General features: G+C 37.3%; 1 long non-coding RNA gene across 1 annotated transcript; it reads right to left on the bottom strand.

Moving 5' to 3' along the window:
• Nucleotides 1-104,539: 104,539 nt before the first annotated feature.
• Nucleotides 104,540-106,165, bottom strand: LOC116598134. The gene is made up of 3 exons (XR_004288966.1): nucleotides 106,104-106,165; nucleotides 105,908-106,015; nucleotides 104,540-104,663 (listed from the first exon to the last, which is right to left on the bottom strand). It is a non-coding gene; the product is annotated as an uncharacterized LOC116598134 (long non-coding RNA).
• Between the last annotated feature and the right edge of the window lie 38,014 nt (nucleotides 106,166-144,179).

The following is a 144,179-nucleotide window of genomic DNA, read 5'->3' as shown; positions in this document are numbered from 1 at the left end:
GAATATTCAAAACCTGTGGGACAACTTCAAATGGTTTAACTTACTCATAACTAGAATACCAGAATGGCAAGATAGAGATAGAGAATAAAAAATACTTGTAAAAGTCACTGAGAATTTTTAATGACAAACATTGAAACATTCAGTGACAAATCAGGGAAGTTTAGTAAACATGTAAAATACCAACAAAAGTAACATCTGTGTATATCATAATCAAACTGAAGAAAACCAAAGACAAAGAGAAAACACTGAAAGAAACCAGAGGAAGAAAAAAAAAGAAAAAAACATTTACCACCTATAGAGGAAAAAGGGTCAGAATTACAGCAAACATTTCCTCAGGAACCATGGAATCAAGAAGACAGGAGCAAAACAATTAAAGTGTCAGAAAAAGTAAATCAACCTCAAGTCCAATAACTAACAAAACTGATCTTCAAAAGTGAAGGAAAACTAACAGCTTTCTCAGACAAAGAAAAATGTGAAATTTGTCACCAGCTGCCTGTCCTGCAAAAAGGAGTACTTTAGAGAAAAAGGAAAATACTATAGACCACAATTTCAGATCTACATAAAGAAAAGAAGAGAATGAGAGAACAAGTAAATGAAAGTAAAATAAAATCTATACAGAGAAAGAAAGGGAAAGGGAGAGGACATAAATCATCAATATCAGAAATAAAAGGGGGGCATCACTACTCATTCTATGGACATTAAAGGGATTATAAAGGAATACACATAAAAGGATTATAAAGGACCATGGATTTGATAACTGGTATGAAATGGACAAATTCTTCAAAAGACACAAACTACTGAAAATCATACATGGTAGAATAAATAATCTGAATAAAGTATAGTGATTAAATAAGTTGAACCAAGTATTAATAATTTCCCCCCAAAAAGTCCCAATGCCCCTAGATGGGTTCATTGGTGAATTCTGCCAAACATTTAAGAGAAAGATAACATCAACTCTCTACAAAATCCTCCATAAAATAGAAGCAGAAAGAATATTTTCTAATTCATTCTATGATGTCAACATTACCTGATGCCAAAGTCAAATAAAAACATTGAAAAAAGGAAAACTGTGATGCCTGGGTGGCTCAGTTCTTAAAGCATCTGCCTTCAGCTTGGTTCATGATCCCAGGGTCCTGGAATCAAGCCCCTCATCGGGCTCCCTGCTTGGTGGGGAGCCTGTTTCTCTCTCTCCACTCCCCCTGCTTGTGTTCACTCTCTCACTGTGTCTCTCTCCATCAGAAGAATAGATAAAATCTTAAAAAAAAAAAAAAAAGAAAGAAAGAAAGAAAAGAAAACTACAAACTGCTATCTCTTATGAACAAAGATGTGAAAATCCTCAGCAAAATATTAGCAAATCAATTACAACAGTGTAAAAAAGGACTTATACATTGTGAACAAGTAGGATTTACTCCAGGAGGCAAAGCTGATTCCAAATTCAAAAACTTGTCAGTTAAAACCACTCCCTCAACAAGCTAAAAACAAACACACACACACACAAAATAAAAATTTTTTAAACCCAAACAATTATATCAATTAATGCAGAAAACCCATTTGGCAAAAATCTAATACCCATTATTGATAAAATCTCTTAATGCAGGAATAGAAGGGGATTTCTTCACTTGTTATGGAACAGGAACAAAAACCCTACAGCCTGCATTTTATTTAATGGTGAGAAAATGGACCTTTCCCCCCTTAAGAACAGGAAGAAGAAAAGATTCTATCTTCTCATCATTTCTCTTCAACACTGTCCTAGAAGACCAAACTAGTGAAGTAAGACAAGAAGACAAAAAGGAAATTAAATATATACAAAATTGGGAAGGAAAAACAAAATTGTCCTTTTTCAGAGATGACATGATTGCCTCTGTAGAAAATGTCAATTACCAAAAAAAATTACTAGAACTAACAGCAAGTTTGCAGGAGACATGTTAATACACATAAGTCTCAAATGCCCTTCTATATATCAGTTATGAACAAGTGGAATTTGAAATTTATTTCTGTGCCAGTACCATACTGTCTTGATTGCTACAGCTTTGTAATATAATTTGAAATCTGAACTTGTGATGCCTCCAGCTTTGCTTTTCTTTTTCAAGATTGCTTTGGCTATCTGTGGTCCTCTGTGGTTCCATACAAATTTTAAGAATATTTGTTCTAACTCTTTGAAAAATGCTACTGGTATACTGATAGGATATACTGTAGACTGCTTTGAGTAATACAGACACTTTAACAATATTTGTTCCAGCCCAGAGCATGTAATGCCTTTCCATTTCTTTGTGTCATCTTCAAGTTCTTTTATCAGTGTTTTATAGTTTGCAGAGTACAGATCTCTTTTCTCTTTGATTAGGTTTATCCCTAGGTATTTTAAGTTTTTCAGTGGGGTAAGAGGGATTCATTCCTTAATTTAAAAAAAAAAAGGAATAAAGAATAAAACATGAAGTACCTGGATTTAAATCTAATAAAGTATGTACATAACTATACGTGGAAAACTACAAAACTATGAAAAAATTTTAAAAACCTACATAAATGGAGACACATCCCATGCTTATAAATTGGAGCTCTATCTTATTGAATGTCATTTTTTTCCCAAAATGATCTATAGAGGCAATATAATCTCAGTAAAAATCTCAGAAGACTATTCTATAGATACATACAAACTATTCTAAAGTTTATATGTAAAAGCAAGAGACCTAGAATAATCAACACATGTTAAAGAACAACAAATTTGAAGGACTCACACTCTCAGTTTCAAGACTTACTATGAAACTACAGTAATCTGAACAGCATGATATTGATGAAAAAAATAGATATATAGATCAATGGAACAGAATAGAGAGACCAGAAATAGACCCAAACATATAAAAATGAACTGGTCTTTGACAAGAAGCAAAGGTAAATCAATAAAGATAGTCTTTTCAAAAAATTGTCCTAGAACCAACAATAAAATCACACACACCTAGACAAAAATTTTATACCTTTCACAAAAATTAACTCAAAATGGATCTTAGGCCTATATGTAAAACTTAAAACTACAAAATGTATAGGGGAAAAAATGGGAGAAAATCTAGACAATCTTGAGTTTGAAAATGAGTCTTTTATAAAATTTTTGTTGAAATTCAATTTAATGTATATATCTTATCGCATAGACCCCTTATTATATATGGCATCTTTCTTCATCTCTTATAATAACCTTTGGTTGAAAATTTAGCTTATCTGGGGTGCCCAGATGGCTCAGTTCCTTAAGTGTCCAACTCCTTATTTCAGCTCAGGTTGTGATCTCAGGGTCCTGGGATTAAGCCCCATATCAGGCTCCATTCTCAGCAAGGAGTCTGCTTGAGATTCTCTCTCTCCCCTTTTCCCTCTCCCTCTGCCCCTCCCACCACTCACACCACTCATAATATAAAATAAATATAAAAATCTTCAAAAAAAAATAAATAAAATAAAATCTAGTTTGTCTGATATAAGGATGGCTACTCTTTTGATGTCCATTAACATGATAAATCATTCTCTACCCCCTCACTTTCAATTTGGAGGTTACCTTGGTTCCAGAATGGATCTCTTGTAAGCAACATATTGCTGGATCTCGTTTGTTTTTTAATCCATTCTGATAACCTACATCTTTTGATTTGAGCTTTTAGTCCATTTACATTCAGAGTAATTATTGAAAGATATGAATTAGTGCCATTATATTACCTACAAAGATGCTGCTCCTATAGACTGTATCTGTTCCTTTCTGGTCTTTGTTACTTTTGGGTACTCTTTCTACTCAATGGTTCCCTTTAATATTTCTTGCTGGGATGGTTTAGTGTTCACAAATTCCTTTTAGCTTTTGTTTGTCTTGAAAACTCTTTATTTCTCCTTCTATGCTGAATGTCAGCCTTGCTGGATAAAGTATCCTTGGTTGTTTACTTTTCCCATTTAGCATGTTGAATATACCATGTCAGTCCTTTCTGGCCTGCCAGGTCTCTGTGAACAGGTCTGCTGCCAGCCTTGTGTGTTTAGTCTGGTATGTTAAGACCCTCATGTATGGAGCTGCTTTCAAGATTTTCTCATCTTTGCAGTTTGTAAGTTTCACTATACCTGTTGTGCACTTAACCTGTTTCTGTTGATTTTGAGTGGATTTCTCTGAGCCTCTTGAACTTGAATGCCTGTTCCCTTCCATAGATTAGGGAAGTTCTCAGTTGTAATTTATTCAAATAAATCTTCCATCCTTTTTTCCCCCACTTTCTTCTTCTGGGACTCCTATAAAATGGATATTATTTCACTTTATGGGATCACTGAATTCCTTAAGTCAACCTTCATGATCTAACAGTTTTCTTTCCATCTTCTTCTCAACTTCATTATTTTTTCCATAATTTATCTTCTACATCACTGATTTGTTCATCGTGGGACTAAATCTCAGTAAAAGCATTTTTAACTTTAACCTGACTAGATTTTAGTTCTTTTAGCTCTACAGTAAGGGATTCTCTAGTGTCCTCATTGCTTTTTTCAAACCCAGCCAACACCTTTATAATTGTTTTAAATTCTACTTCAGACATCTAACTTATATCCGTACTGATTAAATCCCTGGCTGTGAGTACTACCTCCTGTTTCTTTGGGGTTTAATTTCTCATCATTTTGTCCAGAAAAGAAAAGAAGAAAGAAAAAGGAAAAAACAACAACAAAAAAACAAAAACTAGATCCTGGGTAGGTTTTGGTTTGCCTGTTAAAATAAACTAGATCTGAAGAGAAAAAAAGAAAGAAAGAAGAAATATATATATAATATAATGAAACAAAAAATAAAAATATGTAAAGTATACATGAAAGTAAAATTTTAAAAGAATTGATAAAAGAATTGAAACTGAAAAAATATAAGACTAAAAAATAAAAATACAAAGAATGCTATATACTGTTTTCCCCTAGAGCTGAAGCTTTGCAGCCCTCTACAGTCAGTAAACTTGGTGTTACCAAGTTGTTTTTACTTGTCTTCTGTGGGAGGGGCCTATTGTGTTCATTCCCAGGAGGGATTGCCCTGGTGGAAATGGGCCTCCAGTGCAAGGGGTAGGCAGCTCTGGACTCCACTAGGTGGTGCTGTTTTGCTCCCTGCTGATGCCTGGAGTGAATATGGCAGTGCCCCACTCTCTAGCTCTGGATCTGGAAATTGTGCCCTCCCCGACACTTCAGTGGGCCACCACAGAAGTACAATCAGTTATCTCCCTGGTTTCCCTCAGGACTCTGTTCACTGTGCCTGTATCCAAGTGTTTTTATATCAGGCACACAACTGAGTTTCAAAATTCCAAAATTTAGGGACTCCCACAGCAGGGACCAGCACTATTCCTCTGGGAGAGGGTCTTGCCACACTTCTGCCTTTTGCTGGACCCATCCCAGGAAAGCAATCACACAACTGCACAGCAGTTCACAATTTATGGCAACACAGAGCAGAAAGCTGGCCCCTCAACTCACTCTTCTCAAGAGCTTCCCCATGCCTATGCCTGGGAACCTTGTCACATTTGTGCACACCTGTTCTTCAAACACCCTGGGGATCCTCAGACCATGCTATTACATCACCCCACTTTGCCACTTAACCACCTTTAAGCCAGGCATGTCCTCACTGTACCAGAATTCCAAAAGTTGCAATTTTGCACTCCACTGCTTAAAATACTTCCTGTTAGCCTCCTTACGCAGGCTCCCTCCCCACCACTGTATCCTCAGCTGTATCACTCCAGATTCAAGTCTCTGCACCTTCTATCTTCCAAGTGGTGGTTGTTTTCCTACTTGTAAACTTGCCGCATTTGATTTCTCAGAACTCTGATAGACTTCTCGGATGTTTAGAATGATTTGGTAATTAGTTGTGTATGAGGGAAGAGACAAACTTAGGGTCCCCCTACTCCTCTACTATCTTAACTCCTCCTTGGCAATTAGTCTATAGATATAACACTAACTGTATAATCCATGAAAAAAATTACAAAATTGCAATTTTATAAAATTTTTAAATTCTTTGTAAAATACAGTGTTAAAATCAAAAGACAAGCCAAAAATAAGAGGAAACGTTTTCAAAAATGCAAAGCTGATATTAAAAAAAAAAAAACTGGTGTACAAACTACACAAGGAACCTCTAAAACCCAGTAGTAAGTAAGCAAACAACCCATTTTAAATTGGACAAATGACCTAAACAGATATCTCAGTAAAGAAGATATACTTGTAGAAAATAAGCAAGTGAAAGATATTACACATCAGCTGTCTTTAGGAAATTGCAAATTAAGCCAACAATTAGATACCACTCTGCACCTATTAGCATGGCTAATTTTTTTCTAAAAAACTGACAATACCAATTCCAGGTGAGTCTGCAGAGCAGTCATATCTCTTGTGCATTATTGGTGGGAATTTGAAATGGTTCAGCCACTTTGGAAGACATTTTCCTAATTTTTTTACAAAGCTAAACATAGTTTTACCTTATGATGCAGCCATTGTGTTCCTAGGTATTTAACCAACTTATTTGAAAACTATGCACACACAAAAGTCAACATGCAATCTTTATAACTTTTATCTGTGATAGCCCAAAATTGGAAACAATCAAGATGTCCTCTGACAGGTAAATGAATAAGCAAATGATGGTATAGATACATAATTGAATTTTATTCAGAAAAGAAGAAGAAAGGAGGGGGGAGGGAGGGGGAGGAGGAGGACGAGAAGAAGTAGTAGTAGTGAACTACTAAGACACAAAAGACATGGAGGAAACTTAAGTACACATTACTAAGTAATGGAAGCCAGTATGAAAAAGCTACATACTGGACTACTCATTTATAAGGCATTCCATAAAAGACAAAACTCTGAAGAGGCTAAAAAGATAACTGGTTGCCAGGAATTCTGAAAGAGGGAAGGGGAAGCTGAATATGAGCAGCACCATGGGGTTTCTATGGTAGTTAACATACTCTGACACTGTATTATAGGATGTATGAGACTCCATTATTTGTGCATTTATGTTTATTGAACACTGCAACACAAAAACTGAACCTTAATGAATGAAATTTTTTTAAAAAATCTTTTAGATCAAAGGATCCCAGAATTGAAAGCAAAGTGTTATAAAACAGCTTCATTATACATACAAAATATATGAACTAACATCACTAAAGGAATTGTGGGGGTACAGTGGGGTAGGTGCTGACCTAAGTAACTTCAGAAATGTGTGGACTCTCTAAGACTAAGGTAAAAGAGACTATACTCTCACTGATGCTACAGAAATGGATCAACAATTCTAACAGCATTACACGTGAATACTGAATTAAACAGGTAAGTAAATAGATGCTGAATGGTGATAGCCAGGTCCTTACTGTAGGAGTGGGAATTTATGGATAAGCAAAAGAAGAGACTAGAATGATCCATGTAGTAATTGATTAGAATTGGAGACAAGAGTAGGAATTCATGCTTGGGTTCACATAGATATACATGATTCTATGAATATCTATAGATATATACATAAATTATTATATACATACATATATGTAAAAGACACACACTTATTTCCTTGCTGTGTCAGTTAAGAGGGCTAAAAGCAATGATATCCTGATAGCAGAGGTACACTTAATACCCAGATCTTGTTTTGTAATACCATTTCACAATAAAGGAAACCAGGGGCCCTTGGAGAAATTGTTGATTTTAGAACTGAGGCAGGAAATATACAAGGTGAACCTGGAACATCTTGTAATACCAGAAGTTAGTAAGTACTCAAAACAAAAACAAAAAGCCAACTACTTGAGTATACGCATAAGTCAAAGGAATACAGGAATCCACTGAAAAGGTTGTCCAATCTAATCATGAAAAAAAAAAGACAAATTTCAATTGATGGATATGCTAGAAAATGCAAATAAGCCTCAAAACCATCAGTGTCACCAAAAACAAAGGAAAGCCTAAGAAACTGTCCCAGTTGAAAGAAGCCTAGAGAGACATGATGAGAAAATATAATGTGGTATCATGAATGGGATCCATGATCACAAAAAGAAAATTAAATAAAAACTAGAGAAATCTAAATAAAGTATGGATGTTTTAATTAATAATAATTTATCAATATTCATTCATTAAATGTAACAAATGTGCCATTTCAATGTGAGGTGCTAATAATTGGAAAAATAGGCTAAGGAATATTATGGGAACTTTTTGTACTACATTCATAATCTTTTTTTATAAATCTCAAATTGTTATAAAATTAGAAGTATATTAAAAGGTAAATAAATAAACCATTAACACCATGTAATTTCCTAAATTTTTATTTATCTTTTCCTGACCTGTGATTAACCATTCCTGCAAACTCCTATTTTAGACCTTTTGAAAACCTCTTATAAGCCTTACCAATTTGATACCATTATCATTCCCTGGTATACCTAAAATAGCTATTATTGTGATTCTCATTTTATAGAGTAGGAGATGAAGAGATATTAAGTGCTTTTCTCAGGGAATTTCAACAAATAAGTCATAAAGATAGAGAGTAGACTCTATCCATTCTTCCTTTAACCACACCACTCTGTTACACACTTAGCTTCCCACCAAATCATTGACGCAGTCATATATGCATCACCAGTATCTTATAAAGGGTTTTATTAATAATAGACTTAACAAAGTATGTGTACAATAATCAATGCTTCAGGTTTAGGTTTAAAGAAATTTATAACTGAAAGAAGATTCAAGAATAATCTTTCCAGCTACATTTCACTTTGAGAGGAGGAAAATGAAACTCAAAGGTAAACTAATTTGTAACTTTGTTGCACAACTAGCTAGTATCTGCACCAGAGCTGAAATCCCATTCTGATTCAAATCTTTGGTTCTTCCTCCGGCAGTCTTCGAGTTTACAAAATGTAATCCTGGAAGAATTTATTTATTTATGGTGAAAGACTTGTGAAGCTAACTGCTGTAAGAAGTGTAAGATTCTTAATAGTTAAAGGAAACCCCTAAGCAGATGTTGCCTAAAGAGCACGAAAATAAAAATTAACATAAACCAAGAAAGAACAGCTGTAGCTAACCACTCCAGGGCATTAGGTTGAGCCATATGAAATTGCTGGTTTTAAACTTTTTATCTGCAAAGTGGCCAGTTTCATGTGGGTTAGCTATAGTTCCTGGCAAATGGATTAGCATAGGATAATGTAGGAAAACCCAAGGGTAAACCTGCCTCTCCCATTGTCTGCATATTAAAATAACACCAACTGTATGAACCTTTATATATGTATTAAAAATGGCATTTATATATTCATTTATATAGTAAGTATTTATTGAGCATTTTCTATGCAAGACATTGGGAAACTGCTGGTCAATATCTACTCAATCTGAGCATATGCATAGTCTAGTTTCAGAAATCCCATGGTATATTTTTCATGATCAATTTTACCAGTTTTGTCTATTTTTTTTTTAAGATTTTATTTATTTGAGAGACAGAGAAAGCCAGAGGGAACACAAGCATTGCAGGGTGGGAGAGGGAGAAGCAGACTTTCTGCTGAGCAGAGATCCTGATGTGGGGCTTGATCCCAGTCCTGACCTGAGCTGAAGGCAGACACTTAACTGAGCCACCCAGGTGCCTCTAGGTTTGTCTATTTTTAAAAAAATGTTTTCAGAGAACCAATTCTTTTTTTGTTTTGGTTTGGTTTCATTTTTTGTTTTGTTTTGTTTTTTGTTGTTTTGTTGTTTTTTTTTTTTAATAGAGAGATCGCAAGTAAGCAGAGCTGCAGGCAGAGAGAGAGGGGAAAGCAGGCTCCCTGCTGAGCAGAGAGCCTGATGAGATTGATGCAGGGCTCCATCCTTCCGGGCTCAATCCCTCGGGTCTCTATCCCAGGACCCCGAGATCATGACCTGAGCCGAAGGCAGAGGCTTAACCCACTGAGCCACCCAGGCACCCCAGAAAGAACAAAATCTTGACTTTGCTTTTCCTCTTTAGTTTATATTTGTTTTTTCACCATACTTTTATTTATATTACTTTTCTTTATGTTTAAGTTGAACACTTGCTTGAAGTTTTCAGTTTCTCTTCCTAGCCAATATAAGCATTTGTAGCTAAAATTTTTCCTCAAAGTATTATTCTGATTGTATCCACAAGTTCTGATATATACTATTTTTGCTAGTATTCAGTTGTGAACATTTTTTAATTTATTTAGAAATAATTCCTTGGACTTCAGATTCATGTAGAAATGTGGTTTTAAATTTCCAACTGTTCAGGGAAGTATTTTCCTTTAAGTTGTTGTTGATTTTTTATTTAATTTCATCATCGCTTCTTGGCCTTTTGGCTAAGATCAAGTGTATTTAATTTCATCATGATCAAAGAATACAGCCTAAATCGAAAAGTCTGATACATCAGCAGTACAAAAACTCTCATCAGTGATCACCTTTGGCTGACTGGTTATCAGGAAGAAAGAATAGCCACCTATGGAAACTAAAAAGGAGGTATTAAACTAGGCAAAAAGCTCAGAAGTTGTTTGCTAGATTATCCAATTTCTGAATCAGAAGTCGTGACTCTGGAAAACAATCTGAGGGGTTTGAAGTGGCGGGGGGGTGGGAGGTTGGGGTACCAAGTGGTGGGGATTGTGGAGGGCACGGATTGCATGGAGCACTGAGTCATTATGGAAAACAGTAGGCAGATTCCTCAAAAAATTAAAAATAAAACTACCATAAAATCCAGCAATCCCACTTCTAGATATATATTCAAATGACAGGAACTTGGGATCTAAAAGAGATAGCTGACCCCCTATGTTCACTGCAGCACTATTCACAATAGCCAAAATATGGAACAACTTAAGTATCCATTGATAGATGAATGGATAATGGAAATGTGAGTTACATATATAAATAAAATGGAATATTAATCACTCTTTTAAAAGAAGGCAGTCTTATCATTTGTGAGAACATGGATAAAACTGGAAGACATTACTACACAAGGTGAAATAAGCCAGATACAGAAAGATAAATATTCTATGATCTCAGTTATGTGTAGAATCTTAAAAAATCAAAATCAGAACCAGAGTAGAATGGCAGTTGTCAAAGGTTGGGGGAAGGGTGATGGGGAAATGCAGAAATGTTGGTCAAAGGGTATAAATGTTAAGTTATAAAACAAATAAGTTCTGGAAATCTAACAAAGACATTGGTGACTATTGTTAATACTGTACTGTATACTCAAAACTTGCTAAGAGAGCAGATCTTAAGTGTTCTCATCACACACAAAAAAGTGTTAACTATGTGAGGTGATGGATGTGTTGATTAAGTTGATTATGGTGACTGTCTTATAACATATGCATGTATTAAAACATCATATTATAGACCTTTAATAATTACATTGTACAACCTAAATCTGTACTATTTTTGTCAATAATACTTTAATAAAGCTGGGAAAAAAAATAAATACATAGAAGCAAACAAATAAGAACCCTTCCTTGGAAAACTGTTTCAGAATTGTCCACCCTGGTAAACGAATGGGAAAGTATTCATCTCTCATTTATGCTCAGCTTGGTCAAGGGTAGCCTCACACTTCCAGTGGACACATAGATGCAGAAGAGATCCTACGGCATTAGAAAGGAAGTGAAGAACAGAAAGTATATGCCTGAGCCAAGGCACTGTCCCATTGCACCTGCCAAAGTCTTTCAAAAACCTCAAAATACCAGCTCCAAAGCATTCCCAGGGTAAGAGGTGTGGCTGAGAGGATACTAAAGTGCCACAAAAGAGATGCCTAATATGCTCTTAAGGGTAACTAAATTTCACTTTGCTTTCCTTTGTCTGTTTTGGGATTATGATTTCTATGGCTCTTCCTATCTCTCTGTGCTTTAGCCACAGTTGTCTCTCTCAAAAGCCATGCTACTTTCTCCTGAGGCCATTCATTCATTCGTGCTATTTTTTCTGCCCCTTCTCCTATTTAATTTTCTTTTCAAATCTTATCTCACATGTCTAAAAATTACCTCCAAGAATAATGAATTCTTGGAGGTAATTCAATTCTGTTTACAAAGATTCTTTTAGGACCTCCTGTTGTTACATGCCCTCATGATATTTAACACCATTTGAAACTATGTTTATTTTCATGTTTATATGACCCATGCTGATCTCACCCATTAAACTAGAAATATCAAGGGAATGAGTGGGTATGTAAATCATCATAATCTACCTGATGCCTAAACTTAGTTACGTGCACCTCCAAGGAACAGAAATGTTCATAGACTCAAAGTTTACTTAGAAAATAATCTGTGTCCTTCCCATCCTTACTGAGTATAATCTCAAATTCTTAGGCCCTTATCATTCAGTAATCCTTCCTAGAAAAATTGATATGTTCAGAATGCTTTTATTTTTGTTCCCTGGAACAAATTTTGTTGATTAGTTCCTACCTTGAAACCTTTCTCACTCTGTTTCCTCCATAGTTGGAATGTCCCTCTATTTTCTAGCCATGAAAGTTCTTCCACATTTTGAAGACCAGCTCATGTTGCTCCTCTCAGACTCAGTAATTAATCTTCCTACAGAACTCCCGAATCCAATTTTATCTCTTCTGTGGCTTTGTTGTTGTTGTTTAGACTTGTGTGTGTGTGTGTGTGTGTGTGTGTGTGTGTGTGTTTTGTGTGCATACCTCCAGCACTCTCATGGATAATGGGCACATTTATTTTAGGACTTCGACCAGAGGTCTTCAGTCACCAGTATGCAACTGAAGTCCAAATGTGTATTGTCTTGACTCTAACACAACCACTCTTTAATAAATGCCAATAAGAGTTAAGAATAGCAGAAACACCTGATACAGAAAAGTGGAGGTAAGTCAAATATGATTTACTTATCTGAATTATATAAAATAAAGTCATTATAATCAAGGTACCCAGTAGAAAAAATTTTAGAGTCTCCAACATGTATAGATTTCCAAAGTCTCACAGTTGCAGGTTGACACCATCTGTATAAGCAAGAATCGAATGAGCACTCTTGGAATCATAGCAGTCAGCTTTCACCTAATCACTCACTGTATGTGTCAAGGACCACTCATCTTGGCCTGGAGCACCCATCAATCTCAAAATTCTGCTATTTACAACATAAACATGGACTGTACAACATATAGCCAAGCTCCCAAACCCCATGCTCACATTTTCCAGGTTCAGTCAGGATTGGTCTGATAACACCCCAGAACCCAGTGCTACAGAATAGAAAAGATAGACTGCCAGACATCTCTGGGAAATATAATGGGCTCTACTCATTCTATAAGTCCATATATTGTTTTGTTGCTATTATTAATCATCTTTTTAGTTTTCAATATCTAAAAATAAGAACACAAAGACCCAGATTTTCTGTTTCTTTAAAAAATTCAGAAGGCAACAGTGGAGAAAGCCCCCTGGTGGATACAAAGTGGAAACTTTACTCTTGAAAAGAAAAAAAAGAAAAGAAAAGAAAATTTATCCTATTTCCCACCAATTATTACATTTCCATGGACAGCTACATTCATTTCCATTACCTAGCAGGATGTTTTAAGCCTGTTTTGAATCATGACCTAAATTATAAGCTCTTTGTGGGCAGGGGCCTTGCCTCACTTAGTTCAGCTTTTCCCACATTACCAAACACATGGTATTACTTATAAGCACTGGAAAGAGTAGACTGGTTTTAAGAACAGTAGACATGTAGCCCAAATCCCAGTTCTTCCTATTTGTAGTTTTATGAACAGGGAAGGAGTTCATTTGTCAAGTAAAAACAAATGTAATATCCATTTGGTAAGGTTATTGTGAATTAGATAACTTTGAATTAGATATTTGCAAAATATCAGAAATATAGTAGCACTCAGTAAATGTTCATTTATCATTTTTATTTTTACTTGATTGATTGTGGAATACATGCAAAGAAAAATGAAGGCTAGGTCATCAGGCCAGAAAGAGACACATTAAACAGATGGCAAGACAAAAAGATGAGGCATGAGAGAACAATCTGAAGAAGTCAGGAATGGTGAAGTTTAAACAGTATAGAAATCTGAGCTTGAAAGGGCCTGGATAATGTTGAATACATTTTCTTCTCCAATAAGGAGGACACAAGCCATCCCTGCAGGCTGTACAGATTTCCTGGTTTATTACACCAGGACAGTGCTTGCACTGTGCTAGCCCATAATTTACATGGCCAATGAAAGTAAGATCTAAGACAGGAACACAGAGCCTACTAAGGCTGGTACTCTTACAGGTCAGGTAGGCCAACCATCTGCAACATAGAGTAATAGACTCACATCCTTCATATCGGCTCCCTATGAGGACAGCAACTGCAAACACATAATAATAATTATTTATTGTTAACACTTTTATAATATATGTTGCTTATACTGTTATATTGATCTCTCACTATGAGTTAGACCCTATATTAAATGTTTTACATATTTTGCCATGACTAATTCTAAAGACTATAGAGTAAGTTTGAATGTGTACTATTACTAGCCACCTTTTATAAATATGGAATCCAAGACTCATAGGAATTAAATATCTTGTTATTTCTCACATGGGTACTACGTTTGAAGCCACAGTTTGAATCAACAGCTGTCTAATTTCAGAACCCTTGTGTTTAACTAAAAAAAAAAAAAAAAAAAAGGAGAAGAATGGAGAAGTGGGGAGGGGAGGAAGAGGAAAAGAAAAGAAAAATTTTGTTTTGCATGGGAAAAATACCCAGGGTACCCAAAGGTTAATTCTGGCTATCGTGAGTCATGTAAATTTTAATTAACATTTTCTAATTTTCAAGAATATACATTGAATATTCATAATTTTTAAGAACCAGTAAAAATATATATTTTTTAAAACCTTGTTGTGCGGTGCCTTGGGTGGCCCAGTGAGTTAAGCCTCTGCCTTTGGCTCAGGTCATGACCTCAGGGTCCTAGGATCGAGTCCCACATCGGTCTCTCTGCTCAGCAGGGAGCCTGCTTCCCCCTTTCTCTCTGCCTGCCTCTCTGCCTACTTGTGATCTCTCTCTCTCTCTCTGTCAAATACATAAATAAAATCTTTAAAAAATTAAAATAATAAAATAAAAATTAAAAATAAATTTAAAAAAAACCTTGTTGTCATTGAGCCACCAACATTGGTCATAACCATCATTATTGCTCAATTAATCACCATCCTTGGTTGGTTTGTGATCTACTAAAGGAGGAAAAACCATGGATATAAATAAATGGCTATATGACTATCTCATCTTCCATTGCTATTAGTAGGTATAGTGCTTTTGGTATCTGTTCTGTTGCCCCGCCCCTATAAAGGCTGATGAAAAGATCAGTTACCCTAAAGCCATTTAAAATTGAAATCCAGTGCTTTTTCCCCTTTCTGCAATACTCCCACCAGTGCTCTTCCAACTATAACATGAATACTGCCAGAGAATATACCACCTGCTAATGCAGGCTAGCTATCCTGGAAAGTTCTGACTTCTAGAAAGCATTTTTTAAATTTGGAACAGAGCTTTTTCCCCGTATCTCCATACACTGATCCCTGCTCTGTTTTCTAGGGAAAACAGAGATTAAATCCCCCTATACTAAAATGGAAAGAAGAGAAAATAAATAAGCTTAAAAACAAAAGGGAAGGGAAAAAAACACATATGTAGAGAAACTAGAGTGATCTATATAAAACTTACTATTTTTTGCAAGTCAACCAAGAGTACTACTGCATTACTAGTGGCCCTCCATAGATATTTGTTGGAGCAAGCAAACTGTTATTTACATACACTTGGAATCTTTCAATTTGTTACACCTATCAAAACTGAGTCTGCAATTCCATGGTTCTGGCAGTTCTTCACAAAGGCAAGCCCTGATGTCCTTAACATGCAACTATGCTCCCTTCCTGAGCCAATCTTATAGTGAGCACATCAGTGGGTATTAATTCAGTGATCAGTAAATATTTACTGAGCACTGTGCCACATACCATGATATGTTCTGGCATGAAGCAGTTAAAAAACAAAATTCCAGGTAATGATGGAGTTTACATTTGAGAGCGATAGATTATAAGGAATACATATTGAATTTGATAAGTGTTATGAAAGAAAATAAAGCATGCAAGGGGATTAAGAGTGACGAGGATAGAAATGCCATTTTACATAGTATAATCAAGAACTTCCCTTTGATGACTCCACATTCAAGCAAAGACTTGAAAGAAATAAGAGGGAAAAAGCTCCATGTACCTCCAGCTAGAGGGAATAGTAATACACAGTTCCTGAGATAAAAGTGAGCTTAGAGTAGTCAAAAAACAAGAAGGAGGAGGAAGCCAAGGGGAGAGTAGTGAAAGATATTAAGAGAAAGGAACAAGGAAGTATCAGGAAGATGGTGGGAAGGAGTGGGAAAAAATCGTGTAAGGTTTTATCATCCAGAGTACAATTTTTTTTAATTTTAAACTGAGACATTACAGGAAGGTTCTGAGCCTGGGTGAACTGCTATGGTAACTTGATAGAAATAACTAAAAAGAGAAGAACAAAAGTAGGGATTTCAGTTAAGAAGATATTAGAGGAACCAAATAAAAGTTGTGGTAACTTGAACCATGAGAGGAATATGGGAGGTGATGGCAAATGATCAAATTTGAGATATATGTTTTAAAACAGGAACAAGAGCAGTGACTGAAAAGTTAGAGATTGTATTACTCTGTTAGGGCCGCCTTTTAAAAAAAACACCACAGAATGGTGGTTAAATAACCAAAATCCATTGTCGCACAGATCTAGAAGCTAGAAATGCAAGATCAAGGTGTTGGCAGGACTGGTTTCCTCTCTGATGCTTCTCTCCTTAGCTTGCAAGTAGCCATCTTCTTTTCCCTGTACCTTCACATAATCCTTCTGCTGTGTGTTATCTGTGTCCTAATCTCCTCTTCTTATAAGGACAACAGTCATATTGAATTAGGATCCACACCCATGACCTCATTTTACCTCAATTACCTCTTTAAATAAGGCCCTATCTCCAAATGCCATCATATTCTGAGATATTGTGGGTTAGGGCTTCAACATATGAATTTCTCAGGGCCAAAATTCAGTCCATAACAGATGTAGAATGTCAGAGGAAGAGAAGTCTCCAGAATGACCTTACATCCTGAACACTAAAATTCTAGTTACCACTTATTGAAAAAGGGAAACCAGGGGAATAGGAGGTATGAAGGTAAAAATCATCCAGGTGGCACACCTAGTAAACTGTTGAATGGGACACTGGAATTCAGGAAAAGTCAAAGATACTGAGACGTTTGTCAACAAATACATGGCTTTAAAACATGGGATGGTTGAAATCTCTTTCAGAGTGTTCCAGGTTTAAATTCAGAGAGAATTTCAAAATTCTCTTTCAGAATAAGAATGTAGATGGAGACCTCTGCCATTCCAGTATACAAAATTCTAGTATAAGCCATTCCAATATAGTAAAAGGAGTCACCATTGAGATAGGAGGGCCCAGAAAGACGCACCTGTGAAGGATAGTGAATAAAATTTTCAAGAAGGAGCAAAGTATCAAATGTGTCAAAGTGTGAAAATAAGACTAGTAACAAGACCACTGGATTTTTCCACCTGAAGGTTATTAGTGACTTTGACTAAAGCAATACTGGTAATACGGTAGAGATAAAATCTTAACTCCCTACATATAACAGGTGGTTTCTGCATTACTTCTGCTACTTTACTCCCAGCAACTAGAGTGCGTAGAGTGGACAGCAATTACCTGGATGTCAACCTGGATCCAGTTATCTTCTAACTCTATGATCAAGAACTCCAGTTCTTCCATTTGATTAAGAACCTGATAGCTCACCTACCTCTTGCCACTTTATTCTTTCCATGAGATGAAGCCAACTTCAATTGAAGTTCTTCTCCATATCAAATCAATCACCCCAAAACATAAATCTTCTACCCATTCAGAACAAGAATTCCAGTTGCCTACCTAGAAATACGTGCTGTCATTTTAAACACTCTCTCTCAGCCTATATGTATTATTATCTGAGCTGATACTTCTGGAGAGTTACCTAAAAGGCTTGCCACCAGAAAATTAGATAGAGCAGATGATTATGTATCTAGGAGGCTATACACCAGAATAATTCAAGCTGCAAATTCTTCTAACAGAGATCCTATTTTTGCAATCATCCATTTTATAAATTAAAGCATTCTTTCCACACTATGGTATGTGAAAAGATTGTATCCACCAGGCATGATGATGGCACAATGGTTATCTATTACATGGATATGGTGGTGTGTTCCATAATAGATGGCAGCAATGATTTCACATCGATACACACTAGTTTTGGATACTCTTAGCCATTTTGTTCAGTTAAATTTATTTTTGAAATTAAATTGCAGTCATGCAAGCATAGACAAACTGTAGGAATTTTGAGCAAGCCAAGTTTATGCAATACAATCTGGGAGAAAAAAAAAGGGTTATCCTTTTCTTCTCTACTGCCTAGTCAGACATTCTCTGTAGGCCTATCTCAGAACTGCTCCCCAGATGCTGTTTGTAAATCACAAAGCAGTCATCACTTAGTTAGCCATATGTCCAGTCAGGTGTAGGAAAAAATAAATAATATCTAGACTTAAGAGTTGAAATTCCTTCCCTTTCCCAGCTTAGAATTAAAGGTGTGTGTTTGATTTGATTTTCCACTTCTTCTGTGCTTTTACTCTTCTTTCCTTACTCACCACGTTGCTTCAGTATCTCTAGGGTTGAACAGAGGGAAGATAGAAAAGTTTTAAAGGCAGAAAAGTCTTAGCTTACTGGCCTACCATATGCTTATGTCTCTACTCTCTGGACTTGAGATAATCAAGAGGACTCATTCTCTCATAGAATGTTTCCATGGATTCTTTAGAAAGGTCCCTTGAATCAAATGCTGAAGTCTTTTTCTAAAATTCCCTAACATGGACAATACAACCCCTTTCAACCTCTGGGTATATATGGAAATTTCCACAAATAATCTCTTTTATTTTTTTGTTGGTATTCCATCATCCTTCCAAAGTACTCATTGGAGTACTTAAATATCCCTTTAACATGACTTCAGCTTCCATATCTCCCCCCTCACACACACACACACATACACACACACACACACACACCCCTTTCTCACACACACCCCTTTGCTCCTCACAAAACACACCTTGACTCATTGTGGGTAGGAGCACAGCACAGGTACTTCTACAATGCATCTACCTACCTTACTTCAAACATGCAGCTCCAGCCACACCCTTTCACTTTGAGACCTCTCAAGCAGGGTCCAGAACCAGACTATGCATCTTGATAGACTCTAGGGTCACAGGATCAAGTGCTCCAAGTGACCTCCTTGAAGCCTATTTCATCTGAAAAAAGGAAGAGCCACTGACAGCATTGCTCATGAGTCTAGAGGACTCACAACACACTGACAATAAGCCAGAACATTTAGCTCAAATTCCCAGCCACTTTTGGTCTCTCCAATTTCTTAAATAACTGAGGAGGGAAGTAAACTAAATGCTAAGAAAACAGTTCTTGATTGCTTGCTTTCTAAATTCCATTCAGGTAGATTTGCACATCACTTTGGAAGGTATCTGCCATCTATTTTCTTGAGATTTTCACTAATAATGACAGAAAAAAAATGTATTTTTATCTCACTACATTTGCATTTAAATATATTACATAATAAAAACATTTTCTTTTGGCAATTAATATATTTAAACTCTAGAAAAACTGTTCAGTCTAGATGGTCAAATCAAAGATATTTTAGGTAAAGAAACTTCTATTTGGCTTTAAAATGTGGCCTAGTTATACGATGGAATACTGGTCAATAAAGCTGAATGAAGTAGATACACATTCAATAATAAAGATGAATCCCAAGAGTACTATGCTGAGAAAGAAAGCTAGACATGAAAGAGTACATATTTATGATTCCATTTAGATGAAACTCTAGCAAAGACAAACCTAAATTTTTAGTAAAGAAAGCTTATCAGTGGTGCCTTAGAAAATGGGGCGGGGGGCTCACTAGAGTGGGACACAGGAATTTCAAAGGTGACAAAAATGTTTGTGGTGAGTATATGGATATGTGGGTATATCAATTTGTCAAAGCTCATCAAAATGTACACTTTAAATGGCTCTTTTAAAACTTTATATAAATACATATAAAAATTGGATGTGAAAACTACACACCTGGACTGTTCCATATTTTCCCTTATGGAACTGATTTCATTGAATTGTTCTTTATTTTTATGTTGCATCATAAAGCCCCCAAAAGATATAATAATAAGTAGCCTTACCAACAAAAGCTGTATTTTCTGAAGAGATGCTTTTGTGTGAGTTGTTCATCATTCCTTCTATGACAATAAACAGCAACAAAAAATATTCATTAATATGTGAGTTACTTGCAAACAATGTGCTTATTTTTATCCTATGGACACTACATCACATAACAGATCATTTTTTTCCTCTCTCAGGTTACTTCCACCAAACTCAAAACTTTGAAACCTCTGGGTCTCATGGCATGCTTTCTGTATATTAACACAGCCCTGTAGTTCTCTTATTTTTCCTCATTAAGATTAAAGTATCCTGTATTGGCATTGACTTATTATTGCCAAAAGGAATGAAGAAAGTAAAGTATAAAACAGATTCATGAAAAACATCTGTCAACTAAAGAGAAAAGACTATAAAACAACCATACCAATAATTAAACTCCAAATGCTAAAGACTTGCCCAATCCCTTTAGAAACACACAAGACATAAAAATTCATTATAGAATTCAGGCATACAAAAAACAGATTCTGTTTTATGCCAAGACTATTGCTGAGAAATCTGAGCTGTGGGGTCAAGGGGAGATAATTCAAGGAAATCATCCTACTAGGAAGACTCTGAATCTTGTCTTGCAAAGGAAAGAATTATGAAAGAGTAACATCAATTTTATTAGCTGGAGAAAGGACTAAAATGCTCATTTCACCGTGTTTTTTGAAGTATTAATTAAAATATTATATGTGTGAGAGAGCCTGCTAGTGTTGGTGTTGAAAATAAAAAAGTTAATGAAAACTAAATTATATAAACAGTAGCTAAGAATACAAAGGTTGGAGGTTTATTACCGAGGAAAGAGTAATCCAAGAAGAGTGTGCATACCACATACAGCTGCTTATCAGACAATAAGGACCTAAGATGAAAAAACAGCCTATAACTATTTCAGTATTTTCTCCTTCTGGCAATTTCTGATTGTTATTGTGCTCGTTCCTTCCACAGCTGTTCTCAAGTTCACTAGCCATCTTGTTGTGTTTTATCCTGTCAACATGTTTCTCACATCCTCTTCCATCTCCCCTTCTCAAGCATTCCCAGTAGAATCCCATATAACAAGCAACATTTTCTTCACATTTTCCTTTTATTTCTAGTTTGCTCCCAGCATGTCTTCACAGGGAGGGGGACAACATTGCCAAGACTTTCTTCAGCTTTAGTAGGGGAAACTGCTAAGCATGCTCCAATTTTTCTCTCTAGGTCCACAGGTGGTAAAGCCTTTATGTTCATCTACTGGTTCATTTGACAAGGAATAATTGAACATCTTCTATGTGCTAACTGCTGTGTAACCAATGATTGCAAAGTGAGTTCACAAACAATACCTCAACAGTCCTCGGCATCATCTTGAAGTGGCCTTATCTATGTCCTTATTTCACACAGGGAAAAACAACTGAGACTAAATAAGGCACAGTGACATTTCTAGCCTAAAGATTAGACTCTGATCTCTCACCTTCTGCAGTATCACAGTTTAGAAGAACCCTCCTGTAACAACATAACTAATTCCTGGGTGTGTTAAAATAGACTTCATAATAAATTACAAACATATCATGAAGTGGGGGAGGAAAGAAGGAAAGAAATAGAGCAGAACAAAGAGCTAAAACAAGATTTGAGAATAGTGGGTTGTAGGAGAATATGGAAGCCAGGTACCTTAGGAGAAGTGCCCACATTAGTGCTATGCTATCTTGAAGCCCACAGGAAGATGTACAGGATGAAGCTGGAACTGCTCCACTTTAAGCCTGGACCCTCAGCAAGGACAAGTGCAGGACTAAAAGAGCAATACCCACCAGTTTCCAGTAGAAACAAACGCCATCCTCTGAAGGAAAAAGTCATGAGTTTAACACCCTTGGGTGCACTCAAAGTAAACTGAACCACGAAAATATTAACAAACACAAAAGGAAACAAACCACTATATGATTTGGGAGAAACAACAAATAATAAATATTTTTAGATGATCAAAGACTTCAACCATGATAACAGTGCATTCAAAGTTTAAAGAAAAAGTTAAGATAGAATTAAGAACCTAGAATGTAAAACTAAGCCACTCAAAAAAAAGAGAGAAAAAAAAAAAAGGAGGAGAAGAAAAAGCTACAGCAGCAGCAGCAGAGCTAGTAACTGTAGTACAGAAAGGTCAAAAAGGGGATAAGGGAAGACATACCCACAGAGACAACGGGATGCCCATGACTGAGGCAGCAGAGTAGGTGGCAGAGAAGTAGCAAGGAAGGAGGATTACCACAAAAGCAGCAGCAAGCCCAGTAGCCTATAGAATGTATTATAGCGCAGATATCCCATTGACAAATTATTCCAACTTCTTTATATTTGAAAATGTCTATTTCATTTTTCCAAAAAAATTTCCTTGAATATAAAATTTTAATAATTTTTTCCGGCCTTGCAATGATGTCATCTCATTGTCCTCTGTCCTTTAATTTTTCTTTTAAGAAACAAGATGTCATTCAGATTGTTGTTCCCTTATGTGTAAAGTTTCATTTTTGTCTGGCAGTTTTCAAGCTTTGTTCTTTACCTTTGATTTTAAACTGTTTGATTACTATAAGTTTTTACTTGCATGTACCCTGGTTATTTTTCACTAAATTTCCTGGAGCTCTGCTTATGTTAGTTTTTTAAATCAAATTTGTCAAATGTTCAGTGAATAAGTTTTCAAATAAGTTGCCCTAGCAATTCTACTCTTAGGTAATAACCCAAGGGAAATGGCAACACAGCTCCACAAAAAAAACACTACATGAGAAGCATTATACTAGCAAAGATCTGGAAATAACCCAGATGTCCATTACCAGCTAAATGGAAGAACACACTATTAAATATTCAAACAACTGAATGCACTCAAAACAAAAAGGAATGAAGTACTAATAAATACAGTAATATGCATTAATTTGAAAATTATGATATTCAATTTAAGTAGCCAGATATAAAATAATGTACTTGGTATGATACTATTTATATAAAATTTTAGAGCAGAACAGATAAAACTAAGCTTTGGCTGTAGATACTAAAACAATATGGTCTGATAAGGGAAATACGGACTGGGAGGAGGTACAACAGAATTTAAAATTTACTGGGGTATGGAAACATTTTAGATTTAGATTTAGATTTAGGTTATTACACAATAGTACCCCACCCACCCCCCCAAAAATCAAAGAGAAGGCTGAAAAATTAATTAAACATATCCAAAGAGAGAAGTTGAAAAATGGAAACTAAATCAGAAGAAATTATCCAAAGTAAAGCACAGAAAGAACAAGAAAAAGTAAATTATAATAGAGACAGGAAAGACATTTTCTCTTTCCATTAATTTCACAGGCGAGGGGTTTGTATCAACATTTTGCAAACAATTAATCAAAAATTCAAGTTAAAACATTTTAAATATCTTCCTAAAATAATACAGAGCTGAAGGCAGGAATCCAATGAGATGAGTTGAGAACTGAAACCACCTTAGTTGTGAGGATTTTTCCCAAACTTGTAAAACCCTTAGATTGTGAGAGTCTCCTAGGACTTAGGGCACCATAATAAAGGCTCAGGAGCAATAATATCTGTGCCTGAAGAGGCAGTTCACTTAGGTAAGAATGACCTAAATAAACCTATCCAACCCAGTCCCAATCCCAGGCAACTGCAAGGAAACATGCTTTGCTTCTGAGGTTGAGGAAGGGAGATGCTGTGTGGAAATAATGCCACAGGAGCTTTAAGGCTATATGTAAATCTCAAGCCTATTTATGGCTAAAATTTTTACCATCTTTGTAGTTCTGAAAACTTCAAGTAGAAGCAAGATAAAAGTGGTTCTTGATAAGAAAGGCTCCTTGGTGACTGGGAATAGCCAACTCACAGACACTGGAGATAAAAGCAGCTCAGAGAAAACCCACAAATAATTTTCTATGGACATTAAACATTTCACAGTCAAATATGAGCCCAGAAGAAAACAAGGCATTCACAAAATGAATTAAAAATAAACCAGCAGAAACAAACTCATATGAACTTTAGAAAAATTTGCTAATTTTCCAATTATCAACTCTTATTTACTTCAAATACATTTGATAGCAAGGATATACAGAAATTAAATCTCTTGTAAATAGTGAAGCCATTGTAGAAAATGTCTGGCAACTCCTCAGTAAATTAAACAGAGAACCAACAAATTATCTAATCTGCTTGACCAACTTCTTTCTTCAAATCCCACTCCAACCTACTAACCTATTGTATAGAGTGGGCATCTTTATCCTCCGTAGTTCAGTGCTTGATGTGTGGCCATTCAAATGACCAGACTTTTAGTTCAGGAAGATGTGGGATTCAATCCTAGATCTGCTACTTTTTAGATTTGTGATACTGACCCAATCAATTAATTTCTCTTAGGTTCAGTTTTTCAATCTGTTAACCAGTTATAACATCAACCATGTAGGAACTAGTGATAATTAGGGCTTATTTTTGTGCCAGACATCTCCTAAAGTTCTAAGGGCCATGAGTGCAATAACATAGGCATTTAATAAACTAAAACATCAAAAATATTTTACTTCCCTCCATGTCTATTTCCTTTAAGATCTCATAGATTGTCTCTACAATTCTATGTCCAGTTTCTAGTACAGCATCTGGAATATATCAGGTTTAACTGCATGTCTCTAACTATCAATAGGGATCTTTGTAGTATAACTAAAATTCTGACTCATGAGACTACTACAGGCTATATTTTGTCATCAGTAAGACACCAGATGGAAAACACCACTCATCAGCAGGACAACATCAAGCATTCCTCTTAAACAGGATTCCCTGTAATGGTCTAGCACAGCAGTGTACACAGCTCTCAGGGAGGTATCTATTTCTCAGGTGACTGCTCAGATGCAAGAAGATGAAATTCACATTAGACAGGTTTATCACTTCTCCATTCATACTTAACAATTGTCTCTAAAATTTGCTGACTTAAAACAACAAACCTCTCCCATTCTTTCATTGCACGTTTTCTGTTGCTTAGGAATCTGGGTGCAATTTAGTTGGGTCTTCTAGCTCAGGATTTTTCCCAAGGCTGTAATCAAAGAAGCAATGCAGTCATCTCATGACTTAACCTGGGGAGTATTCACTTATAAGGTCATTGGTTTGTTTGTTGGCAGAGTTCAGATTCCCACAGGTTTTTTGGACTGAGGGCATCAATTCTTTTCTGGGTACTGGCCTGATGTTTCCCTCAACTCCTGGCTATGGGATCCTCTTTATACAACAGCTTATAACACAGCATCCACACTTCTACCAAAGCACAAAAGTAAGAGGTTGAACAAAAACAAAACCAGGGTCTTTTTGTAACTAGTCTTGGAATCAACATTCCATTAATTTTGCTCTATTCTATTTGTTAGAAGACTTAGAGTCACTAAGTCCAGCCAAAATTCAAGTGGAAGAAATCACACAGGGCATAAATACCAAAAGTAAAACATGACTGGGATCCAATTTGGAAGTTATCTACTACAGGCATGGTGGAACACTAAGTAGCTTAGATGCCTCATTTCCAACAAGAGTCAATAGATCTTGTTTCCCTCAGGGATAAGACAGTTACAAATTATTGTACTCTGGAAGTCTAAGTTATGGCATTTGCACGAGACATTTATAATTCTCACATAGTTTCTAACATCTTTTTTAAAAAAGTTTTTCTGAGATATGACTGCCATATAAAAAGTTATAAACATTTAACATGTAAAATTTGAAAGGCATAGGTATAAGTATATAACCACAAAGCCATTATCACAATCAACATCATAAAATTATATTACCTCTCAAACTTCCCCCTGCCCCTTTGTTTTATTTTCCTTTATGGGAAGAACATGCAAATAAGATCTACCCTCTTAATGAATTTTTAAATATACAATATAGTACTCAATAATAGTCCCTATTTGACAAATTTCCAGATATTTTACATAACTGAAACTTTGGACCGTGACCAGTACTACCCTACTACTCCCTCTCCTCAGCTGCGGGCAATCTCCACTCTAATCCCCATTGCTATGTGTCTCTTTTGGATGCAATCCCTATCAAAATTCCACATTCCCTGATTTCAAAACATATTACAAAGTTACAGTAAGCAAAGAGTATACTAGTATACTAGTGGCATATATGAACAGACATATAAACAAATAGAATAGAGAGTCCAGAAATAAACCCACACATGTACAGTCAACTGATCTTTGACAGGACACCAAGAATACACTAAGGGGAAAAGACCGTCTCTTTAAGAAACAGCATAATTTCCACATACACAAGAATGAATGGACTGTTGCACCATACACGAAAGTGAACTCAAAGTAGATTAAAGACTTAAATGTAAAACCTGAATAATAAGACTTTGAAGAAACAGGGCGAGAACACTTCTAAAGATTAGACTGGACAATGATTTGGGGGTATAACACCAAAAGCAAAAGCACAAAAGCATAAATAGACAAGTGAGACTACATCAAACTAAAAGTCTTCTTTCTACACAGCAAAGGAGGCAATTAACAAGATGAAAACATAACCTACAGAATAGAAGGTATCTGTAGACCATATATCTAATAAGGGCTTAATACCCAAAATACATAAGGAACTCCTACAACTCTGTAACAACCACCAAAAAAAAAAAAAAAACCTGATTTTTAAAGTAAGCAAAAGACCCAAATAGACATTTCTCCAAAGAAGATCAACATCCAATATACGGAAAAGTATTCATTTAGTTTTATTCAACTAATTGAATGCAACTACTGAATTGTTGAACACTGCATCAAAAACCAATAATGTACTATATGTTGGCTAACTAGACATAATAAAATAAATAAAATAAATAAAAAATAAAAAGAAAAGTTGTTCGATATCACTAATCATTAAGAAAATGCAAATTGAAATGAAAGGTGATATCACTTCATGCCTATTAGGATGGCTATTGAAAAAAATGTCGCCAAAGAAGTGAAGAAAAGGGAACTCTTTTACATGGCTGGTGGGAATGTAAATGGATGCAACCACTATAGAAGTCAATATGGAAGTTCCTCAGAAAAAAATTAAAAGTTAAAAACTGGGCGCCTGGGTGGCTCAGTGGGTTAAGCCGCTGCCTTCAGCTCAGGTCATGATCTCAGGGTCCTGGGATCGAGTCCCGCATCAGGCTCTCTGCTCAGCAGGGAGCCTGCTTCCTCCTCTCTCTCTCTCTCTGCCTGCCTTTCTGCCTACTTGTGATCTCTCTCTGTCAAATAAATAAATAAAAAATCTTTAAAAAAAAAAAAAGTTAAAAACTAAATTACTATTTGATCCAGCAATCCCACTTCTGAGTATGTATCCAAAACAACTAAAATCTAGATCTCAAAGAAACATCTGTACGCCCACGTTCATTAAAGTATTATCCACAATGACCAAGTTATAGAAATGACCTAAATGTTTATCAAGGGCCATATGGACAAAGAAAATGTGATATATACATACAGTGGAATATAATTCATCCTTTAAAAAGAAGGAAATTCTTCCATTTGCACAATACAGTGTGGATACACCTGGAGGGGAATCTGCTCAATAAATAAGACAGACAAATCTTGAATGATCTCACTTATATGTGGAATCTAAAATACTTCCTTCAACTTTAATTGCAACATTCAAATATTCTTAAGACAGCAATGTAGTTTAGCAATATCACTGACATTCTACCCTTACCAGATTGTCAGAACAGAAATAAGTTTAAGAAAGGTTAAATTCTCTTTACCACAATATGAAGTTACTATTTTTTTTTTAAATCAAGAATGGTGAAATACTAGAAAATACATATGGCTTTACCTAATATTATCCGTTTAATAAATACATGGATATCAAATTTAATTGAACTGAATTGAAGTCACAAACACAAGGTTGGGATTGTTAGATATCAAACAATTGTATCTCGAAAACAGAACAGAGGAGGGGGCAAAGAAGATCCAGCCTAAGAATGCTACCTCAGCTGGGACTGTGAACTTAATGGTACACTGAAGATGACTGGAGGAATTCTGCTACAATAGAGGACAGGTATCACATCCAGAAACTGTAATTATTAAACAACTGTTTATTACTGTGCCAGGTCCCATTTCAGTTCAGGCCACTTAAAATTATCTGAACACTGACAAGATACTATGAAGTGTGGTAAGAGCTAGAAATAGACATATATGAGCCTGGTCCCTGATCCTAATAAACCCATGTACTCGCATTTACTGAGTGTCTACAATATGCAGACATCATCCTTGTAACTAAGGAGAAAAAGATGAATGAGATACCATCTCTGTATTCAAGGCAATTGTGAACAAATGGAAATAGACATAAAAGTTATCAGTTAATATACAAGGCAGAGAGCAGAAGAGAGGAAGCTGAAGAGGCAAGAAGAGACCAAATAATAGAGACTTTGTAAATCATTTTAGGAAGAGGATCAAAAGTCCTGGAAGGTTTTCATCAGGGCAGGGTTGTGTTCAGAAATACAATCCTTGCAGCTGTGTGCAAGATGGCATAAGATAAGTGGGAGTGGAGACAGAAAGAAAAGTCTTTGCAGAAAGGAAGAGGATCTGAATTAAGGCAATGGCAAAAGGATACTTTCTTTACTTCAGCTTCTGCTCACACGGACACCCAAATCAATCCATGCCACCCCCACCCCCATTTATTTGATAGAAACAAAGGTCACTACCGTAGCTCTCTCCAGGCTGCCCTCCTCACTACTTCTCCACTCGTGGCAAGGTCGCATCATAAGATTCATTTAGAAAGACATTTTTCCCAGTGCCTGGTAAACAGTAGATACCCAAGACATTTGTTTTTGCTTGACCACATGAATCAGGGAAGCTGCTACAGAGTGGACACATGCCTTGCCTCCTGTTTTATTGGCTTCCTCCTTACTTGGCAAAAGTCCGTGGCCTTGAAAAGAAGGGACTTGGGCTAAAAAACACTGAGGAGCATCTGTGCTCTGTGTCCATAGCACTGTTTTGAAATCTCCTGTCCCTGCTTCAAAGAGCTTGACAGCAGCCAGAACCAACTGTTTGGATAATGAAATCACAAAGGCTAAAAAATACAATAATAACCTATAACTTCCTTTCCAAATATTCACAATGTTCATAACTTAGAACTCGGTTTTATGGCTTAGAAGTCCTTTCATTATATAGTTATTCAAGTATCTACTAGGTACTAGGGCAAGAAGATACATCAAATATAGGTCCTACCTTATGTGGGTTCCCTTTAATAAGAAAAGAGATGAAAAGTCAATGACAGATAGATGATAGATAACAGACAAATAACTTGTCAAGATAGTGGGTTCTAAGACAAAAGAATAAAAAGGGTTTTTTCAGAGAAGAGAAAAATGCTGTATCATCAAACTCTACCTGGGACAGGGGGGTTGCCTCACAGGTGAGGGTCTGTCAGAGCTGGGTATTTAAAGACAAAGAATAGAACAGGAGAGAATGGGAGGAGATTCCCAATTTGTTGAATAAGAGGCAACAGTATTTAAGTATACAAGAACACACAATTAAAATGAAGTAGACTGCAGGCCAGACTGTAGGCAATGATAAATTGGTCAAGGTAATGCCCTCCCTTCTTAAATTCCAGAGGCTTTCCCATGTGCTTATTATGAGAAAGAGATATTTTGGATATGTACTTTCCATTTAAGTCAGCCTACATCTACTTGTACACTGCGTCAGCTGTTTCTGTAGTTTCATCCTATTTCTAGCTCTTCATACTATTTATTAGCTCCTCAGAGTTCCCAAGAAAAAAGAATGTAAAAAATTTTACCCTCTCTATCAAATAGTGACTGAGAAATACCACATATTTTTCAGAGATAATAAAGTCTGTTGCTCTAGGTAAACAGCACATTAAATGGGAAAGTAATACAAGAAATTTCATCATACACTCAATATCTTTGATTTTTACTGCACGCAATGACCAACATTTCTTCATCGTTGGTATAGAAAGTGTAATAAAATCTATGGCACAAATTTGGCCAACACTGCAAGGCCCCTACTGTGTGGGCGGGACGAGATCTGCAACATAAGCCTCCAAATAGGTCTTTGAGTCAAGCTACAGATGGCATGATAGTTCCAGCGCCATCAACTGACCAGCCATGTGCTGAATATAAAGTGTACGGAACTGTCTCTGTAATGATCAGAGAGTCCTTCTTTGATATTCAAATGTACTACAACCTACTTAACAATATGGTCATCTAGCAATTCATGAATATGACATAAAAATTTTGTTATTAAAAATTTCCAAATCAGTAGTCATTATTTTATCTCTATGAAAACAACTGAGGATTGTTCCAGGCACTTGGAAAGAGAAAAGTAGTCAAGAATGTCAAGGATCCCCTACTCCAAAGTAAGGAGATAGAATACACTAAGACATTAGAAAGGCAGCCTCTTGGCAATTGTCCCTCAGGTACCTACAAGATACATAAGAGAAAGGTAAGGGAATTTTCCAGACACATTTTTTTTTAATGCAATAAGCCAACATAGTGTACATCATTAGTTTCAGATATAGTGTTCAATGATTCATCAGTTGTGTATAACACGCAGTGCTCATCACATCACATGACCTTGAAGGTAATCTGTACTTTAATCATTTTTCCAAATGGTAGCTGGGGGAAATTCTCCTGGAGTGGTTGGCAGAAGGTAACCTGCACTGTCATTGATCATGCTTTCTGATGTATCTGTAGTTTTTCACTCCCTGGGAGAATCAAGTGGGTGGTGACTGACTCCTTCAATGGAAAAGTTTAAGGAAAAAAAAAAAAAATTAACTTATGATGTCATTAATTTTTAAAAAAGACAAAGTAGAACCACTCCTAAAAGTATGAGGGAAACATGCAGGTATTAGAGTTGATAAAGCAATGGGCTGCATCTGGAGCTCTGTGGTGAAGAAAATAAAAATTTCGAGTTTCAAATATAAAGAAATGAAGGTAAAAAGAATGATAATGAGAGCCTATGGAAATGATATCCTTTTATCAAGCTGTTAAATGTGACTTTTCCTTCATCCCATCATTGCTTAGGACCTTGAAAGTAGGGAAAAATTCAAGAATGTGAGGTGAGTGCACACACCTCTTAGCAGGATGGCCGACCCCACATGCAGAGCATGCTATGAGATTATGAAATCAGTTCTGCTGATACTCACCGATCATGAACAGCCAAGCTGTAACACCGTAAGATCAAAGAGAACGGTAGTAAGTAAATACATATTTTGACAGAGTTGTCAGTATGCTGTTGGGGGTGGGAATGGTTCAAGGATAGAAAGAAGAGACTTCTCGAAAATGAAGGGGGCTTCGTGGCACGGGGCTTGGCTGGTATTCTGCAACTTCAAGGACCTGGGGACTGACTCCTGACTCAGGCCTGGAAAGTCCCAACATGAGGGGTGTTGGCTACAAGGGGGCTGCAGTTAGAGGATCTACATTTCCCCTGAAAAGAGGACAAAGGTATTAGATAAGAGGCAGCTTGGTATGCTCACTGACACTAGAGGAGAGAAGTGACATAGCAGAGTGGTCAAATGCTGAAAGGCAGAGGACCAATAGGGATTCATACACAACCAGCATGAAGAGAAGAGACAGCAGGTGGGAGTCTCCAAAGAACACACAAAGCATATCATGAAAAAAAAAAAATGATTGTCAGTATTCAGCATCTTCCACATCTCACAGTCACTGTCAGTTGTCAATTCATTGCCTCTTATCCCAAACACAACCCCTTCAATATATGTTCTATGATAAACAACAAAACCCCTTTAACCATTGTCCTTTAAAGCAAGAACAAGGTTAAACTTTCTCACTACAGGGTGCTGGAGGGACACTGAGAGAGGAAGGGGCTGTCCTTGCAATTCTACCAAGAGTCAGGGGTCGACATGAAGTCATGAGGTCATCTAGTAGAGTGCTGCCCCAGCTGTGAGTGCAGAATGCAGTCCCTCTGCCACCTTGCAGTCTCATTAGGTGATAACCTTTTTGCAGCCTTTTATACCTGGAAACAAGAATCTCACTCAGCCTATGTGGTCTCAAGGCCTTCTGCCTACACCTGCACTGGGACTCCCACTTACAAACCCACACTCCCAGCTGCGGATCTCCTGCCATCCCGCTTGCACTCAATAAGAAAGACTGCCTGTTGTTTACTAGCAACTCCCGACAAGCTCTAGACTAGCCAAACTAGGATATTTCTCTACTATGCAGTAGGTCTTCTTCTGCAAGAAGGACGGAACTCCTTCCTAGTTTGTCCTTCCTTGGACACTCTCCCTCAGCCCTGAGGTACCATATATATCTTAGATTACACCTCTATGATACTTAATAGTTCTTTATGGTAAACTTCCCCTGTTGAAACTACTCATAGTTTCTATCTCCCAACTAGACCCAGAATGCTACTATCATTGGTACAATTCTGTAATTATACAGACCAAGTAAAACCTTCTGCAACCCATCTCTGCCCCCTTGCCAATCCCCTGCAATTCCAGAAAAGATGGTTCAACTCAGTAGAAGGAGGTGGGAGGATGGTGGGAAGCAGAAGAGAGAGTTGACGAAATAAAGAAAACAATCTCCCTGACTCACCACAACCTGACTCAATATACCTGTTGAATTGTCTTATTCTGGGATAAGCGTTAGATTTATACTCTACTAACCTGTAAGCTACTGTGTCATTTTCACCACTATATCTTTCCAACTATTAGCAAAGAAGATTGTCAATTCTCAATAATTAATTTTTAATATTGTTGAGAGAATTCTTACGGTTAAGGACCATAGAAGGTAGAAAGAAAAGGTAACCATTATTTAATCAGAGAAGAGCAACCTTATTCAGAAAAATGAGTCTTTTTTTTTTAATTTTTTATTTTTTATAAACATATATTTTTATCCCCAGGGGTAGAGGTCTGTGAATCACCAGGTTGAATCACCAGGTTTACACACTTCACAGCACTCACAAAGCACATACCCTCCCCAATGTCCATAACCTCCCTTCTCCCATCCCACCCCCCCAGCAACCCTCAGTTTGTTTTGTGAGATTAAGAGTCACTTATGGTTTGTCTCCCTCCCAATCCCATCTTGTTTCATTGATTCTTCTCCTACCCACTTAAGCCCCCATGTTGCATCACCACTTCCTCATATCAGGGAGATCATATGATAGTTGTCAGAAAAATGAGTCTTAAATTGAACTAAATTCAAGTAAAATTTTTTTTAGATTTAAATCCCAAAGGGAAAGATGCCATTATATTTTTTATGAGTATAAAATTTATTAAGCAAAGGCCAGCCCCTGAAAAAGAATTTTATTAGATAAGCTATCCTCTGTTTCTAGCCCCCTTACTGATTTTAATCCCCTCTGCAGCATCTTTGTAGTTTATTTTCAAACAACCACGAACAAGGAACACATCCCCTCCCAAAAGGAATTCATCCCAATCTCAGAGAGCACAAATAATCAGAAAATGCTTTCTTTAATTCCATTAGGGGAAACATAAAATGGTAAAGTCCCTTTTCCTCCTGACAGTCCTTAAATATTTAAAAGGTGGTCACTGTATCCCTGGAGATCTTTCCTCTGGTTCAAGAGCCAACATTCTATTTCTCACATGGCTTACTTAGTGTTTTCTCACTGTCCTAGTCACTCTCCTCTGAACACACCCCAGTAATAAATGTCTTTTTTCTATTTTCTTCACATCTTCCTCCATGTGTAATGAGAACCTTACACTATATATAGCAGATATAGCACAGTATATAGCTATATGCCAGAACAGAGTAAGACTATCATTTCTGAGGCTTAATATAATCTACTTCAGTGAGAGAAACCTAACTACTGTTCCCACTCCACTCATGTTCTGAGAGCAAGCTCATTAGTTTGGAGTGGGTTTAATTACCACAAATACAATACCCTAGTGCCTGATCCATATCACCAGCTCAGGCCTCTTCCCAAGTTCCTTCCCAAACATTTACAATACTACCTGCTCATCACCACTCCTGGATTCCTGGATATTCTAGACATGCCTCAAGCTCAATAGGCTGAACACCAAAATCTCCATTTTTCCCTAGTAACATGTCCCTCCCCCATATTCTCCATCTCAGTTAAGAGTGCTACCATCATCCTAGCCACAGTAGCTAAAATACAGCATGCATAGGAAAACATTAAACATATGTTTTTTCTTTGTCACTCTCAAATAGCTCTAACAAAGTATTCCTTTTCACCCTCTCACACTGCTTTGTTATCCATGATAGTCTTCATATTTTTTCCTCTGTCTCTCCTATTAACCCTCTACCCCATTACTTCCTGATCTTCATTCAGTACTTCACCAAGGCATCATCTCTTCCAGGAAGTTCAGGAGCAAAAGGTCAAACCTTGGCTGAATCCAAGATGCAAAGACAGACAACTTGATGGATACCACCATATGATACCACATCTCCTCCAAACCATCCTTCACTGTTTAACACAGTATTCATCTCTCTCACCTCACACTAAAATTCTTTTCATTTCTCTTTTGCCTTGGACAGATTCTTTTTCCCTTCTTTTTTCAACCATTTCCTAAGACTTCTCTTAGGTTCCTTATTACTTACTTTATCTGAAAAGATATCACCCACTGACTTCACAAAATTTGTCTCCCACCTATATTCACGAATCTAAGAAAGTTCAACCTTGGACAACTATGTTCCCCTTGGGATTCCTTCCTGTCCTGGACTACAGAGATTCCCTAACACCTATTGTATGCATCAACTCATTTGGGCATCAAGGCAAGATTTTAAAATAACTCAGGGACACACAGCAGGTAGGTAGAAGGGCCTTAAGAGATCAGTGACTCCAAATGCAAGTTGGTGCAGCCTCTTTGGAGAACAGTGTGGAGATTCCTCAAGAAATTAAAAATAGAACTTCCCTATGACCCTGCCATTGCACTCCTGGCTATTTACCCCAAAGATACAGATGTAGTGAAAAGAAGGGCCATCTGTACTCCAATGTTCATAGCAGCAATGGCCACGGTCGCCAAACTGTGGAAAGAACCAAGATGCCCTTCAATGGATGAATGGATAAGGAAGATGTGGTCCATATACACTATGGAGTATTATGCCTCCATCAGAAAGGATGAATACCCAACTTTTGTAGCAACATGGACAAGACTGGAAGAGATTATGCTGAGTGAAGTAAGTCAAGCAGAGAGAGTCAATTGTCATATGGTTTCACTTATTTGTGGAGCATAACAAATAGCATGGAGGACATGGGGAGTTAGAGAGGAGAAGGGAGTTGGGGGAAATTGGAAGGGGAGGTGAACAATGAGAGACTATGGACTCTGAAAAACAATCTGAGGAGTTTGAAGTGGTGGGGGGGGTGGGAGGTTGGGGGAACCAGGTGGTGGGTATGAGAGAGGGCACGGATTGCATAGAGCACTGGGTGTGGTACAAAAACAATGAATACTGTTATGCTGAAAATAAACTAAAAATATATTTTTAAAAAAAGAGAGAGAGAGATCAGTGACTCCAAATTGGGCCCTCTCTTGATATCTCAGGGTCAGAACATGGACTTCAGAATGTGATTGTGTTCGTCTTGAGTTCATTACTTATAAGTGTTTCCTAGGAGAGTTCCTCAGCTTCTCTAAGATTTAGTTTCCTCATCTACAAACTTAGGATAATAACAGTACCTCGTAAGATCTTATTGGAGATTAAATGTGATATAAAGTACTAGTGCAGAGCTCAAAACTATTAACTATCAGGAATACTCCAAATCAGGAAGCTAATTGGGCATTAAGCTGGGGCTTCATCTCAAATTTTCTTGTTAATCTCCACACCATCTTTAGAAATATATGATCTATTTTGAGAAAAAAGATAGATGGCCAAAAAATGGCATAGACCCCTTTTGTTTTTTCTTTGCATGATTGCTTCAGCTACAATTTAAAAGACTCATCAAAGTTTCCCAAGAAAATTGCCCAGCAAAAACATGGACTTGGACTATAAAATATGGCACATACAGTCCACAGTCCATCAAACTCTGACATGGAATGAATCTTTAATGAACATAAACCTCCTTCATGAGTTTTCCCTCCTCGATCTTGGTTGCTTTAAGATGTAGTTGTCAGAAGAAAATCCTGCTAATTTAAATCTTTCTTTATGTTAGATAGGTTCGTATGTTTTGCCTCACAAAAAAATGGGGAGTTTGTATAACAGCAGTGCATTCCTTAGACTTCTCTGATCTTTTCAACACTTTCGTTCTCATTTTTTCACAGTCTAATAGTTTATAAGATATTTATTCAACACCACCTACTATAAGCACTGTTCTAGGTAATGGTTCAGGTAATAGCCACTGATCTGGAAGAATCACAGCTAAGTGGAGGATGGAAACTGATGTCATGAAAAAGCTGTGAAGGTTTTAATTGCTTATTTCATTCATTTTGGATATTTCCACTGAACTAACTACACTGTCATTAAGGAATAATTCTTTTTTTAATTTTATTTATTTATTTGACAGACACAGATCACAAGTAGGGAGAGAGGCAGGCAGGGAAAGAGAGGGAAGCAGGCTCCCTGCTGAGCAGAGAGCCCGACATGGGGCTCAATCCCAGTACCCTGAGATCATGACCTGAGCCGAAGGTAGAGGCTTTAACCCACTAAGACACCCAGGCACCCCAGGAAATAATTCTTTATTATTTGAAGTTATGTTAAGTAAACCCTAAGTAAAAATGTTACACTCTACAAGAAACTATTATACTGTACCAAAGTTTCAGTTTAAAAATTGCAGATCACTTTTGAAACGTGTCATCTGATTTATTTCAATTCCGCAAACACTTGCACTGCTCAAACAAGGTACTATGCTAAGCACTACACTTCTTTAAAGCCACACATTACGAGGAACAAAGAGAGGATGAAAGTATACTTGCTGATATGATTAACACATAGTAAACCCCACTATAGGCTTAAATAGCAGGAGAAAAATTCACGTAGCACTCAATAATTTTTCAATCTAATGATGGAAAAGAAGACACATAAGTGACAGTAAAACAAGGTCAACTTACACAAGTATTAAATTATGAAATATGCAAGTAGGTATGGAAAATTAGCCAAACAACCTTTGTTTGGATAATCAAAAAAATTTTCCTAGAACAACTGGCATTTAAAATAAGCTTCAAAGGTTGAAAAGAATAGACACGCCCATGAAGTCCGTAGGCAGAAGGAATGGAATAACTATAAGCTTGTGATCTTGAAAGAAGGTGGTAGCAGTGGATGGACAAGTGGGAGGAGATACTCCTCTAGGAACACAGACCCCACTTATTTAATACAGTTTAATACAGTAAATCTCATTCTATTCATCTTTAGGTTCCTGCAACCTCTCTTATATCCATCACCTGCCTCTGAGTTAGTGGTGAGGGGAAGGAAGAAAATTAAGTTTGGAAGACAGGTAGGGAAGGAAAGAGAAAAAGAAAGAGAGGAAAGTAAGAACCAATCAGAACAAGTATCTCATAGATGTCTCATAAATGAATTCTGGTTCAATCAATGTGAAAAAGAAGAAAATGAGTATCTGAAAAATATGAACACTGACTATATGTAATGATTTCAAGGAATTGATCAATTTTATGTGTGATAATAGTATTGTGATTGTGTTTTAAGTCCTTATAGAGATTTGTTTGTATTAATAACCATATAGTGAAATAAGAAGTTACAATACAATAGATTTTCACCATGAAAAACTCTCCTAAATAAATGATACCAGTAGACACTACCATTACCTACAGTATTTTAAGAATGCTTTTATATATTTCTACATGATTAAGAACTAATTTTAGAAAATAAAATATACAATCTGAAGTTAATTGTTATGTCACCCTTTCCAAAACATTCTTCTATCTTCATTACATGTATTTTAAATGTATAGGTAATTATGTTCTATTTTGGCAATAGTTAATAATACTTACTCAATGAATATTTGTTTAATGCTTTCTACATGTGAAGTACCTAAATGTATTAACAAGGTATAGCTTCTACCCTTAAGGAATACAGTATGCAGTCAAAGGGCTTAGTGTCCTTTGGTCAAGTACAGATTTACTTATTTTAATGGCTGGACTGAGCATGACTCTAGATTCTTAGACCTGTAAACTGAAGAGATGGTATTCACAGAAGTTAGTTATCAGAATCAAATAAAGGTCATCTTTTACTGGAACTCATAGATAGCAGTCCATCAGTTATCTAGAGAAACTTCTGAAAGAATGCAGACGATTATTCCAAAGTATATAGTATAATGACATAGGACTGTTAGATATTTTAAAAGACATTTAGGATATTTCTTAGGTTGCTTTTGTATAAAAGGTGTTATTTTAGGTCTGACCAACTCAAACAGACATCCATTTCAAAGACCAACAATTAAATACCAAAGAACTCTACTTTCCTAATTTAATTTTGACAGCATGGAAAAGTTTATGGTTTTAGTTCAAGTATATACAGGGGGAAATTCTTCATATTCTTTCTAAAAGAAGTAAAAGTAAATATCGCCCTCGGCCCGCAAGGACGACAAGAACCCTGGTTCGGATGCATCTTCTCTCTCTTCTCTTTATTTCCGCGAGTCTACACACTTATATACGCTTACATGACCAATCAGTGAGCAGGGTACAGGAGGGAGCGAATCAGGCTGTGCACCTAAACTAACAACTTCGCTAGCAACCAATGCTGTTTACTTCCTCTTTGGGTGTTCCGCTTAGTCTCACGAGGCAATCCTAAACTGACAACTAGCCAGGCGCCATCTTTTAATGGCAGAGGCCGCCCTGGCCAGGGGCCTGCCTCCGACAAGTAAAGCCTACCAAAACCTTATTGCTCCAGTTTTTCCCTATATATAGAATTACAGCAATTAATAGTATGTCCCTGGCTCCCTGTCTGCATATTTTACCCCCTTATGAGAAAATAACCCAGGATATTTCAGGTTAAAAAAAAAAATTGTCCTTCTGCTTGTTAATTTGGAGGCACCACATTTCAAAGTGATTCATTGCAGCCATGAATAAGGAATGTCACCGAAATAGTGAGATGTCCTGAACCACTTTAGAAATTAATGGCCTGACTGTGATATACTGGCGTTTCTTTCACGCATCTATAATTGGAGTGCCAATTTATTTCCAATCATTTCAAGCACTGTAATTATAGAGCATCATCGTTGCCTGTTTAACATTCATATGGGAAGCTGTCATATCAATGTTGGCTTGGGACCAGTATTTTGCAACTGAGAAACATGAGCAAAATGTAAAGAAATATGAAAAGGTCTGGTTTGCTTTTCAAAGCCTGAGCCTTGGCCAAGGTGGGCAGAATTAAATGAGGCAATGGAGCTCCGACAGATATTTAAGTCATAAAATTTGCTTTTCAACACATCATCATTCAATATGAAGGGAGAAGAAAACAAGAATAACAACAGACGATTCTTGTTGCACTGATACAAGGATGACATTTCAAGAGGCATTCCTCGAGCATCTACTATGTGCCAGGCATTCTGTTAACACTGGAAATACTGAGATAAAAATGAAACAACACCCACACCCATATATTCAGAATTGTGCTAACATAGTGAGGGGTAGTTATGGATTGCACACCAGGAGAGGATTTTTAAAAGGTATCTGATGGATATTATTGTTTTCACTTCAAATCTGCCAATACAAAGGCAGAGACTGCATTAAAGGAGTACTTACAAAATTTTCTCATAATTTTGGGAACCAAAAATAACTTGAAACTTCAGGTTCAAACAAAGTGTTGAGGCAGGAAATATTCAGACCAACCTATGAGCCTTGGTGCAGGGCTAAGCATTCTCTCCATTTGCTGCCATCACAGCACTGTCCTGCCTCTGGTAAGACACTCACATCATATTACCGCCACAACTCTAGAGCAAGGCAAGGATCATTTCTTGATCACTGCAGTATCCTCAATGCCCATCTCATCTAGGGAGTCAATACCTGTTTTCTGAAAACTGAAATAATTAATATATAAAGGAAATTCCCTTTCCTAACACTATCCACATTTGTCAGTTTCTTTCCATCCCATTTTCTACCACTTAGACCAGATCTTCAGCCTAACTGCCCTCTGCTCTTTACATGGATCCTAGTGAAGGATTAAATATTCTCCAACACTGTTATCCATGCCACACAACTTTCTCCAGAGCTTTTGATAATTCTCCATTGAATGCAAAATAAAATATCTCCTTAGCCTGGTAAACCTCTGTGAACTTATTCCTACTAAAGTAAAATGCTGTTCTGTAAAAAGCAATTAATAATGTGATTTTTGAGTTGTGGTATTGGCAAAATTTGAATTTCAATTCATCAAATATTTAGCACCAATTTAAGTGCTAGTTTTTATATTCATTATGAAAGTTATAATCATGGGAATTTTATGGATACATAAAAATTACGATAATGACAACTGCTTTAACAGTGAATTAAAAATAATTAAATCAATAAGAAAAGAGAAGGCTCATATAAGAGACTATGAAACAAAAAATGTTGCTAGAGGATAGGCAGAAGTTAGAATAAAAGAATTTTGATAAACTACATACTCAAAGCTCTCACTCTTCCCTCAGAACCTTGAAATAGACTAAGTACTTGGCCCAGTCTGACAATTAAGAAGACGGTGCAATCTTCCTTTTGAATTTGGCTGGTAATCATCAATCTGTGTGAGCTTTTCATACACAAACCATTAACATTGACTAGGTAGAATAGATTTATAAGGGTAATTGGAATAGTGATTGTTGATATAAATTTACATGAGGAATTTTATTATTACTATTAGTAAAGCACAATGGCAATTACGAAGTGTGATTAATATGAGTAAGTTTATAATTGAACTAATACTGATGATCTAATTAGAAAAGTCTCAAGTAATAAATTTGTTATGAGAAGGGAAAAGAAATGAAACTAACATTTAGCCCCTAGGATGTGCCCCAAACTGTGCTAGACACTATGTATGTTATTTCATTTTCACCTCAAAAAACCTCTAAAATCAACATTATTGTCAGAAATGAGTAAAAGAGCTCAGTAAAGTTAAATAATTTGCCCAACGTCAATTAGCCAGTGGATTCAAAGCTGGGATTTGAGCCCAGGTCTTTCAGACTCAAAACGTATGCCTTTCATTTCACTGAACCTTGGCAGAAAATGAAAAACAACTGAGAAAAGAAGACATGAAGTAAAATTTGGACGTCTCACATGCTGATGCAATGGTAAGTTTGAGAAGTAAGGCATTTTATAGAGCAGAACCTTGAAAGGAGCACTTTCACATGGACCATGCATCCACGGGCACTGCCCCTTCATGGGAGCCATGGATCTACTAACACCACCTCTTCTTGTGAACTATTCATCTATTAACACCACCACTGAAGCTTCCAACTGATCCACTCTGACAACTGGCCACTCTGAATGAGTTTCAGTAAAGATGAGCTACCAGTGCAGAAGTGGCAATTTTATGATTAGATGTGGATGTGAATGTGCCTGTGGGTAAAACAAAAACACAACTGTTGAAAATTAGACTCCTAAATACTTCTGTCCTTTGTCTTCCTCAAGGTTTGGCATTCAAAACAAAAAAAATATTACACACACACACACACACACACACATATATATAAGATATTCTAGCAGATACTCTAATTTTCCAAAACAGAGAATGAATAGAGCACCGAGCATCTTTGGGCACAAAGACAGAGTGTAAAAAAAGAAAAATTAGTCATTACTTATGTTTAAAAAAGAAGTATTAAAAAGCAATAGGTCCTGTGTTCACTAGAAAAATTCTATTTGAAACAATCCTTATTTTGAAAGTACCATAAGATTGGAAGACAGGGAATATGCTTAACTGATATTCCACAAATATATCTATTGGGCTTCTCATGCTATATTATTAACATGATATGGATAATATGGGAGGATAACCAAATGACAAGATTTAGACTGTTAATATATTTACATACAAGTGAGTTACAAATATGTTTGTCTGGCTCTTTGCTGGTCAAATTTTTTTTAATCAACCACTGGAAAAAAATCAGAAGACAAGATTATCAAATCAAATCAAATCAAATTATGAGGATGCTACTGAGGACAATAGAATCAAATACATCTCAGCAGCTTTGTAAGACAAGCCAAATTATCATGATAAAATTTAATGAAGATAAATGTAAACAATCCACTGAGACTCAAAATCAAATACACAAGTACATGATGATTAAGATATTAAGTAATTGCCATTTATGTATAAAAGGCCTGGACAAAAGCTGACAGTAAGCTCAATACGAGTCGATAGTGTGACATCAAAACATCTAATTTAATCTTAGATTACAGTACTAGAAGTACAGTATCCAAAAAAAGAGATAACAGTCTCCCTGCGCTTTGTGCTTATCCATGCAAAGTATTAAAAGCTTATCCATGCAAAGTATTATTTCCACTTATGGTCAGAAGATTAAGTAAGGCACATTGAAAACATTACCTAGCAATAAGATCAAAGGACAAATAATCGGAGAATGCCTAAGAAAACTACTAAAGCTGTCATATTAGAAACATGGCTACATGGAAGCCAAGATACCCTGTGGCAGAGAGCAGACTAAAGACTAAAAATATGAAGTAAAATTTGGACATCTCACATTCTCAAGCAACAGTAAATTTTGAGAATAAAGCATTTTATAGAGAGAAACCTTGAAAGGAACTTCATACGTACTGTGCACCCACCAGTAAGAAGAAGGAACATATTTCAGTGAATTCTATCCAGAGGTAGTAAATTCCTAGCACACTGTACTTCTCACTGGTTTTCCACACATGGGCAGGCCCTGCCCTACCAACCTGATCCCACAGTGGAGAGCAGTCCAGAATAACCCCTTTCTGAAGGCAGGCAACAAGTTCCTGTATTCTAGAGCTTCCTCACCCCATTCTGAGGCCTGTTCTAACATCTCAGCTTCTCAGTACTACTTCTCTGGAGGCAAAGGAAGTCTAGACAATTTTTCTTACAGGTGTGGGATTTTGCTAGCCTGTTCTCAGGTTCATGCATAAATATATTTTCTTCAACCCATTGTTTCTCAAAGTCTCCTAGATCATATTGGCCCCAAAACTTCCCCAAGAGGCCCAGCACTATATTCAAGGAAGCAAGATATGAACCTGTGTTTTAGATTCCCTACAACCCTATTAGAGAATTTTTACCCACCTTCCCCAACCCCTTACCACAGTCTTGAAACTCAATCCCCTAAACTATACATTCCTCTTCTCACTCCACCTCAGCTCCACCCTCCACATACATACCAGAAACATTTTCTACTTCCCGTGTGACAGTAACTTGCTTATTCAAATATTTCTCTTTTTAAAATTTTTTTAAAAGATTTTATTTGACAGAGATCACAAGGAGGCAGAGAGGCAGGCAGAGAGAGGAGGGGGGCGGAAAGCAGGCTCCCTGCTGAGCAGAGAGCCTGATGCGGGGCTCTATCCCAGGACTGAGATCATGACCCGAGCTGAAGGCAGAAGCTTAACCCACGGAGCCACCCAAGCACCCCTTCCTTTTTTAAATTTATGATTTCATTTGTTAAAAAAACAAATAAACAAAACCTCTGTACCCTAGAATTCTTAGCTTGGCTGTTCACATATAAACCTCAACTTTGGAAAATTGAAAGAGGGGAGAATTTTTTCTATCGACAAAACCTGGCTTCCAGAAGAAAAATAAACCAGGCAAGTGAAAAGAAATTACATTATATATAAAGTAAGTGAAAGGCAAGTGAAATAAGGCAAGTCAAAACAAATGTTTTTTTTATATATATATATATTTTTTTATATTGTCTTTAGTCTATCTTCCCATTGAAGATTTTTTTTTTTAAAGATTTTATTTATTTATTTGACAGAGAGAGATCACAAGTAGGCAGAGAGGCAGGCAGAGAGAGAGAGGAGGAAGCAGGCTCCCTGCTGAGCAGAGAGCCCGATGCGGGACTCGATCCCAGGACCCTGAGATCATGACCTGAGCCGAAGGCAGCGGCTTAACCCACTGAGCCACCCAGGCGCCCCCATTGAAGATTTTTAAAACTCAAGTCCAAGCAATGACTCATTTCAGTCTTAATCGTGTTCTATCTTTGTAGTAAACCAATGAATTCTATTGAATGAGTAGGTAAACAGCAATGCAATATGAAAATAGAAAGTGGACATTACTAGAAATACTTGATAAATATTTTTATTATGGAAAGAGACTGAATTCTATCAAATGTTTGCCTCTACATATACTGAAGTGATCATAAGGCTTTTGTCCTTTACATAAACAAGTTGATTTACATTAATTGCTTTTGAGTTATTAAGCCAACTTTATAGTTCTGAAATAAATTACAGATGACCATGATATATTTATCTTTTGTATGTATTCCAAATCTCAATTTGTTATTTGGTTTAGAATTTTTGCCTCTATGTTCATTTTTTCCTAATTCTCACAACACAAGTCTAGTTTTATTATTTCCCTTTCATAAATGAGGGACCTGAAGCTTACAGAGGTTATTAAGCAGTTTACTCAAGGTCACAGAGCACGCAAATACAGTACTTGGATTTTAATTCAGATTTGTCTAATTCCAGGATCTTTCCACAGTATTATACATTAGCCAGCATTTTTCTGTTTCTAAAAAGGTCAAGGATAAATTAAGTACAGATTCTATACTCAGGACACTCACATCATGCCCAGATTCTATTTTCCTCAAGTATTCTTACAGGATGACAATGCTTGTCAATTAAATTGAAAGGCAGAATGGCTAACACAGAGCACAGACACTGGACTTCTGAATGCTCATTCTGTCCATAACTAGCCATGTGATATTAACCTCAATAAGCCTCAATTTTCTCATCTAAAAAATGAATCTAAGACTTCTAGTTTCCAGTCCAGAATATAAGAAACGTAGAAGTCATCCTTCCATCCTAACAACAAATAAAAAGCTGAACAAACTGGAAAATCATCAACTCACCTTAGATCAGTCAGTAAAGTGAGGTTACAGGGCAAACCACTGCCCCCAAATGTGGGAAGATAGTAAGATAGATAGAGGGTCAGAATTTACTGGAGTAGAAACCCTTAAGCAGCAACCTTCACTGGAACCAATAACAGGCAGGAAAACCTGAATTATAATTGATGAATTGGTGGAGGCTCAGTGTAGACAAATTTGGCAGCAGGGGGGGGGGTCTTAATTCATTCAGTCTATTATAATAAAATACTATAGACTTGGTAAATTACAAACAAAAGAAATTATTTCCTATAGTTCTCTGGAGTCTAGAAGCCAAGAACAGGATGCCAGCATGATTAGGTTCTGGTGAGAATCCTTTTCTGTGTTTCAGACTGCTGACTTCTTGCTATGTCCTCGCATGGTGGAAAGGGCTAAGAAGCAATCTGTGCTATCTTGAGAAAAGCACTAATCTCATTCATGAGGGATCCATACTCATGGCCTACTTAACCTCCCGAAGACCTCATCTCCTACCACCATCACACTGAGCATTGAGATTCCAACTTATGAATGGGGGAAGGGGGCCATAAACTTTCAGACCAGAGCAGAGATGAGTCAGGGGAGAGGCAAACTTTTTTGAGTTTTACCAGGTTCTCACAATAAAAATTGGAGAAAATTCCTCTCCTGCTTCAAGAAGGTGAAGGAAAATTGTTACCATTTTGAAACATGCCAGAGCATTCAGTTCTTCTTTACAAGACCTACCCTTGAAAAGAAACTATTACCACTTCTCAACTATCGGGATTTTATCAGAGCCGAACTGAACTGAGGCTAGAGAAATACTCAGTTCCAGCCAGTCTAACCTTCCATGGGAGGGAAGCAAAATAGTCCCACCCAGCCAGCTCTGGTTATCCAGACACAACTAATCATGGGTGGGGAGAAACTGAAAAGCACTTTTGTGAATTACAGCTCAGGAGCACAGCCTCATTAAGAGACAGACTTAATCATAAGACTATAGAATGCTTCCCCTCCCCCACACCTTACCGCCACACACCACACCACCACCTTACCAACACTAAAGGACAATTACGAGAGTTCCTTTTATCCAATACATTATGCTTGGTTTTCAACAAAAAGTTACAAGATATACTAAAAGGCAAAAAGACACAGTTTGAAGAGAAAGAGCAAGCATCAGGATCAGATACAAATAGCAGGGATGTTGGAATTAGCTGACCAGGAATGTAAAACAACTATGATTGATACATCAGTGGCTCTAATAGATAAAGTAGACATCGTGCAATAACAGATGGGAAATGCAAGTAGAAAAACAGCAATTCTAAGATGAATCAAAAAGAAATGATGGAGGGGCGCCTGGGGGGCTCAGTGGGTTAAGCCTCTACCTTCGGCTGGGGTCATGATCCCAGGGGCCTGGGCTTGAGTCCCGCATAGGGCTCTCTGCTCAGCAGGGAGCCTGCTTCTCCTCATCTCTCTGTCTCTCTGCCTATTTGTGATCTCTCTCTCTGTCAAATAAATAAATAAAATCTTTAAAAAAAAAAAAAAAAGAAATGATGGAGATTAAAAACACTGTAAAAGAAGTGAAAAATGACTTAAAGGGGCTCATTAGTACACTAAGCATAGTGGAGAAAAGAATCTCTACCTTGAGAATATGTCGACAGAAACTTCCAAAACAGAAAAGCAAAGTAAAGACTTGGGGGGAGTAGGGAGGAGGGCTAGAACATCCAATAAGTGTGGGACAAATGCAAAAAGTACAGCATATACATAATGAAAAAGAGAGAAAGAAGTCAAAGAAATATTTGAAGAAATCATGACTGAGAAATTCCCCCAAGTTAATGTGAGACACCAAACCACACATGAAGAAGATCAGAGAATACCCAGTAGAAAAATGAAAACAGAAGAGAACAAAACACTACACCTAAACATATCATTTAAACTACAGAAAATCAAAGATAAAGAAAAATCTTGGACAAAGCCAGAGGGGGTAAAAAAAACATTTTATCTATAGAGGAGCAAAGATAACAATGACATCGGATTTCTTTTCAAAAACCATGTAAGCATTAAGACTAAAGTGAAATTTTTAAAATTTGAGGAAAAAACATTTTAGTTATATATACTGTGAAATTATCTTTAAAAGGTGAAAGAAAAATAAAGTCTTTCTCAAATAAGCAAAAATTTTTTTAAAGATTTTATTTATTTGACAGAGATCACAAGTAGGCAGAGAGACAGACAGAGAGGAAGAAGCAGGCTCCCTGCTAAGCAGAGAGCCTGAAGCAGGGCTCCATCCTAGGACCCTGAGATCATGACCTGAGCTGAAGGCAGAGGCTTAACCCACTGAGCCACCCAGGTGCCCTCAAATAAGCAAAATTTGAAGGAATTTGTCACCAGTAGACCTTCACTGCAGGAAATGTCAAAAGAAGTTCTTCAAAGTGAAGAAAAATGATAGAGGTCAGAAATTCAGATGTACATAAAAAAAATTAAACTCATTGAAGAAGGAATAACTGAAGATAAAATTTTTTATTTTTCTTACTCTTAATTGATGTAACAGATAACAAAAACAATAGTAACAATATATTTGATATATTGTTTATAATATATAATATATTATATATTATATAGTATCTATATAATATGCTTATGTGTAAATGAAATGAATGAAAGCAATGATAAAAGGGACAGGAGGGAAGAATTAGGAATATTTTCTTATTGTAACATACATGCAATACTTTTCAGTCAGTATAGTGTTTTTCTTTTGAAAGTGAACTTGGATTGGTTATAAACATATACTACAAACTCCAAGGTAACCATTAAGTAGATAAAAAGTGACTCTGGCCTCCCACAGCACTGGTAAGAAATGTTGGCAGTCAAGCTTTTGGAAAACCAGTTCACAGCTGACCAAAGAGCTAGCCTAAAAAATTTTTTAGACTTACAATGATTTGACAATGTTTCTGAAAAAGAAGATGACCATCATGTTGGAGCATTGTGGTCAAAGAGGAAAACAGTACATAAGGTTTGGAAAGTCATTGCAGTCTGCTCCCATCCTTAAATAGCAAGCCTCTGGCTGTCAGGCTGAATAATGTGAACAAGTCTGGAGATGAAGCACAGATAGTTTAGGTCCTTAAAATATCCTAACTTCATAGTTCCTTGTCCCATATAATATACAGAAGAAACACCAAAACGGGAACCAAGATCTCAATGGCATTATTTAGAATCATGAAGATAAGGTGGCAATTCAAGTGTCCATCAATAGATGAATGGATAAAGAGGGTGTGGCATATACCTACAATGAAATGTTACTCAGCCATAAAAAGGATGAGATCTTGCCATTTGTAAGAACATGGAAGGACCTAGATGGTATTATGCTAAGTGAAATAAATCAGACAAAAACAAATACAGTATGATTTCTTTTGTATGTAGAATTTAAAAGACAAAACAAATGAATAAACAAAGAGCAGAAATAGACCCATAAATAGAACTGAAGGTTGCCAGAAGGGGGAGGGCTGAAGGAATGAGAAAAATGGGTAAAGGGGAGTGGAGATATAGGCTTCAAGTTATGGAATGAGTAAGTCAAGGGGATAAAAGGTGTAGAGCAGAGGGAATATAGTCAATGGTACAGTAATAGTGTTGTATGGTGAGAGATGATAGTTATACTTGCGAGTATACCATGATTTACTCACCATGTTTTTTATATCTGAAACTAAAATAATACTGTGCATCAACTAGATATCAGTTAATGAGAAAAAATATGGGGGCACCTGGGTGGCTTAGCTGGTTGAGCATCTGACTCTTGGTTTCAGCTCAGGTTGTGATTTCATGGGTCATGAGTGGGACTCCACGCTTAGCAGGGAGTCTGCTTAGCAGGGAGTCTGAGTGGGACTCCACGCTTAGCAGGGAGTCTGCTTAAAGATTCTTTCCCACTGCTCCTCCCCCGACTCCCTCTCTTCCTTCCTCTCTTTCTCTCCTTCTCTAATAAATAAATAAATCTTTAAAAAAAAAAAAAAAGGATATTCATTGGGAAAATGCAACCCAAAATTCCTTTACATCTACTAGAATGACTACAATCAAAGAAATGGATTATAAGGAATCCATAGTGTTCTTGAGGATGTGGAGAATTTTAAACCCTTGTACATTGCTACTGGAAATGTAAAATGCTGCAGCTGTTATGCTCATTGTTCATCAAAAAGATAAACCAATAATTACAATATGATACACCAATTTCACTCTTAGGTATATAACCAAAGGAATTGAATACAGGAATTCAAACAGATATTTGTGCGCCAAAGTTCACTACAGCATTATTCACAATAGGCGAAAGGTGGAAACAACCCAAGGTCCATTCACAGATGAATGGATAAATAAAATAGATATATACACAATGAAATATTATTCTACTCTAAAAAGGAATCAAGTTCTGATACATGGATGAGCCTTGAAAACATTATGCTAAGTGCACTAAGCCAGACACAAAAGGACAAATATTATATGTGAGTTATAATGATGAGTTATTAATGATTACAATTTCCAGGGTTACGGAAAAGTTTTACAAATAGATAGTGGTGATGGTTACACAAAACAGAGTTAATGGTTACACAAAATAGTGTTAATGCCACTGAACTGTTATACACTTAGTAGTTGAAATGGCAAATTTTATGTTATATACTTTTTACCACAACTTAAAAGATTAGTCATGTGTAATATACCTAAAGCCACTGAAGTGTACACTTTAAATGAGTGAATTGTATGTTATATGAATTGTATCTCAATGAAGGTTTTTAAACTCCCCCCAAAAAGGTAAAAAGTATAATTAATATTTTTTTAAAAAGCAACAATAAAATTATATAAAAATGCTCAAAACCACAAAAGGAACAAAAAGAATGAAAAATAAAGTAGGAATAAGAAATAAGAACAAATATAGAACCTAACAAATACGGTCTCTATTAACCCAGATATACCAATATATCACTCTAAATGTCAATGGTCCTAATATACCATAGAAAAGGAGATTGTCTCAGTAGATCAAAAAATAAGACTCAATTATATGTTATCTTTAAGAAACCCACTTTTCATTTAAAGACACATGTAAACTGGGGCGCCTGGGTGGTTCAGTCAGTTGAGCAGATGTCTCTTCTTTTCTGCTGAGGTCATGATCTCAGGATTCTGAGCTCAAGCCCCATGTTGGGTTCCATGTCCAATAGGACATCTGCTCCAAGATTCTCTCTCCCCCTCTGCTCCCCACCTCTCCCATCCTCTCTCAAATAAATAAAGAAATTATGAACAAAGACACATGTAAATTAAAAGTAGAAAGATGGAAAATGATACACCATGTGAACACTAATAATCCAAAGAAAACTAAAGTAGCTATATTAATTTCAGAGAGAGCATCCTTCAGAGGAAAAAAAAAAAGCTATCAGGAATAAGGAGGGATATTACAAAATGATAAAGGGGTTAATTCCCCAAATAAGATAAAACAATTCTTAATGTGTACATACCTAAAAAGAGACTACCCAAAACCGTAAAGCAAAAACTGGTAGAACTACAAAGAAATATAGATGATTCACTATTACCCTCTACCTGATATGGATAGATCCAGCAATCAGTAAATCCATAGGGACATGGGTGAATTCAATGATACCTTCAATCAGCTAGATATTGATAACTATAAACTACTTTATGTAACAATACCAAAACACACATTCTTCTCAACTATACATGGAACATTCAATAAGATGGACAACATACTGGGGTGCCTGGGTGGCTCAGTGGGTTAAAGCCTCTGCCTTCAGCTCAGGTCATGATCTCAGGGTCCTGGGATCGAGCCCTGTGTCAGGCTCTCTGCTCAGTGGGTTGGCTGCTTCCCTTCCTCTCTTTCTGCCTGCCTCTCTGCCTACTTGTGATCTGTCTGTCAAATGAATAAATAAAATATTAAAAAAAAAAAAAGATGGACAACATACTGAGTCATAAAATAAAGGACCTTAACATATTTAAAAGAGATACTGGGGAGGGTATGTGCTATGGTGAATGCTGTCAATTGTGTCAGACAGATGAATCACAGACCTGCACTCCTGAAACAAATAATACATTATATATTAATAAAAAATAAATAAAAGGGATAAAAAAGAAAGAAAGAAAGAAAGAAATCAGACAATATATACTCTTAGACCACATTAGAAACAATAACAGAATGGTAACTGGAAAATCCCAAAATTCGTGGAGATTAAATAACATATTTCTAAATAACACATAAGAAATCTCTTAACTGGGTCACCTGGGTGGCTCAGTTTGTTAAGTGGCTCCCTTTGGCCCCAATCAGGCTCCCTGCTCAGTGGAGAGCCTGCTTCTCCCTCTCCCTCCACCTGCCGCTCTGCCTACTTATGCCCTCTACCTACCTCTCTGTCAAATAAATAAATAAAATCTTGAAAGAAAGAAAGAAAGAAATCTCTTAACTAAGTGAAAATGAGAATAAAACTTACCAAAATTTGTGAGATGCAATAAAAGCAGTACTTAGAGGGAAACAAAGTAATGAATGCATATATTAGAAATGAGTATCTAAAATTAACCATGGGGACGCCTGGGTGGCTCAGTGGGTTAAGCCGCTGCTTTCGGCTCAGGTCATGATCTCAGGGTCCTGGGATCGAGTCCCGCATCGGGCTCTCTGCTCAGCAGGGAGCCTGCTTCCTCCTCTCTCTCTCTGCCTGCCTCTCTGCCTACTTGTAATCTCTCTCTGTCAAATAAATAAATAAAAGCTTTTAAAAAAATAAATAAATAAATAAATAAAATTAACCATGTAAGTTTTCACCATAGGAAACTAGAAAAGGAAGACCCTTCAACAGATAAATGGATTAAGAAGATGTGGTCCATATCTACAATGGAATATTACTCAGCCCTCAGAAAGGATCAGACCAGAGGAGATTAGGCTGAGCGGAATAAGTCAAGCAGAGAAAGTCAATTACCATATGGTTTCGGAACATAAGGAATAGCAAGGGGGACATCAGGAGAAGGGAAAAATTAAGGGGGGAATGGGAAGGATGGATGAACCATGAGAGACTATGGACTCTGGGAAACAAACTGACAGTTTTAAAGGGGAGGGGGTGGGGTGATGGGTCAGTCCAGTGATAGGTATTAAGGAGGGCATGTATTGCATGGGGCACTGGGTATTATATGCAAACAATGAATCATGGGATGCTATATCAAAAAATTATGATGTACTATATGGCGACTAATATAATGAAGGAAAGACAGGAGGGAGGGAGGTAAAGGAAGGAAGGAAAGGAGAGAAAGTTAAATCCTAAGTAAGAACAAAAGAAACAATATACATTAAATCAGAAATCAATGAATTTGAAAGCAGGAAATCAATAGAAAAAAATCAGATTTGTTGATCAGGTTTTCTACTTGCTAAAATATTAGTAAAACTGATAAGCTTCTAGCCAGGCTAAGAAGAAAGTAAATACAAATTACTAATGCTAGAAATTAAAGAAGTAACATCACTAGAGATCCCACTGACATTAAAGGAATAATCAGTGGGAGCGCCTGGGTGGCTCAGTGGGTTAAAGCCTCTGCCTTCAGCTCAGGTCATGATCCCAGAGTCCTGGGATGGAGCCGCATCAGGCTCTCTGCTTAGGGAGCCTGCTTCCTTCTCTCTCTCTCTGCCTGCCTCTCTGCCTACTTGTGATCTCTGTCTGTCAAAATAAATAAAATATTTTTTTAAAAAAAGAATCAGTGAATAATGTAAACAACTCTGCCCACAAACTTGATAACCTAGATAAAATGGACCAATTCCTGAAAAGATATAATCAGACAAACTCGCATAAGAAGAAATAGATAATCTGAATAGGCCTAAGTCTATTTTAAAAAATTATACTAATAATTAACAATCTTCCAAAATGGAAAGCACCAGATGGGCTCACTGGTGAATTCTACCCAATATTTAAGGAAGAAACTCTGTCAGTTCTCTACTCTCTCAGAAGATAAAAGCAAAAGAAATACTTCCCAACTCCTTCTATGAAGGCAACATTACCCTAGTAGCAAACCCAGACAAAGATCTTACAAGCAAAGAAACCTACACACCAATATATCTCATGAGAATAGATGGGAAAATCCTCAACAAAGTATTAGCAAATAAAATCCAACAACTTATAAGAAGACTTGTATAACATGACCAGGTAGAATTTATCCCAGCATTCAAGCCTGGCTCATCATTAAAAAATCAATTAATGTAATTTATCACATTAACAAGTTACAAAAGAATCAAATGATCATACTAAGAGATGCAAAAAAGCATTTGACAAAATACAATACTCACCCAAGTTAAAACTCAATAACATCCTTAACTTGATAAATAATATCTATAAAAACCTGCACCTATCATACTTAATGTGAGAAACTTCATTCATTCCCCCGGAAGATCAGGAACAAGGGAAGGGTATCTCCTTTCACTACAGCTTTCTATATACTGCCATTTCCCTATAGTACTTAGCAGCACAGTACAGTGAAAAGGTAACAGCCGTCAAAGTTTGACAGATATGTAACTCACTTACCATGTGACCTTGGGTATTTAACTTTTCTGAGCTTTGTTTTCCTTATTTACAAGCTGATGATAATAACTCTTATTCCATTAGGTTTCCATGAACATTAAAGAAATAGTTGGGGTGCCTGGGTGGCTCAGTGAGTTAAGCATCTGCCTTTGGTTCAGGTCATGATCTCAGGGTCCTGGTGATGAGGGAGCAGGAGTCTGGCTGAAGACAAAGCAGAAGCTGGTACGTTGCACCCCCTCTCCATCCGCTCCCCCTCAGTAATATGTGTAGCATTCCTCAGGCACCCCTGGCCTTACCAAAAGCACAAATTTCCAGAGGCAAATAAAGGAGTTCCTCAAACCCTAATGTCACCTTCCCCACCATAAACAAAACTGAAGAAGGCTGAGATAGAAGGGAATGTAAATATAGTTAAATCTCTTCTGAACCTAAATCTCACTAACAAAGAGCTTGACAGCAGGATTGTGACATCCCACCAAAAATCTCCCAACTATCTTGATGTTAGTGGCTGGCCTAAAGACAACATTGTTCAAGCCTCAAGGGCAAGGCCTCCAGTAGGCCTCCGATATCCTTGGAACCTTGTAGGCCCTCTTTAGCATATGAAAGCTCCGTTAAAACCTCCCTTCCCCTCGCCTTCCCCCAACCGCAGGGTACATAATCTGCCAGCCCTCACAGCCCTGAGCCGCAGCTCTTCCTGCCCACGGGTCCTGTCGCCGTGCTTTAATAAACCACCATTTTGCACCAAAGATGTCTCAAGAATTCTTTCTTGGTCATCGGCTCCGGACCCCAGCCCACCAAACCTCACCTAGGTTCTAGAACTTCATCACTGGGATGGAAACCCCCATCACACCCCACTCCCTCAGGCTACCTGCTCAGCAGGGAGTCTGCTTCTCCCTTTCCCTCTGCCCTACCTCCCTGCTCACGCTCTTTCTCTCAAATAAATAAAAATAGCATCTAAAAAATAAACTTTAAAAAAAAAACAGTTATGTCAAATATTCATTATTTTTCCTATATAAATGAAAATCAGAAGACCTTCAAATATTTTGCTTTTTTTCCAGACAGATGAGCAAACAGGGTACTGAATGATTATTCTCAAGATTGCAATTAAAATAAGACCATTTTTTTTAAGTGATTAGGTTGAGTTCCTGAGGTCATAAGATCAGAAGAGCAGGGTACAAATAAACAAGACCAGGGAGGGACGCCTGGGTGGCTCAGTTGGTTAAGCAGCTGCCTTCGGCTCAGGTCATGATCCCAGCGTCCTAGGATCGAGTCCCCCATCGGGCTCCTTGCTCGGCGGGGAGCCTGCTTCTCCCTCTGCCTCTGCCTGCCATTCTGTCTGCCTGTGCTCGCTCTCTCCCTCTCTCTCTGATAAATAAATAAAATTAAAAAAAAAAAAAAAAACAAGACCAGGGAAAAAGAAAAAAAGAAAAAAACTCAGTTATCTGGCTAGCCTATAGTAAGTGCTTGACAATTTTGAGTCGCTTCCTATAATAATACCTAGATACTACTCCCAAATATATCCAGGTCCTGGAACCTGTGAATTTGCTGGTTTGCAGTAAGAGGAATGTATAGATGTGATTAAATGAAGGATCTTGAGATAAGGAGATTAATCTGGATTGTCCAGAGGAGCCCTAATCTTAATGTCCTTATTGATGAAGTTTTAGAATATAGGTGAGGTTCAGTGGGGTGGATTCCGAAGCCGATGACCGAGAAAGAATTTTTTTTTTTAAGATTTTATTTATTTATTTGAGATCACAAGTGGGCAGAAAGGCAGGCAGAAAGAGAGAGGGAAGCAGGCTCCCCGCTGAGCAGAAAGCCCGATGCGGGGCTCATTCCCAGGACCATGAGATCATGACTTGAGCCGAAGGCAGAGGCTTTACCCACTGAGTCACCCAGGCGCCCCCAAGAAAGAATTCTTGAGACATATTTGGTGCAAAATAGTGGTTTATTAAAGCATGAGGAGGACCTGCAGGCAGAAAGAGCTGCTGCTCCTGAGGATGGTGAGGGGTAGCAGGTTATGTAGATGGTTCTGGGGGAGGTAACGAAAAGGGAGGTTTCAATAGATCTTTCATTCAATAGATCTTTCACATGCTAAAGAGGACCTTCAAGATACCAGAGGCCTTGAGGCCTTGCCATTTGTCAAGGTCATTTTTCCCTCTAGCAAGATATTAACATTAAGATAGGTGGGAGATTCCTAAAGAATGTTGAATATGTCCCACCCAGGTGTGGGGGGAGGGGAAGGTTGCAGAGTGTCAGCTTTTGCTGTGTCCTCTGCCAGCCTTCTGTTCCCTCATTACTTGTTAAGAGGTAGATAGGGGGAGATTTGACTACACAAGAGGAAATGGGGATGTAATGAGAGAAGCAGAGATTGGAGCTGAGTGCTTTGAAAGAAAGCACAAGTCAACTGCGAAAAGCTAAAAAAAAAAAAAAAAAGAAAGAAAGAAAAAAAGAAAGAAAAAGAAAAATGCATAACACGTTCTTCTCTGCAGAGCCTCCAGTCCCATCTACAGTTTGACTTTGTCCCCCGAAACTGATTCCAGACTTCTGACCTCCAGAACTAAGAGAATACATTTATGTTGTTTGACCACTAAGTATTAGTTACAGTGGAAACTGGAAACTAATGTGCCTCTCCTTTTGAAACATAGCTCTAACACAATGAAACAAAGCAAAGCAATGGTGATTGGAGATATTCTAAGGCCTTAAGAGATCATTAACTATGTGTCTTCATTATGCAGATTTCTTAAAACAAAAGAAGGAATGTTCCCAACCTGCAGTCAAGGGCTGAGTCCCAAACCCTAAGGGGTCCTAAAGATAATTTAAAGATAGGGGAGGATGGTAATCTAAAGATAGGGGAAGATGTTCTGTAAAGGTAGCTGTGATACATAATTGATTTCTTTTGTTTTAGCTGGAGCTTAATTTGAATTGTGTACCTCAAAAGAGGAACTCATATTGATTTCTTGAAATTTTAAACATATTACCCCCCCCCACCCTTTAGGTTTTTTGGTTCTTTTATCTTTTTGCAATGAAAGGTACAGAAAATGAATTTTGGGATTTTATGGTTTGAGGTTAAAATATGGTTTGCATGTGCAAATATCAAAACCTAGTTAAATCTATTCACTTTTCCTCAATAGAATGTCTTAAAAGTACCAGCTGCTTTATACCAACATTCAAGTTCGGTTACAATCTGCAACATACTTCATCTCACTGTGCTTGGTGTCCTATTCCCTAGGTTTCTGAATAGCCATAATTCCTCAAATGCACCCTGCATTTCTTGCTTCCATGTCTTTGCAAATACTATACTTCCTCCTTGAAATTTTTCCCATTTCCCCCTCAAACTCTCATTAATTGCCTATTCATTCTTTAGGGCCCCAACATGAAATGTCAATGTCAACCAACTCCATGAGGCTTCCCTGATCTGGAGTTCAATATTCCCTGGCTTGTGCCCCCAGTGTATCCCAGACACATTATTAACTCCTGGTTCTCCTCCACTTTACACTAAGGATTGTCTGAATACCATTGGCCAACTGAATACCACTAGTCAACAAAGATGCAGAGAGAGAAATTTAGATTTCCACCTTCTCCTTGAGTGAAACATATACATTTTTGGTTTTAGAGAAAAATACACTTAATCAAGGATTATGCTATTTGGTTCCACTGAGTACGTTTGTGATCCCTTCATTTGTAGAGTCTACTGTTCTACCAGAATGCATCCTTGTTTGGTCTCTCTCCTACGAAGTTTTACTAAAATCTACATTATTTTTCTTTTCTTTTTTTTTCTTTTTTTTAGCCAAATTCACTAACAATTTATTTTATTTCTAACTAATGCTGACAACCGGCCAAGATTTTCCTATTGAATCTGTCCTTTGGTCAGTGCCACATGTTTAAGATTCTTCCAGTTCATACGCCCATTTCAAAAATGTTCACCTTCCTTTAACAAAAATCCAACCTCATTACTTCCCAGAACCATATATTCTGATTAGACCTCCTCTGATTTCTCAATTGCCCGTCATTCGTAACGGGTAACCTAATTACTGGTCTAAACTCCAGCTTAGTGCTTACAGAATTAAAGTTGTTCTTTACATAGTATTTTATGCACAATACTGAAAAACTCATCATTAGCCCATCTTGTGTTACCTTTCCTATATTTGTGTTATCATGAATTCGTGGATCATTCAAAAGATGCAATTTAACTCTACTGACTATAATCACTATTTCTTACTCTAAAATTATTATTTGGCCACTACAAGTCCTCTTTTCAAAAAACAAGATGACTTACTCATCTTAAAATTTTCTGCTCCAGGAGGTGTAATTAATTCATGAGATACAGTTTTTTTGTGTGTAGAAAAATGATACCAATAGCCAAAATTCATGGGCCAGAAATGCTGATGAGATTGTTCCACCATTCTACCATTTCCAGTAGGTAGCAAAAATAACATAGGAGACCAGGTATCCTCTAACTTCAGTGACAAAGGAGAAATTTCTTTAAAAAGGAAGTTCATAAGTTCATGTGTTTTACTGTTTTTAGTTAACTCTGAAGACTATATAAAATCCATTTTATCCTTTTAGAAACCTCTGGTTTTATCCACTAATATAGGTGTTCAGTCCTACAAAGCTATAGTGATGGTTTCATGAGTATATACATATCCCCAAATTCATCAAGTTGTATACATTAAATCATACCTTAATAAAGTCGGTATTTTAATATTACTATTTAATATTTTAAGTCGATATTTTAACCTCAATAAAGTTAAAAACTTTCTGGGATGATGGAAAACATCTATCTTCTAGAAGACTGTCGTATAAGACAGTAGCCACCAATCACATGTGGCTATTCAACATGTGAAAGGTGACCAGTGTAAATAAAATGAGTAAATGAATTTTTTATTTTATGTAATTTTTTAAAAGATTTTATTTATTTATTTGACAGATGGAGATCACAAGTAGGCAGAGAGAGAGGCCAAAGCAGGCTCCCCACTGAGCAGCGAGCGAGATGTGGGGCTTGATCCCAGGACACTAGGATCATGACCCGAGCAGAAGTCACCCACTGAGTCACTCAAGTCCTCTATTTTATGTAATTTTAACTAATTCCAGTTTAATTAGATATTTATAATTAGTATATACTATGTTGAACAACATATCTATGGAGATAATTAAGATTATGTGGTTGAAAATTCTTCCCTTTCTTTTATTTCTTCCTTCTTGGCTCCCAGCCTATCTCCACAGTGTATAGATACAACTTTGCCTGAGCACAGATCCAACTATCTGAAAATAGAAAATTCCAACTTTAATATTACCCTGTTCCAGAAAAATACCAGTGACCTAAACACATAGATCATCTAGCACCTCAAATAATGCTGCCATGCACTTAGTAAAGAATAATAATAAACACTGCATTTTGAGCTTTAATCTAAATTTCTCCTCTAGCTCCTTTTTATATGAAATATATTAGCCTAATATTTTTGTTTTGCATTATCCTACATTATATACATCAGTGTCCACTTCCTAAGTACAGTCCTTTTTAACACTGATCCCCAGTAATTTAGAGGCATTGAGAACCATAACATCTATATGCACAATGTTGCAAAATAATTTTCTTAGTGGAGTGTGAATTTTCACTAAAACTGAAACTATAAAACAAGGAATATTTGAAAAATGCCAACAGTTTAATAGGCGCTGGTAAGTTAACAAAGATTCTGACAACATTGATTATTTCCCAAAAGATGCTTTTTTAAAAACTGCTTTTAAGACTTTCAACTGTTAATATTTTGTTATGAAATGTGTACAGTTGAAGTAACTCTCCCTGCAGGCAACAAGATTTGCAGTTCTCATCTGTACAAACAGTGGCAACTACTTGGATTAAATATCATTGTTTAGTGGTTTCATCACTGACTGAAGTGGAGACATAGAATTTTTACTGATGTTAGACATCATCTTACTGAATGAAATTTATGTATAGTGACTGTGGTCTGGCTAGGTGGCTGCATATGTGAGAATTTTAAAATTGAGAGATTCCGCATTTTCTTTCTTTTCTTTTTATTTTTTTAAGATTATTTATTTATTTGACAGACAGAGACCACAAGTAAGCAGAGAGGCAGGCAGAGAGAGAGAAATAGGAGGAAGCAGACTCCCTGCTGAGCAGAGAGCTCAGTGTGGGGCTCAATCCCAGGACCCTGAGATCATGACCTGAGCCGAAGGCAGAGGCTTTAACCCACTGAGCCACCTAGGCACCCCAAGATTCAGCATTTTCAAAAAGGCTCATGCAGTTCTCCACATTTAAACTGAGTTGGAGTTGATCTTAAGACAATTTACTGACAATATTATCATATTTTAGCTCTATTTGATATCACAATATTTTATGTTTCAAATATACTTTTTTAAAGATTTGTTCATTTGTTTTAGAGTAAGAGAGTGTGTGTGTGTTTGTTGAGGGGAGAGACAGAGGGAGAGGGAAAGAGAATCTTAAGCAGACTCCCTGCTGAGTGTAGAGCCTAAATCAGGGCTTGATCTCAAGACCTGGAGATCATGACCTGAGCTGAAATCAAGAGTTGGATACAACCAGCTGAGCCACCCAGATGCCCCTCAAGCACCTATTTTTATTGTGAATATTTTTATATTTAATTATATCTTAATTATATTTGCTGAATATTGCAAATTTGCAAATTTGTGAATATTTGCTGAATTACATTCAAATTATATCTGAATTATATTTGCTGAATATTGCAAATTTGCTGAATTAGAGTTTAGGTGTGGGTAGGCAAGAAGTCAGTACACCCGGAGCAGTAATTATTAGAGTTTCTCTCTAAACTTCATTTTGAAATGTAAAAAATAATTTTTTGAGTCATTTTATTTATTTGTTTAAGTAATCTCCACACCCAACATGGGACTCAAACTCACAACCCTGAGATCAAAAGGGACACACTCTACCAACTGAGCTAGCCAGGTGGTCCTCTTTTGAATCATTTTAGACTTTAGTAGTATGTGAGACTGTGGCACTGTCTACCCTTTAGCTTCTAGCCTCTTCCTCAACTCTGACCTCCTCCATGAGGACCCTGTAGTCCTGAGTATAGGAAGCAGAGCTCAAGGATTCTGCCAGAACATCAACTTTATATTTTGTCAATTATTTCCAGCTCACATGGGCACTGCCTGGGGGACTGCCCCAGTTGATTTTTTTTTTAATCCTGGGTCGATGATTGCACCCTTTGGAACAGGTCTAGGATAGGTAAAACAGGATATATACTTCCTGGCCATTTGGGCTCAAAGGTAACTTGTAGTCACTCTCCCCTAAAGGAGAAGTTCCTTTCTCAATTGATCTAAGTTTTTTCTTCGATGCAGCACAAGATACTCTTAAATCTAGTTAGGTGGCTCTAAAGGCTGGTAAAATAGCCATGAACAGTGTAATCATCCCCGGCCTTCCTGACTTACAGTAATTTTTTATTTATTTTAGTAATCCATCTTATCCAAACCTTGCAGACAAATCATACTACCCTGTCACACCTATCCCTACTTCTACCCATGCAATGGCAATCTCTCCACTCCCTTAAAAATAATTTCAAATATTTTAACTGAATTAACTCCTTGCAGTTTGCTTAATGGACATGAAAAGCCACATGCATTTCCAAAATGAAATCTGTATTAAATAAAATATATATGGCCAGAGAGAGAGTATTCTTGTGAGAAGTCCTCATGGATTCATTCCTAAAGTACCTGCATTGATTCAATTGCATCTGTAGCAGCTCAATTATTTGAGCTGGTATAACAGGGTCCCCTCAGTGATCAACTTATATCCTACTCAAACATCAAGTCATTATTCCAGGTTCTAATTATATACCCCTATCCAGATGATTTCAGCCTTGCAGGACCAAAGTAAGGGGAAAGGGATCAATATAAATAACAGCTGCTAAAGTCAAAGATTTTTTTTTTTTTTTTTAATTTATGAGAGAGATTGAGAGCACATGCTGGAATGTGCTGGAGTAGAGAGAGGGGCAGAGAAAGGGAGAGAGGCAGACTCCCCACTGAGCAGGGAGCCTGATGTGGGGCTTGATCACAGGACCCTGGGTTCATGACCTGAGCAGAAGGCAGACACAAAACCAACTGAGCTACCCAGGCACGCCTGAATTCAAGATTCAAATGGCAATTCCTAAATTGTGCAAAGAATGGGTGAAGACCTTTAAATATCAAAGCGTTGGGAGCAAACAGTATCTGGCCTTGACATATTCTGTCTCCAAGGATGTGCACTGAGATGCAGATAATCTAATACGGGTTTTGGCTGTTGTCATCTGCTCACTCTGATATGGGCAGAGATGTCTGCATTTTCATTGGTTAATGGCTATTAAGTTTACCCCGGCACAGAACTCTTCCCATCATCCTAACAGAGAATTCATAAAGCCCAGCAAATCTTAGGAACCCATGTCTGTTCTTCCCAGGGCTGCATAAGGTGGGGAGCAGGTAGCAGGGGCAAGGGTGTGCAGGGCCCCTTCCTGGAGACTGACATTGGCATCTACTGTAATTTTTCCTTCACAGGCAGAAGAGAAACAAGTCAGGGAACAATTTTAAATGGTTAAGGAGGAAAAACATTTTCTTCACACAAATTTGTCAGTTTAACCTTTAAACAAAATTAAACAAATTTTCCTTGTTGTGACATTGCTTAGGAGCTTGGAAGGCCAATGTGCGCTATGAATCTCTAACCAGGATTATATTAATGCAGCAGGTATCTATTTCATTTGAGCAGCCTGCCTGAAGCAAGTGATCCCTAGAATACTATCTGGGAAACACTGTTCTGGTAAGTCATGTAATATTGGCCTGTCGTTACTGTTCATTTAATCACCAACACAGACAGGGTGTGAGAGTAGCTTGACTCTGTGCCTAATAATCTGGCATTTCATTTCAATTCAGTTTAAATCCTCCTTTACACCACCTCAAACCATATGCAAATGTCCACCTCCAGGGATAAGTGGGAATGGGGCACATTAAACAAACTCCCAACCTCTTCCTGCTTCTCCATTTCTAACTGGTCATGTCAAGCTAGAGTACTATTATTTATTTGATAAAATGAGGAGGAGGGTGTTTTGGAAAGAATACTGGGCAGGAAGTGGAGTTTCCAGTCCCGGCTCTACCACTAACAAGCTGTGTGGCTTCAGTCAATGCACTTCACCTCTCTGGGCCTCAGCTTCCTCATTTTATATTGAGGACTGCAGAGTAAAGAAGGCAGAGGTTGGGCTTCCCTTTCCATTCTACGGCGTTCTGCCTAGTGACCACTGTCACTGGTTGACAGATCTATCCAGCAGACTGTTAAGACATTATTTCTCAGAGCAGCAGGAGGCATCAATAATGACAATGTTTACATTGCACTGGGCTGTCTTTCAATCTTTTCACTACACTTACTTCATTTGATCCTTAGAATAGCCAACGATATGCAGCAGAGATTATTATTCATTTTACAGACAAGGAAACCCACTTTCAAATCTTTGTCCAAGGTCACTCAGCTGTTAGTGACAGAACTGGTCTTGAACTATGGCCTTCTGACTGAAGAGTCCCATGTATATTTAAAGATCCCTGTGTCTCCTTCCCACTCTGAAACCCCAGCAGGGAGTAATTTTACTCCATTCTCCATTACTGCCAGACTATCTCTCTAGGGAAAGCAGTACTCATTATTTTTTCTGAGGGGAAAACACAATGTTAACTGAGACAACATAATAATTTTATGATTTGAATGAAAAAAGAATTGCTCCTGTCAAATTCAACTTATATCACAAGACTAAATAAAAATGTTATGTACTGGGTGAAGGAAAAATAGTGAAAAAAAGGTCCTGAGTGGATGAGCTTAAATTATCTCCCATTTGAATGAGTTCATTTACCAGAGAGAGTTTCATCAGGCTTTTTAATTAAGAGCAAATTGTTCATCTAGAGTCAGTAATTTGCCAATGACCTCTTCTTAACACTCCCATCGAAGGTGACAGAAATGACAATGGGACTTTCAAATTAAAAACATGAAACTCCTGCAGATATTGGACCCTTCAGTTCAGTAACTGAGTCAGACAAAGGAGGTGACTTGGGGGAAACAGTAACATTTTAGTCAAATTTTCCACCAAGATAAAGTTGCCATAGTGTTAAAGAGGTCTTAAGTTTGGCAGGAACTGACACCAGAGATTCGATAGATCCAGTAAAATGTATAAAGAGGAATAAGGGGGCACCTGGGTGGCTCAGTGAGTTAAAGCCTCTGCCTTTAGCTCATGTCATGATCTCAGGGTTCTGAGATTGAGCCCCGCATTGGCCTCTCTGCTCAGCAGTGAGCCTGCTTCCTCCTCTCTCCCTCTCTGCCTACTTGTGATCTCTGTCTGTCAAATAAATAAATAAAATCTTAAAAAAAAAAAAGAGGAATATGTATGCAAATACACATATACGTGTGCATACACACACACACACACACACAAATTTGTTTACATAACATTGTATGAGCTTGGAAAGACTTCAAAAGGATACTTCCTAAGTTATTAATATAATGTTACCATGGCAATAAATGCAAGAGGTGTAAAGGGGAAAGTAAAATGGGCAAGGGTAGAGGAGAGCAAAAGAAAAGAAAAAAACTTAAAAGAGAAAGTATGAGAGATAGGATACTTTTTATTTTTTATATAAGCTTTCATGTAAGTGCGTACAAATCAAAATTTTAAGGAAAATAACAGAGCAGGAGTTTTATAAGATACTAAAGCATTTGAGAGCTCTGAAGAAAAAATACTGTGTCAGGGATTATAGGAGATGAAGCCAAGAGAGCTGGGTAGAGGCTGGCATAAATGTCAAATGTAAAGGAGCCTAGACTTTCTTCTGAGGTCAAGATAGAGCCACTGGGGAGTTTTAAGTAGGAGAGTGACTGGCTTAAACTTGGGTTATAGGTAATTTCATCAGGGATGGTGTGACTGGATAGGGCAGAGGAAGGAGGGAACCAATGATTCCTGGTGATGTGTTCCTATAATAGGGCAGTGGTGATGGGACTGATTGGAAGCTCAGAATTCAGAAAAAATAGGTGTTAACAGCCATCATAATCTCCACAAATACTACCTGATACACTTTTTTTTTTTTTAAGATTTTATTTATTTGTCAGAGAGAGAGAGGGAGAGAGAGCGAGCACAGGCAGACAGAATGGCAGGCAGAGACAGAGGGAGAAGCAGGCTCCCTGCCGAGCAAGGAGCCCACTGTGGGACTCAATCCCAGGATGCTGGGATCATGACCTGAGCCGAAGGCAAGCTGCTTAACCAATGAGCCACCCAGGTGTCCCTGATACACTTACTAAAACTACACTATTACTGTCACCATAACCTACCTGCTACTTAATCAGCACTTACTATGTACCAGGTACTCTGTCTAAAATTATGTTTGTTATCTTAATTAACTACTACAGTAACCCTAAAAGATAGGCACCTGGCTGCCAATTACTATACAGAGCATCATGTGAAACATGAGAAATGACCCTGGCAACGGAAAGAATCAAAGAGAAACCACAATTTGTAAGACAAACATGACTTACACACCAAGCCATTTTATCCAACAGAAACTACTACACTGAAATTATTTTAACACCAACTCATTCAGATCCAAATGTCCTCCAAACTGATCACAAACGGTTTTGATAGTGGATCTCCAGAGGCATATATTCCAAGGAGCTCAGTTCTTTCAGCAGCTCACCTAGCTTACAAATCCTAACCCCGCCCAGAACATACTTACTAATTTATGCTCTGAAATCACCCCATGATTAACTCTAGCTACTAATAACCTCCAAACCCCATCAGTAATCATTAGAGAAATTCAAATCTAAACTACTATGAGCTATCACCTCATACCTGTTAGGAAAACTAACAAACAAAATAGCAAGTATTGGTGAAGATGTGAAGGAATTGGAATCCTTGTGTACTATGGATGAGAATGTAAAATGGTGCCATCACTATGGAAAGCAGTAAGATGGTTCCTCAAAAAACAAAAAATAGACTTACCATATGATTCAGAAATCCCAAGTCTGGATATACAACTTTAAAAAACTGAAAGCAAGATCTTAAGGAGATAAATGTACACACGCTTTCATAGTAGCATTTTCTAAAATAGCCAAAAGGTAGAAGCAACCCAGTGGCCCATCTGCAGATGAACAGATATAAACAGAATGTGGAGTGTGTGTGTGTGTGTGTGTGTGTGATAGGATACTATTCAACCTTAAAAAGGAAAGAAACTCTGACACATGTTACAACACTGATGAATCTTGAAAACATTCCAGGTGAAATAAGCCAGACATATGAAGACAAATATGGGATGATTCCACTTAGATCAAGTATCCATAGTAGTCAAATTAATAGAAGCTGAAAGTAGAGCAGTGACTACCAGTGACCTTGAGGGAGGGGAGCAGCAGGCAGTTGTTTCACAGAGTGTTTCGTTTTTGCAGCATGAAAAGTGATGAAGAGCTGTTGCACATTAGTGTGAAAACACTTAACATGATTGAACTGTACATTTTTAAATGTTGAAGTTTTTGATTTAATGTTATGTGTTCTCTACCACAATTAAAACTTTAAAACAGAACAAAACAGTAACCTCCTAACCCCCTTCTGTGACCTCCTTCTTTGTATCTACTACTGAGGCTATGAGATGGTGCTCTCCCCACACTCAACAAGTGCATAAATTCTCCTCTGTAGGGTCACCAAGTTCCCCGAATGATCTCAGAGGGACATAATGTGCCATGTACAGCCTGCAGGTGACAAGTCCTCAAATACAGTGGCCAAGAACGTGGGCTCTGAAGCCAGACACATTAGAGGCCTTTTAAGACCTTGCTCTGCCATTCACGAGCTGTGAAATTTGGAGAAATGTATTAAGCCTCTCTGATTAATTAATCATCAATGATTAATAATTACCTCTTTCTTCACCTGGGGACTAGGAATAAGAGTGCTTATTGCATAGGGTCATCATGGGTGTTCAATATGATAACAATGAAAATGTCTGGCACAGTGTTTGGCGTACAGTAAGCTGCAGCTTAATAAATGTAGCTGCTGATATTGCTCCGTACTCCATTCCTCCCTCCAGTCCATCCTCCTGAATGAAAAGTGGGAAGGATTCCTGCCCCCTCCACCTGATGTTCTTTCTGTTTATTTCCTTAATTCCCAGTTAGTAAACTTCTACTAAGTCCAAGCCCTGGGCTAAACATTAGTATTGTGATACACAAGTGCTCCATCATAAAGGAGTTTCACCTTGGGAGAAAAGGCAAATGTGCGCTCAAGTAACAGAAGTGAAATGGAAGTGTGGGGAGGGAAATACTAAGAGCAAAAGGAGCACAAGAGCATCCAGGTTCAGGTTTCAAATTAAAACATCAGTGTTACATTTGCTACGTAAGTGCAATAACTAGTTCTAACGTGTGATAGCCCTGGCATGTAATGGGCATTCAATAAACCTTGGTTTCCTTCTTTTTTTTTTAAATTTAACTTTATTTATTTATTTGAGAGAGAGTGAAAGAGAGAGCATGAGTGGGGAGAAGGTCAGAGGGAGAAGCAGACTCCCCACTGAGCAGGGAGCCCGATGCGGAACTCGATCCCAGGACTCCAGAATCATGACCTGAGCCAAAGGCAGTTGCCCAACCAACTAAGCCTCCCAGGTGCCCCCCTTAGCTTCCTTCTATTTCAAGATATTTGGAAGCTTTGTCCTCTTTCTTCAATGTGTTATTATCCATGGATCTACTAATTAGAATCACAAATTATAATTAGAAGGCAGAATATCCTACATGAGAAAGTCAGTCTCTCTAGAGTGCTGTAAATTTTTTGTTCTGAAAATTTTCTTCAGGTCTGGAGATCAGAATCCCAAGGGATCAACAGTGTAAAATAAAATAACATATAATTAAATACGATAACCATCTATAAGCTTCTATTATTGTAACGATATGTAACAAGAACTTAGTAAGCTTGACTTTTCTTCACTTATATTTGCTTTAGATGCTACATAAAACACTTTAAAATAAATCATCAATGTATCTTTGTCTTTGAAATCAATCAATCCAACAGCCAATCAATCACCAGTGTTACATAGCTGTTTTAAAACTCCATCTGCAGGAAAGTTGGTGGTAATAATAATAATAACAATAATAATAAATTGCTTTAATCAGAGAGCCTGAAAATAAACTGGATAAAGTCTAAAAACTGAATCCATTAGCTTTGTTTCTTCTTTGTAACACCTTTCCTTTTAAAAATAATCCCACCAGTTCAAATCCAGAAACAAAGTATAATTAGTCTTAGGACTTGCCTCTCTTTTCTCCCAAAACAGAGAAAAAAAATTTATATCAACTTACTGGGTGCACAGTGCTAAATATTTTTACATATGATATCTTATACCTCCTCATAGTATCTCTGCAAAAATGAAACTAGGGTTCTCATTTGCCAGATGATAGAAATGAGGGTCAGAGATGTTCTACAATTTGCCTCATGTCACACAGCTAGTAAGATTCCAGGTTACATGATCTGCAATCCAGTGTTAGTTCTAATCCCCGCCCCCCACCCACGCTGCCACACACACACCCAGCAGGACCTGTGATTGCTCTCTATCTTATTATTCTCAAATTCTCCAGAAAGAAGCCAGATCCAAGCATAACTTTTTCTGGAGACATTTAAAAATTGGAAAGCTGGGACAGTTAATGACCTGAATAATCTTGAATTTGCAAGCTTCTCAAGTTCTTGTAACTAAATAGATCACAAAAGAAAAGCTATTATAAATATTGTAGCAAGTTAAACTTTCTTTTAAGAAAGTTTCTCAAGTCCATATCTATGAATATCGAAATAAGAACTGCAAGTGGTATTCATATAATGCTGTGTTAACATTCACTGCTCATTCTCCCTCCTGCTTCAGTGGCGGAAAAGATTAATATATCATTCAGTTAATACAAAGTTTAATTCATTTCCAAAGTGCTGTGTTTCCTTTATAGCATCAAATCTGGCAGCTCTACCCAAGTGCTGTTCTGTCAACTGGAATAACGCCTTTAATGAACTTGTCTCTGGAATATCAAATGTGTAATCTGCTATACAACTTGCAACATTACTGCTCAAACCCTCATCATCTAGTCTACTGGCTTCCACATCAAAAAAACAATCCATTCCAGGGCCTTGACCTCAATAAGCTACAAATCAGCCACCAGAATCTGTAAGATCAGTTCTAGTTTGTTCATATCCCATTCTGCAATTCTGCTTCTCTAACCATTGAGCACAGAAAGGACAGGAATATTTCACCAACCCTAAAGTACTCTGACCCTGGACAAAAAATATTCTACAGAACCATAAGATTTATATTCCCTCCCCCAAGAAGAATATAGTCCCATAGGATCCTAACTCTTGGGGCTCCCACTGGGTAATGCTTAGGTTCCAAAACCAACACCTTGGCTAGCAATTAGGTTTTGCCATTCTGTCATCCTGTCCCTGTCCTCTAATAGAATTTTATACAACTAAACATCATGCTTCGAAGAACCAACAAAAGCAAGTCAAAAATATCAACCATGCCAATTATGAGCTCAGACCCTTTCTTTCTACGCATTCATTCCTGAGCTTCTCTGTGCTGATCTTCTTCCCCTTCAGCTACCAGCAGACTTCAAGATTTACCTGTGACTCACAGAACGTGAACTTTACATTACTCTCTCATCTCTCCCAGTGAAAACTCAGGTTTACCTAAGGACTGTGTAAATTTGGCTTATCCAATTCATTGAACAAAACATTTTTTGAATATTTTTGAAAATGTTTATATTTTCCAGCATTATTCTAAGTGCAAAGAACAACAAAGAGCAAATAAATAATTATTTATTTATCTATCTATCCCATGGAGCTTACCATCTGCAGGGTGGAGCAGATAATAAACCAAATAAATAAGTTACACCAAGGGATGGATGCTAAAGAGAATAACTAAAACAAGAAAGTAGATGGGGAAGGATAACTCATTTACTTAACTGCAAACAGGGTCATCAAAGGAGGCCTCACTTTGGAAGTGATATTTTAGCAAAGACATAAATGAAGTGAAGGAGAAGGCTACTAGTTGAGCTGCCTCAGGTAAGAGTAAGCTGCCAGATGGAAGAGACATGCAGAACATTATAGAGTCAAGTGGCTCTATCACTTGCTATTTAAGTGAATATCAACATATTACTTACTATTTTCTCTAAGCTTCAATGTTTCCAATTATAAAAATATCAAAGGACTTTTGCACTTTCAATGAGATACATAAAACACCAGTCCCTTCCTAGCAGCTCAATCAATGTCATTTAAATAGATAGATAACATAAATAGAGAGATGGGCAATCTGATAAGAAGAAGAATCCTGAGTCAGGATTAGATAGATAGTATTAGATAGGAGAAGACAGGACAGGGGATAGCTAGAGAGACAACAAACACCCAGGCCCAGAGAAACCCACTTTACTATTTGGCTACCACTTAACTGGGGCATCTAGCCACACAATCCGTAAGATGGCTTCTGATCTGTGTTTTAGCCAGACTCAACAAAAAGAGAAAGAGAGTGAAAGAAAGGACTCAAGTAAATAAATTCTGAAATGAAGGAGAAGTAATAAGTAACACCAATGAAATACAAAGTATTTTATGAGAACACTGAAAAATTATATGCCCACAAAGTGGACAACCTAGAAGAAATGGATAGATTCCTAGAAACATCAAACAAAACTAAATCAGAAGAAATAGAAAATTTGAACAGACCAATTACTAGTAATGAAATTGAACAGCAAGCCAAAAACTCCCAACAAAGAAAAGTTCAGGGCCAGATGGCTTCACAGGTGAATTCTACCAAAATCTATACTTCTATACTTCTAAGAAGTATAGAGCTTCTATACTTGGGTTTGGCATACTAAAATTTGTTAAGTATTTTTCCAATGATAGTCATCAGAGATACTGGTAAGATACTGAGTCAGAGATACTGATAGAGTCAAGTGGTAGAGCCACTTGACTCTATAATGTTCTGCATGCCTCTTCCATCTGGCAGCTTAGAAGAATCTATACTTCTCAAGCTATTTCAAAAAATAGAAGACAAAGGAAAGCCTCCAAATTCATTATACAAGACTTGATACCAAAACCAGAAAAAGACACTACAAAAAAAAAAGGGCAGGGGTGGGGGAGGGGTGCCTGGGTGGCTCAGTGGGTTAAAGCCTCTGCCTTCGGCTCAGGTCATGACCCCAGGGTCCTGGAATCGAGCCCCGCATTGGGCTCTCTGCTCAGCAGGGAGCCTGCTTCCTCCTCTCTCTCTGCTTGCCTCTCTGCCTACTTGTGATCTCTGTCTGTCAAATAAATAAATAAAATATTTAAAATTTAAAAAAAAATTGTAAGCCAGTATCTCTGATGACTATCATTGGAAAAATACTTAACAAATTTCAGTATGCTAAACCCAAAAATACATTTTAAAAAAAACATTCACCAAGATCAAGCAGGATTTATTTCAGGGATGCAAGTGTGGTTCAACATTCACATGTTGAAATCAATCATGCAATACATCACATTAACAAAAGAAAGGATAAAAATCATATGATCATCTCAATAGATGTAGAAAAAGCATTTGAAAAAATACAACTATTCATGATAAAAACTCTCAACAAAGTATGTTTAGAGAAAACATACCTCAATATAATAAAGACCATAAATGAAAATTCCATAGTTAACATCATCCTCAATGGAGAAAAACAAGAGCTTTTCCTCTAAGACCAGTAACAAGATAAGGATGTCCACTCTCATCACTTTTATTCAATAATAAACTTACCAGAAGTCCTATCCACAGCAATCAGAATAAGAGAAAGAAATAAAAGGCATACATATTGATAAGGAAGATGTAAAACTTTCATTATTTGCAGATGACATGACACTATACGTAGAAAATCCTGAAGTCGCCACCAAGAAAATATTTGAACTCATATGAATTTAGTAGAATGCAGAATATAAAATTATATACAGAAATCTGTTGGATTTTAGTATACTAATAATGAAATAAAAACAAACCCACATTCACAACTGAATCAAAAATAATAAAATACCTAGGAATAAATTTAACCAAGGAGGTCAATGGCTTGTACTCTGAAAACTGTAAAACACTGATGGAAAGGAAATTGAAGATCACACAAAGAAAAGGGAATATATTCCATGGTCATGAATTAGAATGACTATTATTGTTAAAATATCCATATGACCCAAAGAAATCTACAGATTTAATATCATAACTATCAAAATACAAACATTTTTCACAGAACTAGAAAAAATAATACTCAAATTTGTATTAAAGCCACACAAATCCTCAATTAGCCAAAGAAATCTTGAAAAAGAAGAAGTTGAAGGTATCACAGTCTCACATTTCAAGATATACTACATAGCTGTAGTAATCAAAACAGCATGGTGCTGGCATAAGAATAAACACATGGCAGGGTACCTGGGTGGCTCAGTCTTTAAGCATCTGCCTTCGGCTCAGGTCATGATCCCAGAGTATGGGGATTAAGCCCCGCTTCAGGCTCTTTGCTCAGCAAAAAGCATGTTTGTCCCTCTCCCACTTCCTGTGCTGTGTTCCCTCTCTCTTTGTCTCTTTCCCTGTCAAATAAATAAATAAAATCTTAAAAAAAAAAAAAAACAGACACATGGGTCAATGGAACAGAATAGAAGGTCCAGAAATAGACCCATGCTTATATGCTCACTAAATCTATGACAAAAGAGGCAAAAATATCCAATAGGGAAAAGACAATCTCTTCAATGAATGGTTTGGGAGAACTGGAATTACATGTAATACGAAAAACTAAACCACTTTCTTATACCAAATACAAAAAATAAACTCAAAATAGATTAAAGACCTACATGTGAGGTCTGAAACCATAAAATTCCTAGAAGAAAACTGTTGTAATCTGTTGGACATTGGCCTTAGCAATATATTTATGGATATATCTTCTCTGGCAAGGAAAACAAACACAAAACTGAACTATTGGGACCATACCAAAATAAAAAGCCTTTGCAAGTGAAGGAAACCAGCAATAAAACAAACAAAAAAAATCCCTGAATGGGAGAAGACATTTGCAAATGATATATCTGATAAGGAGTTAATGACCAAAATACAAAAAGAACTTATACAATTCAACACAACACACACACACACACACACACACAAATAACCCAATTTAAAAATGGGCAGAATGCTGTGAAGTGTGTAAGCCTGGCGATTCACAGACCTGTACCCCTGGGGATAAAAATATATGTTTATAAAAAATAAAAAATTAAGACTTAAAAAAAAAATGGGCAGAAGACGCAGCTACTTCTTCCTAGAAACATCACCAAAGGCAAGGGAAGCAAGGGGAAAAATGAACTATTGGGACTTCATCAAGATAAAGAGCTTTTGCATAGCAAAGGAAACAGTCAATAAAACCAGAAGACAATCAACAGAGTGGGAGAAGATATTCACAAATGGCATATCAGATAAAAAGCTAGTATCCAAAATCTATAAAGAACTTAACAAACTCAACGCCCAAAGAACAAATAATCCAATCAAGAAATGGGCAGAAGACATGAACAGACATTTCTGCAAAGAAGACATCCAAATGGCCAACAGACACATGAAAAAGTGCTCAACATCACTCGGCATCAGGGAAATACAAATCAAAACCACTGCCTCACACCAGTCAGAATGGCTAAAATTAACCAGTCGGGGAACAACAGTTGTTGGTGAGGATGCAGAGAAAGGGAAACCCTTCTACCTCCCACCTTGTTGGTGAGAATGCAAGCTGATGTAGCAACTCTGGAAAACAGTATAGAGATTCCTCAAAAGTTGAATATAGAACTACCCTAAGACTCAGCAATTGCACTACTGGGTATTTACCCTAAAGATACAAATTTAGCGATTTGAAGGGGTACATGCACCCAAATGTTTATAGAAGCAATGTCCACAATAGCCAAACTATACTAAGAGCCTAGATGTCCATCAACAGATGAATGGATAAAGAAGATGTGGTATATATTTACAGTGGAATACTATGCAGCCATCAAGAAAAACCAAAATCTTGCCATTTGCAATGACATGGATGGAACTAGAGGGTATTATGCTAAGTGAAATAAGTCAATCAGAGAAAGACAATTATCTTATGATCTCACTGATATGAGGAATTTGAGAAACAAGACAGAGATCATAGGGGAAGGGAGGGAAAAATGAAACTAGATGAAACCAGAGAGGGAGACAAACCATAAGAGACTCTCAATCTCAGGAAACAAACTGTGGCTTGCTGGTAGGAATTGTGGGGATGGGGTGGCTGGGTGATGGACATTGGGATGGGTATGTGCTATGGTGAACACCGCAAATTGCATTAAAAAAAAAATGGGCAGAAGACATGAACAGGCATTTCTTCAAAGAAGACATCCATGTAGCCAACACGCACATTAAAAGATGTTAAACATCACTCATCATCAGGGAAATGCAAATCAAAACCACAATGAGATATCACCTCATACCTGTCAGAATGGCTAATATCAAAAACACAAGAAACAAGTTTGGCAAGAATGTGAAGAAGGAACACTTGTGCACTGTTGGTTGGGAACGCAAACTGGTACAGTCACTATGGAAAACTGTTATTTATAAACTGATGACCATTCATTCATTTGGAAGCAAGTATTGAGAGACTAATGTACCAGGTACTGTGTCTACATGCAGGGAACACAGTATGTCAAGGCCTTTGCTTTAGAAAAGAAAAATTAAGTGGGAAAGAAAGAGAAAAAAAAATTCTTGAGTACTGAATGATAAATGCATAATCAATGTGAATACATGATATAGTTATACCTTAATAGAAAGGTAGATAAATTACCCCTTGGGTAACCAAAGATTTCACAGAAGAAATACAATCAAGTAGTTTTAAAGAATGAATTTTTCAGGAAGACAATTTTTCAACAAGTATATATGATGCTCATAATCAGAAAAAAAAAAAGTGATGAAGAGTCATTATTTCAAGGTGACAAGATTTTAGGTAATTATTTTTCCCTCTGTCTTTTTTTTTTTTTTTTTTTTTGGATTGTATCCAAATTGTGTTTTCTATCTCTAACCAGAAAGTGATGCAATATTAATATTGCAAAATGAACTATGTGCTATTTATGGTTAAGGCCCTTAATTTTTATAACTAAATCTAGAGCTTTTCTCTAAAAGTGACAAAAGTGTCACTTAGTGATTGAAAGTTAAAAATTTCATCTTTAGTTTCCTGATAGAGAAATGATATAGTCAACATTTAGTATGTAGAAATCCATCCAGTAACAATTAAGACACACAGGAAGCAACACTACTTGAACAACAAGTCTTATGCTTAGACTTTAAATCTAAGTCCCCACTGCCCCCACATCACTTCTGCATTTCCACAGCCCAGGCACATTATACCATTTGTCTCTGTGAGTATACCATTCTTACTGGAGCTAACGTCTACACTTGACCTTGCCTTGACTGCCAGACTTCTAAACATGATTCAAGACTTACCTTCATGCCTTCCCATATAAAATGGGAAGTAAGAATCAGACTTACCAGTCATGTGTTGTTGTTTTTTTCCAAGAAAACAATCAAAGTTTCTTAAGAAAGAACATTTCTAGTTGTGAGGCCTCCTCAGTGCAGACCTGTTGGACGTGTTACTCCCACACCTCTGCCCCTCAATAACCCTTCTGAGATAAGCCGTGTTATTCATCTCTTGTCTTCCTTACTTTCAATTATGAGTATATTAAACTCATGTTCTGATTTGGCTTCAAAGATCCCTTAGATACCTGGACTCCCTAAGAAAACAGAGGTACCTAGGAACTTTAAATCAAGATTATCTGTTGTGTGTAATAATATTAATACTATCATGCTGACCAGAATCTTGGTCTGACTAGTGAGTAATTTAGAGTGATTGTTACTCGGGCCCTGTTACATTGGTCCTCAATAAAGATGGAAAAACTGAGTAGTTCCTCCATAATACAATTTATTTAAAAAAAAAGTCTTCAAGACATATTCAACAGAGTTTACTGAATTCTTACTAAATGCCAGACATTAGACCTCATTAAGCTTGTGTTCTAAGGCAAAAGACAGAGTAAGAACTTCCAAATAAGAAGGTGATAAACTACTACATAAAGAACAGCCTCTGATATGAAAAATGAAATATTCTACATATTCTGGAGAAACTCTTTAGGGTTTATTCATAAATGCCATTTTGGCAATACCAGACTTGACTAAATGCCTCTCTACGCTCTCAAGGCTCCCTTTGCATTTCTTCCTATGAACACAGTTATCACTTGGAAATTATTTATTTATAGTTCTATCCTTCCAAATAATGTGAGCTTCTCAAGAACAGGAGTCATATCTCATATCACTTTTTAGGATTTAGCATAAATTAATCATCTAGCATTATGTCATAAAAGCAAATGCACAATGATTATAAACCATCAAAATGATTAACCATAGTAAAATCATGTTCCAGGCTCTAGAAAATGTCCATAAACGTCTATACATATTAACTAAACATGTAGCCTCATCAGACTGTAAAGGAAGAATACAACACCAAAAAAATTTGATAAACAACAAAAATTATCAGAGTTGAGGAGACAGAGAAGTGCTCTGGTCATTTTTTTTTGGGCTCCCTCTCCCACACCAGCTTTCAAACTGGCATAAGCCTGCCTACAAGTATCAATATGAATATGCACAAGGAATTAAAAACTCCAAGGTAAATGGGGTGATTCTTCCCATACCTAGAAATTCATGTTAATTTCAAAATAAGCATATTATTTGAGTAGAACTCAAAATTTGCATACATTTTGAAGACAAACTGAAAACTTCAAAATAATGTCATGCTTTCACAGGATCACATTAAGTCATGGAGGCAGGAAATATAGAAGAGCCTCACCATGGTCTGCCATTGACGGAACTTGAGTGAGAAAGCTTACAATTGTCTAGTCAAAATCAAACCCTCATTTGAGAAAGCAGGCATACCTTTCAGAAAAGACAACTATTTAATGAAGATATGCCAGCTTAAGTAATACAAATTAAGGTCTTCAATACAACTTTCTTTTTTAGAACAGTGAAAAAGCTTTAAAGAGATGATTTGGAATAAACTAATTCTATAAAAAGAGAGATAAAAAGAAATAATAAAACCAATCAGTTTCTTCTTTTTATATTGATAAATCTAAAAGGAAAAAGCATTCAAAATAATGCTATTGGCCCTAACCTGCTATAAATATTAGAGATTTTTTTCCAAGTTGTCAAATATTTGACAACCTAACCAAAATATAATTGACAAAGTTTTATAGAGAAATCTCAAGTCTTTTCCTTATTATTATACATACTTTTCTTTCCTATTTCACTCTACTTCCTATACAATATATTTTTTAAAAACATGAGTAAAAAACTCCTCACAAAAGTTATATGGAAAGCTGTGTAAACACTGAGAAAAACTATCACTATCTTTGCCTTCGTGTTAAAGACAAAATCTGGACAAATTAAATGTACAAGTTTAAATTAACAATTCTTAAAATATTTTTAAATATTTTAAGTTTTTAGCCTACATGTCCTTAAATTTGCAATTGGAAAATAATTTAGCACTAAGAAAATAATTTAGGGAAACCAAGGAGTAATCCCAATGGCAAAACAATAGCAACTGAACAAAGAATAGCTACCCAAGACAACATGGATCATCATACTCTACTAACAAAGTTTTCTTCCCCCAAATTTTGATGTACTATGGTCTTTCTGGGTGTGCATGACCAGTCACAGCTGACAAATCACCCATCCTAACAAGGCAGCCAAAATTCTTGCCAGGACACCGCTTTAGGGCTGTCAATGCAAAGAAAGACCTGCCAATTAAAGTCCACAACTACTCGGATTAAAGGGTATGGATACCTAAAAATGAATGTCATTTGTCCACCACAATTGGGGAAAAAAGTATTTTATTTTTATCATTTTGCAAGCACCTAAGAACATATTAGTTGACCAAGAGACTACGGTCTCCCTTCCAATCCCTGTAATATAATTTTTGAAAGATCTTTCTAGAATTATTTTTGTCAACTTCACTTATTTCCTCACTAGTGATTCTTCCCAACATCATTGTCCACCTAGAGTACTCAGCAGACCTCATACATCTGTTCAACCTTATCCAGGATCATCTGTGTTATTTGTGGAGACAACCAATTAAATCAGTAATGGTGGATTAATCAGATAAGACATAATCCTAAAGGAGAACTGCAGGATAAATTATATTTCTCATGAGATTTATTTTCAACAGCATTTTATATTCTTAATAATAGCTCACATTAATAAATTACGCTGTGCTTACAGTTGAAGTGGGTTGAAGAATGAAAAAGTGGTTACACTAAAAAAAGGATGTGAAAAATTGTTTATTTAAAGATTCCTTATGACAAAAAGTTATTATTGAGGAATTTAACCACATTTGTTTCTAGTATTATTCAGCTGATGACATCTTGCTTCTTCTCATGTTCATTGGCATGAAGTTTCAACAGTAACCCTCCTTCTTTGGTTTGGCTCTGGATTCTAATTCTGATTGATAATGTTCTCTCTCTACCTAACACTTCACATAACAGAGCTGGTCCTAGCATGAATGTTCACTTTTGAAATCCATTCTTCCTTCAAGATTACTCAAATATTACATAATTTTTCAACTTAAAAAAAAAGTCACTTATTTATTTGATAGAGAGTACACAAGACACAGGGCTCAATCTCATGACGTTGAGATCATGACCTGAGCCAAAAACAAGAGTCAAATGTTCAAATATCTGCACCATCCAGGTGTCCTTGAACTTTTTTTAATAACCAGTCCTGTCACAGGTATACATACCCTCCCAGATACAAGATATGTACAACCTTAATATTTGTAAAGGATTCTGTGGATATCCTAAGACTTGCCTCATTTTGTTTATATGGCAGTCTCCATACTCTAGATTAAGATCTCTTTGAGTTTAAGTTTCATATCTTGTTCATTTCATACCCTCAAAGTGTTATATACAACTTTATTATTTATTAAGTGCTTAGCATATATTCAAGTATCAAGCTAGATGCTAGAAATAAAATGGAGACCAAAACCAGGCATGATTCTCTGCCTTCATTAAGCTTATAGTTTCATAGGGGAGGTTAATTATAGTATCAAAAATTAATTATAAATTTTTAACTATGACAATGTCTATGAAGGAGAGGTACATAAATCCTATGCACCTTTTCTTTCCTATTTCACTCTACTTCCTATACAATATATTTTTTTAAAAAATGAGGATCTAGAATTCAAATGGGTAGTTGTGGCTGTACATATAAATTTATCTATCATTCTGAAAACAGATAGCCATTGAAACTGTGGCCATGAATGAAATAACTGTAGAAAAAGTATAGAGTAATGAGAGAAGTAAGACTACAGCTGAGATTTGATGTATCCTAGCATAATAACAGGATTAGAATACAGAGAGAGAGTGAGAAGTCAAGCAGGTAAAGAGAAGAAAAGAGACTTCCATGTCAGAATAAAAAGGTAAGAGAGAGGGCATTTCAGGAAGGAAGAAGCAGCCAACAGTAGTGAGACTGCTGAGAATCCTGAGATAAGGACTGGGGAAGGTTCACTGGGATTTTTTACAGTATCTAAAATGCAACATAACATGATAATTAAAGATTCTGAAGTAGGAATGGCAGGTATCAAATCCAAGCTTTACCATTTACCACCTATGTGACCTTGGGAAAAAACATTAATTTCCCTATACTTCAGTTTATCTATAAAATGGGAATAAAAATACTACTGTAGAATGTGTTTTAAGGATGCAGTGAGTTAATTATGTGAGTTATTTAAGACAGCGTCTTACAGTAATAACCATGTAAGTGCTAGTTATTATTTCTAACAAGAAGCTAATTTGTAGGTGAGATTGAATATAAATGGAAGAAAAGAAATGGTAATTAAAGGTTTTTGAGAAGTGGAGGGGGTGGAATACAAAGAATTGAGGAATTAGCCTAAAATAGGAGTACTGTTAGTCCCTATATTACAAAAGAAATGAAGGATGGGATACATGCAGATATATGAAGGTCTGAACATTGTGTTGGCATATAAGGCCACTCCACTCTATAACCTAAATATTTTTTCTGTTATGAATGGGAGCTAAGGTCATCTGCTGAGAGTGTGGGGAAATGGGTGTTTATAATATGTATAATGCAGAGTAGAAGGGCCAGTTGGCTAGGAAAAAACAATACAATTGTTCTGGAATACCAAGGATTCATGTGGTGAGACAACTGAACGTAAATTTATGAAGAAATAAATCTGAATGTAGTAGGAATTGCTCTAGGAACATTAGCTGATCAGACGTAGGCATGGAGAAAACAAATGATACTGAATGCACTCAGAGATGGTATTCTGCCAGAGAGCTGTAATAAAATATAGCAAAGCAAGAAAATGTAGGTCATTATCAAAAGTGTTATATAAATAATGACATAATGATTTTATATCCTGCCATGTTGCTGAATTCCTGTATGAGTCTTTTGGGTTTTCCACATAAAGTATCATGTCATCTGCGAAGAGTGAGAGTTTGACTTCTTTGCCAATCTGAATGCCTTTTACTTCATTTTATTTTGTCTGACTGCTGAGACTAGGACTTCTAGTACTATGTTGAACAACAGTGGTGACAGTGTTTCTGACCTTAGGGGAGAAGTTCTCAGTTTCCCCACTGAGAATGACATTCACTGGGGCTTTTCATAGATGGCTTTTATGATATTGATGTATGTTCCCTCTATCCTTACACTGTGGAGAGTTTTAATCAAGAAAGGAAGCTGTGTTTTGTCAAATGCTTTTTCTGCATTAGTTGAGAACATCATATGATTCTTGTCCTTTCTTTTATTAATTTGAGGTATCACACTGATTGATTTTCAAATATTGAATAACCCTTGCAGCCCAGGCATAAAACCCACTTGGTTGTGGTGAATAATCCTTTGATGTATGGTTGGATCCAACTGGCTAATATCTTGGTGAGAATTTTGGTATCCATGTTCTTCAGGGATATTTGTCTGCAATTCTTTTTGGTGAGGTCTTTGTTTGGTTTTGGGATCAAGGTAATGCAGGCCTCATAGAAAGAGTCTGGAAGTTCTCTTTCCCTTTTTATTTTTTGCAACAGCTTCAGAAGAATAGGTATTAGTTCTTTAAATGTCTGGTAGAATTCCCCTGAGAAGCCATCTGGCCCTGGACTCTTCTTTATTGGGAGATTTTTGATAACTGCTTCATTTCCTTGCTGGTTATGGGTCTGTTCAGGTTTTTTATTTCTTCTTGTTTCAGTCTTGGTAGTTTATAATTTCATAGGAATGTATCCATTTCTTCCAGATTGCCTAATTTGTTGGCACATATTTACTCAAAATATGTTCTTACAGTTGTTTGTATTTCTTTGGTGTGGGTCGTGTTTCCTCCTCTTTTATTCATGATTTTATTAATTTGGGTCCTTTCTCTTTTCTTTTTGCTAAGTTTGGCAAGGGGGTTAATGATCTTATTAATTCTTTCAAAGAAGAATCTTCTAGTTTCATTGATTGGTTCTACTGTCCTTGAGTTTCATTTCACTGACTTCTGCTCTAATCCATGCACAGAAATCAGTTACTGTTGCATTTCTATGCACTAACAATGAGACAGAAGAAAAAAAATTAAGGAATTGATCCCATTTACAACTGTACCAAAAACCATAGCATACCTAGGCAGAAGTCTAACCAAAGAGGTAAAGGATACGTATTCTAAAAACTACAGAACATTTATGGAAGAAATTGAGAAAGACACAAAGAAATGGAAAAACATTCCATGCTCATGTACTGGAAGAATAAATATTGTTAAAATGTCTATGCCACCCAGAGCAATCTACACATTCAATGCATCCCTATCAAAATATCACTGACATTTTTCACAGAACTGAAACAAATAATTCTAAAATTTGTATGGAGCCAGAGAAGACCCCAAATAGCCAGAGGAATGTTGAAAAAGAAAACCAAAGCTGGTAACGTCACAATCCCTAACTTCAAGTTATATTACAAAGCTATAATCATCAAGGCAGTATCGTACGAGCACAAAAACAGACACATAGGTCAATGGAACAGAATAGAGAGCCCAGAAATGGACCCTCAACTCTTTGGTCAACTCATCTTCAACAAAGCAGGAAAGAATATCCAATGGAAAAATAACAGTCTCTTCAATAAATGGTGCTGGGAAAATTAGATAGCCACATGTAGAATAAAAAAGAAGAAAAGTAAAACTAGCCATTTTCTTATACCATATACAAAAATAAAATCAAAATGGATGAAAGACATAAATGTGAGACAGGAATCCATCAAAATCCTAGAGGAGAAAACAGGCAGCAACTTCTTTGTCCTTGGCACCAGCAAATTCTTGCTTGACATGTCTCTAGAGGCAAGGAAAACAAAGGCAAAATGAACTCTTTGGACTTCATGAAGATAAAAAGCTTCTGCACAGCAAAGGAAACAGTTGACAAAACTAAAAGGCAACCTGTGGAATGGGAGAAAATATCTGCAAATGATGTATCAGATAAAGGGCTTGTATCCAAGACCTATAAAGAACTTACCACTCTCTGTCTCTCATGAATAAGTACAAAGAAGACATCCAAATGGTCAACAGACACATGAAAAAATGTTCCATGTCTCTTGGCATCAGAGAAACACAAATCAAAACCACAGTCAGATACCACCTCACAGCAGTAAGAATGGCTAAAATTAACAACTCAGGAAACAACAGATGTTGGTGAGGATGCAGAGAAAGGGAAACCCTCTTATGCTGTGGGTGAGAATGCAATCTGGTACAGCCCCTCTGGAAAATAGTATGGATGTTCCTCAAGAAGTTAAAAATAGAGCTACCCTAGGACCCATCCATTGCATCACTAGGTATTTACTCCAAAAATACAAATGTAGTAATCTGAAGGGGGACCTGCACCCCAATATTATAGCAGCAATGTCCACAATAGCCAAACTATGAAAACGGCTGAGAGGGCCATCAACAGATGAATGGATCGAGAAGATGTGGGATATAGATAGATAGATGATAGATAGATAGATAGATAGATAGATAGATAGATAGATAGATGATAGAAAGATGATAGATATATTACTTAGCCATCAGAAGGGATAAATACTTACCACTGACATTGACATGAATGGAACTGAAGGGTATTATGCTGAGTGAAATAAGTCTATCAGAGAAAGACAATTATCACATAGTTTCACTCATATGCAGAATATAAGAAACATTTCAGAGGATCATAGGGGAGGGGAGGGACAACTGAATGGGTAATCAGAGAAAGAGAAAAACCATAGAGACTCTTCACTATAGGAATGTGAATGTCTAGAGCAGAGCAAATTAAAAGTCACTGAAGGTAAGAGGGTGCAGACAGGTAACCTGTACATATGGTGAAATCATTGATGATGGTGATGAGCTTGTGTCAAAGATGTGAAAATGAGGAAATCGCTACACCCTGATTTATAGCTGAGAGAGAAATAGTTTTGCTTCTACTGAATTTTACTAAATTTGAAAGAAGATCCAAATAATGTTTTTAACACTGAAAAAAGTGAGATTATAATTCTGAAATTTGTGGGGCACCTGGGTGGCTCAGTGGGTTAAGCCTCTGCCTTCGGCTCAGGTCATGATCTCAGGGTCCTGGGATCGAGCCCCGCATCGGGCTCTCTGCTCCGCAGGGAGCCTGCTTCCATCTCTCTCTCTCTCTCTCTCTCTCTCTCTCTGCCTGCCTCTCTGCCTACTTGTGATCTCTGTCAAATAAATAAATAAATAAATAAATCTTTAAAAAATAATAATAATAATAATTCTGAAATTTGTAACATTCAGTATATGTATATTCTGTGATAACAATATCATTTTAAATATCATTATTAGTTTATATTAAAGATGAAAAAACTGGAGGTTGAATAACTTGCCCAAATGATAAATACTCCAAATGGCAGAATTGATACTCACAAACAAATCTGACTCTAAATTAGGTGGCCCGTAGAAACTTAATGGTACATGTCTAGTTCCGTTAGTTCAACATTAAACTTACTCTGAACAGATGATGAATATGACCCCCACATTTTGTGTGATGCTTACAAAAAGCATACAGAGCAGGAATGTGAAATCCTTTCTAAATTTGATGTTCCATCATTTGAATGACTTAATATATCTTTTGAGATGAGTAAATTTAATAAGCTTGACCATTCTCCATAGTCCTAGAAAAATCTGGACACAGACATTTCCTAAGGCCCTTAATACAACTGATAACGCCTCAATGAAACATTCTCAGAAATAGAGTAAATGTCATAAAAGTTTGAATGCCACTTAATTTTCTGGTTATTCTTTGTCATCACACACTACAGAGTTTAATTCTTCATTGGACTATTTTCAAAACCATAAGTTGAAAGAGAAGAAATTTGATCTTGGTCCATTGAAGAAAATGATTCTATACCCAGAATTAGATTCCCTACTTTGCATAAATCCTATTTTGTAAGAGTTAATTATCCATAAAAAGAAATGAGTAGCTTCAGTCCTGTTTTAAAGCTTGATATATCCTCACATGGACTGAAAATTGAAAATATCAATCTTTAAACAAATGGGAAGTTGTCTTCAGTCATAGAAGATATTTTCACAATGACTGAGTATCTCAAAGAGACAAAAGGGAAAAAAATAGAAAAAAGGTGAGTAGAATGTCACAGAAAACTGGCCCTTCCCCCCATACTTTTCTGGGTCATGGTCTTTCAGGAAAAAAAAAAAAAAGAATTTTAGCTCTTTTTCATCAATCTCTAGATACTAGAGGTTTGAAAGTTATCATGTTATCATTTCAATCAAAGCCCTTTATACTCAGAGAATATAATAGATATTGGTTGCTTCTTGGTGACCAAGAATCCATTCATCCTGATTCATATTTGGAGTTTCCATTTTCCACTATTAGACCATGTGCTTCAGATAGAGCCTCCAGGATCCAGGATCAGATAATAAGGTCCAGTCTACTACTCTGTACCCAGTCATTACCTTAGAGATAAGCATGTGATTTGAGCCAAATCAATCAGGATAAATCAGAGCTGATCCTGGGGATTATACTTAAGTGACAGAGAAAAGGCAGCTTCTTTCTTTTTGGATTTAGAATGAGGTCGCTTAAAAACATAATGGGAGACTGTGAAAATACAGTCAACATAGAAGTCAGAATCAAAGGATGGAAAGGGAAACAAAGAAGAAAAAAATAAAATGAGTCATAGTGGCAACTTTTGTATATCGAACACAGACATAAGCAAACTCTTCTTCCGAACCTTTTGATATTATGCAAGCCAATAAATATATTTATTGCCTACACCAATTAAGATTTTTCTGTCACAGACAATAAATCCTAGCTGACACAGTGACTCAGCATCTATTGCCTGACTAAACACCGACATTCTGGAAATTCATGTTTGAGGAAGGAGACCCATGAGTATGATTCCTGAGGCTATGTTATTCTAGAATTGTGGCTTCAAGTAGCCAATTATTCTCAACCTTTAAGTATTGTATGATGTGATTCTGAAAGCCAGTTCCTATATAATTGGGTAATTCAGCCTCAATTTATTATCTGTAAAAATGAAAATAATAGTAGTATTTAATGGAATTACTGAGCATAAAGTTGGGTAGTATATATTCACCTTCTAACACAGTACCCAGAACATATACATATTCAATAACTAATAACTATTATTCTTACCTGGTCTATACATCTCCTTGGTATTATTCACAAAACTACTTAAAGTTATCTTACCTCTACACAGGCCCAGAGACTTACACAGAGTAGGCACTCAAAAACTGTTGAATGAATAAATGAATAGTGAATAGTCTATACTAATGGTTGACTATATTGTTCAAATGGGCGCCAAACAGTCCCTATTTCCTCTTGTAGTTTCAGTTCTTTTATCCTCAAAATTGTTCTTGAAAGGATGGTAACTTTGTTTATAATATTCTTGTTGCTTGTTTCTAAGTTGATTTTTTCAGCTGTAATCTAAGCAGATTTTCTCTTACTTGGCCTTTAAAGGATAACTTGATTAGAATTATTCCACAAATATTTTTATCAGATACAAGCTAGTTTTAATTACTTGTTAACAGAGGAGGACTTGGTGGTAAAGGACAGAGTACAAGATTTAGACTCTAAAAGACTTGAAAAGGCCTAATCCTGTAGTATACCTCCTGTGAGACTCCAGGTAACTTTATTTTCCCCATTTGTAGCAAAACAAAATTAATAACCCTTACCCATAATAAATTCAGGATGGTTAAATGAAATAATACAAGTGAACAAGTATTTTTTAAACTCTAACATTTTGTTAGTAATTATGATTGATTTTTAAATTAATGAGGAAAATACTCATCCTCCTTTCTACCTTGGATATAACTGGTCAAAATCTTTATCCTTCATGTTTCTTATTTCTTTGCAAAAGTTTACAAAGGGCAGAACTAAGCTTTAGATATTACTCTATTATTAAGAGTATTTAAGTATTAAGTAGGGAATATGAAAGGAAAAAGAGGAGTGCATTTTGCAATACCATTCCCTTAGCCTGAATTTTCCTTTTGTCCCACCTACAAGTCCATCCAACCCCCTAGGCCCATCTGATGATTTCCTATAAACCAGCAAAGGCTCAGATCCTAGAGGAGGTGCTATAGAAACAGTCATTCCCAGGGAGAACTAGCCTCCAATTCTACTAGGTCCCCATTGTATGTGGTACCCCATTTCTATTTTTATACTTCTAATAGAGAATGGCACTTATCTATTTAAAAGTTTTTCTCTCCCACTAAGCTGTAATCTGCTTAAAATAGGAACCTACACACTATTTATCCTTCTATCACCAACTATTAGCATAGACATTGACAGAAACAAAAAAAAATCTAGAATATGTTTATTGAATTGAATAAAAGTGAATATCAGATATTATAGATTAGAAAATATACTAGGTGCTTTAAATACGTTGTCTCATTTAATCCTCAAAACAACCCAATTAAATAGACATGTTTAGCATTATAAAATTGAAAAAACTGGGGATTAAAACTACCCAAAGGTCATTCCGTAATCTTCTAGATAAGCTAAATTTAAAGACTTGTTCACTATTAAGAATATGAATTACAGAAATTAAATAGCTATACATTTCTCCTTCTTATCACTATGACCTGCAAATAACCACTGAGATTGATAAAGACCATTCTCAATTCTGTGAGCATGCCTAGACCTGTTGATTAGCCAGAAAAGAGAACTATCATTTATCAGATTTTGTGACACTGAAAGTCTGATCATTCCAAACTACACTGAAGGAGCTATTCCTGAGATATTAGAGAAAAAAAAAAAAGAAAGTATATAAGCTCTATCTGAAAAAATCTAAAAGCTAGTCATGTTCTTTATCTATGGGAGAAGAGCAGTAGTTCATCAATTTGAGCTAGAAGCTACAGGACCCAATCTTGCCAATAAAATAACGGTATCCATGGTAATCAAGTCAGGAATGAAACATGGGGTAGTAAAAGATAAGAAAGACATATCCATATAACAGGATTGTAATTATAAATGACTTTTTAGCCTCAGCAAAATTAATTGAGAAGCTCTTGATAGTTGGTTAAGACTGAGCCCTAAGTGACATTGACTGTGAGTTATAGCTTTCTGGTACAAACTCAGAGAATTTCCCTGAAGTGAGTCAAAGCTAGATCTATTCCAATGACAATGCATGAGATGGATAGGAAATGTGTCAAATGATTGATCAGATGCTTGACCACTGGGTTGCTGACTATAATTTTTAGAAATTGAAAAACAGTTTTTACAAGAAATTGGGCTCTAAACTATATCATTTAGGGAGGAAAAAGGAAGGTCATGGAGAATAGATGGTTTCAGCAGGAGGTAATAGATTAGTCTCTGAATTCATTTTTAAATTCCTCCATAAAGACCCATCATCTCCACCTTCTGATCATCCAACCCAACTTTCACATTGCCACCAGCATGATCATTTTCAAATGCAAAGCTGCTGAATATATTTTAGAGCTCTCAGTTTTCCATAGAGTAAAGTCCAACCTTTCTTGTCTGTCACATATTGTCCTTCACAGTGTGGACCAGACTTAAATTTGCACTGTTAGTTCATTCATTCCTAAAACATTCTATACTCTTTCAAAAATATATAACCCTTTTGCATGCTATTCCTATACCTGAGATGCTCTTTCCCTACCTGCTTTTTGGTGAATTGTATGTATCCCTCAAGATCTAGTGCAGGTGTTCCATCCTCAGAGAATTCCTATTCAGTTCTCTTAAGTAAGACAGTGCCATCCAAGAACTCATTCTATTGCTTTATAAATAACCACCCCACCCCACACTAAATGGCCATCAGGCACCATGACTTACTAACTTTTGTATATACTCCAGGGCATACTGCCTCAATATTGTGAATACAATTATATTCTCTAGGCTCTGGAATATATAACTAAATAAAACATGTCCTTGCCTAATTTCATGGAGGTAAAAAAGAAAAGTTCAAAATAAGCAAACATACACCAGATAATGATAACTGCTATGAAGAAAGCTAAAAGGGGACAAAGGAGTGAAAGTGACATTATTTTGGTATTATTTTGAGGTCAGTGATTTATCGGTTTTATATAATACCCAGTGCTCATTACATCACATGCCTTCCCTAATGTCCATCACTCAGTTACCCCATTCTCTCACTCTCTCCCCTCGAGCAACCCTGTTTGTTTCCTATGATTAAGAGTATCTTATGGTTTAACACCCTCTCTGATTTTGTCTTGTTTTATTTTTTCCTCTCCCCCATGATCCTCTGTTTCTTAAGTTATACATATCAGTGAGATCATATGATGATTATCTTTCCCTAACTGATTAATTTTGCTTAACATAATACCTTATAATTCCATCTACATTGTTGCAAATGGCAAGATCTCATTTTTCTTTTGATGCCTGAGTAGTATTCCTGTGTGAGTGTGTGTGTGTGTGTGTGTGTGTGTGTGTGTGTGTGTGTGTATCACATCTTCTTTATCCATTCATCTGTTGATGGACATCTGGGCTCTTTCCATAATTTGGCTATTGTGGACATTGCTGCTATAAACACTGGGGTGCAGATACCCCTTCAGATCACTACCTTTGTATCATAAGGGTAAATGCTTAGTAGTGTAATTCTTGTGTCATAGGGTGGTATTTATGGTATTTTTGCAGAGGTATTTCAGCAGAGACAGTGAGTAAGTAACCAAGAGCATGCTAACATCTAGATGGTGTCTAAACCATCTAGGGGAGTATCTTAGGACAGTTATTCAGTGTTCAAGGAGCAAGAAAAGCTGGAGAGAGAAAATAAACCACATCCTAGGACGGGCAAAACTAGTAAATTAGTATAGTATAAAGAGACCTAAGTGTCCAACCAACCCAAATTAATATCCTAGCAACACCAACTGTCAGCTGTTCGTGTGTATGCATTTGTGTATTAAGGTAAATTGCAGATACTCTTAGAATTCTCAACTTCTAGGAGTCAAACTCAGAATTCAAATAGATCTGGATAACAGTGAATACTTGAATTTTATTTTCCTGTGTCTAGTGCCACAGTCAACTCCACATAGAAATATCAGGGCTAGGAATAATCTAGAAGACTGAAATCCTTGTAGTCAAGGCTTTCTTCCCAAGCTTCTACCCAATCTCCCAAGATTGACAAGTATCCCCTGGGGGAAAAAGGACAAAATTTCCTTCAGTTAAATACTTCTATATACAAAGGGAACAGAGTGGAGAGAGAGGCATTAGTAGCTAGGAAGACCAAAACCACAGAAAACTAAAGCAAATAGACCTGTAGAGTCTAAAACAAATTTTTGAGTTTTCATTTACAAGATAACTACAGATAATCAAAATGTATTTATAACGCTGCTCATGAACCTTGAAAATCTTTAATTATCTAACAGTCATGCCTATTTCACCAAATCAAATAAAAATTATGTATTTACTTTAGAAGGATTTTGAACACTTCTGAAAAAACAACAGGTATTCATTAAATCCTCCTTTCTGACATACTACAATTAATCAAAATGGTTCTAACCTGTAACAAAAGTCAACTTGGTTTTAGTATTCCCTAAGGACAAAACTTTTTTTTTCAAGGTGTTAGTTTTGGGGCACCTGGGTGGTTCAGTCGGTTAGACACCTGCCTTTGGCTCAGGTCAGATCCCAGGGTCCTAGGATCTAGACCCTTTATCCTGATGCCTGCTCAGCATGGAGTTGGCTCCTCTCTCTCCCTCTGCTCCTCCCTGTCGCTCATGCTCTGTGTCTCTCTCAAATAAAAATAAAATCTTAAAAAAAAAAAAAAAAAGGACCTCAACTTTATGGTCAAATAATCTTCAACAAAGCAGGAAAAAATACACAGTGGAAAAAAGACAGTCTCTTCAATAAATGGTGCTTGGAAAATTGGGCAACTATGTGTATGAAGAATGAAACTCGACCATTCTCTTATACCATACACAACGATAAACTCGAAAGACAAAAGACCTCAATGTGAGGCAGGAATCCATCAGAATCCTAGAGGAGAATATAGGCAGTAACGTCTTCGACATAGGCCACAGCAACTTCTTTCACAATATATCTCCAAAGACAAAGGAAATAAAAGTGAAAATGAACTTTCAGGACTTCATCAAGATCAAAATCTGCACAGCAAAGAGGCAACCTACAGAATGGGAGAAGGTACTCGCAAATGACAGTAGAGACAAAGGGCTGATAGCCAAGATCTATAAGGAACTCCTCAAACTCAACACACACAAAACAAATAATCATGTCAAAAAATGGGCAGAAGACATGAACCAACACTTCTCCAAAGAAGACATACAAATGGCTAACAGGCACATGAAAAAATGTTCCTCATCATTAGCAATTAGGGAGATTCAAATCAAAACCACATTGAGATACAACAAGACAGTAAACAACATGTATTGGAGAGGATGTGGAGAAAGGGGAATTGTTGGTGGGAATGCAAGTTGGTGTAGCCACTTTGGAAAACATGTGGAGATTCTTTAAGAAATTAAAAATAGAGATCCCTATGACCCTGCAATTGTACTACTGGGTATTTACCCCAAAGATACAGATGTAGTGAAAAAAAGGGCCATCTGTACCCCAATATTCATAACAGCAATGGTCACGGTCACCAAACTGTGGAAAGAACCAAGATGCCCTTCAACGGACTAATGGATAAAGAAGATATGGTCCATACATACTATGGCGTATTATGCCTCCATTAGAAGGGAAGAATACCCAAGTTTTCTATCAACATGGATGGGACTGGAAGAGATTATGCTGAGTGAAATAAGTCAAGCGGAGAGAATCAATTATCATATGGTTTCCTTTATGTGTGGAGCATTAGGAATAACACAGAGGACATGTGGAGATGGAGAAGAGAAGTGAGTTGAGGGAATTTGGAGGGGGAGACGAACCATGAGAGACTGTGGACTCTGAGAAATAAACTGAGAGTTTTGGAGGGGAAAGGAGTGGGAGATTGGGTGAGCCTGGTGGTGGGTATTATGGAGGGCATGTATTGCATGGAGCACTGGGTGTGGTGCATAAACAATGAATTCTGGAACACTGAAAAGAAATTAAAAAAATAAATAATTTTTTTTAAAAAAGTGTTAATCTTATTCCTTCAATAGACAACCTATATTGACTAATTATAGTGTATTCATTTATAGATGCTCAATACAGAGAAGATATAGTTCCTGGCCTTAGGGATTCATAATGAAAATGACAGCTATGTATTTGGAAGCATTCTACTTCTGATAGCATGGGTTGTTGACTCACTTTTCTGAATCCTCAGTTACAGATACCATGTAAGTAACAGGAAAGCTAGTAGATCCCAGATACTAATGTAAGTTCTATATAAAATTCTTGGGTAGACAGAGTGGCTGGGTTGTTGGGTATGTGTGTGTTTGTGTTTAGGGAAGGGAAAGAGGAGAGAAATGAGTCTAGAGCAGAAGTGGGTTATATGCAATGATTTCATTCCTCTATGCAGATACACATTGCCTACAAAGAAGGGGATATCTTCAGTGAAATATTCACTCACAAAAAGAGATCATGAAACATTAAAAAATACGAACACTGTAAAAAGAAAAGAACAAACTTAACCTCCCATTAGTTGAGTAGTATTAATGAACTAATCAAAAAAATTCCAAACAAACAAATAAATAAATAGAACAAAATAATGCAAAATAAGCATAATGAATATTTTCAAATATATAAAGGAAGATATTGGAGGGAAAGAGGAGGACCAAGAAAAATGGGCATTAGCAAAAATGTAGTAGTTGAAATGAAAGTTTAATAGATTGGTTCAACAGCAGAATGGATAAAAAGAATTAATTAGTAAGCTTGAATATCAGGATGAAAAACTCTACCAAGAGGCATTAGGAATAATGGAGATAGATTTTTATTTAATTTGTCCCAAAAGCAAAAGAAAAAAATGATGAAGGGAAAAAATCAAAAATATGTAATTTTACAGATTAACAAAATAATGGTTAAGATTTTAGGCTAATTACAATAGTATTAACGAGTTGAACTCTTACATCAAAAGGCAAAGACTCTCAGGTTGGCTAGGAAAACAAGATCCACATATATATTAGTCATGTAAGATAATTTTAAAACAAGTAATATACAAAGCTAGAAAAAGAATATGCTAAATATAAACCAAACAAAAAGTCATAGTAGCAATTTCATATCAGTCAAAATATAATTTAAGATAGAAAACATAATAATCAAAGAGATATCACATACTGGCAAAATGAGCAATAAATTGTTAGTAATCACACTTTTTATATAAATATAATACCACTGTTTCAATCTGCATGAAGAGACAACTGACAGAAATAGGTAGAGAAAAGATAAAATAAAATTGTAGTTGCAGATTTTAAACACATACCCACTTAGAATTCAATAGAGTAGTTAAGCCAAAAAAATTATTTTCAGCATCTAAAAGTAACATAGATTAGTGTCTTCAATATATAAGAAATTTCAGCATGGCAAGAATAAAGCAGAAAACTCCATGGGAAACAATGAAGGATCTAAATAGTTAATATTCAAGAAGAGAAAACCTCAATGGCTTTAAGTATGTGAAGAGATGCTAAAACATACTAGTAATAAGAGAATGCTAATATTTTATCTTTCTCTATATTTCTTTCTAAAGCAATGGATTGAGTGTATATAAAATATGGATATTAAAACATAACTGTCCAGTGAAAAATTTAAGAAAATATATTTTAGTATGCTATGACATGTAAATTTAAATATATATATATAGTATATATATAAATAACATTATATAATCTTCCTGAATTTGTGCACAGCTAAAGACAGAAATTGACCAGAGTAACTACCCATTTTCGGTAGAGATCAGGAATAAAAAACTGGGATGGAGAGTAGAATAGTAAAGTCAAATAAAAGGAGAGGGTTCTTTCATAGACCAATGATGATTATAACTCCATGAGTGAAATGACTATGATTTAATAAACCTTATGAACCTGATAAAAAATCAATTACAAGGTTTTAGGACAAAGTGGGAGAAATTTTGGGAATGGATGGTAAATGCTTCACAGAGGCAAGGAGTAAGTAGGATTATACCAGGTGGAAAATGCCAGGAGGAAATTGTTCCAAGGTTATGAAACCTCATACTCAAAGACATAGTCAAAAAAAAAGAGATCATCATGTTCAGGAAACAGCCAATAGACTGGTGGGTATAGATTATAAGATTCAGTGATTTGGGGAAAATAAGTGGGAGGATGGGAGATACATGCCTGGTGTTAAGACCAGAGTGAAAGGTTGAGTCCAGACTGTGAAGCAACTCATGTGTCCTACTATGAAGCCACTGGAAACCTACAGAAGTGGGAATAGGGATAGAGTGACCCTTATGAAAACCACATAAAAAATTTCCAAGCTGTCACAAACTAGCCAAGCTGTCAAGATTCCAGAGCTGTAGCGGAGTAAAGCAGTTAGCTAAAATGAGGCTCCCTTGAAGAATGTCCCTGTCACTCTGTCTGGGGTGGCATCTGCTGTAACTAGAGACTAGCAAGTCAACAGACACTTTGATCGTCAAATGATTTATGTCAGCTGTCCTGTGTCGGAGTGGCAGCCACACATCTGTCATCAGGACAATGTTGTATAAAAGCGATTTTAATTGCCTCTGGATTATAAATAAAATGAGCAGAACATCACAGAGATAAATTATGGGATCACTGCTAATTTGCAGATTGTGTTATGAAGGACAAAGTAAACCCCCAATGGGCTGGAGGAAAAAAAGTTATTTCACTGATAGGAGGTGTACACAGGAGAGTTTTAATAACAAATGGCAACATTCATCCTATGACAAGAGCCTCAATTCAGAAAAACATCAAGCTGATGTATTCTGTTTTCTGTCCTGTATTTAATCAACTGTAGAAGGTACTGGTGAAAGAAGCAGACTATAAGAAAAGGACTTGTGAATGTCAAATATTAAAAAACATATCCATATTTTAGGCAATCTTTTCCAACTCATTATGCATATTAGCTATAATTTAATGTCTCCATACCTGCTTCTCACCTGCCTCACTTTCCCCTGCATTCTCTACTTGCTCTGCCTTCACAGAAACCCTTGTCTTTCTCTTTTTCACTTGTATCTTTCTCTAGCCACTGCCAGAATGACTACTCTTAAAGCGCTACTCAGGTTATCTAACTCCCTTGCCTATTGCTTGCAGAATCCAGTTCCTACTCTTCTTCTTGAGGTTAAGACTCTTCATGATACCCATTAATTCATTCAATAAATTTTTACTGAATATCTATTGCATGCCAGACACTATTCTGGACATATGAGGCATACCAGTAAACAAAACGCAAAAAATACTCATGTCCTCACAGAGCACAGCAGTGGACATCTGCTGTAAAGGTCTAGACTGAAATCTGGCACAAGAGTAGACACAGAGGCCATGGCTGACCTTCCAGTGCAGATCTCAAGCTCTGGGAAGGGGACAGAATTAGGGAGAAGAGTGGGAGTCAGGCAGCTAGAAAGTATAAATGTGACAAATTGTGAGGAGACGACCTGAGCAGTGAAATCTGTAAGGAATCTGCTGGGGCTGGTTTGGGGGAGTGGGGAGGGGGGACAGTGGCACATTCTGAAGCTTCCCCAAAAGTTGAGATACTCTGCAACAAAGGCTACTGAGGTCCTCTGCAGATGAGCCCTTGAAAACCCCAGTGACTCTGGCTGCATGGCAAATATCAGTAGCTCCTGCCTTCTTGCTTATTCCTAGACATTTCTAGACAATCTCAGTTTTGCCAATCTCTGGGTTGGGTAAAACTGAAGCCAGTCCTTCATGCAGTGCCCTAAAAGACTGGAGGAGCTGGCTGTTTGCTTCGCTCCTTCTCTCTTGGGGAACAGGAAACTCTTTGGGGTGGGTAGCTTCCTCTTGGGATGAACAAGGCTGACCCTTGAAATGAGGGGATATAGGCAAAATAAAGCTGTTACCCTTTTTGTGCAGTTACTCTCAAGCTTTTATTCCACTGTGTTGCTGAAACTTGTTAAGTGGACTGTTGAGCCTGGGCTATTTTTATCCATGAATAGTTAATTGTTGATCTTTGTGGGAAGGCAAAGGCTGAGGTCTCCTATTCCACCATCTTGGCGACATTCTGAATACAAAGCTTTGTGACTACTAAAACAAGTTTACATTTCTAAAATAAGCTGAACTTAATTCTAAGGTATTATCTTTTATATACTACTGGATTTAGTTTATTAGGTATTTAGGGTTTAGGAAATTATTATTTTTTTCTCATAATTGGCCTACAGGGTTTCATGTCAAGGTCATATTGACTTTAGGCAGTGAGCTGGAGAGTCCTTTTTTTTCTATCTAGGAAAAATGTTCAAAAATTGCTATTGTTTATTCTTTAAGTTTTTTTTTTTTCTTTATGGATAAAGTCATCTGGGTATGGTGTCTTCTCTAAGGTTTAATAATACAGTCAATGCCTTCATTAATCCTAGAACTATGTCAGATATTCTATTTTTAATTTTGTCAGTTTTGACAAGTTGTATTTTTCTAGGAATTTTTTCACTTTATATAAATTTACTGGCATAAAATTTTCAGGTTTCTTGGGAATCTGTGCAAATGGTCATCATACTCCTCTTTCATTTGTGATGTCATTTATGTGTGTCTTCTTTCATTATCAGTATCACCAACATTTTATCAATTTTATAGAACTATTTGAAAGACAAATTTTAAATTTATTAATCATCTCTAGTCTACATTTGTTTTCTTCCTTCTTCTTAAATTTTTACTCATATCTTTATAATTTATCACAACTTTTGGGTTTAACTTATTACCTTTTGGGTTTAACTTATTATCACTTCTCTGTTACTTGAAATGATTACCTATTTCATTGATTTTTTAAAAAAAATCTTTGCTTTGTCTTATATAAAGTTATATATTTCCCTTGAATCACTGTACTATTTGCATCCCATACTTATTTTTAATAAGACATATTGAATTATGCATTGTTATATATTATATCACTGGGACAATACACTACAATTCATATAGTCATTCCACTTTTGATGGATAAGAGTTATTTCCAATTTTTGGCTATTACAAAAACTGTTATAAATGTTCCTAAGTCAGGTCTTTGATGATTGTGTGTACAAGTTGTTATTGAATATACATACAAGAATGCTATTTCTTTTCTGTCTTCTGAAAATGAATACTAAGATCATTAATTTTCAACTTTCTTTTCTAATATGTTCATTTAAAACATAATATCTCTCAAGTCATGGCATTACCTATATATAGACTATAAGTTTTGGTCTCTCATATTTTTATTATCACTCAGTTCATATTTTTTTCCTTTCTATTGTGAGTTCTTTGATTGCAAGTTATTCTGGGAAACATGCCTTGATTCCCACAACATAGAATTATTTTCTTTATATCTTTTTGTTACTGACTTCTAGCTTTCTCTATTGTAGCAAGAAAACATGGTCTATATAATTTAAATCTATGAAAATGTGTTTAAAATGGTTTTATAGGTACACGTGAGTGGTTCACTCAGTTGAGCATCCACCTTTTGATTTTGCTTCAGGTCAAGATTTTGGGGTCCTGGGATAGAGCCCCAGGTTGTACTTTATGCTTAGTAGAGAGCCTGTTTGAGATTCCTTCCCTTACCTTCTCCCTTTGCCCCTCCCCCTATTCCTGAACACTCTCTTTTTCTAAAATAAATAAATAAATCAGTTTTAAAAATAAAATAAAATGGTTTCACAGTCCAGCAAAAGGTCAATTTTGATAAAGTTCAATGGGTACTTGAAATATATACATATTTTTCAATGTGCTATATATGTCAACTAGCTCATATTTACTCAAGTGTGGTTAAAAATCTTTCCTATCTGATGAATCATTTTTATCTCTGCTCTATCAATTACAGAAGAAAAATTTGGAAGTCTCCCCATATGATTATGGATGTTTATTCTTTAATTTAGTTTTGTTGGATTTTACCTTAAATATTCTGAGGTTATTTCACTGGATGGATACAAATTTACAACTGTTGTATCATAATGATGAATTGAACCTTTTCTTTTTAAAGAACATCACTATTTATCTCCTACAATTTTTGCTTAAGGCCATCTGCAATATTCAAATGGCTACAAAAACATACTTTCTTCTACCCTGAAACTAATAATACAGCATATGTTGACTAAATTAACTTTAAATAAAGAATTTATTATTTTTTTAAAAAACACACTTCTACTTAATATTTGTATAGTACACACTTTTCCATCGTTTCATTTCTGAAGTTTTTGCCTCTTTGTGTTTCTTAGGAAGACTCCTCAAGTTGAAAATGTTGAATGTGTTTTTAAAATTCTGTCTAAAAATCCTTTCCTCTTCATTGGAATACTTGGGACATTTATTTTGAAAATAATTACTGATATCTGTGGGCCTAATTGCTAAGTGATTTGTATTTGTTCTGCTGGTTCCATGTCCCCACTTATCACTTTTTCTTGGTTCTGTTGGAGTAGTTCTCTCTTTTCATTTCCCCCTCACAGGTGTGTAATTTTGTATTATTTTAGTGGTTATATAAAACATAACATGTAATTTGTAAGGTATAATGTGAATTAACATACTATCTTTAGAAGGAAATGTCAATGTGGTAAATCATTCTGATGACCTTTACTCAATTTACATTAATTTACATTTTTCTTATACCTTTGTAGTACTTTAACTGAAATGAGGAAAAATGAATTTAATGTACTAGGCACCAGACCAAAAATTTTTACAAATATTTAATCATTTAAAAAGGCCCAGCCCTGTGTTATATACCATGTTATTCTGATTTTAAGGATGAGGAAACTAAAACAAAAGAAAATAATTGTGTATAACAGAGCTTGGATTTTAGTCTGTTTTTCATAGCCAAACTTGATTTTCCTTCCAGTTGTCTGTTGTTACTGTCCAGAAATAAGAGTATGGGACCTTTAAGGCCCTAAAAAAGTGCTTGGTGAAGAAGAACAACAAAGTCGGAAGACTGATGCCACCCAATTTCAAAAACCGTACTATAAAGCGAAGTAGAGGCACCTGGGGGACTCTGTTGGTTAAGCGTCTGACTCTTGATTTTGGCTCAGGTCATAATCTCAGAGTTGTAAGAGAAATCCCCAAGTTGGGCTCTGCATTGCACATATAGCCTGCTTAAGATTATCCTTCCTGCTTCCTTTACTCACCCCCATTCATGCATGCATGCTCTCTCTCTCTCTCTTAAAAAAACAAAACAAAACAAAACAACTACAGTAATCAAGACAGTGTGATATTGACAAATAGATCAATGGAATATAATAGAGAGCCCAGAAATATACCTGCCAGAAAAAGACCCAGAAAAGGTCCACTGACCTTTAACAAAGGAGCAAAGGCAATGCAGTGGAGCAAAGACATTCTCTTCAACAAATGGTATTGGAATAAGATATCCACATGCCAACTTAAAAAAGAAAAAAAGAATCTAGACATAGATCTAACAGCTTTTCACAAGACTAACTCAAGATGAATCAGAGACCTGAATGTAAAATACGAAACTATAAAATACTTAGGAGATAACAAAGGAGGAAACCTGGATGACCTCGGTTATGGTGAGGCCATTTTAGATACAACATAAAAAACACAATCTATGAAAGAAATACCAGAGAGGTTGGACTTCCTTATAGTTTTAAAATCCTGCTTTGTAAAAAATAATAGAAGAATTAGAAGACAAGCCACAGACTGGAAGAAAATATTTCCAAAAGATACATCTGATAAAAGACTATTATCTAAAATATACAAAGAACTCTTAAAACTCAGCAATAAGAAAACAATTGACTCAATTAAAAGATGACCAGACTTTAATAGATACTTCATCAAAGAAGATAGATGATAGATAAGCAAGTAACAGTTACATGTTATCAGGGAAATGAAAGTTACAACAACGAGATACCACTGCACAACCATTAGAATGCCCAAAATCCACAACACTAACAATAAATGCTTCTAAGGATGCAGAGCAACAAGAACCCTCACTCATCACTGGTGGGAATGAAAAATGGTACAGATTCTTTTTAAAGACAGTTTGGTGGTTTCTTATAAGGCTAACCATCCTCTTACTATCGCACTCCTAGGTATTTACTTAAAGTAGTCAAAAACTTATGTCCACACAAAAACTTGTACATGGATGTTTATAGAAACCACATTCACAATTGCCAAAATTAGGAAGCAACCAAGTTGTTTTTCATTAGGAGAATGGATAAACAAACAAATTGTGTACATCTAATGAAATATTATTCGATGCTAAAAAAATAAAATAAAATAAGCTATCAAGCCATGAAAAGACATGGAGAATTCTTAGATGGATATTACTAACAAAAGAAGAGAAGCCTATCTGAAAAGGCTACATATTGAATGATCCTCATTCTATGGCACTTTAGAAAAGATAAAACTACAGAGACAACAAAAAGATCAATGCTGCCACCGGACAGGGCATGTGGGGGGGGGAGATATATACACAAAGCACAGAGGATTTTTAGAGTAAGGGAAAATTCTGTATGATATTAGAGTGATGTATAATGGGTATATGTCATTAAACATTTTTCCAAACCTGCAGAATATATAATACCAACAGTGAACCCTAAGGTAACATATGGACTTTGGGTGATTATGATGTGTTAATGTAGGTTCATCCTTGGTGGTTAAAAAAAAAAAAATTATCTAATGAAAGATGTTAATGGGAAAGACTATGCATGTGTTGAAGGGACAGGGGCTATAAACGAAATCTCTCAATCTTCTTGTGAACTTAAAACTGCTTTTAAAAAAAGAGTCTTTATTTTTAAAAAAAAAAAAAAAAAAGTAGTTGGTTTCTTCTAGGTCTTAATAAGTTCCCAGAAAAAGCAAACTCCCTTAGGGAAAAGTGATCCCAAATGATACGCTCAACTTTCTAGGCTTCATTTCTCTGTAGTTTCTGGCTATTAATTTCCCACTGCTCTATCCCATACTTTTAAACAAAATTATTTTTACATTTTATCTAGACCTTCTAGGTGCCCTCAACTGTAAGATTTGTCTAAATTATTCATTCTACCACCACCAGGAACTGAAGTCATAAACTACTTTTTGTTACCCAACATTTTGTCTCAAAAATACTGATATTCTTTTGTAAGGAGCCCACAGTTTATTTAACTAATGCTCCACTGTTGCACATTTGGGTTGTCCAACTTTTATATCCTAAATCTCCAAAACAATAATAACATTAATAAGAACAATAATAATTACAAATATATTAGTGATTAAAATGAGACATGCATTATACCAAATGATTTGTATCTATAGTTTTATTACCTCAAAACAATCTTATTCTACAGGATGAAATACAGAGTCTCAAAGAGGTTAATTGACTTGCCAAAGATCACATGTGTAAATACAGATCAATCTATAAACACAGCTAGAGATAGTGACAGAGGATATAAATAGAGATATATAAACAAACTGCCTGTCAGAAAAGTTGCTCTAAATTTTCTCTCCACTAACAGCATAGACAGAGGCTATTTCAGCATCTTTCTCCATTCAATGAATTGTCTCCCCTCTAACTCACCTCTTTTCAGTAGGAGTCTTTTTTTTTTTTTTAAAGATTTTATTTATTTATTTGAGATAGAGCGAGCACGAGCTGGGTGGAGGGACAGAGGGAAAGAGGGAGAAGGAGAGGGAGAAGCAGGCTCCCCACTGAGGGAGCCCTACCCAGGGCTCAATCCCAGAATCCCAGGATCATGACCTCAGCCAAGGGCAGACACTTAAACCACTGAACCACACAGGCGCCCCTTTAGTAGGAGTCTTAATGTTTTCACACATCTTCACATATACAGTAATTTATCTGAAATAATAAAAACTGCTTCTTCACACGAGTTGGCCTTGAAACGAAAGGCCACTAGCAGGAGTGATGATGGCCATGAAGTGTAAGCAGGGAATGGATCTTACCCAGAAAAATAGAAATTCAAGATAAATCCAGTAGCAGACTGCCTAATTTGATGACAAATAAAGGTGTGTAGGTTTCGGAGAGGGGAGATTATCCATCACCAAAGGAGAAGGATAGGAGCTCTATCCTTTAAAACAGAGAGGAGTGAGTGGGGAGATGATAACAAGTCATCCAGAAATAAAGAAAAGGGGTTTATGAGAAGTAGATCTAACCGTTGGGCCATTTTAAAAATTAGGAAGATTAGGCCAGTTACGGGATATTTTTTCATTCTTTTTTAAGCTTGATTGAGGGTTTGACCCCTCTCTTTCTGTTACCTGCCAGTCACTACAAACTTCAATACAAAGAAACAGTAAGAAGAGAAAGGTGTTGCCTGGAAGACAGGAGGACTGGGAATTTCTATCTTTCTATTCATATTCAAAGGGACTTAGAGGTCAAGAAACTAAGGTAGGAGAGGCATTATACTCATGAAAATGTGTATTTTTAAATGATTTGATTTTGTTACACATTACTACTCCTCAATAAAGCTGGGTTTTTTTTTTTTTAATTAATAAAAAACAGAAGTGGGTTTCCATTTCACCCAGAGTGAAATCCAAAAATCTTAAATCTACTCCCTGATACCATCTCCCTCTGCTCTCCCCCTCAGTCCATTCCATCCTACCAGCCTTCTTGCTAGTTCTTGAACACATTAGATACCTCTCGGCTCAGGACTTTCACCTCAGCATGGTATTTTCTTCCCCCACTATGCAGAGAGCTCTTTCTTACCTACTCGGGCCTTCACACAACTGTCACCTGCTCAATAATGCCTCCCATGGTCATTATATAAAATTAGCTCCTTTCTGCCTCTGCTTCTTCCCTTTTTCTATTTTAATTTCTTTCTTTAACCTTGTCATTAACATACTATGTACATTTTCACTACTCATCTTGGGTTTTTCTTGTATTTCCCTCTAGAATGTACGTTTTTGAGAGGAGTTTTTGTTGTTGTTGTTTGCTTTGGGATTTGTTTGTTTTTTTTTCTTTTTTCCTGTTTTAGTCAGTGCTGCGTCCCCAGTGCCTGAACTAATATCTGGTTCATAGTAGGTAACAAATATTTGCTAAGCAAATGAAATTAACATTCCCCTTTATTTTTTTTCTCTTGGATTTTCCATCAATTCAAATGTTCCTAAATCATCCAAGATGCACTATCAACTCTTGAACTATCAAAATTCTTTTTTTTTTTTTTTAATGCAACAGTAACACAGCAACTGTTTAGTACAGGAATTGGCAAGCTTTTTTTCTCTTTCCTTTTTTTTTTTTAAAGCTTTATTTATTTATTTATTTATTTGACAGAGATCACAAGTAGGCAGAGAAGCAGGCAGAGAGAGAGAGGAAGGGAATCAGGCTCCTTGCCGAGCAGAAAGCCCAACGTGAGGCTCAATCCCAAGACCCTGGGATCATGACCTGAGTCGAAGGCAGAGGCTTTAACCCACTAAGCCACCCAGGTACCCCGTAAACTGTCAAAATTCTTCCCACAAATCCTCTGCCTTCCTTGGAACAACTCCCAAGGGTCAGAAGCCACTTAGAGCAGATCTTCAGAGAGCAGGGAAAAGGTTTTCATCTAAAATCAGAGCACATTTTTGGTGTCTCCAATTCTCAGCATTAGTTCTTGTTGATTCTGCTTGAGCTCTCCAGCTTAGTGAGCTTTTGAATAAGCCTAAGGTAGGTTGAGATTCTTCTTAACAACAATCAGCTTCCCTCAGCCTACCTCACCCTCAGCTTCCCTCACCCTTCTGAACCCTTGGTCACTGTGATCCTCCTGGGATGCTTCTCCCTTACCATCTGACCAATAGTTGCATCTCAACAGACTGCTCCAAATAAAATACTTGCTTCAGGCCCTTCTTATCCTTCGTGAAGATACTGAAGAAACCCTTCAAGACAATCCACTGCTTCAGAAGGACACAATTCTTTGTTTGCAGATAGACAGGTAGGTAGACACACAGACAAACATGTTGCATATAGTAACTGCCAAAACTTCATGGTCTCCTAGGGTAGGAGAGTATGTGTACCGGGGGGAAAGGGCATAAGGACTGACTGCTAATGATTACGCAGATTTTTGAGAGAGTGATGGAAATGTTCTAAACTTAGATTGCAGGGCTCCTGGGTGGTTCAGTGGGTTAAGCCTCTGCCTTCGACTCAGGTCATGATCTCAGGGTCCTAGGATCAAGGCCGGCATTGGGCTCACTGCTCAGTGGGGAACCTGCTTCCCCTTCTCTCTCTCTCTCTGCCTGCCTCTCTGCCTACTTGTGATCTCTGTCTGTCAAATAAATAAATAAAATCTTCAAAAAAATTAATTAAAAAACTTTTATTGCAATAATAGCTGCATGACTATGAATATACTGAAAATCAGTGAATTGTGTATTTTAAACAGGTGAATTTTATGGTATGCCAACTATAAAGATATTTTTAAAACTCATTTATTTACACTATATTTTTTGTCTCCTTGAGTATCCATCTACTGTTGGTCTGATCTTTAGATCCCAAGCAGTTCTTTCATTTATTCTGTACATATTTACTAAACACTTGCTACTTGTCAGATACCATGCTAGGCACTAGGGATATAAAAAGAACAAGGAAATCATGGCCCCCACTTTTATAGTTTACAATCTCAAAAAAATATATTGAATAAGTGATAATAAAGACAATAAAATTGCTCTGAGAGCTAGTAAATAGAGTGTTATGCCTAACCCAATATTCACTGTAATAATTATCAAAGTAGTTACCATAGTAGTTATTAAATGCAGAAAATATTGTTCCTCATATCCACAATTATAACTCTGTTCTTTCTTTCTCTTCTCTAGTCTTGGCAACCCCCATACAAACACCTGGACATCTTTGCCATTGTCAAAGATCTGATGTGGCTCTGTGTCCAGAAAGGACCCTTGGGCATAGTCTTTTCTATGGCTGATATATAACTCCTGGCATTCCACAAACTCAGATTTTTTTCCATGCAAATCCCAATTATTTGAGAAGAACATGTTTTCAGAAGATAATTCCCGTTCAAAATTACCCTTCCCCCAAAAATCAAGCTCAATATATTCCACATTGTTGTACAATAAAATCCCAGTGACTTGGCATGGGCTATTTCCTCCTGGCACTCTGTTTCAAACATAGCACTGACTTCTTGCTTAAAATGCTGAAAATATATATTCTCAACACAATCATCATGAAACAGAACCTTTCACTTCAAAGACGACTGAGAGACCAGAGGATTCAGAAATAGAGTTATTCCAAAACAAATGCTACACTTACGCGACTTTAAGCAGTTTTCGTATACTGGTATCAAGGTGCCCCTAAGTCATTTTATTCCACTCCAATTTGTGAGGAAAACCATAATGAAGTCTCGTGTTGCCTCTCTAGTTGTGTTAGGCTGTCTTCCCTTATTTGTGAACCTTTATAGCTGTAGTTTGGGGCATTATTTTTTTATTTCCTCTTTATTGGCTTCTTCTCAGCTGGAAGAAATCAATAAAGAGATGCTTAACAAAATCCTCAAGAAATTAATCACAATTCATCTAAAGCCACACATGTAGTCTGGTTTACCCAACAAAAGTATATGATTATTTAGACATTAAAACATGTTGCAAGAGGCAGCTTTATTGTGGGAGAAAACACCTGGAATTAGGGTCAAAAGACCCATGTTTGAGTCCAAACTTGGCAAAGTACTGCTCTCTCTGGGCCTCAGTAAAAGTCTCTTGTCATTTGTAAAGCACTGTGAAAATTTAAGGTTTCATCATGTCAATGTTTAAATTTTTTATTCTAACTTATCAATATTTTTTTCACTGATTTTTCAAACACCATGTTATATACACAGAGCTACCTGTAAATATATACATTTCAAAACTATGCTACTGGATCACAAGCCAAAGACTGGCCCCTCTGTGACCCTAAAACTTTACCCTGCTCACCCTTTATTCCCATCAGGCCAGTTTCTTCCCTGCCACTTCCCTTGTACCTCCTTCCTTCAACACCCCCAGTCTGCATCATGGTGTTTACATTATTCTCCCTACAGCTATGCCTTCCCTTCTCCCTGTCACCTACATTTTCCCCCATTTATACCTCTAAGTCCAAAATGGAGCCTGCCTTCTCCAAATACCTTTTTAGCTTCTCAATAGGTACTGTTCTTTTCTTTTTCTAACTTTTTCTGACAAAAATTGTGGGTGTGCACACGTACACACACACACACACACACACACACACACACACAACCCTTCTCAAGTTGCCTCACTTTGTGTCTGGTCTTCCAACTATGGTACATTAGTCTGTTGATTGGAAGAAGGGTAGAGAATAAGCCTGGAGAGATTGGCTTGGAATGGGCTTATAGAAAGTTCTGAATTTTAGTTTTCTCTAAGCATCTTGGAGATACTAAAAACTTGTAAGCAGAAGAGTGGTCCATCAGGGTTATGTTCATGGAGATCAGAGTTTAGAGACCATCCCAGAGGTTACTGCAGTCAATTAGGTAGGAAGTGATGAGGATAATAACTAGAACCCTAGCAGTGGAGGTAAGGAGAGGCTAAGGATGAAAAGTTCATGCATGTGGCTTGTGATAATGCCCTCTGTGGTCCTCATGTTCCTATAAATCCTGCTCCTACTGAGTGTTCTCTGTCTTAGGAACTGAGGCTATCATCCTTCCAGAGGACAATCACAGAGGACAAAAATCTAGGAAACCATCTGGATATCTCCTTGTCCCTCATTCCACATCCCACCAAATCACTAACTTATGCTAATTCAGCCTTCAAGAGTGACTACATCCTTCATTTCTCTTGAACCACTTGCCACCACCTAAAACTAGGCCTTTGGTACTTCCAACTGAAGTATCCCTCCTCCAAACCTTCCCCTCCATATCCACCAACTCTTTGTCACATCAATCAATCTAAACTGTTACTCTGATTCTTTCATCTTGTGCTTGAAACATGTCAGTGATGCCTGCTTGACCACAACATTCATTCCAGTTACCTTGCCATGGCTGATAATATCCACTGTGAGCTGGCCCTTTGCCAGTCCTCCTGGCAAAGGAGACTCCTCCCTCACCCATGTTCTAACTGTGGCCCAAACTTTTCACAACTGTGAATAGAAACTAATGTTAAACACCTCCAGGCCTTTGTACTTGCATTCTTTTTCCCCTTCCCTCTTTTTCCTGTCTCAAAATTACTTTATTCTTTAAGTATTCAAGAAAATGCTCATCTTTGGTTGAAAGTCCTCCATGGCCCTTCCCTGTGTTCACAGAGCACCATTATGATGCTGTTGACTTCACAGAAGACAATAAATTGCAATTATCCTTATTTTAGTCTAGTTGACTCAGTTCCTTGAAGACAAGCTGGATTTACATCCTATTATCCTTAGTGTCTATCACAATTTCAGGGCACAGAGATGACATGTCATAAATGTTGAATAACTTAACAAATCAGTGATTGTGTGAGATGGCACTCCCAAATGGAAAGATGGAAAACAAGTCAAATGTACAAAGCCCCAGATATTCACATCCTGACCCAGCTCCAGGTTCATGCCTGAGTCAGGGCTAGGCCTTTATCAATGATAAAGACTCCTGCTAAGATCAGTGACTAGGAGACATATTAGAACTGGTGTTTGTCAAGCTTAATTTATTAACTCAGCAATGTTGCTGATTTTAAAAAAAATAGCCAAAGTGCTGGAGTGAGCTTGACCCACCTGTCACTCTTGCATAGCAGAAAAATCACTGGATTTATTATCAGAAACCCTCAGTTCATTCCTGATCCTGCCTTTTTCTAGTCTATAAATGAAGCTTATCACTTCTGTAAATAAGTTTCATCATCTTTAAATGGAGAGTATAATCATCCCCACCTTCAAGAACTGACATGAAGTCTCAAGAACATAAGGCAAATAAAGTGCCTATTATAGTGGCTGGCTCTGAGTAATTAATGGAAATTTTATTTATTAGTATCATGTGAGAATTTCAGGTACAGTAAGTATTTTGCATGTGTTTGTTTTTAAGGAATGTGGACAGCTCCAGGAGCATTAAATCCTAATAAACCTAATTCTGCAGAGGATACTAGCTGAGGCTTAACCCATATTAGAGACTCTTTCTGACTGGTTGGTGATCAGTCTACAAGGATATAAGACATGTAGACAGGATGGAGGATTTCAAAAACTGGATGCTTTCATTCCTACTAGTCATCAGTTACAGAGGCAATGACCAGACACCAGATGCCATTAAGTGCATTGCTGCCTTTAATCTTCTCCACAATTAGAGAAGATAGATATTATTATCCCCATGTTGCAGATGAAGAAAGTAATGTTCTTTTTTTTTTTTTTTTAAGATTTTACTTATTTATTTGACAGAGATCACATGTAGGCAGAGAGGCAGGCAGAGAGAGATTTGGGGAAGCAGGCTCCCCGCTGAGCAGAGAGCCCAATGTGGAGCTCAATCCCAGGACCTTGGGATCATGACCTGAGCCGAAGGCAGAGGCTTTAACCCACTGAGCCACCCAGGTGCCCCAGAAAGTAATGTTCTAAGATGTCTATTAAGGTGCCCAAAGTCACATAAAAGTGGCAAAATCAAAATGTGAATCTAGTCTGCTTACGCCCAAACCCATGCACTTTTCCCTCATGCTATTTTTTTTCACCAAGCTTTGTCCTACACTCTGTGGGATACAAACCACTTCATACACACAATGTCCTTCAACCTGTTTCAACTCCCTATGAATAACCAAACACAGAAACAGACTCGGAACATTTAAGTTGCTGGTGCAAGATCACAAAACCAGTAAACAGGAGGCGAAGAACTCACACTCATTTCTACTGACTCATCCACTACACTTGCCTGCAGTGGAGTAACCACCATCTGGCCAGACAGAAAAATGTTGAAGTAATAAAGAGAACTATTTCTTCTTAAACCTTGTGTTATAAATTAACATAAAACTTCATCCTGATGGAGTACTTTTACAAGCTATACTTATGTGAGAAACACATTACATATAAATTTCTTTCCAACTTCCTCCTGGTATTAGAAGAAATTAGGTAATATATGCAAAACCATGCATTTGCCAAAGAGCACACTTGGGATTGAAGGAATCTGCTTAAAGATCATGAAGCTATAATATTTTTAAATGGGGTTTTATTTATTCAGAAGATGAGACTTTATTAAAAACTACAGAGATTTGGTTGAAAATGTAAACATGTGTTAAATGCAATTTTAGTGATCTATGTTGAATTGAATTGAAAAATGGTGAATTGAAAAATCTAATATTCAAAAACAGTATCTATTCCATTTGTTTTTAAAGTTTATCAATTTATTGAGTGGTCTATTGTCCTAGGCAATGAGATACAGAGATATATAAGTCATGGCTACACCCTCAGGAATTTCTGGTCCAATAAGAGAAACTAACCTACCAACAAATAAGGATGATAAATTGGGTTTCTTTTGCTTCCATCATAATGTTGGAAAGACGTACACAGTGCAAGCAGTAGTCAGTTTTACACAGATACAAAAAGACTTCAGAAAATAAATGACAAGCTAAATCTTGGAAAGGGATAGGTATTACCCAGAAGACAAGGGACTACAGGTGGATCAAAGGGCATTATAGGCTCTTTTGTCCTGGGAACTTCCCAGGGAAGTCCCTACTATGGGGACATAGTAGTACTATGGAACTAAAGGTTAGGGGACAAGGGAAGCAGACATGCTAAATATGAAGTCATATTAAGAGCCTGAAGTATGGGGGCACCTGGGTGGCTCAGAGGGTTAAGCCTCTGCCTTCAGCTCAGGTCATGATCCCAGGGTCCTGGGATTGAGCCCCGCCTCGGGCTCTCTGCTCAGTGGGGACCCTGCTTCCCCCTCTCTCTCTGCCTGCCTCTCTGCCTACTTGTGATCTCTGTCTGTCCAATATATAAATAAAATCTTAAAAAAAAAGGCTCTGAAGTATGGTAGCAGCGTGAAGAGGACAGATTAATATCTCAGAGACATCAAGCATATAGGGTTTTAAACCCATCTATATAGGAAGAGTAAGAAAGAAAAAGTTTTCTGCTTTGATGGCTTGGATATCAATAACTGAGATAGAGAATAAAGGAGGAGCACATTATGGGAAAGGACATCGAATTCTGTCTTTGCTGATAGGCTTGAGAGTCTATGTAACATCCATAAGAAGAAAGGAAGTAGGCAGCCAGATAAATAAGACAGTATCTCAGAAGAAAGGTCCAACCAAGAGATACAGAATAAGCATCAATCATATTTAGATAGTTGATAAAATGATATGAATATAGCTTTGTCTAGAGAGGGTAGAGTGAGAAGAGAAAAAGAGCTAAGGACAGAGTAGACATAATCTCTAGGTCCTGAGAACAAGGCCCATGTCTGGCTGTCTGTTCAGTGGGGAGTCTGCTTCTCCCTCTGCCTCTGCCCTTCCTCCAGCTTGTGCATGCATGCTCTCTCAAATAAATAAATAAACTCTTTTTTGAAAAAAAATAAGTCATGATTTGTTTTCATACTTATAGTATAGAAGGACTATGAAAATGAAGAGATCACTTCAATCACAAGTTTCTAGCTTGTGTGACGTACATCACCAAAAGGAAGGAACACACAAAAAATGAGTCTGATAATGAAAAAAAAAAAAAAAGTGAGTTAAGTTTTGGAGGTTTGTGTTTTAAGCGACTATAATATTTTCAGGATAGATTCCATGAAAACAAAAAAATGAAAAAATAAAAAAGTCATATCATAATGAAAAGAGAGTGAGTGGCTAGAGAGATGCCCTATTGGTCTAAGTTGAATAAAGAAAGAATTGAAATCATGAAGGGGAGAATACCGGAAGAAAAGGCAAAGGAAAGCAACTGCCACTTCAAAGAGGGAATGAAGAGGCTGGGATAAGAGAATGTTATTATAGTTTAACATTTCTGGAGTTAACGTGGTACCTGCAATAACTAGCATATGACTTTGGTAGTAAAGGAGCTGAATAAAGAAAATTATTGGAGCCCATGAGGTCAGGAAGATTTGAGGTTAATATGGATCATCCACTTGGATCCGGAAATTATCTAGAACAACAACACAAGCTGAAAGAGAAGAGAAAATAACAGCCAGGAGCAAAAGTTCTTGATGAGTATGAGGAAATAACCAGGAGTTGGGAGAAGGGAGCCATCCAGAGTTATATATATGACATAGCCAAACACCATAAGCTCCTAGGTACCGCTCTTTTATAAAAGGCAGGAAGATAGAGCAACGGTTTCTATGTGACAATGGGAAAAGAAAATAATGTTGATAGAACCTCCAGGACCTATCAGGCACATGAAAGAAGAGAACAGCCAGCTTTAGAGAAGAAAATGGTATCCAGGCAGAAGGGCCAGAATCCAGCTAAAAGTTTGAAAGTAAAGATTCCATGCAAAACTATGGAGACAGAATCAGAAGAGAGTAAGCTCTATGCAGACTAAGGATGGCAATATTTTTTAAAGTAATCTAAAGCTAAAGGCTCTTGCCTTTTCCTTACATGTCTACAATGATAGGGGGAGGATAACCTGAGAAATTATGGTGTCACACTTCACAATGGGCATGGGATGTCAGAAGCCTTATGAGGTTGTTGTCTTCATTTTATATGAGTTAGATGTTGAGGCTCTGTTTAGGTACTCTTAAAAAGAACCTATGGTAACAAAAACAAAGAGTATATACTCTCTGATCCCCATCTCTGAGGGGCCCACAAGGAAGGAGCAGAGACGGTCTGAGAAACAAATACCTACTTACATAGTAGAATGATATAAATGCTCTGATGGGTATCGGGAATCCTGCCCTCACCTAGCTTCTGCTATCCTTCCTTGGAAGTGTTCTCTATTGCATCTTTTATAGTCCTCTCTTTTTTTAAAAGAGCGGTTCATGTGCATGCAACCTGCCTGAGCAATGAAATAAGAAGCAGGGAGGATGCGGGGCACCTGGGTGGCTCAGTGGGTTAAGCCTGTGCCTTCAGTTCTGGTCATGATCTCAGGGTCCTGGGATGGAGCCCCGAATTGGGCTCTCTGCTCAGCGAGGAGCCTGCTTCCCTCTCTCTCTCTGCCTACTTGTGATATCTCTCTCTGTCAAAAAATAAATAAAAATCTTTAAAATAAATGAAAGAAGCAGGGAGGATGGAGTAGCAAGTGACTGGTCATCAAGTTCAGTTGCTAACACACTACAGACATTCACCATCTTGAGTGTGAAGTTATGTAGAATGACAGCAGGAACTGGAACAGAAATTAAAATTACAACCCAGTGCAAAAGTCCTTAAGAACCTGAAGTTCAATGGGGCGCCTGGGTGGCCCAGTGGGTTAAAGCCTCTGCCTTCAGCTCAGGTCATGATCTCAGGGTTCTAGGATCGAGCCCCACATCAGGCTCTCTGCTCAGTGGGGAACCTGCTTCCTCCTCTCTCCCTGTCTGCCTCTCTGCCTATTTATAATCTCTGTCTATCAAATAAATAAATAAAATCTTAAAAAAAAAAAAACCCTGAAGTTCAAAAGATTGCAGTATTCTATCTTTTCCTTGGAAAGAGAAATGGCACTATTGAGGGTTACTTTCATGGTAAGGGGTAGCAGCGGCTATGACCAATTCAGAGCCTCACATTCCTTACTGCTAAAACAAAAGTTACAAAATGTACATTTTATGCACAGCAAAGCTGTTTTGAGAATTAGATGAGATAATACGTATAAAAATTCTTAGCATGATGCTAAACACGCTGTAGGTTCTTGAATCTGATAATGCATAACATATATTTTTATACATAACTGTTCTCTCTACATTCCACTTTAATCCTACAGATGGCCAATGACTTGAAATGGGTTTTGTGGAGCCAAATATTCCACAAATCATTGCCCATTCAGTTGTCTTTTAACAATTCACAATTAATCCTCTCTCTCTCTCTATTAATTCTAGATCTTTAGTTCTCTCTAGCTAACAATTGCATCATTCATTCCAAAAATTAGCATATAAATGCTAGCATATGTAACACAACTCATATGTATATATTAAAATATGTGTGCATATCAGGGTAGGAAATTAATTTTCCCTCTATTACCCTAAACTCATTTTGTTGCTTATTTTCAATTTGCTTTGTTCATTGGATTTTTAAACCAATTTACTGATGTGTCACCATCATTCTAGAAAGTAAAGACTTAAAAAAATTCTCTAAAATTAAAATAAAACTTGCTTCAAAAGAAACTTTGTGAAGATTCAAAGAAATCATGTTTCTGCCCAATTCAACTCCTGTCACATGGTTGGAGCTCAATATAATTATACAAAAAAATTTTTTTTCTCTTGTCATGGAAGCAGCATTAAGTAGAAGGCAGAGTATGTAAGTTTTGTATCTCAAAAAACATGAATTAATATCAGGGTTCTGCTTTTTACCAGTCATAGGACTCTGCTCAGGTTATTCAACTTCTCTAAGCCACATTCCTCCATCCAGAACAAGGCAGTAATAAAGACTTCACAGGGTCACTGTGGACGGAAAATGAGAATACATCTGGGAAGTGTCTGAAACAGTGTATAACACACTATAGTTGCTCAAAAATGTTTTTTAAAAGACCACAGAGTGTTCTAAGTATGTATTTTTTCAAATATTTTAAAGATTTTTATTTTCCATTTGAACCACATAGAACAGCAAGTCATTTAGGAGAAACTGACATTTCTGAATAGTCCTTTCCCAATATGAGAGAAAGGACAACCTTGTCAAGGTTTGGGGACATAAACCATCTCTCAAAAATATCCTGAAAGGCTTTATTATTTCTCCTGCTTTGCTCCTTTAACCAATACTGATATCTTACATCAGTATAATAATTTTCACTTCTACAAAACACTTTCAAAAAATTCATCTTAAAAAAAAAATTCATCTTACACTATTCATATAATACCCCCTCACTTTGATGAGGATATACATTACCATCTCCCTCTAGAAATGAGAACCTGAGGATAAGAAATGAATTCATCAAGGCCAACCTGGTAAGTATCAGAGGTGGGATTAGAATCTTGCCTTTCTAACTCCAAGGCCCATGTTCTTTTCACACAAGTAGTTGGAGGGGCAGAGTCCAAATTAAAATTATATCTCAAAACTGTAATTTCATAAATTATTCTACTAGATCATAGCTATCTCTCACATTAGTTAATACTATTTTTAGAGTGCTAACTTTCCCTATGTGACACCACTAAAATCAACAAATTTTTTTTTAAGATTTATTTATTTATTTGTTTATATGACAGATCACAAGTAGGCTGAGAGGCAGGCAGAGAGAGAGAGAGGAGGGAGCAGGCTCCCCACTGAGCAGAGAGCCCGATGCGGGGCTCTATCCCAGGACCCCGGGATCATGACCCGAGCCGAAGGCAGGGGCTTTAACCCACTGAGCCACCCAGGCACCCCTAAAATCAACAATTTAATTCATTTTTTAACATGGTCGTAAAATCACAGAATGTCAAAAATGACAGAGCCCATAAAAAGCATCTAGTTCAATCTTAAGGCAAGAAATGAAACCAAGAAATGTAAGGAGATATATTCATCATTATACTTATAACTTCAAGTCAGAGCTAACCATGGGTCTCTGACTTCTGGTCCAATGTCCCTTTCTATACTAACCTTCCAGACAAGGACAAGAATGACACTGAATTTCTTTTCTTTGTTGAAATACTTATTTGCTCTGTATCTCTGAGATAATTTTATATTCTATTAACTTAAAATGACATATTTTGGCAACAAGAAATTTTTATTTAAATTTGTTCAGCATTCTTTTTAAGCCTTGTTCAATATGAAAAAAAAAGAAATATTATTCATTTAAATGTACCATTTTTGCCTATAAGTCAAGATTTAAGTAAATAGCCTCTTTTAATTAGAGAAAAGGGAGAAAAATTGCTGTCATACCTTGGATTTAAAAGTATTTGCCTGAAGCAAACTTTACTTTGGAAGTGAATTCTAGAATGCTCTGTCTTGATATCACAAGTAATGTAAAATTTTCCCCATTATTCTGCCATCACAAATGTAGTAACTAGACACATTTGGCACTGTCATGATATATGATTGTAACTAGAATTATTTATGTATCAGAATCTGTTGCAACATTTCCAGATTAACAGTTATTTGCCTTCCTTTCCAGTTTTCTATCAAAGCAACAGAGCATAACCCAGACATAAAAATTCGTTCTTTTTACATGCATCTTTGCAACACTAGTTCATTCTTTCTTCTAACAGTTATTTTCTTGCACTCGGAGAAAGCTTCTGGGAACAGACATATACCATCTCTCTTTCTTTTGGACAATTTAAACTTTATAATTGGCTTAACACAAAACTAAAAGTTACTTCTTACAGGTGTAATAATTGCCTAGGAGGTAGAGTACATGAAGAAATGTAGTGGCTTTCAAGTCAAACATATGGGGAGTTAAGCACCAATTCCTCCACATATACCCTTTGTGACCTTTAGCAGCCTTAATTTTCACATTTTTAGACTATGGATAATAAAACCTACTTTACAGAGAAGCTGCAATTATTAAAGGAAATAAGGTTTATAAATAACCTAATATAATATTTAGTATGAACACATAGTATACCTTCAAGTAATGTTGAAATAAAATAATGGTAATAAAAACCTAACATACTGCAGAAGACATTCACTACACTGGAAATATTGGAGTCAGACTACGCTGCCAGTTTTTATTAACCTCTCCTAAGTTTGAAGCAAATCATTCAAAAGAGGGGGGTGAATAATTAGGGTTTTTTTCCTCCAATTCTTTCATCATTCATACAGAAGTTATTTAATGAGAGAATCTTACAAGCCAGGCACTGTGCAAGACACAGAAGACATAGCAGCAAGTTCTAAGATATTTCCCTCATGAAACTCCTAAGTGTATCACAAGAAGAAAAAAATAAGGTATAGAAAATGTTGAATGAAGATAACTAGTTGGTTTTCCACCAAAGAGACTCCAAGATAAGAATTTGGGTACAAGTGACTTATTTGGTAAATAAGATAAGCAAGTGGGGAGGTGAGAAAAGCCAATAAAGAATGCCTTGAGGTAAATACCCAGTAGTGCAATTGCAGGGTCATAGGGTAATCCTATTTTTAATTTCTTAAAGAATCTCCACACCATTTTCCAAAGTGGCTACACCAACTTGCATTCCCATTAACAGTGTAAGAGTGTTCCCCTTTCTCCACATCCTCTCCAACACTTGTTGTTTACTGTCTTGTTAATTTTGGCCATTTTAACTGGTGTAAGGTGATATCTCAATGTGGTTTTGATTTGAATCTCCTAACTGCTAATGAGGATGAACATTTTTTCATGTGCCTGTTAGCCATTTGTATGTCTTCTTTGGAGAAGTATTTGTTCAACAGTGTGGAGATTCCTTAAGAAATTAAAAATAGAGCTTCCCTATGACCCTGCAATTGCACTACGGGGTATTTACCCCAAAGATACAGATGTAGTAAAAAGAAGGCCCATTTGTACCCAATGTTCATAGCAACAATGGCCACAGTCGCTAAACTGTGGAAAGAAACATGATGCCCTTCAGTGGATGAATGGATAAAAAAAGATATGGTCCACATATACAATGGAGTATTACGCCTCCATCAGAAAGGATGAATACCCAACTTTTATATCAATATGGATGGAGCCAGAAGAGATTATGCTGAGTGAAATAAGTCAAGCAGAGAGAGTCAATTATCATACGGTTTCACTTACTTGTGGAGCATAAGGAATAACATGGAGGACACTGGGAGATGGAGAGAAGTGAGATGGGGGAAATTGGAGGGGGAGACAAACCATGAGAGACTGTGGACTCTGAGAAACAAACTGAGGGTTTTGGAGGGGAGGAGAGTAGGAGGTCGGGTGAGGCTGGTGGTGAGGACCATGAAGGGCATGTACTGCATGGAGCAATGGGTGCGGTACATAAACAATGAATTTTGGAACACTGAAAAGAAATAAAATAAAATAAAATAAAATGGGAAAAAAATTAAAAGAATGCCTTGAATAATACCATACTGTGTACTTGAAATCTGCTACAAGAATAGATCTTAGGTCTCACCACACACACACACAGGCACACACACCCCAAGTAAATATGAAGTGATAAATGTGTTAATTAGCTCGATTATCATTTCACAAAGTATACACATGTCAAACCATCACATTGTACACTTTAAATATATACAACTTTTATTTGTCAATCACATTTCAATAAAGCTGTGGGTGAGATTCAATCTCCTGGCCCCCACAAAAAAGAATGCCTGAGTGGGTTATCATGGGGGAAACTAGAGATAAATCTCACTGTAGACCCTTAGAGAGACAGTATAGCACATATACGGAACAGTTCCACCAATGGGGGAGAAAGCTGGGGTGTCTTTCTACCAAACCTGCCCCTAATTTGTTGAGGGTTGCTCCTTAGGGCAATAACTATAGTACTTCCAGCCCACCCCACCCATAAGCCCAGCAAATACTTGTACTCTGAGTAAATCTTCCAACAGAGGGACACAAATTAGCAAGTTATCTTGCATATAAAGGAAACTATCCACCAAAGCTGCACATTTCTGAAGTAGGAGAAGATATGGTTGGGATCCAACAGCAACAGCATTTTCTGTAAATGTGTTGCCATTGAAGATAGGTTTGAGACAACAATGTGATGAGACACAAAGTAGGAAGTGAGCCATGCCAACATCTAGATACAGAGCATTCTAAGCAAAGGGAAAACACCCTAAGACAGAAGCTAGGTTTACAAATTCAAGAAAACATGAGTTGGTTGGAGTAAAATGAGGAAGAATATAGTGCTAGGAGGTAGAGGTCAAGATAATCTGCCAAAAGCCAGTAATACAGAGCCCATAGGTAAGCCATTGGTAGAGTTTGCACTTTAATCCAGATGAGACAAAAATCCACTGGAGGGGTATTAAGCAAAAAGTCATGTAAATCAATTTACAGTTTAAATTTATATCTGGCTTCTAATTGGAAAGTGGACTATTGGGGGAAGTAAGAATGTAATGGAGGAGACTAGTTAGGAGGTTAACACAATAATCTAGAAGGAGAATTTAGTATCAGTGGAAATGGTGAGAAGAGAACAGATTTGGGTTATATTTCATATGGTAGAGCCAACAGATCTTTCTAAAGAAAGAGTGAGGGAAGCACAGTGCCAGCTAGTATTTTTTCACTCCACCTTGTCTGCCTTGTTGCTTCCAGGTAGGAGTGGAAGCTCAGATCCCTCCTGAAGTCAATTTTATCCTAACCCATGTGCATGTTACTTTGAATTCTTTACATACTACAAAGAACCAAGAAGATATCTTACAAGAGGAAAAATGCTGTGAAAACACTCAGTAGATGGGATAAATAGTAGACTGGATACCACTAGAGCAAATCAGTAAACTAAAAAATTAATTCTAGAATTCAGATTCTCTCCCTCAACTCCATAGTGTTGTGTAGAATTCTCTTTACCTTGTTAAAATTAATAATACTTTACATTAACTTTCCCTGTTCAAATTAAATCCTATGTTTTTCTTTCTCGTCATTGGATTCTAACTGATACATGAGTAATTTCTGATGAATTAATTTTGACATTCCTTTTTTTGCATAATAAAAAGATCCCTGGAATTACATAAAGAAAAAAGAAAGAGTCAGAATTCTAGGATTAAAAAATAAGCAGAGAACTAAAAGCCCAAAGAAAAATTTTTTGGTCGCTGAGATACTGAAGAAGTAGCTTCCATTTTTTTTTTTTTTTAAGATTTTATTTATTTATTTGACAGAGAGAGAGAGAGAGATCACAAGTAGGCAGAGAGGTAGGCAGAGAGAGAGGGGGAAGCAGGCTCCCTGCTGAGCAGACAGCCCGATGCGGGGCTCGATCCCAGGACCCTGAGATCATGACCTGAGCCGAAGGCAGAGGCTTAACCCACTGAGCCACCCAGGCGCCCCGTAGCTTCCATTTTTGATGAGAGCTCTCTAACTGCCTATATCAAGTACTGTTGGAAAAAAAAAAAGAAAAAAAAAAAAAACATGGGGGAGGAAATACAAAATGGCAGATTTGCATCACAGCAGGACAGCTGGTTCTCCAGATCAAAGGAAAAAAATATTGCATTATGGGTTAAAGCATGAGAACCTGGAGATTAATGATTTAACGACACCATGAAAATACCCATTTCCAGCAAGTACCAAGGAAGAAATAGGGACAGAAGTGATCTTCCCTGGCAGAGAGGAATAGGTTATCACTGACATTAATTAGAATTGCTGGTCCACAGTGATCATGAAAAGCAGACAACATTTAGTCAGTTTTATTATTGTTTATGCATATTCATACAATGAATGTGTCTATTGCCTGCACCAGGGGTGGATCATTCATATCAATCCTTGGTAGCCATGTCAGCACCCAGAAAATGAAATGACTACATTTAAGATGATAATATTAGGAACCTTTATTACCTAACTGGATGCTAAAAGCTTTAAGTGTTTTACATTTTTATTAAAAATATCAAATACATTAACCAATAGCATTATAATATTATAATAACATTAAGTAGTAGATCCTATGACTATTCCCATTTTGCAAATTAGAAAGCCAAGGTTAATAGAATTTAAGAAAGTTAACCAAGTTCATACAACCACTAAATGGCCAGGCCAGGGATTTCAACCTACATCTAACTAACTCCAAAACACAAGATCTTAATTTTTCACTATTCATTTAATTTATTATAATACAGCTATTTTTACATTTTTAGATTGAAGATTCCACTTTAACGTTCCCCAAGTAAGTCCAATGATGTGCTTATGTTTAATGTTGCTGAGGCATGAATTTAATCATATGTGCTAAGGGTCTTGTAGGTGAGGCATCACTACTCTGCTTGTGAGTGAGCCTGATCTCATTCAGTGTCCACATCTCAAGGAGAAGACAGCCATCCTCCTTCATCATAGTTAATGAATAAGTTGTATAAAGGGATGCCAACTTTTGACTTTTTGTGAAGAAAAAAGAATAGACTCTCAAAGAAGAAAATTGTTTATGCTGCTGACAAAATTAAAAGGAGATGAAAATATCTATGTACTAGTTTACTAGAAAATGTAAATTTTAAGTATTTTAAACTATGTACAATCTTTTATCTAGTAACATCCATATCTAGGGCAGAAACAATCATAACTAGGAAATTCAGAGAAAAAATAATTTATCCAAGGCTAAGGAGCTGTGAAAAACAGAGCTATACACATTCTGCTGTATTTCCTCAAATACCAGTTAAACTGGTATACTGGTAGCACTCCTTCTACAAACTGTGGAGCTATCTTTCCCCTGCCCCTATCCATATTCCTGTACCTTCCTCTCTATAGGTGGAATAGCTAATACAATTGGTCAAAGTCCCAGAAACCATCAAAAGCCACTGTATGTTAATAAAGCAGCAAGCTGGCTCTGGGCTGCTTTCTACATTTATGTGATAAAAAGCATAGGCAGGCTCTGGCTTCTCAGGGGGTTCTAGTTTTCTGTCTCACTTCCTCCACATATTCAGTAGATTGGCTAAGTTTAGCTGAAGACTACACCACTCCTGTGGCCATGCAGGAGCCAAAGAGGTGATAAAAGCCTTGCTCAGACCTCATGCCTGAGCCACAGCTGCCTACCTCACCTTCAGCAGAGGTTTACTTCAGGGGATCGGGTACTTACGCAGCTAATGACAAAGTGGTATTTTGCTTCTCAATCTGCTACTGTCTCCTGTGTATAAGGCCCCCTTGGAAGACCCACAGCAGAAGGAACAACTGGCAGGGCAGGATTCATGACATAATACCATCAACATCCACCCCAAATTATAAAGCCAAGTGACAGACTGTTTTCCAAGTTACTACCAAATGCCATATGTTACTTAGTGATAATTACTGCTTATGACAAAACCAACAGAAACAATGATAATTACATGGTGAGGCAACCATGTTATCTCTCATGCACCTGGAACATAATGCCTGTCATCACAGTAGTGACAAGAGGGATTAGGCTTCCCTCTGCTCCAGCGCTCTCATGGCAAGATTTTCCTCTCCTAGATAAAAAGGTTTACTGTCATTTTAATAATATAGCTTAATAGGCTTTAGAAGTTCTAAAGGCTGATACCAGGCATTTTTATTCATCGGCTGATTTTAAAAAGACTGGAGGTGTTTTTCCCAGGTTGAACATACAAAAACACAAAAGTGAAGGCACAAGCGGACCCTTTCTGTACAGTCTCAGGTAGGAGATAGACTAGTTACATACTTGGGTTCTAGACTTCAAATCTGGGCTCTGTCACCTGCTAGCTGTAAGACTGGACAGACAGCTCGTAGGCTTGTCATCTTTCTTCTCCAAGTCTCATTCTTAGTTATAAAGTAGACATAATAACAACTATCTTACAGGGTCACTGTGACGATTAAATGAGATTGTGCTTCACACAAAGCTTGCCATTGACTGGGTGCTCACAAATATTAGTTTATCACTATAATGGCTTTGCTCCAGATCTTAGGGGAGACCTCCATCTCCCCTTCTTTTCCTCAGAGTAATTTTTAAATTTATACAAAATCTCAATAGCCAAAAAGATCAAGCTATTGGTCTTTTTAGACTAGAAAGAGGACTAGAGGCCACTTCATCTGCTCCTAGAAAACACATTTGACCTGCCTCAGCTGACAAAGGGATTCTTCATGGTTCTGTATGGTTCAGCTCAGTTCAATGATTGGGTCTTAGAACCAAACTTCAGCCCATGATTGTAAGTAACCTCACCATCAAGCATTCATTGGAATTTGCCCTCCATGTGGCACCTCGTAGCCCTGAACAGGAAATCAGGGGTCTCAGGCAACAGACATCTTGAATTACCATCTACCAACATAACCCTTTCACTTAAACACGGTTACAAGACTGACAGTTGAACACAATGACCCTCCTTTCATAGGGATGAGGAAATAGAGACTCAGAGATGTTGTTATATACCAAAGGCCACACCATCAGAAAGCTGAGAATCAAATCCAAGTCTTCTGTCTATAGACTCAAGTCTTTCCCTGGCCACTCATTCATATAAGACTCACATCAATGAGGTTGATGTGCTGACCAAACCAAAAGGTTTAGGTCATTTTCAATAAAAGCAATTTCAATGATCCCTGACAAAGCCACTCTAATTCAGCATCTTTCTTTTTAATGATCATAAACAAAAAGCTTAGATTATCTTTGAAGTTTAAATAAGACAGGGTTTTAACACCCTTGATCTACAACATAAAAAACAAAACAACAAAAAAAAAACCAAAATCTCGTTCAAATATTTACATCTATACTGGTTCCAGAAAGCCTATTTATGAGTCAAATCAGAGCAGCAAGGCTCAGTGACAGAAGCAGTGTAATTGGCCTCCTGTTCCCTTTTTATGGGTTTCCACTTCCCTATCATCCAGCCAGACTCTATTTCTCCTCCTCCCAGGAGAAGAAGTGAATGATCATCATTTCAACAAACGCTTTCACATTCTGTTGCTTCTCTGGGCACACTTTCTGCCACTTTTATAGGTTATGCACCATTGGAATCAGTAACCTTATAGAAATATGGTCAAGGAATTGTGATGTTTGCTCAGAAACAGACTTGCTTTATCAGGCTAATAAGTATAGACAAAATTCTACAATTATGGAATTGTTCTTAGGTACAATATGAATGGTTTTAAAAAGCAGTATCATTTTCAATTCCAAAGCCCTTCTTTCCAAAGCCCTTCTCCTTCAGGAACAAGCTCTCTGACATCTTTGTAAAGTTCCTGCTGACCACCTAGTCAAAGGGACCACCCTCCTCCTGGTAGTCTTCCTGCTTCTTTATCTTATTTGGGGCTAGACTTCCCATAATATACCTATCCACAGTAACTGTCCAATAAATACATATTGAAAATATATATACAAGACTAAACATAGGAGGGGAAAAAATCAGATTGATGTGTATCTAGCAAATTTGCTAAAATGCCAAAACTGGACACCAGGGCTTCAAACTCGGACTTGGTACCATTGAGGTCTTAGAACTTTCCACATTTTTACAACATTTCATGAACAGACTACTTCAAGCAAACATGTATTAAGTAGACAGTTTGTAACAGGCCCTGTGGGAAGGCTCAAGAATACAAAATAATGATTGGGTCATGGACATTGGGGAGGGCATGTGCTATGATGAGTGCTATGAAGTGTGTAAACCTGGCGATTCACAGACCTGTACCCCTGGGTCTAATAATACATTATATGTTAATAAAAAATAAAAAATTAAAAAAAATACAAAATAATCAAATAAAGGAGCATAGTGCCCATCTTTGGTGTTCACAGGGATGGGGATCAGTAGGGGTAGGAATAGTGAAGAAAAATGTAAATAAACATGACCATGTAGTAGATGCTATACAGAATGATCAGTGAGGTGCTGTAGAATTACAAAGAAAGATGCATTTCCTGTTCCCTGGGGAGGCCAGAAGAGCCTTCATGAGGAAGTGAAACTGGCCCAAAACGCTGAGTAATGTTTTTAAGGCAGACACAGAGAGGAAAGACACTCCTGGCATAGGGTACTCTATATACAAAGAAAGAGGGGCACTTTAGAGAGACAGGATACTGTACTTCAGTATGACTTTAGCATGAGAAGGACTAGAAGGAAAAGTAGAGAAAAAAGTAGAGCAAATTGTGAAAGAGCTTGTGTACCATTCAGAAGTTAGAACACAATGAAGAGCCATAGAAAGGGTTAAATAGTGTTTACCAGTCACCAGTGAATTAGAATACATACATATGCTGTGACATGGGCATCAGATCTTTCTCAGAAGAGCCATTCCCAAAAGGGCAATGGGGGTAGACTGATGAGCAAGTCATTGATTAGGCAGTTCACTTCATTCAGCTCTGAGGAGAGCTTGGCCTTTGAGGCAAAAAGTAGGTTTAGAGTCAGATCTTGGAAATACAATACAAATGCGGATGGCTGGAGCACTGAGACCCTAGCAGTCAATGAGAGAAGCAGCATATGAGAATGGATTGAGGAAGCCTGGAACCAAGGATAGAAACAACCAATAAGGCTTCCTCCCTTAAGAGCCCACTTTCCAAGGTGTCTCAGCCAAGGTTCCCAAAAATTTGACCCAGAAGAGGGCACTGCTATCTATCACCTGGGGAACTGCATATAAAACAAGCAAAAAGTCTGTCAGAAATTGGGAAGGGACCACTGTAGCTCATGTTCAGGATATCCATGGCACAGCTCAAGCCCAAATCTTGTTTTGTAATTCATGTCTCAGTTCAAATGTCTCCTCCTCACTGACCCTTCTATCTCTAAAACAGCCTCATACATCAGTCACTCACTGAGGATTTGTCATTGTCTTCAAAGCACTCAGCAGTCTCTGAAATTATGTGGTTTACTTATTTACTTCTGTATTTTCTTCTACTTCTCCCCACTAAAATGGTGGCCACATCTGTTTACTGTTCCCAGAAGATCTGAGGAAGTACATAAACACTGTGTTCGCTGTTAAGCATTATGTAAAACTTAGTTAATAAATTTTTATTTATCTAGCTTTCTTTTTGTTTCCTTTCAATATTTCTTCTTTTACATTTTGGCTTACAAAAATATATCTTCCATCCAAAGCTGGCATAAATATACTACTCCACTCCCTTCTAGATTTTTGTAAGCTCTAAAAGAAATATTCAACTCTTTTTTTCCGTCTGAAAATTATCTTAGTGTATAGGATAAGCAATGAAATGAAGTCATTATATTTTGTAATGACATTCAACCACCCACTATTACATTCAATAATCATTTCTTTTCTCATTATTATAACACTTTGGTTAAATCTTCCGGCCCTAAATGTATTCAGACTTTCTTTAAAAACATATTTTTAAACATCTATTAAAATAATTTAAATCTTTCTAAATTCATCAAATTTTCAACTCTGTATCATGTAGTTTTGCTAGTCACTTTTCTAAAATGCTTTAAACTTTACACAGCAATGATATTGTTATTGCCTTTAAAAAAAAAAAAAGCTTTTGGTACTCTTACCCACTCTTACATAAGGATTTATACTAAAAATTTTTCAAGGTCTATGGAATATTCTGCAAAAGTTACACTATGCATAAAATGAACTAGGGGAAGTAGCAGAAAGAGGAATTAAGAAAAAAATCCCACTTACAATTGCACCCAAAACAGTAAAAATCCCTAGGAATAAACTTAACCAAGAAGTGGGGGCGCCTGGGTGGTTCAATGGGTTGAAGCCTCTGCCTTTGGCTCAGGTCATGATCCCAGAGTCCTGGGATCAAGCCTTGCATCGGGCTCTCTGCTCAGAGGGAGCCTGCTTCCTCCTCTCTCTCTGCCTGCTTCTCTGCCTACTTGTGATCTCTGTCAAATAAATAAATAAAAATCTTAAAAAAAAAACTTAACCAGGAAGTGAATAACCTGTACTCTGATGGCTATTAAAAAAGTGATGAAAGAAATTGAAGACAACACAAATACAAAAATATCCCTTGCTTATGTATTGGGAGAATAAATATTAGTAAAATGTCCATATGACCCAAAGCAATCTACAGATTTAATACAATCTCTATTAAAACACAAGTAACATTTTTCTCAGAATGAGAACAAATAATCCTAAAATTTGTATGGAACCATAAGGACTCTGATTAGCCAAAGCAATCTTGAGAAAGAAGTAAAAAGCATCACAATCCCAGATTTGAAGATACACTACAAAACTACAGTAATCAAAACAGTATGGTATTGGCACAAAAATAGACATATACATAAACAGAAAAGAACAGAAAACTCAGAAATAAACCTACAATTATATGGTAATTGATCTATGAAAAGGAGGCAAAAATATCCTATGGGAAAAAAAGAGTTCAACAAATGGTTTTGAGAAAACTGGATAGCCACATGCAAAAGAACGAATCTGGACTACTTTCTTATACATTCTTACACAAAAATAAACTCTAAATGGACTAACGGCCTAAATGTGAGACCTGAAACTGTAAAATTCCTCAAAGAAAATATCGTCAGTAATCTCTCTGACACTGGCTGTAGAAACTTTTTTCTAGATGTTTCCTGATGCACAGGAAACAAATGCAAAATTAAGACTACACCAAAATAAAAACATTTTGCACAGCAAAGGAAACCATCAACAAAACAAAAAGGCAACCCATCAAATGGGAGCAGACATTTGCAAATAACATACCTAATGAGGGGTTATTATTCAAAATACATAAACAACTTATACAGTTCAACACCAAATAACAGGTAATCCAATTAAAAACTGGCAGAAGAGGGGTCAATTGAGCTCAGTCAATTGAGCATGCAACTCTTAATTCTGAGGTCCTGAGTTTGACCCCCATGTGTGGTGCAGAGTTTACTTAAAAAAAAAAAGAAGAAAATGGGAAGAAACCATGAGCAGACATTTCTCCAAAAAAGTCTTCCAGATGATCAACAGACACTTGAGAAGACACTCAACATCACTCATCATAAGGGAAATCCAAATCAAAGCTCCCATGAGCTCCCTGACACCGGTCAGAATAGCTAAAATCAACAACACGAGGAACAGCTGTTGGCAGGGATGTGGAGAAGAAGGATCCTTCATGCACTATTGGTGGGAATGCAAACTTGTGCAACCACTGTGGAAAACAATATTCTTAAAAAAAAAATTAATGATATAATTAGCGTATGATTCAGTAATTCCACCTCTGGGTACTCATCCAAAGAAAACAAAAACACAAATTTGAAAAGATATATTCACCCCTACGCTTATTGCAGCATTATTTACAATAGTGAACATATGGAAGCAACCCACGTGTCCACGGATTGATGAATGGATACAGAAGTCACACACACACACACACACACAACAGAATGTCACTCGGCCGTAAAAATGAAATCTTGCCATTTGAAACAACATGGATGAATCTAGAGGCTAAGTGAAATAAGTCAGTCAGAGAAAGACAAATACCTTGTGATTTCATTCATATGTGGAATTTAAGAAACAAAGCAAACAAAAAGAGACAAACTAAGAAACAGACTCTTAACTCTTGAGAACAGACTGATGGTTTCAGAGGGTGTGGGAGGAGATGGGTAAAATAGGGGATTAAGAGTTTGCTTATTTTGATGAGCACTGAGTATAGAATTATTTGATCACTATATTGTACACATGAAAATACAATACTATATGTTAATTGTACTTAAATTTAAAATTATTTTTAGAATTAAAAAAATTAATCAACTAGGAGATAGTACCACCTTTATGCTATTTGGTATAACCTGCCAGGAAGAGGACATAGCTCTCCCTTTATTCATGTCTTCTTTCGCTTTTCTCAATAAGGCTACATAATTTGTTTTTATGGGAGAAAAAAAAACTTGTGGGGGCACCTGGGTGGCTCAGTGGGTTAAAGCCTCTGCGTTCGGCTCAGGTCATGACCCCAGGATCCTGGGATCGAGCCCCGCATCAGACTCTCTGCTCAGCAGGGAGACTGCTTCCTCCTCTCTCTCTGCCTACTTGTGATCTCTGTCTGTCAAATAAATAAATAAAATCTTAAAAAAAAAATTGTGTTTTAGGAAAAAATATTAAGTATAATATAGAGGTAATAGGCTACATGAGGGATGAGAGCATTAGCCAGTTTCATGAAAAGGTTTTTTTTTTTTTTCAGAAATTTACAAGCTCTGCATTAGTAGAATATAAACAGGAATGCAATTGATTGTTGCAGATTTGTTGTATATCTTATGTCTCCTGTCTTATTGCTATCAATAATTTTAGTTGAATATTTAGGGATATAACCAAGATATCGGCAAAAATGACTCATTCATTTCCTATTGTCATTTCTTTCAATCACTGAAAATGCTTTATTGAGTGCCAAGTGTGTACTGCACACATTGGATACACGCTATTCTCTGCTACACACAAAAGAATCAGAAACAAACAACAACAAAAAGCAGCCCTTTAAATTATTCAGAATCTGAAAAGGGAAACACACAAGCAAGCCACTGACTGAAAGCATAGGAGAGTAAGGAGATTTCATTGCTAAGTGTAGGACGTAACATATTTTCTGCAGAAAAGAGATTACCAGCATCTTGGACAGCATCTGCAAGAGAAAGAGTACCAGCTGTTCTAATGCCAGTTAACTTATTATGCAAAGTAGGTGGATTTTGAAGGGCACTCAGGTCACTGCAGCAGTGACCTGCAGTGGATCCCCTGCTGGGCCACCCAGGTACCCCTTTGAGTCCATGGCACTCATCTTCCCTGTTGCTGGGAATGCTGACTGCTCAAGGCTCATTAGTGAGTCTGTCTTCTAAATGAGCTGCCTCACCCAAGACTGTTCCCCTCTCTGGTTACACACTTGCCCACATAAATGACCAAATAATGCAGGGCACAAAAGCTGCTATTGAGACCACAGGGTCTCAATTTCTCAAAAATCTGACCTTTGTTGTGCATTTCTTTTTCCTTTTTCAGTTTGATTTTGTTTTTTGTTGGTGTTTGGTTTTTGTTTTTTGTTTTGTTTTGTTTTGTTTTGTTTGGTGGGAAGGTGGTTTTTGATTTTTGTTTTTGTTCTTGATCTCACCCCTCTGGTACAGAATCAAGGCTCTCTGCTATCATTATACTTCTGTATCTCCAACACCAAAAACAGCACATAGTTGTGCTTAGTGAACATTTCCTGAGTATATAAATAGAATTGGGATCCTCCCTTGCTCTTCCCAGGTACACCAACAGCTGGACCCCTGCCCCCAAGCCCCAGAGGCAGTGGAGAGCTGCTCCTAACAGACCTCCTATGCAGGTCTCTGGACACTTCCTGTTCTTGGAATCTTACTGCTTGTGGAACCTTCATTATTTCCTTTTTGATCTCCTGGCTGTTGACACTTGCCTGAACCTGAAGTTGGTACACTTCTTTCCAATTACCTTCTTTTCCTTCTTGCTTATACTCTACTTCATCACCTAGAGTGGACCAACTTTCGCCCATCTCTAGTACATGGCTGAGGCAAAATTCAGACCCAAAGACATTTGATCTCAAAATTACATTCTGTCCACTTAACCATGCTGCCATTGAAAACATAGTAATTACAACTAAGCTTATAACAAGCATTTGTATACCACTTTACAGTTTACAAAGCACCGATATCTCACAGCTAGGTCAATACTTAATAACATTAATTACCTAGCATATGACCCTTGGGGTCAGTGTAGCCAGGTCTCCTGGAAAATACCTGATCTTTCAGAAACCTCTTCTAACCACAAATTTACTTTAAGACAAATATAATTAAATTCAGAAATCCCAAACAATAATAATCAAGTTGGTAGTGTCACAGAGACCCCCAAATTCCCCATGCTGCCTGAACTTCCATCCATAGCTGCCCATCACTTCAGAGGGCTAAAGAAATGGGAGTGTCTTGGGTCATTCTCCCTGAGCCTCGGTTTTTGGTACCATCCAGCTTCCTCCTCCATCACACCTGCATGCTTAGTGTCTCTGAAATGGCCTCAGCTGTACCCATGGCTCCATGGGTCATACTGGAATCTGCTGCTGTCCCTTCACATTGTCCTTATAAAAGAAGCTGGACCTAATTGCAGTCCTTCTCCATTCTGATGCCCTCCTGTTGTTACTAGCCCATCACCATCTTCTTCTTCCAGAATTGTTCCTCTTCTCTAGACAGTCACCACAGGCTTCCTTTGACATGACGTTTCCTAATAAGACTTTCAGCCTCTCCATCCATAAATCTTGAGTTATAACCACGTAGCATTATATCCGGTGCTAAGTAAAATCCTCCAAAGTGGCAGGTGTAAGGATTATTACCATGCTGACCAGCATTTAATCAAGAAGAAAACTAAGTCAGTGATTAACCCAAATTCACATTTTCATTACATGATGGAATCCGATGCGAGATTTTCTAGCTCTAGGGTTTTGGCCCAACCACTGCACCATTTGACACATAATAGCAATAACATCAAAAGCCGTAAAAACTGCTTACTAGAGGCACCTGGGTGGCTCAGTGGGTTAAGCCTCTGCCTTTGGCTCAGGTCATGATCCCAGGGTCCTGGGATGGAGCCTTGCGTCAGGCTCTCTGCTTGGCAGGGAGCCTGCTTCCCCCTTTCTCTCTGCCTGCCTCTGGGCCTACTTGTGATTTCCGGCAAATAAATAAATAAATAAATCTTTTTTAAAAAAAAACCCTGCTTACTATATGCTAAACACTGGCCTAAACTGCTACCGTACACTGTTCATGCAGTCCTCAAGACAATCCTCTTTTCATGGAATAGGTAAAGGATACCATCTACATTTTACCCAAGAGAACAGAGATTGAGGTTATACGCAATATGTGGTCTTGTCACATAAGCAGGAGATGGTGGAATGGAGATCTGACCCAATCCTAATTGACTGCTCCATATGGTGCAAAATTTAGCTGTTATCCTGATACAAGTCATTCCCCTGTTGGATTTGTGACATTATGACCACAGAATGCACTGCCCAGAGCCACCATGACTCACATGGCACGTGTCTCCTATTCTTACCAGTCATTTCTCAAGCTTTAATTGCTTTATAAAAACACAGTTACTTCTCTGTTCATTTGTGTTTTCTCAAGGAAGACAAATTCTTCCTTGAAAATTCTCTTACAGACACCATAAACATAGGTCATCTGCCATATCTTCAGCATGTTCAGCAACATGTGAAAAAGAGGAATGGAACTAGTATCTACTGAATGTTCACTTTGTATTACCCACTTGATGTGCTTCAATATCGTATAAACAACAATCTGTGAAATAGGTATCATAAACCCACTTTACAGATGAAGAAATTAGGTTCAAAAAAAGGAATTCCCGGGACCCTGGGTGGCTCAGTGGGTTAAGACTCTGCCTTCGGCTCAGGTCATGATCTCAGGGTCCTGGGATCGAGCCCCACATCAGGCTTTCTGCTCAGTGGGGAGCCTGCTTCCTCCTCTCTCTGCCTGCCTTTCTGCCTATTTGTGAGCTCTGTCAAATAAATAAATAAAATCTTAAAAAAAAAAAAAAAAAGTAACTCTCCCAGAACCACGCAACTTCCAAATGGCAAAGAATTCACATTCAGATCTGCCTGACTCCAAAGCAGAATACGTTTCCCACCACACACATGCAAGCTAATACAATCCTATACTGTGGAGGGAGCACAACATTACCTTCTAAGCAATAATACAAAATTTCCAGACTATGTCTTTTGCATTTCATCAGTATTTTTGCATTTCCCCCCCAAGACCTCATAGGACCACTTGGACCTTCCTGTCTGTGAAGCAGAGGCATTTTGAATGTTAGTACTTAAAAAAAAAAAAAAAAAAAGCCAAATACAAGTAACTCCAAAGCACCAAAAAGCTTACATCAGAATTCATCTAATTTGTTAGAAATACTATTTGTTACCTTGTACTGAGAAAATCATGTTTACTGTGTATATTGCTGGGGGCAAACTAAGAAGATTTCAGAGTTAATTTCCCCTCATAAATAATACATGGCCAAGCCAAAAATACAAAGGCCTTTGCCTTAGGACTTCATCTTTAGGCTACTGATGCCATCTATCGGGCCCTCAGCTGCCTGCAGCCGTGCCTGCAGCTAGGAACAATGAACACTGAATGTCCCCCCACACACACCTAGACTGATGTGTCTGTGGCTCTCTGGCCCAGAAAAGGATAAAGCTTTATGTTACAGCAGACGTCCTATAAAGTGATTCATTTCAAAAGGTTGTTTTTGTTTTTCTTCAAAAAGGATGGCATTGGGGCGCTTGGGTGGCTCAGTGGGTTAAAGCCTCTGCCTTCGGCTCAGGTCATGATCCCAGGGTCCTGGGATTGACCCCCACATCGGGCTTTCTGCTCAGCGGGGAACTTGCTTCCTCCTCTCTCTCTGCCTACTTGTGATCTCTCTCTATCAAATAAATAAATAAAATCTTTAAAAAAAAAAAAAAGGATGGCTTTTTCCCACCAGAAAGGCAGTAAGATGGGGAGATTCCCCCCATTGAAGACAAACACAATGGAATAGTGATAAAAACATATCAGCCAGAAAGCAATACTTTGGCTGAGACAGCCCATGGAATTAGTAAGAGAGGAACAAGGATGCAGTGTTCTGCAATGCAGGGGGCACAGACGAGGTAAATCCCAATGGAAAACCTGTCATCCGCCAGACAGTATGTGAGGAGTTCTCATGTCTTCAGGGCTCACAACGTGGTCCCTAAATGGGCTTCAGGGACCCTATGTATCCCCTGAAATTTTATGCAAAATGGGTTTCATATTTTTTTTCCTCAGTGGCAGATTTATAGATTTCACTAGTTTAATAAATTTCCCACATACTAAAGGGATAAAAACCACAGCACAGCTATCTGAGAAGACAAACTCATGTGAAAAAAGAGAGCGAGTTTTGGAGTGATACACAGTAAGTGTAAATCTACTTTGCCACTGTTCAGCTGCATGACCCTAAACATGCACACACAGACATACTTTGATTCTCTGCCTCAGTTTCCCCATTTTAGAGATGCAGATTAACTGCACCTAGGAGAAAGGAAATGACTTGCCAGAGGTCAGATACCAGGGTATCCTGGAGCCAGAGCTCCAACCGTTTTGCCTTCCCAAGCCTACCAATTGTTTTACTATTTTTCCTTCTCTTCACTAAAAACCCTACCCTGCCTGACCCACGGCCAACATTGAAGGACAGCTATCTTTAAACAGGGCAGTTCCATGAGCTTGCAATCGGTGCAGCTATGCAGGGATCCATGCTCAAAAGAGTCCCTGCACTTGGAGTTTGATGCTCTGTCGTCATCATCTGGAGATTAAGGATTCATTCATGAATTCATGCCCTCTAAGTGAGGTCTGATGGGACAAAGGACCACGAGGGTTGGGAGGGACTCAGAGCTTCAGCTCAGAATTGGTCTTACTTCTTGCAAACTCCTCACCTCTCCATCGCTCTCAGGCTCCTCTGCCAAGTCCGCTCATTCCCAGCTCTGTACCCTAGCCCTCTTCCCACCTTCCCTTCCCCAAATGACTGCCTGCAGACCTCCACTCAGGGCGAAAACCACCAGATCTCAAGGCCCCATTCTTCTATCACCTCCCTCCAGTTCCCTCAAAGGGCCTGGGAACAGGGGAGGGGAGGATACAAGTAGGGGATGATCTGAGGGTAGGACAGGGCAGTGCCCGTCCCTGCCACAGGGTAGGAGTGGGCAATACATAGGAGACCTCTCATCCGCCCCAAATGATCTCTGATGGTTGCTCTTTGTCTTGGAGGATTAGGATGGGAACCCATGGCAGGAGACTGACTACCCTGCCCTGCTAGAACCTCATGTTTCTATTTTGCCCTGAGTCCCACAAATTACGTAGCTGACCTTGTCCTTAAAGAAAAATATATGTGTATTTTAATATTGAGGAATAAATGTTAATCAGCTGCTATTACTTGAACTCATGCTTTTAACTTTTCCTGCTAAATCCTCTGTCTGCTGGCATTAGCACTTTGGCTTCTTATCTATATACATCATCAATTATTTGGGCATGAGAGTGCAAACAAATAAAAATTCAATTGTATCAAAAAACGGACTATATATAAAACACTACACTAAAGATGTCCTATCATATGGAACCATATGGAATTTCTATTTTAAAAACCGAAGGGGAAAAAATGGACCAGTTGGGATAATTCTAATATCTTCCCTTGTCCTTACTGACTTTTCTATGTTACAGCTCTGTCTGGTAGTTAGCACAGGAAGGCCTATTGGGGATTAGTTCCTTTTACAGAGCTAAAAGCCTTGCTTTCTTTCTTTTCCTATTTTTTTCTTAAGGAAATAGGTGGCAAGCTATATTTTCTGGTCCCAGCCAGAGTGCTTAATCCATGGTATTGATGAAATAACATACATCCGTTCATATCTCAAGGATTCACCCACTCAAAGATTCACCCACTTTCTCTCATCTTTTTTTCCTTTTCCCCAAAGCCCATATGAGTAGACTTATACAGGCAAAATCAGAAGTTGGAGAAGTTATTCTGACGGCCTGTTCTCTTGGTTCCAAATCAATCTTTTCCACCTCAGACCTTCATCCACATTATCACTTAGGTGACCAATTTAAAGACAAATGTCATCATCTTGTTCCTATAGGTCTCCAATGTTTAAAGACCAGTTTTCACTAGGAGAACCCGTTCTGCCCCTGCATTCAGGGGTCCTGAAACAACTTACCATAAGACAGCATATAGAAGAAATAATTTCACTAGCACACAAATACACACACACACACACACAGGAGGTAGACAAGGTTACAGCCCAAACATAACTCAAAGAGAAAGACTTTCACAAAAAAACATCATAAACAATCTGCCAGTTTTGTCCTTCTCCCAAATCCATGAAACAAAGGGGTTAAGAAGAGAGATTGCCAATCCCACCCCCTTTTTTTTTTAAGATTTTATTTATTTATTTGACAGAGGGAGATCACAGTAGACAGAGAGGCAAGCAGAGAGAGAGAGAGGGAAGCAGGCTCCCTGCCGAGCAGAGGCCCGATGCGGGACTCGATCCCAGGACCCCGAGATCATGACCTGAGCCGAAGGCAGCGGCTTAACCCACTGAGCCACCCAGGTGCCCCCAATCCCACCCTTTTAACCACAGAGATATTTAACACCTGGGTTTTATTTTTGAAAAAGGAAGTAAACTTTTAGTGTCTAATTTAGAGGGACCTAGTCCCTTGGTAGGAATACTAGGGATAATGCAAGCTCATTAAAGCAGTTAGCTGGAATAGGAAGCAGGCAAAGGGGAACTTCTGTGCAGAGGTCTGGCAAGGTATCCAGCTGGCCTGTGAGAGCACAAAGACAGGATAGAATGGTGACAGGACAGCAGTGACTCCAGCCTGCTAGGGACACCCCCAGGGAAATCTCTCCAGTAGTTCTATTATAGTGCTCATCATACTCAATTATACTCACATGCTTAATTGTCTACCACCCCTACTCGACTGTGAATTCCTCCAGGGCAAAGACTCTGCTAACTTCTTTCGGCCTCAATGCCCATGCTAAGTGTAAAGTCTCTACCTCCAACAGTTGGTTGGGGTGCAAAGGGCTTGAGGATACACATCCTTAATTGAAACCTGCGCCACTGCATTTTCTTAAGACCGGTTCCTCCTGGAGAATCACGATCACAGTCCTAGTATTTTTTCCCTTTCATACAGTTATGCATCTGCCAGCCCTAAGGACGGCAACGGTATATTGATCCTGGTTGTGAGACTACTTATTGCACACAGTAGTCTTTCCTTCCTGCTCCACATTGTATTATCGTTAGAGCTAGCCCCAAATTACCAAATTCTAGCACCCTCCAACCAGCAGACAGAAAGGCTTATGAGCTCTAAATGGAACTTAGGAAAAAAATAAATAAATAAATAAATGGAACTTAGAAGCTTCAAACAATTCAATAGACACCCCCCCCCGCCAAGTGCATCCTCTGTCACCTGAAGCCTTGTCAAACCCTGACTAAGGGGCTGGCATATTTCATCATCCGTCAGTCTCCACCAGCCTCACTCTACCGAAGACAGCCTATTTTGAAGAACAGGACGAATGAGCCTTCAGTGTGTAGCTCGCTCTTCCCCATGATTTCTGCCGGAAATACCAATATAGACCAACTGTCCAATTTTCCATGATCCACACCACAATTGGGGAACATTCTACCTGCCATCTGTCACTTTTTTTCCGTCAGATTTCTCACAAGGCAAAGGAAACTGATTGTGTTTTTACATATAAATTAAATTGATACCGGTAATAAAACACCTGACTGAGTTGTGCGAGTTAATAAATGCAGCCTGTTCAGGATAACTATGTCTGCACAAGACAGAGTGGCAGTAATCTGTCAGCAATACCAGGCCCTGTTGCCAGCCTGCTCCTAACCTGAAGCTGATCTCAGTGGCCCGTGGAGGGTCTTTTTTCTCTCTGTCCTACCCATTCATTTTCTTCAGAGTATGAATGCTGTGGGACTGCCAGATCTTGTAGCGAGACTCTCCTCAGCCAGGCAGTGAAGCGCAATGAGAGGAGCCCCCACTTTGGGTCAGGCAGACTCGGGTAAGGATCCCCATGATTCTTAATAGTAGAGTGCCCTTAGGTAATTCACTAGTCTCCTCCAAATCTCAGCTTCTTCAATGTGCAATATTGCAATACTTGTCTTTGAAGGTTCTTATGGGATTAGAAATAAAGTATGTAGGGGCACCTGGGTGGCTCAGTGGGTTAAACCTCTGTCTTCATTTCAGGTCATGATCCCGGGGTCCTGGGTTCGAGTCCCGTATCGGGCTCTCTGCTCAGCAGGGAGCCTGCTTCCTCCTCTCTCTCTCTCTCTCTCTCTCTCTGCCTGCCTCTCTGCCTACTTGTGATCTCCTCTGTCAAATAAATAAATAAAACTTTAAAAAAAAAAAAAGAAAAAAGAAAGAAAGTATGTAAAACACCCAGCTTGCTGTTGGCCATCCATAGACAGTAATCAGTAGCCAGACATAACACCATAATCATTTGGTGTTAGCCTCCACTAAAAAACCATACCTGTGTTATTATTACTGTTGCTGTTATTTTTAACCATTTGAGTAGATTATTCGGGAGTATGGAAGATTTTTCCAGAATGAGATAAACAGTATTAGCAAGGTAATACCCACTTGGTGGAATAAAATAAAACTATTATTTAAGTCAAGGAGGCTTTCTCCTATGTTAGCTAGGTCCCTTTAGTTCATTCCAACTATTTTACCTACAGGTAGAAATAAGGAGAACAGGAATTTCAACATTAGACTCAGACCTCTCCTAGATAAGAACATTGCCAAAAACCTAGAAGATCATTCAAGATTCAACAGAGCCCGAGCAACCAAGTTTTCCTGTCATTTCCTCAACAACCACTTCTACCGTCCAACTGCTGTGCCATTAAATAACTCAATACTCTCCTTATCCACTTCTGCTTCTACTGTGATAAGTGACATGATGTCCTCCTTTCTGGCTTTTACAAGGTTTTTGCTTATATATAACTTCTACCTATCCAGGGGTCCTAAAGCTCATGACTTCTACTATTTCATGAAGCCTGTCAACATGTCTCATGATGTCCTCTTTGTGTTCTCTGCTTCCATGGACAACCACGAACTCTACATCTCATATTCAAACTCCCCAGTGGAGAAGAAATGCACAGTTCAGTTTATCACTGCCAAAAATAATCACCAACACCCGAGCAGGGAGTTGCTCTTACACCAGGCTACCACAACTCAGATGTCAGCCTCAGTTCAGATAACTACCCCTTGTCCAGTGAGTTACAGCCAGGACCTTGAATCAAAATTCTGCCTAGGCACAGGGTGACTCGCCTCCCCCTACCCCTGAGAGCTGCTTCCATCCACAGCAGACTGTGGGCTTGGCAGGCAGTCAGCACAACAGATTCCTCTCCAAAACATCTCTTTCCTCAGGCATTTTCAATCCAGAAAAGGCTTATAACATTAAACAGAGAATTGATTACTGTACCAGAGATTGTACTTATTATACAGGATTGCTCGTTTCACAAATTTCAGAGTAATCAGAACAACAAAACACCATACCTAAACCGTATCCTTTGGAATAGGGAGCTTTTGAATCATGAAAGACTTTGTATTTATGCAAAATGTGACCAAGTTAATACGAAATCCATTTTCAGGGTAACTGGGAAATTTTCAAGATGTTGTGTCATAGAAGCAGGGTGTGATACATAACTCAGTCCGATTCCTGATCCTGTATTTAGCATCTCCTCTTCAGTAAGCATTTATGGACCATACACTAACAAACACAAGTGCTTGCTGATTGTTTTAATACCTATGGATGATGAGGGACAGTTTCAAAATAGCTTTGGTGAATGCCAGGTGGTGAGCCCTGTGAAAATTGGTAAAACAATTACATTTCATGCCTGAAATTCACACCTCTAATCGTGATGTTCCACTGTTTTATTTCTTGGCAACACATCCTTAACTCATTCCCTTGCAGCATTAAAAACTAACAATTCAACAAAGCCAACTCTCTTTGCTTGTAATCTGGACGAGCTTCTGTTTTATTCTGTCAAGAAACATTCATGGGGGGAGGGGGGGTTAGAAATCCTTGACCAAACCAGGAGCTTCTTTTTTTAATGTTTGGGAGGATCATACTGCACTTTATGGCAGTTTAAGGCAATTTGCATGACTTATTAAGTGATGAAAAGCAAAGTAACATTGTTTTATGAATGATCACGAGGTCAGAGGACTCAAGGGCGACATAGAACAGCAGGAACAATCTCGCCTGTGAAATGCTGCGGAGGGCAGTTACCCAGATGTCATTCCTGCAAAAGCATCAGTCCACCAATTTCATGTCTCACACCGGCTGGATGGACCATATCTGAGCAGCCCCTGTGTGGTGCTTTTGTAATGTAGAATTCACTGTATGAAAGGCATGAAGAGGCTTAGCAGGTAACGTCCATGATCCCCCAGGCAACAAAATCCTTTTGCTTAGAAGAATAAATTGAAATTATCTATATAAGGGGCTGTCTCTCCAGTTAGAAGGAAAGAGCCCTTCATCTCTACTGCCTCACTATCTAGCATAGAGCAGACAGCCAATGAAAGCTTGTTGAGGTGCTGTTCTCCCAGCTCAGACATCTCCTTTGGGAACTGCTGATGACATTTAGAAACAAAAGGGGAGAATTAGCTAAGGATGGTTTACGGGGATGACAGTGTATAGTTTTCTATCGTATACGTATATGTGTGTGCCATATAATATGTGTATACGTAAATATGCTTTACATATATGTATGTATGTATATCAGTGGGTTCCAGTGTCACCAGAATGATTAAGACTATTTGAAGGTCAGCCCAAACTATTTCTACTCATTCAATATAAATATTCCTCTTGTTAAGGACTGTTCTATACCAGAACAGTTCCCAAATTTGCTTAAAATTTCCATCCTCAACATTGTTACGGACTGTCCCACCCTCATGCCAGCTTGCTCTGCAAAATGATACTTTCCACCTAACTTGCCACCTCAAGAAGAACGGCCCTGAGCTGTGTATTTGTGCAGGTTTCTCTGCTTTGGAAGGCTGTACAAATGGGTTGGAAAGAAAAGTGCTTTTGAAAACATATAGTCAAGGACTTATGTTCAATGTGTCTCCGGTTAATTTCTTTAAATCTCAGTTACTTCTCTAAAATAAGCATAATAATAGTAGCTTTGTAGTAGGGGTATTACACAGGTTTAATTAGATAATGTATATAAAGTACTTAATACAGTGTTTGGCACATAATAACCTCTTTTGAAAAAGTGTTACTTACCTGGATACCTAGGTGACTCAGTGGATTGGGTGGCTTTTAGCTCAGGTCATGATCCCAGGGTCCTGAGATTGAGCCCTGCATGGGGCTTCCTGCTCAGCAGGGTGTCTGCTTCTCCCTCTCCCTCTGCCCCTCCTGCCTGCTCATTCCCGCTTTCTTTTTCTCTCAAAAATAAATAGTCTTTTTTTCAAACTCCTACTTATTTTCATTACCATTTCTTTATGTCATTGTGTTGTCTGAACATAGTGAATTATAAACCGTAGTACTGAATCTCTTCTGCTCTTTGTTCTGATGGGATGAAATAAACAGCAAAGCCACTTTTTCATTTGCATATGAACCCAAAACACAGACTGCCCAGGCAGAGAACACCTAATATTTCTACTCTAATACTGTTAAATATAGTCCCCATTCCTCAACATAGAAGTACTTTAAATTTACCACGGTAGGGCTATACTTTAGCAGTCTTAGCAAGTAGGATTATTAACTGTCACAAAATCCCTTAACTTACAGATGAGAAGAAAAGATCTTGAATTCTATGTGAATTTTAGTTATCTCCTAAGATTCTTTCTTAGCATCAACCTAAACCCTTAATCCCGAGGACAATTATCCTGAAATATTTCCTTCAGCAGATATTAAAGGAATGAGGAGTGTAATGCTATACCGTACCTAATAAGCTCTTTTGGCCAATCTCTACTCAATCAACTCTCTGGCTTAAGAATTCACCCCTATAGCCTGATGACTGAGGACCACTGAAGCTGACTGCTTAGAAGTGATAGGTCTCTTGAAATGTGTTCACGCATTTTCCATACCCAAAGCCAGGTTGTTAATCTGCCAAGAGCCAGTGTTGTTTATTCTCAAATCCTTTTCTGCTTATTGTAGGTGATTTTGTGATCATGTTATTTAATTAACTATGATATAAAGCCATTAGATATGGGTACAAAAAGAGAGCTGCTATACCAGTAAAATTAAATAGAATGTTTTGAAAAGAATCAATGAAGGTGAGTCATTTTTAAATGCTATTAAATTAGCAATAAGAGAAAAGGTTTCAAAAAATTGGGAGGAGGGGCACATGGGAGGCTCAGTTGGTTACGCATCTGCCTTCAGCTCAGGTCATGATCCCAGGACCCTGGGATTGAGCTTCTCCCTCTCCATCTGCCCCTTCCCCAGCCCCACCCCCAACCTACTTGTGCATGCTCTCTCTCTCAAATAAAAAAAATTGGGAGGAAAAACTATAAAATTTTGAAAAGGTTTTGCATTTGCTTTACTTGACAAATAACCTGAGTTTTAGCTCCACTTCAGAGGAATGAAACCTGGAGATTGTAAACAGTGCAATGTAGGTGGGGTTTATCCAAGTAAAATGACCGTGTCCTCCTGTCAGCAAACTCATAATCAAATAGAAAACATGATCCTACATTAAAAGATTGATAACTAAATATACACTTGACCATTATAAGTTAAAGCAAAATGTTTAAGGTACTATACATCATTTTAATGGTATGTTAAGCAATTTTTCTTCAATTAACCAAAAAATAACTAATACAAATCACATGGCCTCACAGTTGCCTTGATTATACGATGTAACCCAAGTCTATCATAACCGTTGAAACATAGCAGACCATTAGTAAAAGCTGGAGGGCCGGAAGGCAAGCACAGAGAGAGGAAGAGTGGAATAAATGAATGGCTTTGAAGATTTAAGTAAAAATTTGGTTTTTAGGCTAACAAAGTGGACAGCAAGAAAGATGCAACCCCTGGACAGCGCATCCGAAGGTGAGAAGCAGCACATAGTTTGCCGCATTTCACCCCCACAAATGTTTTCAAATAAAAACATTTCCTACCAAGAAGAGATTCACTATATAAACTAAATTCCCAAGAAACTTGAGAAGAAGCTCCCAGAATATGACTTCCCCTGCACTTAATATTTATGCTCTTCCTCCTGTCCATTGAGTATGTAGGAACAGTTAGATTTTACACATGTCTACAGCCAGCAGAAGATGAGAGGACAGACTAAACACAGCAGGAGGGGTAACTCTGACTCGATAAATTCCAGCTCCAGATGTGTCTAATGTTACAAAGTTTCTATGTGATGCATAATTGTTGTGATGACTGTCCCACAAAGAAATAGGAAACCAAGGGTAAAGGATATTGACTGAGCCCTACCATGACCCAAGCCCTGTGCTAGTCCTTTATTTAATTCCACAGCAATCCTGTGGAAGGCATATTCTCCTCATTTTACAAAGGGGAAAACAGACTTACAGAAGTACAGGATCACACAGCCAGTAAAGGGAAGGACGTCCCAGCATCTTCTCTGACCCCACCTTGCTCTTCAGTCTAACTCCTGGGATACCTGTGCCAATTACAATTTGTTTGTGCCAACCCCACAAGAAAGTCCAGAGGTTTAAAATTTCAACTAACTGAGAGCAGAAATCTAAAGAAAGACTGTCAAGTACATCCACTGTCTCCATTCTCATCACAATGCAAGCTGCATAACCGGCTGGCAATCCAAATTATGTGAAGCACCAAGGAGCCCTTGAGTACACTGGAGGGTCCTTGTGCATGTTTGGGTAATTAGGACTGGAATCCTTCTAACCACTCATTGACCAAAGCAATTCCTCTCACAAAACCTTCTGCTCACACACCTTTTTTTTTTTTTTTTTAATCTGCATAAAAACTATTTCCCAGAGTAAGAGTTCCACCTGGAGGACAACGGAGAACCTTTGGACCCACCCTCCATAAAATCATGAAGGAGCTATACTATACATGGCTGACTGTAGAAAAACGCTCAAGAAATTGAGCTACATATGAACTTAATGACACAATCTTATTTAATCCTCAATCACAACCCTTTGAGAGATACTACTATTATTCCCATTTTGTTGATAAGGTAACTGAGGCTTCAAAGCTAATAATTCTTCTGAACTCACTCAGCAATTAAGTATTCAAGAGGAAATTAAAACTCAGGTCTGCATGAACCAATTTTGGACTCATAAGTGGTATTACTGCATATTTAGCAATAGAAATACTAAAAGATTGAATAATGGGCTCAGAAATCAAAACATTATCTTTTGCCTCTAGTCCACACCCCCACAAAATTCACCTACCCAAATGTTCTGCTCCCCTTTTTGCTACTGTGCTCTCACTAGAAACTATTACATTCCTGTCACAAGCAATCTGACTTAAGCCCACTCACACTCCAGCATAAATAAAGCTTAATCAATAAAGCTTATGCTTTAATTATTTATTTATCCAAATTGATTATTTAAGCTTAACAAATAAAGCTTAAGCAAAAATTCATTATTTCCTTGCTATGTAATTAATTATTTATGTCTAAATTAAGATAAACAAGGCTTAGTATATCAGCCCTGGATAGAAAACCTCAGTCAGGTCTGGGCTGGCTCTGGTTCTCCTTCCTTCTCTCTGCCCCAGGCCCCAAGTGCTCCTCTTTCCTCTTTCCCTCTAGGTTGCTACCACCCATCTCATCCCTCAGGATTCTTCTCCCCCAAACCCACCTCCAAAATAAGACAAAATCCCTCTAACAACCCCAGTACTTAAATATTTGAGACAAAATTCACAGACCCTTTGTGTTTAAGGATTTCCTTATAGAATACAATGGGAAGGAAACAAGACAACATAGTGTAATATGGCAGTTTCTATTTTCCAACACTACTGCCACCCTATCTCCCTGACCACATGCTCTTGTTAAAATGTGACTTTGGTACTCTTTTCATTAAGTAGCGATGTCAGCATTCACTTTTGAACCTGAATGGATTGTAGAGACTGCCTGACAATAGCGAATGGTGGAAATTATGCCATGTGACTTCCCATTAAATATATATATACACATATATATATATACGTATATATATATATACACACACACATATATATGTGTATATATATATATACATAACCATTCATCTTGCTTTCTTAGGAAAACTGCTTTTAGAACTCCAACACCATCCTGTAAATAAACCCAAACTAGCCCTGAGGGGAAGACCATACTAAGGAAGTGATAGGTAGATGTTCTGCTCAAGAGATCAACCAGAATGGTTTCTGTCCTCCCCATTCTCATAGTACTTTGTCTAACTACTTTAATGGCTGATAGGATAATATTATTCCCTTTCTTCTCTCTCAACAGGATTAGCTTTTAAAAACAATCAGCTTTGGACCCCAACTCAATGCCTGGTATGCAATAGCACTACAATTTTTTTTTAATTCATTAACTAAATGAAATATTAATTCTTAGTTTTTGATCAAGGAAGGCTACCTGAAAAAAGTTTATATTTGAGCTGGGTATAAAATAATGGGTTGACCTGGGACTTCCCAAGTGAGAATTCTGTTTGAGTAAAGACTCAGAGACAACAAAATGATAGTCATTGGGGCAGGGGAGTCAGCAAAATACATGGAGAAGTAGGAACATAGATCATGTGAAAAGAAATAGTGAGAGAAGAGTTTGGTGAGTTAGGGTATGAAGAATTATGGAGTAATTTAAATTTCAAATTTATTTACTAGCCAATGGGGGACTAAAAAGTTTTAAGGAAGTGAGTGTTAGTATAGTGTTTTCCCTAAGTTACACTTCCAGATTTAAAGCATTTGTTCCTTAAATAAGGGTTGATGTAATTAATCATGCCTTAGATAAATGTTTAAACATGCTTCTTCCATATCTAATAGTCAGTGATGTTAGGATTCCTGGTCAAAATCATGTCCCTGTGTTGTTAAAACAAGTGCTAACTCCCTGACCTTTGCTGAGAACCTAAGGATGTGCCTAAAGATACTTGACACCTTATGACAAGTTCTTGATGTCCCAAGTCCCACAGTGGAACTCTGTATGGAATCACCAGCCAAGCTTCCTATATCTCCTGCAACAAAACTAATGTGATAAAAGGATTATCATCCAGAGACAAGCACCAAAATTATTAACTCCTGCAGCACCTCAGACACTACTTTGCAAGAATTCTTTCTAAATAGCCTGAGGGTAATGCTTTTGACAAGCTGAGATCAGCTTCCTTTATTTGTGGCTCTTAAGAATAACTTTCTGTAACTTTTAGCATGATTTCTAAATGAGGTACAAAAATTATTACTAAAAATGGATTCCTCTACTATGTCAATTCATGTGTATTCATCAAATATGTAGTGAATACTACTATGTGCCAGTCATTTTATACATACTACTTCATTTAATCCTGTGTTAACGTTCATAAGAAAAGAGTCCATTTTAACATCTATTTTAGAGATGATGAAACCCGAGTTCAAGGACATTATGTAATAAAGCCAAGGTCACAGTGTCAGTAAATGGTAGTCTCAAACACTAGCTGGCTAGTTTTTTTCTTCTCCCATTGTCCAATTCTCTCTCTCTTGGACAGAAACGAGATTGGTATTGGGAGTACAAAAGTGAGAAAGATGTCATCCCTGCTCTCAAGAGTCTCACAAACTATGTGAAAGGTGACAGGTAAACAAAGAAGAAATAACTAAGGGCCAAACTGAAATATCAATAAGCTATGGTAGAATCATTAAAAAAAATAGTAATTACTTCCAGTCATAAGAATCTGGAAGTCCTTACAAAGGAGAAAAATTTCACATGGATTTTCATGATTGAACAAGATTTTGATTGATGGTAGACTAGAGAATGCCACTAAGTGACAACCACCACTAGAATTAGGAGCTGAGACTGGGCTGTTAGACATAGCTGAGTTTAAGAGAAATCTCAAAAATCAATTCTAGATATTGGAGTCATCAGATAAACATCTAAAGAAATGTATCTATTGTGTTTAAAATATAAAGCCATGTATTTAAAGTAAAACTAAGAAAAAACAGTTGCAAATCAAAACCACAATGAGATGTCACCTCATACCTGTTAGACTGGCTATTATCAAAAAGATAAAAGGAGACCAGATGGCTCAGTCAATTAAGCATCTGACTCTTGATTTCAGCTCAGGTCATGATCTCAGGTCTATGGGATTAAGCCCCATGTTGGGGTCCATGCTCAGCCAGGAGTCTCTTTGAGATTCCCTCTTTTCTTCTGCCCCTCCCACCCCCAAACAAATAAATGTCTTAAAAAAAAAAAAAAAAAGACAAGAGAGAATGAGGAGAAAATGGAACCCTTGTGCACTGTTGGAGGGAGGGTAAATTCATA

This window comes from Mustela erminea, chromosome 9 (genome assembly GCF_009829155.1).
Source record: "Mustela erminea isolate mMusErm1 chromosome 9, mMusErm1.Pri, whole genome shotgun sequence".
Classification (NCBI taxonomy): domain Eukaryota; kingdom Metazoa; phylum Chordata; class Mammalia; order Carnivora; family Mustelidae; genus Mustela; species Mustela erminea.
This window is presented reverse-complemented; position numbering and strand designations above follow the sequence as displayed.